The 121,896-nt window shown below is 38.7% G+C and overlaps 2 protein-coding genes across 5 annotated transcripts; both read right to left on the bottom strand.

The window, feature by feature from the left end:
• Positions 1-529: 529 nt before the first annotated feature.
• Positions 530-22,919, bottom strand: PGAP1 (post-GPI attachment to proteins inositol deacylase 1; the record flags this gene model as incomplete). The annotated part of the gene is made up of 24 exons (XM_084288762.1): positions 22,778-22,919; positions 21,493-21,653; positions 19,940-19,992; positions 19,705-19,771; positions 18,213-18,318; positions 16,504-16,559; positions 16,346-16,429; positions 14,490-14,539; positions 13,022-13,073; positions 12,742-12,819; positions 11,986-12,061; positions 11,597-11,670; positions 11,470-11,521; positions 10,567-10,630; positions 9,503-9,611; positions 9,079-9,117; positions 7,919-8,012; positions 7,109-7,199; positions 6,710-6,907; positions 4,675-4,810; positions 3,451-3,501; positions 1,973-2,196; positions 1,511-1,615; positions 530-668 (listed from the first exon to the last, which is right to left on the bottom strand). Exons 1-24 carry the CDS (start codon positions 22,902-22,904, stop codon positions 530-532), a joined length of 2,286 nt encoding a protein of 761 aa, XP_084144888.1. The 5' UTR covers positions 22,905-22,919.
• An 8,575-nt stretch (positions 22,920-31,494) lies between these two features.
• ANKRD44 (ankyrin repeat domain 44) lies at positions 31,495-108,198 on the bottom strand (the record flags this gene model as incomplete). 4 transcript variants are annotated; one of them, XM_084289145.1, is made up of 27 exons in its annotated part: positions 108,130-108,198; positions 100,662-100,740; positions 92,803-92,873; positions 89,613-89,813; positions 88,317-88,404; positions 87,738-87,880; positions 86,122-86,334; positions 84,949-85,027; positions 81,211-81,325; positions 77,584-77,666; positions 76,149-76,212; positions 73,704-73,772; positions 71,025-71,165; positions 67,947-68,027; positions 66,807-66,918; positions 54,443-54,514; positions 51,601-51,802; positions 47,018-47,096; positions 45,877-45,994; positions 45,121-45,337; positions 44,270-44,357; positions 43,041-43,124; positions 41,636-41,781; positions 40,713-40,795; positions 39,596-39,678; positions 38,463-38,554; positions 31,495-34,748 (listed from the first exon to the last, which is right to left on the bottom strand). In XM_084289145.1, exons 1-27 carry the CDS (start codon positions 108,163-108,165, stop codon positions 34,690-34,692), a joined length of 2,898 nt encoding a protein of 965 aa, XP_084145271.1. In that variant the 5' UTR covers positions 108,166-108,198. The 4 variants fall into 4 exon arrangements, with proteins under 4 accessions (XP_084145271.1, XP_084145268.1, XP_084145269.1 ...); XM_084289142.1 differs by having other exon boundaries at positions 67,947-68,030; positions 108,130-108,175; XM_084289143.1 differs by lacking the exon at positions 31,495-34,748 and adding an exon at positions 35,954-36,219 and having other exon boundaries at positions 67,947-68,030.
• Between the last annotated feature and the right edge of the window lie 13,698 nt (positions 108,199-121,896).

The following is a 121,896-nucleotide window of genomic DNA, read 5'->3' as shown; positions in this document are numbered from 1 at the left end:
ATAAAAGCAGTACATTCCAGTTTGTCTAGACACAACTGTGACAGCTTTTAAATTAGCATAAAATGATTAAAACTATACTTGGCTGTGTAGTTTTTGTGATAGTCACAGTGTGCTTGAAATTTATTCAGTTTTAACCAGCATACTTTAGACCTGCAAGATACGCAAGTTTAGAACATATGCATTGCACAGCATACTGAGTAAAAAAAAGTCTGTTTAAACAAAGAAGTATAGTGAAATATCAAAGTGTCTGCAAGGCAAACAGTATTGATGTTATACTAATAAGATTTATGTGCTTACATACACACACATTGTTAATTCACTTAATTTTCACAGTCAGGAAATAAACACCATGAGAAGCTTTCTAAGCAACACAAACAGAACTATAAACTTTTTATAAAGTATTCATGGTTCTGTCATCTTTCCCAAATAATCCAAATTACCATGTTAATCAAGGCATTTCTTTGTTGAAATTTACCCCCTTTCCAGAATTACTTCTAGGCTGCAATATTCTTCTTATGTATAACCAATGTTACACAAGACAACATAGTACATGTAGAAGAAGAGAAAAAGTTACAAAGTGGGGTACTTTGTATAAATGCATTCGTCCAAAAGCCAACATTGCAACAGACAAAGGGAGTGGAACTTTGGCTGCAATCTTCAAGAGTTTACTGTAAGAATATAAAGAAAAAATTGGTATTTTTGTAGTCACACATGCAGAAGGAGGAAAAAAAAAAAAAAGCATATTAGCATATTTAATTTTCTTCTGAAAATTAGAATTCAAAGATTTGCTCTTTTTAAACAGAATATCTAAGTTCAGTGGAAAATAGTGATTTATAAGCAAGAGAAATTATGCCAGAAGACTATTAAAATGTCAATTAACATTATCCTTATATTAATTTAAAAATAAATCAACTGTAACGCAAAGGTGTAATGTTTTAAATTATTCGAGTTACCAGGTACTGGTCAAGAGAATAAACTACATTATTTATTAGTAGTAATCTTTCATAGGACACTGACTAACTTTTATGTCTGAGGAAGAAATTCTCTATCTGTCAGCAAAAACAAGTGCTCAAAACTTCTTAACTCAGCAGAAACCACATTACAGGCACATTTTTCAAGTGTGCCCATAAGGGAGTGTTATAAGAACATATCTACAGTGGTTTCAGATCCACTTTTCCTTGTAACTTCCAGATAAAATTTTTAATATGTATTAGGATTCTGTAACATTTAAAAACATTCAATGAGTTGTGAATGAAAAATTCCTAAAAGGAGTCTTTGTACAACTAATTGGTTAGATAGTAATATTTCATTTAAGTCTATATGGTAAACACTGCTGTTTTCCTTCGCTTACCTGAACTACAGGTCATTCGTATACATTTTACATTTTATCTAGTCCTTAAGATTTAACTATATGAGTTTATGAATTTCTGTGTAGGCTGAGCAATTACATATATGTGCAGCACAAATTAAGAAAGAAGCGGTAAAACAACTGAGAACTGGGCTACAGTACCTTGATTTCACTTCAGAAGTAGTTGAATTCATGAGAATTTCTAAAATGCATACAAGGATAATAGCTGTAGATCTACAAGGATCGGGATCAAGCCTAACATTGTACCTGCCAAAAAAAGTGAGTTAGTTTTAAGAGCACGTTACTTTTAAACTAGGCTACCAAATAAAATCCAAGGTGGGAGCAATGACGTGCTAATAACAACATACATGTCATGTATATGTCATCATAAACTGAATATAAATCACTTCTGTTTCATTACTTCCTTCAACATACCATTTGGTATTACCTCTTAACATCTACTTATATTGTTCTTTCCATGCAATCTAGCTTTAGTTACAGTTGTAGTTATCTGAAGTCTTTCATGCTATAAGGTAGGTAGAAAAATTAAGCATTTGCAATTGTGACTATCTTCCAAGGTTCAGATTCTTTTCCTCCACCCTTACTGGCAATTTAAGAAATTACCTGAGATTTTTAAACCAGTAAACTAAAGATGGCAGGTTCAGCAGCACAATCCATGTGAATAAATAGAGAATTGTAAGATGGATCTTAAGACTGTTAACAGTTTCAGCAATTGTCGTACTATTGGAGAGAGATTGTGTTGGTTCTGAAGTTAAGTCTATCAAACTTCGGCTTTTGACCGTGTGTCTACTTGAGTTCTGTGAAGTTTCTTTTGAGCAGTCTGAATCCTGAAGATAAAAGACAGTAGTCATAAGAACACGTGCTGGCTTCTAAGAACCCTAAGAAGGGAGCAGGAGGGAAAAATTGTCCCTACAGTCGCATATGAACTCTGATTCAGGAAGAAAATTTGCAATTTATCCCTCAAAAAAGCCATCAAAAGCAGAGTTCAATAGTTCAATTTTAAGGCACCTAGATTTAACCAGCAATTTCTCTTACACTAATAGTTTGTGTGTCTTTGGAAAAAAAAAAAAGAATGGATGATGGAGATACCCTGACACCACTGCAGTGAGAAAAATACGGAGTTCCTGGAAGGAGGAAGAACAGAATAAAAGAAATAATAATACATGTGGGTGAAAATCACATATAATCATTCATGGAAGAAATATACAGAAGGTAATGTAACTGGGAGTAAAACATTAACTGTAGGAATGAATAACAAAGATAAATGAGTTGGCAGATGATAACTTCCAATGACAGAAAAAAATACAAATGAAACAAGGAAAGATGATACGAATATGAAAGAAGAGAGATGGATTAAATTTAAAATTAAACATAAATAACACCCCAAAGTCCCAAAGAAAATTATCAACAACGTGTTCTGGCTGACTACTTTTTTAACCGTATTTTATGAAAGAAGAATGAGTAGTCTTTATATGAATGTATCCACGCACTTACACTTCAGATCCTATATGTTAAAGTAACTGAAAAAAAGCAACAAAATTCACATTGCATGAAACCCAGCAATATTTTGCTTCTTCACTCCTTTTCAAATAGTTCCCAATTTACTGGAATCTCAATCCATATCCATCTAATGAGTAATATTTGTCACCTCCTGATTAAAACAAACAAACAAAGAAAGAACTCGGAACTCCACAAGCTACCTATCTGGAATAGATAGTATACGTTATTATAAACATAATTTATATCTAGAAAAAAGGTTTTTTTCTTTAGATAAGGCAGGTACCAAAACTCAGACAATAAACTGTCATTCTGCTATATCTTTAGAGACTAAATATTTCTCCTAAAATGTTTTCAGTCAAGTTTGCACTGCAGTGACCTTCAGCAGTGAATGCAGTGACCATATAGGATACTTGTGTCCTGGCTTTTCTTTGACATCATGCATACAGTAAGTAAACTCCACAGCTACCTGGTCATCATGACACAACTCAATACTGTAATGGCAAGACGATAATTTATAATGAATGGGGCTTGCCAAATGATTTTTGGTCACTTAATTTTGAGGAGAAACAGGAAATACTCACCCCATTTAGCATGTTTTTTTCTGCTCCTACATTCACATGTAGTTTTATTACCTGTAAGACAGACCATTTGGCTTTTTAACAAATGTTGCTTCACACGATAGCTACAGTATACAAGAATCTCAGGCTAATTATTTTTTGTCCCTTTTTATAGATAGATAATTCTAGGGTCCCAATGGAGCTGTGATTCTAGAACTCCCTCTTCCTTCTGATCAGCAACATCCAAAGTGCTCTCTTAAGGAAGGGTTTCCAAGCACAGAGGGAGAAGTTGAGCTGGTCTGCTTCCACTGTGATAGAAAAGGAATACCAGCGGAAAATCTGCATATTCCTTACTTCCTCTTCCTCCTGATAACTCAGTTTTACTTCCCTTCTGCAAAAACACACATCAGGCCACAAAGGAGAAGTCCCATATCAGAAATTTACTGCAGAAGTGGAAGCAGGGTCAGCATGGAAATGTCCTTCACAGGGTAACTTTATGTCACAGGGATTTGAAAGAGAGCCCTGTTCTTCAGGCTGTGCTTTCTTCTGCTACGTACCTTCTTCAGACCACCTGCAGGCTGCTCCACTTTGTACCCTTAACTCCCAGATGCATGCTCCCAAAGGCTTCCCTAGTAACTAAGTACAGTAGCTGATTTAGCAGCTATATAACCATGGGGTGAATCAGATATCTAACTTAGATGAGTTAGATGCTCTGATGCAAAAAAGACCATGGAAACTGAATAGCAGGGACTAAATATGGAGCCTTGATCCCTTGGCCAGTGCCACAAATTAGCCATACAATAAAGACTGTCCTAATTCTACAATTTGTCCATTTTCCTTCCTTTTACTTCATAAGGATTTGTGAAATTTTTAAAATAAAAAGTATTCTACAGAACATTCAAGGATCTTCTTTCACTACAGCATCTGTTCAAGGGAGCCATTAGTCTTTGATTTTATAACATGACATTCATAAGAAAAAATTTAAACTATACAAATTATTGTAGCAGGCATATAGGACCATACACTCCTTTGAAAAAAGTACAATCAAAACAACAAAATAATTCTAAACAGTGTGAGATTGGAAGTCTGAGGAGTTCAAAAAAGACCTATTTCAAGTATGCGAATAACCACATTTCCTTAAAGTATGAAAAATGGTAACCTCTATTTTTGCTTTTAACACTGGGTTAATTCAAAGCAGATGAAATGTTGACATTATGTACATATCTGGAATGCTTAGCTTTTCAGTACCTTAAACAAGTATTGAAGATAGATAACGAATACAGCCAGTGCACCACAAGTGGTCCAGCTAACCAAAGCAAGAGACCCCATCACACAGAGTCTTCTGTATGTAAACAACTTGTTATCTTTCTGAAGCACGGTAGGTCTTAAAAAGCAAACAAACAAAAAAGCCCTAATGTTATACTTGGTAGTTTTCACGTTATTACCAGATATCAAAGAATAATTGTTTCATGAATGACTCACATGAATAATACATTCCTCCTGAATATTGATTAAACACCAGAAAAATAAAGTTCAACAAATTTTAATATATACACTAACTGCTACGTAAGCTACTTTGCAAATAACTTTATCAAACTAACAAAACCATCTCACACCTTCCTGTATGTCTGTAACCAATACATTATTAGTTATTATTAGTCTCTAACTAAGACATTATTTTTACTTCATTTGGGGAACATAACGGATACATTGGTGAACATTAAGCATTAGGTTATCCTAACTCCAGATATGCATCAGTCACTAAGCTCTTTTGTGGAGCCCAAGAGAACTAGAACCGTATTCTTACTACTGCATAGTCGTACCATCAGAGTGATTCCTACTACAAACATTACTACACTGCAGTGATCAGTGATAGCACAGCAGCATACAACAGTAAGTCTGCAAGACTCGTTTTGTGACATTCTTCCCAAACAAGGGTTTCTGCTTACTCACAGTTTCAGAGAGACAGAAAATTTTATTTTAAGTCTCTGGATTCCAGCTGAAATGACTAAGAGACAAGTATGAATCTGAAATGACAAAGATGAGCTGAGAAGAAATGAAAACCAAGGGAAGAAGGTGGTAAGGAAATGCAATGGAAAGGTGAAAAAGTCTGTAACCTCTCAGAATTTCACTGAACATTCCAATGTTAAGACAGTGTAAATGGGAAGAAGCATTATTTGGAAAATTTAAAAAACCTTCACAACAAATTTTGAAAATAACCACAAGAAGGGTACTTGGTAGGAACAAGGAACTCCACAGGCAGCTAGTGACAAGTTCTTTGCTGCTGGCTATATCAGATCTTTTCAGAAGACTGCGCAAAACCCAATTGAATCCCATATACTTTAGAGAGATTTATATGTTTTTATTTTTTCTTCAAGAAATTCAGGACTGGATCAGAACCTGCGTAAGGTAATAACTGTGTGAAGTATTAAAATTCATTGCAAAGAACGATCTGACTTACAGGCAAATAACACAAAATCTAATTTTCCTGCCTCTGCTCAATACATTCTCAAGGGCTAAATTGAGCTAAAAATCTTAAATTTAGTAAGAGTAATTTCAAAACTTAGAAGCTGCTCACTTCATCGCTTATAACTAAATGTCTTCACATTCACTATTATTGATGAATAAGATGGCTGAGAAAAAATAGCTCACACCACGTGTATTATTTGATAGAATAAGACCAGAAGTACTAGTGATAAAGAAAAAGTTAATTTAGTAGGTATTTTCTAAGCAAAGAGCATCCCAACTAACTTTCTGGACAGACCAAATTAGTTTTCTATTGGCTGAAATCTAGGTGAGGACTTTATCAGTGTGAGAACAGTGAAATCATCAAATTAGCTAAGTATATTATCCAATTTCTAATTTTCTCTTTCAAAAACTTTATTTTCCATTCCCCCCTTTTCTTAACCCCCCTTTCCTATTTCAGCACTCATCTGTACATACAAAAACATTCCAGCATTCTTAGACATCATCTGTAAAATTCATCAGCTGCTGAGAAGGAAATAGTTCAGCTGTGTTCTTTCCTCCAACAAGCATTCCTCAAAAAGTAAAACTGAAAACCTTTATTGCAGCTGATGAAGGAAAGAAAGCCATTTAAGTTCCCTTTTGGAGATGTTAAACAAGGAATATAATGCTATTCTGATATTTCATTAATATTTAACACTGACAAACCCAGATATCTAAAATCAAGTACGAACTGTACTGCAGAATTTCATTTACCCAACAAAAATGAATGTTGCAGTCATCAAAAAAAGCATAATTATAGAGCATAATGTTGTTTTACCTAATCAGAATCAACCATAATGTAGAGAAGACTCTCAGAGATGCAGAGAAAAATACTGCACTCCAGTAGGCAATGCCTGCCCCCAAAAGAAACAGAATCAGGGAAACGAGGGGGAACCATACGTCCTGACTACTCAGTACAGCAGCATCCACCTCTGGCAGCGAGAGTGAATCCCATATCTCTCTAAACCAGTTAAACCTGCCAAAAACATGAAAGCGGTGTTACTTATGACTTTGACTTGCCATTACGGTAAGACATATATCAACTACACCCTTTCAAAAAAAATGTCAGGTGTTCACAACGAAATCAGAGTAATAATCCTCCCACCAAACCAAGTTTCAGAATTTTGAAACTTCTGTTTTACAAACCACTTTAAATAAATAAATTATGCAAACTTACCCCTTCAGAAACACAACAATGCTTATAATAGGTTCTACTTTGTAGGGTTTAGCTGTTCTAATTAGTTCAAGGGAAAATTCTGAACACTGGCCTAGAATCAAGAACAGAAAGTATCTATAACTATTATTTTGTCATGAACTTTAACAAAGATTATCCACAACAAAAAGTAAATTCAGACAATTTTTTGAAAGTTCACTTTAAAACAAGATAACCACGTCTTATGACAACACTAAGTCAGCACACAGTCATGGTTGGACTTGATAATCTTGAGGGTCTTTTTCAGCCTAAATTAACCCGGTAATTCTATGATCCTCAAAGGCCTTATTCAGTGGATCATTCACATTCAGGTAATTTGACACAAGAACTTCTAGAGCAATTACAGAGTTTGCTACAAGTACAAACCTGAATTTAAATGAAAATGCTATTTGTCTTAAGTCACGTATAACAGTCAAATCTCATCTTTATGCAAGATCGAGGTGTTCTGTGCATAATAACAGTATGTTTTAAACTTTCACAAGTGTTTTTAAGTATTTTCTATTAATATTAAAATACCATGCAACACACCAACCACAAGGAAGAGACTACAGGGTAAAAAAGAAGGAAATATTCTGCCAGCATACAGCCTTGGAGAACTACTAACAAACAAAAACTGAAGCTGAGGAGCCTAGATCTGGAAAATTCACTCAAGTTCAACGATACTTAGCTTAAAAAGAAAAAAAAAATATCACACCAACTAGCTAGCCTTTCAACAGTAAATTGGATAAGTAATTTCTTTAAAAACACTGGAAAAATATTTTTCTAGAAATCTACCTGTTGATATCAGTGTGCTCAGTTGTCCTCCATAGGTAAGGAGGATATTAGAAACAACATAGACAGGAAGAGCGCCAGCATGGAACCTTATTATCTGAAAGACAAGGATATAAGAATAACTTGTAAACATATACAAAAGATTATCACAAAACCAGCATGATAATGTGACTAGAAAATCTTTCCTAGAAGATGAAAATACTTTCTCATTTTCATGGATGAGTATCTGATAACCAGTATGAGCAATTAATATTACATACGGAAAATATTTGGATATCTCATAAATGGCAACTCAAATGTGTTCTGATAAATGAAAGCTTTTTTTTTTTCAGTCAAGACAGAAGTGAAAAGAATACAATAGCATGTTAATGGTGTTTCAGTAAAATATATAAACAAACCCTAAAAGCAAAAGGCCACATTTGAAGCAAAACTTATACATAGTTAGGTACCCTTTTGGCACAGATTTTTCAGACTTAATTTCTTGTATATTTCACTTGGCTTCCACTGTGCCAAGTCATGAGTTGATATCCACCTCTATACAGATATTACACAATCTCTTTTCAAATGGTAACAAGATGAGAAATCCTTGATAGAAATGCACATATTCAAATAAAGGAACTTGCCAGTAATATTCCAGCACTATATATCCATGCTTGGGAATTACATTACTTTTTAGAATCAGAAAATTGCAGATGGCTAGTCTATTTTTATACCATTGTAGAAAAGTATTCTTCATTGATAAAGAAAGAAAAAATATTTAAAATGGACATATAGATTTTTTTTTTCTTTTTTCCCCCTGAAAAACTTGCAGTTGATGCCAAATGTTCTTTTAAAGTTTTAACAGTATTGACTCACCAGGCAAGAAAGTGAAAATGACCTACAGCGTCATACCTCTATAGATACTGGGCTAACTGCAAAGCCAAATGCTCAACATTTACACCAGCTCTTTAAAGCTAGAATGCTTTTCTATTCTGAAAATGGATGCCTGGCAAGGCATGGGATGGGGTGCCTTACCAAGTAACAAGGTTTTAACCGGTCATTGAATAATGCTTCTCTTGGCATCAAGAAGGGATTTGATATGCCATAGTAAGGGGTGGCAGGAAGGAATAACTTGTATAGGGACTGATATAAAAAACAAAATCTAGTATTAGAAGATTTCTTACTTGCCCAAGAATTTGTAAAAACGATGTCTTCAGAATTACCTGCATAAAAATTAAGATTTTATTGAATGCTATTTTACACAATAGCAAGCAAATACAAAATACTCTCAAGAAGCCAATTTAAAACACAGCAATCCTGTAATTAAAATGCACAACAGCTTACATCCAACTACTTTTCTTAAAAACATATACTTTAAAGTATTGCTTAAATGTAAGTCCAACTTCCACTTGTTCTCTAAACTTTTAAAAACACTTGTAACGTGCTATATTTATGAAAAGGCCAAACAGCTCAATTTCAGATTTGCTTAGTATTTATTTTGCTACATGATTTCAAAGATTGAATTAAGCAAAAAAAAAAATATATATATATATATACACACACACACAGCAATGCAAACTAAGTATAAAATAAATGTTTGTTACTCACTTCATACTGACAGTCTGAGGAAGAGTAAATGTTTAATACTGGAACCCTGCTGTCATTTCCAGGCTGAGCAACATGCAGTTTTGCAGAAATCTCACTAGAAGATGGAACTCTGAAAGAGCAACTTAATTGGTAATTGTTTTCCTCATAATCAAAAAAAAAAAAAAAAAAAAAAAGGTGATCTACATGCTTTAGTCTTCAGCAAGTATGCATAAACCATAACTAATACATCAAGTGTCACCCACAAGCTGTGAGCCAAATAGTATAATGAACTTTTTTTATTCTATCACAAAGAATTATAGATTGGGTTGGGTTGAAAGGGACCTTCATATCATCTAGTTGCGACCCCCAACATGCACAGGGACACCTTGCACTAAGCCAGCTTGCTCAAAGCCCCATTCAGCCATCCAAGAGCTACTTAACATTCTGAATCCACTGTACTCTAGACTATCTCAGGGGCATTTGAAGTAATGAAAACAGACAAGTTTAACATTAGCATATGCACTCCCTCTTAAAACACATAAATATGCTCTGTGAAGAGAATGGATATGATGGATTCTGAAGAATAAAATTCAGCCTCCTGCAAGCATTAAGTTGTTGGAGTAGAAAATACAGGAAAAAAACTAAAGTTCAATCAGGTTGTTCAACTCTGAGTCACGAATGACACACATTTCAAGGCACAGCATTTGCTTTTGTCAAGCAGCTTAGGGCTGCTGTGCGATCAAGACCCTGGATCACAGGAAGAAACCAGTACCCCAGGCAAGCTCTATTCCCCAGTCATGAGGGGATCAAAGATTATGCTGAGAATTTCAGACCAAGAAATCTTATTTCCATTTCCAAAATATTTGCAAGAACTATCAAACAAGCAACTAGTAGATCTATTGGTAGATATACTTATTTAAAAGAAAAAACAAAACAACTTTGTCAATGAGGACAGAAAGGTAAATGAAGGAAAGATGCAAAAGAGACTGGATAATTTGTTTCATATCAGAAATATGCCCACAACAGCATGCAAACTCTCTTCAAGAACATATCAAGAAATAAATTATAACTGTTAAAGTCCTTACTTAGCTACAGTTACTGAGTCTTCATGTGACCAGGGTATATGAAGTCTGTAAACACTAGTTTTTTCTGAAAAGGAAGATAATTAAAAATACAAAATTCATTAAGAACAAGACATGGCAACTGTCTGCAAAAAATAAATGAAGCAAATTCAATAGTCTCACTATATATCGGCAAAACATATGCTATGTGCCATTTCTTCAATACCACACGTGTACATACTGCTTACTGTCTATAACATTTGACCTGCTATAATTTCACCATAAGACACTTAAAAACACAAACAAAACAAAAGGTGGCCTAGAGATCATTGTACAGAAGCACTGTGCTTGCAGTTACATTGCAATTAAGATTTCAGTGCAGTTAACACTGAACAAAAATGACTTTTAACACATGCTGTTACAGACCAAGACAGAAAGACACCAACATTAAAGGCAGTACAGTTACGAGAAAATTTCGGGTTTTCAATTGCAAGCTGTTACCTCAAGCTAGTAAATCTCTCTTTTTTTTTTTTTTTTCTTGAAACCAAGCCCTTTAGCATCCTCTTCTGTTTGAGTTCATGCAGCTCAACACTCAGATTTGAGTGCCAAAATTAGCAAATAAAAATCCTAGTCAAACATACTATTCTTGAGAAACACTTCCAATGTAATGCAGAATCCTGTGTAAAATTCAACCTTCCTTTCTGAGAAGCAATAAAACAAGCATATGAGACTAGTTCCTCATTTTCTTTGACCTTCTTGAAGTAGAAAATGAGAAATATTAGCACAGACATTTGAACAGATTATAATAATACTGTATAAACCCCACTGCCTGAAAGGACTTCTGGTTCCACAAGTTTTAGTCTTGAGAATTTTCAAGGAGGTTTAAAACAAGGTTATAAATATATACTTTAGAACACGCATATTTACCATTGGGTGACTGGCAGTGGCTCTCTATATATATTCTGAAAGCTTGATATACCTAAAACATATAAAAAAATTACTTAGACTTCAAATAGTTGTTACATTAGCTTAAAAAATTAAGTAATATTCTTACTTGGTTAAAGTGCTGGAGCTGAACATTGTAAAGTAAGCCAGTGGAATTTAATAGAATTTTGCTTGAAGAAAGGCCTGCAAAGGATGCGTTATTTTAAAATATTATATAAAATGATCTGAGAACTCAGTACATCTTCAGATTTGATTTTTTTTTTCCCCAGGAGATTTATATCCACTATATCTGTTAGTCAGAAAAAAAAAAAAAATCACATTTCTTATTTGTTACTAGCAAGAGTAGTGTTAACTTTAGTAAAAACAACCCCACCTCCAAAAAAAAACCCAAACCTGAACATTGGAAGTTTTAAGCACATTTATTATCTTAGGTGTTAGTTAATATTAGTTTCCCTTTTTTTATTTTTTTCCCCCCCAATATTAATGTGATGTACTTACCAAAGGAAAAAAGATTCGTTACAGGAAGCTGTACTGTTCTGGAATCCTCTTTGAAGAATTCACAGTCCAAAGCAAACTGCAATTCAGAATATTAAGTACAGATCTAAACTGAACACAAGACTGTAGCCAAGCCCTATTCACAGGCACCAGCAGAATACAGGACACAAATACTGAACTGTCACTTCTGCCCCCTCCCCCCTGACTGTCAGGGACTGGCAGTTAGTTTATTCTTGTAAACAGCAGTAGAAATCTGGGTACCTTACGCATAACTTGTAGGTTACTCATGTTTGCAGCCATTTGCCTTCAAAAGCCTGAGCGACTAGAATCCAGTTCACATCCCTCCACCTGAGGTGCATCTCAGTGTTTCTGTTGTTGCTGTTTTTTTGTTTGTTTGTTTTGGTCAGGGGTGGGGTGGGGTGGGAGGTGTGATGTTGCAAAGGAGCATGATTTGTCCAAACTCTGGATACAGTTTTCTAAGCAGCAAGAAGCTCTGTTTTGTCCCCTGAAGATTAATTATGAAGAGCAAAGAGACGTATGCAGCAAATACGAGTTCCACCATCTCTAATATGTATTTAGTTCACTTGAAAATTACTTTCCATCCCATTCCAAGTCTATCATTTGTTCTCTCTTTGTTTGTTAAACCAAGAGTTTGACAATTTGTCCAAGTAACTTAGCACATAACCCTTTAACTTCCATCATAGCATCTGAAAGCTATGAACACTCTGAACAAGCAATGTCCATGTTTCATCTTTTTACCTTATTGCCAACCGTGGGTGGTACAAGAATGACAATGTGGGACAAAGAAGGATAATCCTGAAGTTTCAGTATTACAACCTTAAAAAAATAGAAAAAAAAAAAAAGAGGAAAAGCCATTAACAAAACACACCCCTTAGCTTGCCAGTTCCCAGATGTCCACCTCTTGTACCCCTTCCTCTGCAATACAATTGCATGTTCCATGCTGCAAACAGAACAGATCCTTCTCCCACGACACAACCCCACCAAGCAACTCTCCCTGCTATGAGGTAGGTACACTTACCTTGATGGTCGGAAGTAACTCAGCTCTCCAGGATAAATCAGTAGCTTCCAGACTGTAAAAATACATGCACATTAAAAGGACAAACATTTCATTATCCAGGCACTAGATTATGACAGTGGACCAGCTTTTATCCCTCTCTACCTAAACATGCATAATTATGAATTGCGAACAAGTTTGGGTCTACTGCAGTCAGCTACTACAGTCATTTAGCAAATTATAATAATTTCAGATACTGCAAATCTTGTTTTTGCATAAAGAAATTAAATGAAGCTCTAATTTTGTAATACACAACAATCATCAGTTACTAGACACACATCTTCCAAAAGAATTAAAACTCTTAATGAGCCAAGGCAGCACTGGCATTGAATTAACACACAGTTTTATTAACATCTGTTAAATATCAAATGTGTCCATTGTTCCTATGGGCACATGCAAAACATACCACATAAAACAAGAATTGCAGACCTTGCAGCAGCTCAAAACTGGTGTATTAATTTTCAAATTGAACAGCAAGACATTCATTCACTTACTATAAAATATGATTTTTACAATACCAGGATACATTTTGTTCTCTAAATAGTGTTATAGGACCTCAGGATAATAGTGTTTTTGCTATGGATTTTATTAGGCTAAGTTTTAGCTAGCAGTCCTGCACTAGACTAACCTCCATTTGATGCCAATCAAAGGTTACAAAGAACAGTAACAGCCAGCTGCTCCTTGGATCAGGAAAGAATAATTGTAACATCTGACTGGATGCAAGACACTGTGGCTATATGCCTCAGCACAGATCCCCAAAAAATAAACACTACACTAGCTCAAATCCACCCGGGAATTTTCCCTAATCTAAAGGGTAGACTGAATTTATGTTGAGCTGACTCTGAGGAGGTAAATTAAGCCAGTGTTAAAAACAATTACTTTTCATCTTTTTAGTAATGATTGTAATGACCTGATTCAAATAATCACTTGATCACCCACACTTCTAAATATTCTCATACGGTAACAGCAATTCTGGAATGCAAAAAAAAAATAATAAAAAGATGCTTCAATTCACTTTCTGAGGGCTTCAAGTAATGTTTTATGTCTTTGTCAAAGGATTCTAAAATGATGCTACAAACCATACAATTTAGGGTTCCAATGCAGAATGCAGCGTCCAAAAGAGAGCAAAAGGAGCAATTTTTTTTTTTTTTTTTTTACTGATATGAAGATCAAAAATACAGCTTAAATTAAAAAAAAAAAATCACAAAATTTATTCTGCATTCATATGATAGCAATTTTGGTCAGTATATTTTTTCCTGTTTATTGATGATACAGAAAGCATGAATTATGCACAGCAGGAATAAGAATTCTATTTTTTCTTCCCAACCCCTTCCTAAGAAAGATATTTTATATGCTTGAAAACTCAAATACAGTCATACAAGATCTACTTAAATAAATAATAAAAAAAAAAACAGGAACTATGTATACTCACCATGTTGAAGAATTGCTGTCCATGCAGCCATAAATCCAGCTACTTGTGTCCTGTAACGTTAATACCATAAAAAGTACATTACTGATGTGTGAATTTATAAATACATTACTATTAATTCTTTACAGCAAACAATGCATGAGTTGATACTGATAATCTCTAAAATTTCTACATGCTAACAGTTTCAGTTCACTAAATATGAGCAATTGTTCTAGAATACTTTAATAGCAGAGCCTGGTGCAAATAACTTCCTAATGAGAGGCACAGATTTTCATCTTCATCTCATTTTCCATTATGTCTGCAGCCACTATCACTATAATAACCAAACTCTCTTAAGAATATTATTTGCTGAAGTGTAAAAGCAAGGATGATGACAAGAACAGTCTCTCTCAAATTCCTTCTGTAGTTTATAATGAAACTATTAACTTTTTCTTTTTTTTTTTTAAAACATTTCACAGCAAAATCAAACTTCTGTGTTAATGGAATTTGACATTATATCCTCCATTAAAGAGTCTGATATCATAATCTTGCAATTAGAATTACAAGGAAAGATAAAACACGAACATTAAAGGTGTGGTGCTTTTTTTTCCAGAATCATTTTAAATAAGTTTGTCATCTTTTCTATATATGAATTGGCACGTTTTTCTAAAAAAGAAATACAAGGTTTGGCAAGCAAACTTTCATTATTTCTCTTCAAAAAAGAGAAGTATCTGCCTTAACACGATATAAAGTTCAATTTTATTCAAGTTTATTCTTTTCCATCTAAAATTAATGTCTCAAGCTCCTATCCTGAGTAGTCAAGAAATACTTCAGATTTTGACTGTCCTACTGGGTTCCCCTTAACTCTCACTACTAGAGAATATAAGTATTCTGTACCTCCTCCTCCTCAAACAGTACCAGTCCTGTCGTTAATACATAATGAAGGCAAAAATTGCCCCATTCAAGGGCAACTAAGTTCACAACAAATTTAAAAATTTTGAAGCTGCTTCTAGGAAACACAGGATATATTCTTTTTTTCCCCGCAATGGTAGTCTGAACCTCTCCTTTTGAGGTAAGAGGGATACATAGAATCATATAAGAAAGCATCTCTGATTTCCTTGCCACTAATCTAAAATCAATCCAGAATCGCAGAATGGTTTGGGTGGGAAGGGAACTTAAAGATCATCTAGTTCCAACCCCCCTGCCATGGGCAGGGACATCTTCCACTACTCATTTAATACTGAGAAGTATATTTATCCATCTCCAGTTTGCCAAGAGACTACATTTCTTCCTTTCAAAAAGTATTTTAAAAACGATTTCAAAAACATTTTAGCTGTGGAACTAAAAATACAGGGCATACTATCACCTCTCTTCACAACAAAGGAGACAGCTGAGAAGGTGCTGTTTTCTCAGCTGGCTCCCATTCACGTCCACTGCTTAGCTGAAGATCTCTGTAGACTTTCTGGCTGACTTAAATTTTATTATGGCAAAGCAAACCTATAAGCAGTGTTTCTGAATTCTAAGTACAGCTAAACCCTGGCAGCACTGAAAATAACTTCTTCATTCAATGCCATCAGTACAGCTGCACTAAATTAAATGAGAAAGCAATCTGTGGCTAACTGTGAGAGAGCCGAAAATAAAACATTCACATTTCAGAAATTCAGGTGACATTGAAGGTTTCAGACCTTGAACACTAAGCACAACATGCTTCAACAAGAAGTACATCTGACACAACGTATTAGGATGTGAATGTAAGTGGATGTCATTAATTTCTACTACATGTATTATTCATTAAATTTTCTTAAAATCACAACATATCCAAAATTAAAACCAAACAAGTTTATAAACAAACTCGAGACATGAAAGAAGTATTTTCTCACCAACATACTGTTTTCACAGTAAACATGACTGTATGATTTTCTGTGGCTTGCAAGAGGAAACACGAAATATTTTCCATCTGAATCCTTCAAAGGGAAAAAAATGTTCATTACTAAAAAAAATAAACATAATACACACAATAGAGAAAAACATCACTTACGTTGTAAACAGAGTAAGTCCATTTTGAGGTTTTGACTTCAATCCACATGAAATCTCCTAAAAACAAACATGTTTTTATATGTGACACTGGAGGAAATAATCTACAAAATCTCATACTTTCTTATTGCCTATATGTTATCTCTTATATGTAAATGTCTCAAAACCTTACAAACTTTAGTCAATACACAAGCTTGCTGCTGCTTAGAGTGACATGCAACAGTCATTATCAGTAACACAGGAAGTAGCAAAACACTGGGATCCAATTACTACATATTAACTACAAAAAGAGAAAGCCTATGGATTTTAGAACAAAGCTCTCAAGGAAACAAAAAAAAAAAAAAGAAACTTAACAACACAAGATGTAATTACAGGGCGGCATTAAATCTAATGAAATATTAGAAACATCCCCAGTCTTTGTTTCTCTCGGCCTTTTAAGAAAACTAGTACAGAAACTTGTGTAAAAGCAAGTCAAGTGATGAGCTGAGTGCCACATACAAGAAAACAGTAGGAGTTTAAAGATATGTCTGGAGAAAGAAAATAAGACAGAATAATGAACAGACTGGATATGTAAATACTGCAAATTATTATGCAAGGTTAATATTTTTCTTTTGTGTAACTAGAATAAGCTAAATTTCTCTCATGAATTTTTAAGTGTCAAGAGTGTGCGAGAAATAGCAAGATGCAAACACTTTGCACTTCCAGGAATAGTCTGATCTTTCACTAGGTAGATGAAGATAACAATAAATCCCCCCCTTAACATTCTTTTTAGAGGGAACAAACACCGTTCACTTAGCCTCCCTCTCCCCGTGTCTCACACCCCAGAAGCTAAACATTTCAGTGGTCCTCTACTGGGTTCATTCTAGCATGTCAATGCCTAAATGTCCCCTTATACTAGGGTGGCCAAAACTGGACACCAAAGTTAAAGCTATCTTAAAAGTTCTGCAATAGTTTACGTTATGAAAATTTCTGAAATAAAATGGTTTTCCTCAGTTCAGTCCACTCAGCAGAACTAGCAATACAGCTGTGCCTTATGAAACATCTGTTTAGTTCCCAAGAATCCTTGTGCTCAAGATTTGTTACCTTTTATCTATGCATTCTTTGCAGTGACAAGGAAACAATTAGTAGGTGGTCCAATTTACCCTGTCACATCACTAAATTGATGAAGCAGCCCTGAATATTCAGGATTTCCTTACATAGCACAAAACTAACATAGTGGCTCTACAATACCCAGAATCACAGAATCTTTAAGGTTGGAAAAGACACACAAGATCATCCGGTGCAACTTTTCCTTAAACACCCGCAGGGACAGTGACTCCACCACCTCCCTGGGCAACCCTTTCCAATGCCTAATCACTCAACCTTAACCCTCTAGCAAAAATGGGATGCAAGTGTAGACTAGACAGCATTTTTGGCGTTCAGCTATCCCCAATTTCTGAGATTGTCTACTGGACACCTTGGTGTAAATACGATTCTTACTTGTGCCTCAGAATCAAAGGCATATAAAAACGACACAGCCATTTTTGCTCCTACCCCTTTTAAACTATTAAGTGCTGAAACCACATGGAAGTTAATAGTGTAGGTCTAAAAAGCCACATATTGTTTCAGCAATGTCAGAAGGACAAATTTTATTTCAGAAGCTTGCTAGTAAGAAGATCAACTCTTAAACAAGGAGTATCTCTGAATCTTGTTCAAAAGAAAACTGCTACACACCTGTAAGTTCTGTAAAAGCTTCAGGATTTTCCTCAAATATCTTTCCAGGGTGTCTCACAAAGTGGTGATTCAGTACAGACATTCTCTTCTTGGGATCCTCAGTTATCTTAACAAAACAAACAAAACAGATGGTCAATTTTTATTTTACCAACAAAACAGATTGCCAATTTTTATTTTACCAATTTGTATGATTTACAATCATGACATGATCAGTAGAAATGCAGTTTTGGGAATGAGAGGAAATAAATTATTAGAAGACATGATACACTGTTTCTATTCTAAATACAATAATCTGAATAAATAAAGTACCATTAATAGTCAATCACAGCAAAACAGAGAAAGTCAACATTTGCTATTATGCATAAATAAAACTTTTGGGAGTTTTGTATCCTCATCTATTCTTAACAAAAGGAAATTATATTCTACATATATATTTTTAAAAAATACATATTTTATATAGACACCCATACATTCTTCCCAAAACAACATACTCATGGCAGAGTTTAAAAATATTTATATGTACTTGTCTTTATTCATCAATCTAGCATATTGCACCTATCTTAATATTTCAAGAAAACAAATAGCTGTAAGAGTACACTGAGCTTTGCTTTCATTTTTTCCTTCTTCTCTCCTCTTCAGCTTTTCAACATTGTGGACAATACAACTGATTTCTGCAAAGTGTTACCCTCCAGCGCACTGTCGGTCAACTTCAGAAAAACCGTACCTCCTTTTTGTCCCTATAAATTCCATATTAAAGTGAGCATGCCTTAAGAAACCAGTGCAGCGTGGCACTACAGAAACTGAAAAAGAACACCTGTAAGCCTTCCTCTTCTATGTCTGTGACTCTGCTCTTGCATATTTCTAACCTCTGGACCTTGATCCCAATTCAAGTGTACTGCTGCCAAACATTTCAGAAGGATATTTATTTAGAAAAGCAATAAATGATGGTAACCAGAGGTAAACAAATCAGCTTTTTCCCTGCCCTTATATTGCATTTACAGTCTATTTTTGTGTTATTCACAAAAGAACACTGTAAATACTTGCTGGCCCCTATGACGACACTACGTGGGGAAATTTAAGAAGTATTATGTCTGAGATAAACCATCATAGTTTTTCACCCTTTGTATACTATTTATGCAAGGTGAATCCAACACACTCTAAGAGATTCCATTCAAAGCTACACAGCTAGAAAAAAATAGCATGGTGCAAGGTCAACTAAACCTAATGCATCATGTAATAATAATACAATCCACAAACCAACTATAAAGCACCAAGCAATAATAACATTATTAATAAATAATAAAAATTGGCTTAACTTCTAATTATTTCTGACATGTCAAATAGCACAAAGCCATGAGACTTTTTCAGTGACCAATACCAAAAAGGCAATAATTTTCTCAGTGTGACTCAGAAAAATCAAAAGTGAGCTTGTCCTGATTAAGCATTCTGTGAGGGAAGAAGAAATTATACACAGTGGGTCATATATACAAACCTGCCTTGTGTTTTCATCTATGAGATCAAAAAAAGCTCTAATGGTAGCCAGGATCAATTCTTTGCACCTAGAAGACAGAATAAGTAAAATTAAATCTAGAAAGGAAATATCCAGGGGAATAAAAGTGGCAGGAAGAGACAAATTATGCAGAAATTACATTATTGTATAATGTAAGAACAATAGAAAACAAAAGGAATGTTTGGTCAGCCAATTAACCTTTGTTCAAATAGCTTACCACACTATTGAGAGATGGTCTGTTGAGGCCCAAGCTCTAGGCACAGCCGAGCTCTGTTTGGAGAAGAAAAACAACTAAGATATTTTTTTTAGCGTTCAGCATTTAAAAATTCTAAGTTGCGTCCCGTCCCCCTCCCCCGTCCCCCCCAATTTAAATCTACTTTGGTAATTAGTAATAGAGTTTCATGGACAGGGGTATAATAGAATGGCTTCTTCAGTCAAAAACATTATTTGCTGCAGCAAAGACAAGGACTTGTAAAATGACTACAGAAGTATGTGTGTTAGATAGATCAGATAGCAGCGTCTAATAGTCAAAGAGCAAATAATGGTATAGAAGAAACTTACTAAGACGTTCTTCAAAGACTGCTTCTCTTACTAATCTTATTAATTTAATAAGTGATCCTGGCACATAAGAATAGAAGCATGCCAGTGAAGGCAGTTGCTGAAAAATCAAGAACACCCTCAACAGAAAGGAGCATGAAAGAACTAGACAGTCCAAAGTTATTCATTTGTACATGTACTGCATTTACAGACTGCCACCAAAAATCTCCCTTCCATAAACAGAGCTCATTACCTTATCATACAACCTGATTCAAGTAAAGTATAAACAATTAATGAGCTACAGCCATGAAGAAAAAATAAAGAAATAAACATCATCCTACAGTATGACTTGGTAGATCCAGATGACAAGGTTATAAAAAAAATTATACCACTCTACACTGGATCTCATGCAAAATCTTGGTCACCAACGGTCATGAGAAATTAAAGTGCAGCAGATGCAGAGAAGGGTTGCTAGGACAAAGGGATTGCAGAGTTAATCTTCTCAGCCTAGCAGAATCAGAGTGGAGACTATTTATAGACGGCCTTCTGTACAATGGACAGGGAGATAAACACCAAGGGAATGAAAACTGTTTCAGATAACATTTCAAGCTGATGTCAGAAAAAACCTGTTCAAAAGCTGGCTTACACAATAAATGGAAGTCAGAAACTACAAATTTTCTGTCAAGCCCTACTGAGGAGTATTTGCCAGTTTCTTCCATGCAGAGAACAGTTACATGGCAGGAAACATGGAATAACAAACCTAACTAGTTCTGTGATGCTGCTCGATTAATTTTGGGAGGAAATAGATGCCTGCACAAGCAGAAGACAAATAAAACCTGATTTCTGCAACAGAAAAGGTGCAAGAAGGTGGTGAAAAGCAATAGTACCAAGCAGTACTTGGGATGATTCAAATCCACCCCAACGTGTATTCTTTCAATGGACACTCATTTCTGCTACATCAAATATTTATGGTGTTATATATACATATATATATATATATTCATTATCTTCATTTATTTTCATATTCTTTTTATATTTTATTTATATTTATTTCATAATTTATATTTATATTTCATATTTATATATTATTTTCATATTTAGTTACGCTATGCTATGCATATAAACTACAATCAGACATTGATACACATATTACAGACAGCTATCTAGCATACCTCCATGCAAAACAAAAACAACAACAAAAAAACATTTTTTGTTTGTTTGTTTGTTTTTTACCACAACAGATAAGGCACTGTCTTGTTGACTCAATCTTGGTAGAAAAGCCAGTCCTGAACGAACTTGGTAATCTCTGAATCCTCCCGCCACAGAAAGGGTAGTTAAATTTCTTAACTCTTGGGCGTTTAGAATCCAATGATTGCTTACAGCTGTATAAAAATCTATAAAATACATTAAAATCAATCAATTTCCCATAAATCTATTTTATATATTTAAAAAAAGCTACAGAATGATTCAACTAAAAGTTTCTGTAAGCCCTCTTAGAGGCATTCAAGCTCTGATTACCACTTTTGATTCATATAAGGAACAAAAATTATTGGTTTAACGCCAAGGAGGTAGTAGTTGGGAGAGACAGATACACTCACACTTCCTTTATTAGCTGAGCACTTATTTTCTTTAGGTAGCAAATCACCGTTCTATTTTAAGGATGGCAATAATCCAGAAACAGTCAGTCAGCAAGAAAGAAGCATTGTATTAATTTTTCTTCCTACAACTGATTGCAATGCAAACACAGTAAATCAAATTTAGCAACTAGAGATAATCCCTTCCTCTTGGGTTCCACAGAGAATAAAGAAAATAAATGTCTATTCTTTTCCTTCATCAATTCCTTCTATATCTACATTGAACAGCAAAGTAGCCACAAAGCACATACATGTATTTCATCAGCATAATTTAGTCACATCAATCTTTCCAATAAGTTAACAGTGCATACATAATGATTATACTTTCCTTTTCATTTTAGTTAAGTAAGCAGAAAATACTTTGCATCTTCTATACATATAAATATATTATGTAAAATATATATTATACCTATATTCAATAGGTATATTCAATACACAATAGGTATATTCAATAACACACTTTGGGAGTAACAAATATTAACAACTGCAACAAAAGTAACTCCATTTAGGCAATTCATTTGACAAAGAAAGCCATTACAGAGTTCAAGTTTTACAGAAAAAGAAAGAAAAAAAATGTCACTCTCTGGAGAGCTTATGAAATTTGTTCCATACTCTGCAGTCTATTGCACTTAGAAATTATTTGGACTTCTGCCCCTTCACAGAAGCATAGGCCCACATAGTCAACTTTACAATGACATTACACTTAAAGTAGTACAGTGCGCAGAGATGATCACTATGGTAATAAAGGAATAGATTAATTACAGTAAACAGAACATTCTGCACACACGAACTGCTTCAAGCCTCAGCAATTTGCAAGAATCTCACCAGCTAATGCATGAGGGAATCGGTAAAGAAATAGAATGTAGTTGGGTTAGTTTACTTACCAGTAATATATTTATCCAAAGGCATTACAGGTGCAACATGAGGTGTAGCTTGTGTAATGAGCAGATTTATAAGTTCAGGCTTAAAATTCTTCAGGGTAAGCAATGCTCTTGCAACAAGACCACCCATGGAATGGCCTACTATTGCAACACTGCTTGGTGCAAATTCTCGATCCTTAAGGAAAGAGCAAAGGATAATTAGTTCAATTTCAAATCTGGTTCTGACATGGGCCTCCTCTGATTAGCAGCTGTTCATTTTTCCCCACAGATCAATTTGTATCCCTTCAAGGATAATATTGACTAGTATCAACATAGGCTAACAGAAAACTTTTCTAGGAAAACAGGATGGAAGGTGATGCTATATTATTATTTTAATAAGCTAGAGAAAGTTTAAAGCTGTACTACAAAAAAAGCATGCATTGCGCAAGGAAGTGTTTGTTTATAAACAATAAAGAACCTAATCAGGGCTCCAAGATTGTCACAAACATTACAAATCTATTAAAGAGCAGCAGTTCTCTCTTGAGAGCCATGATCAATTACCTACACACAGTACAAAGTCTCCCTCCCTTATTCATTGTTCTTCAGTTATCCGTCAAAAAAGCTGACCAGATTTCCATTCCAAAACACAAGTACATGATCTAGCATACATCAGTACTTACCCTGTACAACTTAAGAATTACTTTTATGCATTCATGCACAAATTTGGTCTGTCGTTGGAGAGTACCACCATACAGTGCAACCAACTCCTCATTGAAGTTGATGGTGAAGAAATTAAAATGATACTTGAAGTCAAGATCTTCTGCTTTTCTAAGTGCAATAGATCCAAGAGAACGCACTAGGAAAAATCGCAAATTAAGCAGGGATTATTAGACTGTCCTAGCATCACCATTAGTAGACAAACACAAATACATAACCTCTCAAGAAACAAATGCTATTTTAAATTCATTATTCATGTCATTTATAAAAGGTTAAAAAAAAAAAAAAAGATGGAAGGCAAATCTTTTCTAAACAGCAATCCCACTTGTTTTACAAAATCAGGTTTGAATATATAAATAATGACAACAAAAATATCAGCCAGCCACTGACACTATTGAATTGCAAAATGAGAAATGTAACAACTTTCCTGTTTTTATAAGAATCCTTCTGACAGAAAGAAGTATGAGTAAATACATCCTAATAAAAGTTTACAGAAGCACGTGGAAAAGATGTCGGAGGAGATAAAAGGTTGGAGTGAGGTACAGAGAACTAAGTATTATGGCATGGCAGCTGACTTCATGGACACAATGTCTAAACCAAACTGATAAAAGATAACAGCTTATGCTCCTTCACCTGAGCATTGCTATTCTCATCTCGTTCGCACCTTCTCATCACCACCAGGACAAGAATGCAAAATCCTCATTCTTGCCTTCAACTGGAGAGGCAATGCTATTGCTGCGGTTTTCTAAAATTCCTTTGAAGACTACCAATCTAGAACAACATTCCCAAATACCACCCCAAGATGGACAGAGGAGAAGGAAACCAAAGCCCAAAGAACACTTTTCCACCAGAAGTCCTGAGGGAGAAAATGTCCTGTTTATGAGGCCTTGCTTCTGACCTGTGCTCATCTAACCCTGGCTGCTATCTAATACAGCCTTCTGAGTGCAGCATTGCTGCTGAGGGGACACAGCAGGACAGGAACAGCACCAGCTGCAAAGAGCATGGCGGAGAAAGAAGGAAAGAAAAGAGTCCCCCAAACAAGTATACACTTCTACAAATAAACTAACGATCTGCCCAAGTCTGGCATTTAGAAGCAGGATTTGTCTTAGAGTAGAACAGCTTCAGAGGTCTGCAGCTTGCAGAATTCTCCTCTGAAAACTTCACTGGAGAGGTGAACAAAACCAACTAAACTTCAGCAAAGCTTATCATGTTAGAAAATAACATTTCTGAAATATTTTATACATTCAGCCACCTAAACAAATATTATCAGAAAGATGCAAATTATAAGTAGAATTTGTAGTCAATCCTTTCACCAATTCTATCTAAAGTTGATAAGTAATAAGAACACCTTCAAAATGGTATGAAAAGACCTAAAAAGTATTTAAAAGATCAAGTATCCTGTCACAACTTTATACTTTGAAATTCATGGTAGAAGGAACACAAATATTGCCAATGATCACAAGGCAAGTTGGTAAGAGGTTCCTGATTAGAACTCAGGAACCCTCAATTCTCCCAATTCCAGGTTTGTTCCCACCAATTAAACCAGACGATCTTCTTTTGCGCGAAGTCTGAATTTTGTAAATTTTACAAATTTCACTTCAGTGCCCGTGAAAGATAATGGATTCACATCCTTCAAAAGTGTCTGTAACAAATCAAAATAAGCCCAGGAAACACAGCAGCGATGCTTGCTTTCATTTTTCAACCATGAACATATTTTAAACAAGCGTGAAAAGAACAACAGCAGCAACAACTGTTCATCTAGGTATCAGACCTAAAATATATTATTCCACAAGAAATTCTAAATGAAATGTGAATTTTCATAATAAACCATATTAAAAATATTCTGAGCCATAGAATAAATCAGTTTTGCCTTAATCAAACAAAGATTTTGGAAAATGAATGTGACTTACTGCCAGTCTCCCTAAATCAATTTACCAAAACAAGGAATAAATATTTAAAGGCACTCATCTAAAGTAGCAGAATATTTGCAGCCTGTAGTACTCCTTCTACTCAACTAGGTTTTTCTTTATATATTTCATTTTGATTCCTAACATACACTGAAAGTACCATTCTATTTTCTGTATAATGATGCACTGCCCTGATTTTAGAGACAGCATTATGATATTGTATAAACTCACTTTAGGATAGAATAAATCTTGTGGTTAAAAATTAATGAGAACAAAATAGATGACATCTTGTTATCGGTCGACCTTCTGTTATGTTGAAGCATCTTGTTAATTGAAGCATCCCGTTATCTGTCGACCCTCAGTCAGGCTGAGACTTGCGACAACTTGAGTCAACCTTCTGTTATGCCTTGTTAACTGAAACATCCTGTTATCTGCCCACCCTCAGTTAGGCTTGAGCCAACTCAGCATTTCTGCAGCTTGGAAAACAACTAATTCATCCAACCTGGCATTTTTTAAGCAAAAGGTGAAAAGTACATCACGAGACCACTCCCAAAGACCACTGCCCATGTCCCGAAGACCCCAGACCACAATTCTTGGAAGGCTTTGTGCAAGCGCAAGGACTGATAAGCTAATTAGCATACAAAGCGAGAGTAGGCGGGTTTAGGTAATGAATACGTATAGACGTTAATAGAATATTCATTGTTTTGCTGTATAAATATGAGATAGTTTGTCACTTCGAACATGCACGGTAGGTGGAGAGATCCCCTGTGCATCCAGCGCTGCAATAAAGAATATACCACTTCAGGAAATTTCGGCTTTGATCTTTGAATCAATTATCTCACAGAAGATTTCCAGTACTTTAGAGACGATTATGGAAATCCATACGGTACCTCCCATAATCGTTATGTTCATCATGTTCTTTGGATACTACTGTCTCTGCAAAGCTATGTGAGTTTTCTGACAGCATGAGTTTGCAAAATATTTTACTTTTTCATAAGCTAAGCAAGTACGTTGTCTGAGAAAATAACCTTGTAAAGGTTTTCTGAAATTAGATAATTTAATCACCAAGTCTGGTGCAAATATAAGGAAAAAATACCATGGTAAAACAGCAAGTTTTAGACTGAAGTGTTTTTCCCCATACATACACACAAGTTTTGCTAATGTCTGAAGGGTGTTACTAACTGTTTCAAAGTACATTTCAGAAAACAAAAATAACAGTAACAAGCCCAGCTTGGAAGGAATTCTGGATACCTGAATGAACACTTCACATGTACTTCACAGTACATCACACGCAAATTATTAAGCTTGGTATTTACATTGAAAAATACAGAATGCTTTAAAAACTATTCCTTCTTTTCATCTGGAGCCTAGAAGTGTAACAGGGAGTAACACAGAAAACCAAGGGGGAATATGATACTAAGGAAAAACTACCACTACATAAAGAATTAGGAAATATCGAAGCTACAAGTTAAACCATAAGATGATGCTTATTTCTATAGTATGTACCTAATACAACTTCTGATAACAGATGGCAGCTGGTTTAGCTTCTTCTGATCAAATTCAGGTATTGCTTTACTTGGCACAGCTGCTCTGAACACTGTTCAAATCAAAAGCAAATACGTTTTTAATTGGAAACACATAGCAACGGTGCAGTGCTGCCACAGTACAGCATAAATTGTACTGTTTCTGCCCTTCAGAAGATAACGCCTCACTCCAGAAATACATTATAGCTCAACTGCTTAACTGATTTCAAATACAAATCAAGTCTTTTGCCTTCTTGAAAGTGACCACGGACTGATAAGGATTAACTGCACCATTGCTGATATCATTTCAAACAGAAAAAAGTCTTGCCGTTAACTAATGCATAACAGTGAGAACTCTTTGCAAAATACCTATGAATTAGGTAAATGCTTACCTTGTTTGTAACTGCCAGCATTCCCAGGAAGAAAGAGAACTGGAATTCCTGTCAATACTAGATTTTTGTTTTCTTCAGCATAATTCCCCTCCCCGTAGAGATAGAGCTCATACGCTGGATATCGCCTGGCTGTTTTCTTCGGTAATTTTATTTTCTGTTGCAAAAGAAAACATGGCACAGAATCAAAATACTGTCCTCTAGCACCCAAGAACTCAAACGATTTTTGAAATGCAAACAGGCTACTACAAAGAAGGCAGCTCAGATCTATTGAAGAAGGTGAAGAGACTCTATCCTTACTAAAAGGCTGAACTGATGCAGTTTGGAACGTCAGGATGCTCTCGTTTGAATCTATTGCGCATGGAAAACATAGCACATTGTTCTTGAACATGAAGACTACAGAGCCTAGTTTTCCAGTGCCTAGAAAAATAAATAACATTCGTTTCTGAATGTGGATTGAAGCTTAAAGAAACCAAATATAACATCTAGACTGTTGCAAACAAGAAAATACAGTGGCTATCCAGCCATTTAAATATTTTGGTTTCTGTTTTATGTAGTGTTTTCAAGGACAGTCTGAAGAACACAGGAGGAAAAACTTCAATGGGTTTTGCTCTAAAAAGTTCAAGAAACATAAAATGTTGAGTACTTATTTTAAGTAGGTATTACTGCCCATGAGTGGCTGCAGCTCCTTGAAACAGTTATGAACTTGAACCAGCTTTAAACAAACTGGGAATGACTGCAATTGTGTATCTGTTAAAGTTGCACATCCTTAAAGTAACATACTACAGAAAAATTAAAAAAAAAGAAAAAAATAAAAAGGAAGTCACTTCTCCCAGGACATGCGATTTGAGGCCAGAAACCAGGGCACCTGAGTGATACTAATTATACACTAGTTATAGCATTTGGTTACGTACCATGATAATTCACAGATAAATGAAGTAATGAACAAATTGTATTAAAATGCCTTTTTTTTTTTTTTTTTTTAATCTTAAGGTAACATTTTATCTTACATCACAGCAAAGTGAAAATTAAACCCAGTTTTGCATCAGGAAACTTCTCTGAAGTCTCCCTCAGGTGCTTTGCTTAAGTAGAACTAAGTAGAAGCATCTCTATTCCAGTTGGTTCTCCCACCTCTCACTACAGTAAAGACGATTTAGCTCTAATTCCCACCACACACACACATACTCATCCCTTCCCCTTTTCATCTGTCTGTCCCTCCTTGACTACAGACTATTTCCTTTCCCTTAGTCTTCAACTTGTTTGCAACCTGTCCTTAGTGTCTTTGATATGTATACATACACATATATAGAATAAAAGATTGGTGTATATATAACAAAGGTATATACACAAGAAGTTATGTATATGTATATGTTATGTATATGTATACACGCAAACAGTTATAATTCCTTCACTTTGAGCAAAAACGTTAAGCTTTGTTCAGGGCTTACCATTTTCTAATCTTTCTTACAATTTCCTTTCCATCACCTCACCTCATCAGCTGCGCTAACCTCACTGTCCCGTTCTTATTCCTTTCTATTGCTCCTTTTTCAAAGGTGTTCAAATGTCAGGGGACACACACACGAAATCTATTTAATTACAGTCAGTTTTCATTAGTAAATTAAGCATACTGCCTGATTAATCAAATAAAAAGTATTAAACTATTATTCCACAATATCATTCTGGTTCACCGTCTTTTCAAAATCTTTTACAGACAATAAAAATCAATGAGCTGCCCTTTTTTTTTTTTTTTTTTTTGTCTGCAAAGTATGGTATTCCTATACTACAACAAAATGGTAACACAGATCTCCCAAGGGAAACAGAAGTCCCTGTTCCGTGACAGAGGTTTTAAATTTTGATTTCCCAAGACCCTGGTTACATAATTGGCTGTAATGAGCTATAGCAAGTTTTTACACTGTCAACATAGGCTTCAGTTTTCACTGTGTTTCTACGAAAATTAGGCTTGTGTGAAAAAGCCCTTATTAATAACTTCTGAATCTTGTAACAAGTTTAGCCAGAACAAGAAATGGCAACGTTCAAATCAAATACTGTAATTCTGCAACTCAAGGAAAAAAAAAAAAAAAAAAAAAAAGTTAACTACAAAATAAATAAATAAATAAAATAAATCAGTTCCAATTCCTTTCTTGGTATTAGCTCAACTGTGAGCTATACCACACTGGTAGACACACCAAAAAACAGACTCCAGGAAATCAACCTTTTTATGTTTCCCTGCTCAAAGAACTATTTGTCTCGTAATGCAATACACAGTCTGGCAGGGAGAACAGGTCCCATTCATCTGAAATCCCTACCTTGTCGGTTCACACCAACACCAGCATTACAAATACATTAAACATGAAAGAGCCAACCTCTTCGGCAAAAAAAAAAAGGTAGTTGGAAAGTACAATGCTTTAACAAGCTCAAACATGGACATATTTTTCCCCCAAAGCACTGTTCTGCACACAGTAAAAGTGACTGTTTCGGGATTAGGAGTTTGGAGAGACAGAGCAGCGAGACACAACTTGCATCCCTGCTGCGTGGAAGCCCTGCCCTTAGCCCTGTCCCTGTGCCCGTCCTGAAGCAGAGCATCTCTTACAGCACAGAACTCAGAACTGAAGCACTGGCACGGTGAGTAAACACCGAAGTTGTGCTGGCAAATGACAATGTCAAGGAACCTCCAATAACATCAAACAGGTTATGCCGGTAATGTTCAGTTGGTTGGCTTTGAACTGAAACTGAAGTAGGTTTCGACTACATGGAGAGCTTAAAATTTGCTGCGTACTGTGTTAGTATTTATAGTTTTTTACTCTACATTTAGAGTAAGTCTACATCTGCTCTACAGCACTGACAGAACAACCCCTGCAGCTATCCCAAGGCTCCCTTTTGCACACTAGCGTGCGCGGAACTGGCTGTGTTGAGACAATCACGTGCAGTTAACGGATCCTAAAATTAACTCGCTGTTTCATTATGAATTTAGGAACCAAGTTTTTGCTGCAAGATCTTCCTTACTATGCAGGCCCAGCTTGAAACCTACATGAGAACAGCAGATTATGATGCAGACTATTTCATTACATTTTTTCCAAAAGAGACGATGCTAAACGGCCGTTTAAGAACTGACAGAACATGCTTTGTGATGCTTTTAACAGCAACGAAATCCTGCAGTAAGAACTATGTTAAAAAACCTGTTTTTAAACAAGCGAACGCGGTCATAGCAGCAACGCTGCCTCAGTTCACGCGTTGACATCCCCAGAGCGTAACGCAACATGTACCACAACGCACTGTCTGGAGAGCAATTCCCCCAGCAGCTGTCTCCCTCAAACCGACTCAGGATTTCCAGGGAGGTTTTTCAGCAGGTCTCGAAGAGGTTGTGTCAGCAAAACGGGGAGCTGCGAGCAGCTCTGGGCGGGCGCCCACCGCCTGGGGAAGAAGGCTCGCAGCGGGACCCCAGCCACCGCCTCCCTCGGCAGGTCGGGCGCCTGAGGAGCCGCGGCGGCCCCGCCTCGCCCATCGCGCCCCGCAGCGCTTCCTCCCCTCACGGCTCCCGGCGAGGCCGCCGCCCCTCCGCCCACCGGCGGCGCTGGGTGCCGCCGGGCTCCCTCCCACCTGTTGCGGCGGCCCCGCCGCGCCCCTGCGGGCTGCCTGCCCCCGGCTCACCAGGTACTCGGGGTACTCGAACATGTAGGTCATGCTGCAGCGGTTCTCCTCGTAGAGGAAGAGCACGTCGCGCACCCCCAGCAGCGCCAGCGCCGCCAGCGCCCCGTAGAAGAGCGGCGCCGCCGCGGGCAGCCGCCCGCTCGCCCGCCCCATCGCGCTGAGGTGCGGAGCGGCCTCGCCCCGCGGCCGCGGGCACGGGCACGGCGGGGAGGGACCGGGCGGGGAGGGACGGGGCGGGCGCCACAACCTGGCCGCCAACGGCAGCGGGAGAGGTGCGGCCGCCATGTTGGGGAGGTCGGCGCGCCGCCTGCCCGCCATGTTGAGGAGGGCAGAGACGCGCCCGCCGGCCGCCCGCCCGCCATGACGGGGAGGGCAGGGCGCGCTGAGGGGGCTCCTCGCACAGCACCTGAGGGAGGGAGGGAGGAAGTAAAAAGACGCGTTCAGCACCTTCACTGCGCTCGGTACTGCAACGTTCTCCCGTCATTTAAAATAAATAAAATTTACTCGGTTTTCCAACAGTATTTGTACCATTTTTATTTGTAAAAATAACCATCTGAATGCATCTCAATAGTAGTTTAGGTTAGGGTTTTTCATTACATGAACACAGCATTCAGTAGTTGAAAAAAAGTCACTAGACTGTGCTTGAGAAGATTCAGGCTGAATTCCAAGTCATTCACCGAAGTAAGTCTTTTTCCTCATTTTATACGTGACATTTACCAAGTCTTTAAACTTCAATTTACAAAAGAAAACACCACCGACAAAACCCCACTGAAACCATCAAACAATATTTCATGTTGTTTATTACAAATGGTATGCAAAATATAACACTGGCACCAGATTCGTATCACCATGGTTTGTAAAGATATATTGCACATGCTAAAGCATAAAATATAAGACAAAACCTACAAAACGTAAGATATTGGCTTTAATATGTAGATCACTGCATAAGAAACGCATAAAATTACATTTTATACACACACTCAGATTGTCACTAGTTTAAAACGCCCTTTCCTATAACACTGATCTAAGGTTTACTTTTTGTGTAATAAGAAAGCATTTTCAGCACTGCAAAAGTTATACATTATTCCTATAGAAATTTAGCATATTAATTTTCATTTCAATACAGGTAGAACATATGAAAAGAAGAAACACTTTATACATTCAAAGAAGAGTTGAAATGAAAATTTACTGGTAATATATTGCTTTTATAACACTCAAATTAAAAAAAAAAAAAAAAAGAGAGACAACTTTCACAAAACATTTCCATAATACACAAATATAAAAAGGCACTCTAATATTTCTTACATGACTAAGAATAAAAATCACAATTTTTTTTTAAAGTCATCCTCAAGATACATAACCAGGTTTCTCAACAGTACAATGGATAAACAATTCATTTCATGTGTTTGTTCTAATTTAATAATCTGGCAGTTGTTTACTGCATAAAAGTACCAAACACATTATGGTGCCCTTTTAGTAGCAATGAACAGAAATCCCCTGAGCTATTTCACAGCAATTTCAGGCAGTCCGGAGGTTTTTACTCAGTATTTATGAGAATGGGACCCAATCCTGCTATGGATTCCACCTGCAACTGTGGTTAAAATACAGGATGAAAACTACCCTGCTAATAAAACTGGGCAGACTGCTGCCCCTCACAAAATACCCACTGTTTGGTGCAAATACAGAAGTAGTCCATGTACTGTAAATTGCAGGATCCAGGGTTAAGTGCAACAATTCTGTATGATTAAATCTACCCTTGTAAAAAGTCCACAAAAAGGCATGGTGATTATTTACATGAGTAAGATTATTCCCATACTTAAATACCTGTCCTAAATAACAAATTTATTTCTACAAGTGACAAATTATATTACAAGTTAATGTACTAGCATACAGGAAAAGGGATTGTTGTGAGATCTGGGGACAGGCTGATACCGAGTACTTCCAAATGTCTTGCTTGTGACGGTTTTCCTAAGAACACCATACTCAAACCATGGCTTTCCAAATGCCCATAAGATGCTAACAAATCATATTTTTCTAGGATTTCTGGAATACTGCAAACTTACATCATTGCTAGTTTATAGAGAAGTTTAATCCGTAAAGTTTAAGTTTGATTCCCAGAAGGAGCAAAGTTATTTGATAATCACCTACGCTTCTATAACGTTGTATGCATCATAAAAGGCAGCAGTTGTACTACACAGTTACCAGAGTTACAAGGTATTGCAAATTTACAAAACATTTTCAGTAACTCTGTACGGTACCAAGTAAAACACTGATTTGTATAAAATGGCTGCTTGAAATAATACAATATTCTCCTTGTAAAGATCACTTGTTTTCTCCTAATGAAACAACTTCATGTAGGATAGCGTAACTTTATTTCAGGGTTAGACACATTTAATCTCTAGTTTAAATAAAATTAAAATGCTGTTCCTGCTGTTAGAGCAGGTGGCAGCTATTTCTCATTTGTTTGTTTGTTTTAAATGCTGTCATTCTACACAGAAACAAACAAACAAACTAAAACTTGGGATTTCCATTTATTTCTAAACACATGACTGAAAACTAACAACTGGTCTCTCCTCTTATTTTCAGTGCTTACAATAAGGTGGTTATTGCTATTCTGCAGGTTTTACATGAAAAACTTCGAGAAAAGTCAATCATAAAAAAGTTTCCTGTGCTACTTCTGAGGAGAAAACCAGGGTTTCAGGTGCTCTGTCAGTTCTGCTGCTGAAAAGATAGGATTGAGGAAAAACATACCTTTACCTTCATAGACACTATCCCTTAGGAAGTTCGTTGCAAATTTTGGAAATTTGTTAATGTTCAAGGAAACAAAGTGTAATTTTAGCAGGGCAAAATAAACAATGCGTGCTTTTTCCAGTTGAAGAACTGGAAATCTGCTGCTGATTATTATTATTTTTAAACAATTCAGTGGAACATGGCTAAAAACTACAACTAAAATAGAAATCCTTATTTTTATTTACCCTGACGAAAGCATGCACTCAGGAAGAAGCTCTTCTCATTCTCCCAGCACGGATTTAGGCCTGCAGATATCCTGAGTGTGAATCACTGGAACTTGTAACACCTTAACTCCATGCTACATTACCTTTTCTATAACTTTACTGTAGTTGTACAGTGTTCTCTCACCTGTCTAGCAAGGTGTCGGATCCCTTTCTTACACTTTCAAATGATGATGAAAGGTGTTTGCTCTCTGCTTTTTACCAGTATAGCCTGTGGACTTCCATCTTTACATTCCACAGATTAAGATGGGCACACTTCTGAAGTGCATCATTTCCCTTCCTTTCTCCACTCAGGCCGTCAGTCTTGCCTCGATTCACATTTTATTTTGCATTACACAAAATAATATGCACAACTACTAACAAGGAGAAAAAGCCATAGTTATTTTTCCTGGGTATTTGTTTCATTTCAAATAAATATAAACACATTTACATTAAAAGCATATGAACATTTTCCTTAGTCTGGAAAAAAACAAACTGTGGTCAACACATAATTAGTTACAAATGTCAACTTGAAACCTGCATCATAAAATGTAAAATTCACTCAAGACTACTCATTACCTCAAAAGTTTATAGTTTTATGCTTTAGAAAACTACTTCATTATGTCACTCACATTTGAAGAAAAAAAAATAAAAGTAATAACGTCTTCCATTTAATCACTGAAGCATTTTGGTCCTCTTGGTACGGCTGGTTAGTTCATGATAGGCTTTTGTTTGTTTTGTTTTGTTTTTGCTTATAAAGTCTCATTCTTCCTTTTGTACTTCTGTTGCAGATGAGGGTCGGGGTCCGTTTGACCTAGAAACTTTGGCAGAAGGAGTAAACATATTCACAAGCTGACATTGCTTTCAAAGCTGGTGACAATAGGCTCTTTTAGCATGCATCTCCGATCCCATGCATGGTGCATGGTACATTTTTGTTTTCTCGTGTTTGGTATTTCAACTTTTGGTGTTATGCTTTCATTGTTTTACCTCTACTCTGTTAATCCAAACACTGGCAGAATTACGTTAAAAAACGATATCGTTTACAGCAAAAATTGGTTATTTAAGCATAGAAAATATTTTTTTAAATCTATTTAAGTTGGCATGTCATCATAAATGTTTACATACACCTTTGTCTACACCTGATTTCTTTTTCTGATACTAGATTCATGGTTAACGGCTCAGGTGACAGAAACTTCTAATGACCCTAATTCTGTAGTGCAAATAAAATGTACACGCTTGTGCTGAATTGGGAAAAAAAAGCAGGGGGGGGCGGGGGAGGGTGGTGGAAGGGGAAGGGGGGGGCAAGTGATTTTAATTTTTCACAAGTGGTTCCACTAATGTCAGTGGGGAAACATGGTGAGACAAGTAGAATTTGGCCTTAAGAGTTTATAACTACATTTTTCTAATTGCATGCTGCAACTAATAACTGTAAAAAGTGCTTTCTGTACGTTTAAGTGCTTAATACGTGCAGAATGTAATTTTTTCTTCCTGTAGAGAAGTAATACAGGCAATTTTAGGATTTACAACTTGACCTTTGGTTTGTGTAAAAGAAGTTATCTAATTATCAGAGCCCCTGGAATTAGTAAACAGACAAACAGAGGAAAGGAGCAATGCTTGAAATCTATGAAGGCTACATTGAAAATATGTTTGTGTACTAACGTTACAGCTAAAATATGTAAGTACTTTTTACAAACAGTTCCCTGTTTATTTGTGCTGTCAAAAAGGAAAAAGGCATTTTCTCTTTTTTACTTAAAATAAGAGGTAGAGACTTTCCACAGGGGCACTTAGGGCCTAAGGAAAACATGAGGAAGCTGAAAAGCTGCAGAACATTAATGAGAATAATATTCCAGTAAGTTCCCCTTTGTTATTTAAAGGCTTAATTCTCATCAACACTACATATCTTTCAATACCTACTTGTCAAGAGTAATAGTTAAGAATATAGCAGTGGGATCTGAGCTGTTTAAAAAGACCAAAACAACAAGCTGAAAGGAACCAATAAGGAAAGAAAAAGTTTTGAATACCAAAGTCAAAATGTTTCAGAATCAGAATCATTTTCATTGTACCCATCCTCTGTTCCTATGTTATTACTCAAGGGCTTATTACAAGAGTTAATGCTACCCATACTGGAGCCATCGCAGAGATGTGTCCTGCCCAAACTGTCTTTTTTAAAACAAGCGAAGTTGAAAGCCGTCATTGAACTGGAAGGAGAAAAAGGCATCATGGTAGCCAAAATGAGTGCCAGGCAGTCAGCCACGTCTTTGTTAGGAGCGCAAGCCAGGGCTGGCGTATGACCTGGGCACAAATGCAGACAAGGCAATGGTTAGTACTACGGGTACTGAGAATGGCACTGAGCATTCCTCATATACATCTCTAGGCGACTTCGTAAGCAGGAGATGTATGTTCAGTTACAATCATGCCAGGCAACAGGGGGGTGTTACTTATTTTAAATTAGACATGCTGGGAAAATACACACTTTATGGAGCATTTAAATCACTGTGACCACAACAAGCACTATTTTTGTTTTAAATCAGGCAGCAAACAGACTTCACAATATGAATAAAAGCACTTGCTAAACACAGTTCTACAGCACAAGCAATATGATGAATACAGAACATAGGGTGTACAGCAACAGGGACAGAAACTGGCTTCAGTTTCTGTACATATGAACAAGTCTCATTCTGAGAACAACGACTTTCATGAGCACATAAAAGATATTAGTTTTAACATATTTTGGAGTAGTAAGCAAAATTTCCAAGACTGATTGGTTGAGCATGTACTCAACTCAGAAAGCAGTTCATTTAGGAATGAAATTGCCAGAGAAAAGAATTAGACCGGCGCACGTGGTGCATGTATAGCAAGTGTGACTATGTGGATGTTCAGTTAGCCAAAATTTGCATTATGTCAGAGGAATAATAACTGTATTCAGAAAGCATGGCATAGGTTTTAAATATAAAGTCATATTATAATATGGATGTCTGTAAAACAAAGAACTGGGGAGCTATCAGAAATTTGTCTTCACAGCAGTGAGAGACAAAACGTGGCTCCTGTTCAAGGACTGCCACAAAGTAGCTTCTCATGTAAACAAATCTTTGAAATGAGTATGCTAATAACACTTGCTATCTATCAGTTTTGCAGGCTGCTGTGCAGTACTGTGAAGGTGCATTGTGCTCTGCACTTTCCAAGAACTCCTCCTTTATGCTAAGAGCATACTAATTCTTTTGCAGATGGCTAAATCTTAAATGCTGCAGCAAAAGTAATCTCAGGCTTTACTTCTATCTTACTGCCTCAAATAAGCTTGAAACACCTGCAGTATGGAGAGTTTGCAGTATGGAGATTATGCAGAGTTTGGTGGACAAATGTGAGTAGTTTTATAGCAAACTACCGATACTTAAGGACCAATTGCAGTGAATGGATCCCCTAAATAGAATTCCTTCTTCTTCTGAGTTCCAACTTAAAGTATTCTTTAGAATTGTACTTATTGTACTTAAATTTCTCTCCTTTAAACTGTGTGCACAGTTGCTCCTATAGCAATTAAACATGTATCAAATTTGAACTTATTTTTCCACTCCTGACATACATGTAAATTAGCTAGATCTGCATGTACAATTTTAACAACCAAAACAAAATAGTGGTTAGAAGCTAATCTGGTTCATTTTTCTGTCCTCTATCTCTAAATTGAGATTAGGGCCAGATGACTTCAGTGGGACTCATTCATGCAAGCTTACCTAATAGCAATTGGTTAATAATAAATACTCACCACTCAGTTCTTTGCATCCATAGATATCAAATCTCTTGTAATGATGGCTAAGTTTTATTATTGTTACTTTACAGATATGGGGAGATGGAGGTACCAAATTATTATATTAATGCCACAAAGTCATTATTGTAAGAGAAACCTGCTTATTTCAGGATGACATTTTTGAAAATATTAATTATAGAAGCACAGCTCCCTGTGGGCTTTATAATGTTTAGGGAAGGATTTCACTGAGATCTGAAACAAAATTATCACATTTATTAACTAATCATATATTTTATGAGGTAATATATCAGTAATTTACTTGCATCTTGGGTTAGGTCAGACAATTGGAAAGCACAAGTTTTGATCTCAGAATGAACTAGGACACAATCAAACATATGGTGATGGTTTTCTTCCTACCCATTAAAACATGCGCTGATTGAATGCATAATCCTTAATTCTTCTGCAAGGCGTCAGAATTATCCGGTGCCACTTGCATGTTTAGGAAATTCAAGTTACCACTGCACTCAAGCATTAAAAAAGACTAGCTGTTGACAGTACATGCAAAATGAACAGTAAAAGGGACCACTGTGATGTTCAGAATACATTTCTATATTAAAAAAAAAAAAAAGAAGAAGAGCGTCCTTTTTAATATAGATACTCACACAGCTCATTGTCTGTTCTTGGAAGAATATAAGCATCAATGATGTCTACCAGCTTTTAAGTCTATTGCGTCAGTCTGTTGTAAAATTACCTCGTAGGTACTACTGAAGTTTACCAAAGTGTGTTATTTACTTACCATTTTCATCTACTGCTAGGACACATGCCCCTTTGGCTAGCAACTCTTCAACCACCATCTTCAAGCCATTACGTGCAGCAATATGGAGAGGTCTACAAAACAAAACATCAAAATTAAAGTTTAGTTTAAAATAACTCCTTCTAAAAAAAGTTAGGCAGTACTTAAAGCATATCCAGCATCAGAATTTTTCCTTCTGAGGAACATAACAATTAAAATCTAGACATTAAATTACATTACAAGCTTTAAAATAATTCTGGTGGACCATATCTATAAAAGATGTGGAAAATAAATATATGCAATTACCTTTATACGTGCAAAGATTGATTAACACTTGCCAATCTCAAGGATTTCTTTAAAAACCTGTCAGTTTTCTGCTGTTTGCAGCACACAATGTAAAAGGAAAACGTATCTAAGACTGAAGAAACGTCTTTGTTCTATCCTTAATTCTGGCTACTACAGACTGTTCAAAATCATTGTATCTTTTTTTTTTCTCTTGAATACTCCATTGATAATTTCTGTTCCTGCAGTTTTGCCCCCTTCCTAGTACACCATCCTCCTGTTTACTAATGGAACAGGAGAAACAATTTCACATTGAAGAGGGGAAAAAGGGCTTAGGTGGAATGGATTCATCTGCAAGCTCTAGATCTACAGCCTGAACCTGTGGTTCAATCTTTTGCAGCTGGAGTAAGAATATCGATGGTTACAATCCTGCGGATAATGAGCGCTATGGAAAGGAGTTGTACATAAACTTTGAGCTCCAAAAACTTTAAAATTAAATGTAGTACCTTAATCTAAATAAATTATTTATATTTAAAGTGAAGCTTGAAAAGGTAGGAAATGCCGGTATACATTCACATGATTGAAAGACATTTTGATATAGTCTTCAAATAAATGACCTCATATTATTTTTCCAACAAACCACACATAGAATTAGCATCAAAGAAGTCAAAATTAAAAGTGAAAATGCAATATAAATCTATTGTTTTCAAGGGCAAGCGCTTCAAAAAAAAAAAAAAACAACTCAGAAATGTAACTTCCTTTTTCTGTGAAAAAATCCAAGATGTGAACTTGATGAGCTAAATCAGAATCTCTGGGTAAATCAACTGAATTTGAGAAGATCAGGTTATACTTACGTCTGCAATGCATTATTTTTTGCATTAATAAGGCTCTGTTCTTGTATCTTGTCAAGTATTAACAAGGCACATTTTTCATGACCCTGTAGTTGAAAACAAAAAACTGTATTAATTTGCTAAGGAATATAAAACTGAGGCAAAAGAAATGTTACATATAAAAGCAAAATGTAAAAAATCAATTTAAAATATGGAATACGCTACTCGGTTTCTAAGGAACTGTCATGAGTGAATTGTAAAAACCTTAAAACACCATTTACAAACTGTCAATACTAGAATGCTTTAGCACATTTACAAGTTTAGACATTCACCTGTGTTTCAGCCCTCCATTCATATATGAATTCACCTTCTCAGCTTTCAGGGAAGACTGACATTTCTTTTGAGAGTGCATTCAACTGATGACTTACAAGGACTACACAGTAACAGAGAATGAGAGGGCTTAATCTTAAAAACTAATACTGTATTTCCTAGGTCTTTAAATGCCTTCTGTATTATTAATAAACTACTACAAAAGCCCTTCAACATCAGAGATATGTGAAAATGAAACTTTGGAAATAATACAGATCAGAGCCTTATTTCTCATACTGTTTCAACAAAGTGAGTCTACAGCCCTGTCAGGTGAACAGCTGCCTGAAGGACCTTGCGAATTCAGTGAGGCTCTTGTGTCTACGGAAACTGGAGTTTCTATCTGGAATCCTATCTGGGAACAGGAGTAAAAGAAAAGTCCCAGAAGAGGGAATCCCATGGACTTTTTTTTTTTTTTTAATTTTTATTTTTCAAAAACAGGCAACAACAATTGGAATTAATGGGGAAAAAAGTTGGGAAACCCACCACTACCAATCTAATCAATACCCCTGTTTTTACTGCTATAGAGTGCAAGATAAAATTTTGTGTTCCTTCCACATAATTTGGAGAATAATAAATATTATTTCAGCTGTCATCCTTATTTCTCAATTTACTAAACCTTGAAATAGACATGAAAAAAAACTTGGTACACTGGTCTCACTACATGTCTGACCATCACATCTCTGTTGCAGAAATATTTGTTGGAGCTTTAACAAACACAAACATACACACAGACAGTGAAGATTATAGAAGCACACAGTTATCTTCAACTTACTTTACTGCTAGCCAAGTGCAAAGATGTATTCAAGTCCTTATCTTTTAATGTCAGGTCTGCCTTAGCAATGTTCACCAAGAAGTCTGAAGTTTAGTAGAAATCAATGGACAAATCCGACGGGCAGACAAATATGTAAAAACAGAGGGGAAAAAAAAATCTATTTCAATATGTGTGCATATATGCTAACCAATTAAGCCTTGATGCAACGTAAACTTTACAAGCATGAAGTGAAAATAATGAGAACAGACTAATCTTGTATAGTTAATCAGCAGCCAAACAGAGAGCTAATACCTCATTCATTTTGCCTCAAACTGTTGAACATACATTAATATATGTATCAACTTCTCCATTTGCAGTTTAGCAAATTCTGCCTAAATCACCTCCTGAGAACAACTCTGATTCCTGCTCTAAGAGGACTAAGTGGATATAATGAATTCAGGGTGCAGTCTGTGCTGTCAAAACTAAAGAAAAGAGAGTTTTGTTAAGTCAATATATCTGTAATCTGTATGTCTGTATCATGTAGTCTAGCCTGGAACAAAACAACTGTGGATAGCTGCCATTTCAAGAGTAGTATTTCCTATAATGTAACACAAAAAGAGGTTAGCCTTAAAACTTTTTTTACACATGCAGTTTTACTGCCCCATAAAAACAGGAAGTAATAGAGAAAATAAATACTATTCCCATCATGCTCTTTACAATGCATTCTTTGGAGGAAATAAGACTCAAGTTTGTTATTCCAAGGAGTCACAAAGACTGCTAAGAAACAATGACTGAGAAGGAAACAAAAATTAAAGATGTAAAGGTAGCTTCTTACAGGCATGCACAAAATTTAGTTGTCTTCCTTTGTTTTCCCAGGAAAACATGATCACTTATTTGGGATCAGCAACTGCAGTTGCACTCAAAAGTGGCAAGGATTTACTCACCTACAGCACCTACGTGACCGTTTTGAGCTGCCATCATGAGAGGTGTTTTCCCTGCATGATCCGCAGCATTCACTTGGGCGCTGTGACTCAGGAGGAGCTGGAGGCATTCTACATGATCCGCAAAGGCTGCTGCGTGAAGGGGCGTTCTGTGGGGAAAATTAACACGACCACAGCTGTTGCTGAATAATTACAATATTCCTATTTACTTGCCTTCTCAAGAACCTGAAAGCACAAGATGGTTTGGATGTTTTTTCCATGAAAGTTAAAAGTTATCACAAGAGGAAAGCCGTAGTAGCAACATCCAAAATTAATCAAACAATATTTACAGTCTCTGTCCTGGTGCAACATAAACTTTAAAAAAAGAGCATCAGAGGGTGGATATGGTGTTGTGTAGAATCTTGTACTAGCAGCATATTTATTTTAATGGAATCTACTCTGTAAAATGGAAAGCAGTACAATGCTTGTTCATGTGATTTTTATTTTTCTTAAACAAGCTTGAAATGGGAAAACTATGAGAAAAGAACAGATTCATTACTTAAATAAACTGAAGTATTTCAAGCAATACTCAAAGATACTACATCAACTGGCTATGACAATTACTGGCATTACTATGAAAGGCAGAAAGAATTCTGTTCACTTTGAAAATTATCAGTTTCCACAAGACTGAAAGACACTAGAAGTTGTCCTGTCTCCCTGTGGCCTTTTGGGTCTGAAGTACAACTAACTGAGATGAAGGACAGTTGGTATGTAACCCATGTTGTATGTAATTGTGTTACTTCAGTTTTTGCTTATTAGTAAGGATGAGGTGCTCTCACCCTTACAGGAGTAAGTAATCACAATTACTGAAGGTTTTGTATTTGTTTTAATTAAGAGAAACAATGAGTATTATATTTTTAGAATTTTAGCAATCTTAAGTACGTATATACATGCAGTGAGATTATCAATGTGACCGAAGATTTGACTGAATGAATATCTCTTGCTGTACCAGTATGAATTACTTTGCTGTACACAAGTTTTCAACCATTTGCTCTGAGAATGCTAACATAACTTTTATTGAAATACTTTCCTATTTGTACACAGTATCACACCATTTAGCAAATAAATGTGTTTATATGTTTAACAGAAAGAAAACAGATTCAGAGAAACAGCCTGGATCAGTATGTTTTTTAAACAAACAAAACACTACTTTTTTTTTGACAGCCAAATTGAATACTTTATAGTATTCTTACTTCAAAGTCAGCCACCACTTAAGTTTGTTGCAGTGTAAGCTGCTATCTGACAGAGTCAGCATGACAAGTTTTGGCTCAGCTACATATGATAGAGATTAGTTACAGAGGTTCAGACAGAATTATGAAAAACATGAGATGGATTCACAATGATGAAAGGCACTTTAAGAAGCTATTACCTTCCTTTGTCATCCTTGCAATTGACAATGTTGGCATCAATGGCTCCAATAAGCAGTGATGCACAGTTTTCATGATCATTGATTCTGCCAAAAGACAAGACATTTTTTAAAAAGGTAAAAAGATTGCATCTGCTACTATGTATTTCAGCACCTAAAGCACAGCTGATCCTGCAATTCACTACGCACAAGGTTAACTGAAAGTACAATACCAACCTAGGATTAAAACTTTAATACCTTAAAATCCTTTAATCTAAGTGTCAAACACTGGAAAGTACTCGGTCATATACACTTACAAAGAGAAAGCTAATGTTTAAGGTATCAAAATGTTTAAGGTATCAAAACTCAGATCTTCCAGCTCACACTTCTAATACTTTTCCTTCGTGGAGGTACTCTTCCTGGTAATTTGTCTTATGCCATTATGAACAGTGTTTAGTAACAGTATTAGCCATATATTATATCTCTAATATAGCTAGAAGACCATGTTGTCTTAGCAACAGTTCTTTTATTTTAAAGTTGCACGCATTTTTAACATTTTTATGTTAACATTTTTAACATCTAAGCAGAGTAAAAAAAAAGTCTTTATAAATATTCTTATTTCTCTAATATATTGTTTTTGATAATTACAAGGTTTGATATATAATAAATTACTTCTCTACTTTCCAATGACATCAAGTGTAGAAAGAAAGCCTACAGAATAGTAACTCCTATCATTAATTCTGGAATACATCAATTCTTCCAATAGAAGACAGAGTTCATAATTCTGCCATTCTGATTGTTGGTAAGAATGAGAAAGGTTTGCATTTGTTTTTACAGTGCCTAATTCCTTACTCTTCTGATGGTTTATATGTTCTCATAAGCATGTTAGGTCGTACATATCAAAGTAATCTTGCATTTTTTGTAAAAATACATTTGCAATTATGTAATGAAAAGTTATGACTTTTGCCATATTAAAATCCTTCTTGTATGAAAATGCACTGCTTTATTTGAATAAAGAATGTGTCTAAGATACGTGCATGGAAGAAGATTAGAAACTCATAATAGCCACCAACTTTTTGTTGTTCATAAGGAATAAGAGAACTTAAGATAAGCACAGTTCTATGACCAGCTTTAAAATTATTTGCTTGTGCAAATAATCTCAAATAAAAATTGTTTTCTTCTCATGCTGCTACTTTTTCCAGATATGTCCTAAAGCAACATATCTGCATTTGTTACTGGACATTTCTACTTACACGGCACAGTGCAACGGAGAGAAGCTATTACCATGGAATTTGCGGAAAAGTTTTTGTTCCAATAGTACCTCTATGCAGTTTTCATGACCTATAAGAAATCAGACAGTTTGCAGCGTTACACAAAGCAAGTAATTCACTCATTGAATACTAGGTTTATAAGGATTACAATTTAACACTTTAGATTTAAGATTGAACACATTGTGTACACAAACTTTTATGTGATAAAATAATAGACAAAAATTGTTTTACTTTATATATATACGCATATATATATATATCTCAGCAACACAGTAGATCCAGGCTGATATTAACCCTTCTCAAAATAAAAGGAAAGGAAAAATAGTCTCCTTTTTAAGTGATATTACATACATGGCCTCACACATCTCCAAAGATGGTCTTGAATGACGGTACTAGGAGGTTTTATCCTTTTATTAAGCAAGAAACATAATCAGTTCAGGCCATCCATCTAATCATGTCACTTCTTGCTTTAATAAATAAGAAGGTGACACCTCAGAGAAGCATTTCTGGCCCCATATTAATCAATGCAAATTTCATCATTTACTTCAGGAAATCCAGAATTTCACCCTGGCCTTCTGTGATGGGAGCAAATGAATGTGATGACTGAGATATTTCTCTATAAGTTGCAAAGCCATTGAGAGCTATTGCTGGAATTTCCCTGGATTTTGAACTGAAGTGTAAACACAGAAAATGCAAACTACAGACAATACGCAAGAGGGGAAATAATTTGACTCTTCATTTTAAGTTTCTCAAAGGGTTAAACTTTGTCACCATGCTTTCCTAAAACTGAGGCCGCATTTGAATTTGGTAAAAATCCACAGGGACAAACTTACCATTGTAACAAGCCCAGTGCAGCGGTGTATAACCTTGATTATCTTTTAAACTGCAGTCTTCTTCTGAAAGTGCTACCTGCAGTAATTCACTCAGCCAAGTGGCATGACCCCGAGCTGCTGCAAAATGCAGAGGTGTTCTGCCTCTGGCATCTTTACATAAAATAGATACGTCTTTCTCTAACAGCATCTGAACACACTCTTCATGCCCAGTCATAATCTGGTAACAAAGAAATGAGTAAAGAGGTTGATGTAAACATAGACTCATGCCCAGGAAACATGTGCTATGATTGATGCCTGTGAACATGAAACAGCCTGAACGGGATTCAGATGACAGAGATGAAAGCTCCTTCGATCCCATGGCTCAAAGCCCAATACTTACATACTCAATACTCATGAGCCCAATACTTAAGGCTTACTTACTTACAACATCCTCCCCAAGAAAAAGGATAGCAACTGCTGGGAAGTTCTTTTAAATAAATTATTTTCAAAATTCATAAAGTACTTATAACAATAATGATTGCTATAGTAGAGTGTCTAGAGCCAAGAGAAAAATCAATCTAATCAATACTTTGTCTAATTAAATTGAATGTGAAATAAAGTCAAAAGCAGAGCAGATTTGTCCTGATTTTTACCTCATTGACTGTTTTTAGTCATGTTTTCACTCACTAACTATATCCCCTCCATATTCAATATCCCTGTATTTATAAATGACTTGTATTCTCAGTAAAACAAATAATTAGAATAAAACTAAGTCACCCCTCGATGTAAAGCTGTGCATCCCACGAGATCAGCTGCATCTACAGATGCTTCTTTTTCAAGTAATAAGGAAACAGCATCAATGTGCCCATATGCCACTGCAAGCATTAGGGGGGTTCTAGAAGAAAAACAAACAAAACAGTCACAGCTATAAAATGACATGCTACTTGGCACTGCTAACTTACTGGACTAGGGAAGTCAGGAAGCCCTGCATTTCTCTCCATTCCTACTCAGAAATTTATTCCTTTCACTGTACTCTTCTATATAATATCCAGGTGAAAATATTTTGTATGAAATTATTCTTAAAATATTATCAGCCAACTAGTATGATTCATTTGCAAGCAGTTTACAAAGCATCATTCGGGACAATCTGTTCTCTTAACAACCTACAATTATTGTCACCTCCAGCAACACGTGAACTTTAGAGTACCCAACTGTTGTGAATGAATGCCCAATAGTTACCAAGATGACAACAACTCAAAGCATTTGTTTTGAAAATGCTGCACAATTGTTTAAAGTGGAGTCATGAACATGAGGAAACTCTATTAAAGCCAACATTTGGACTAACATATCTTTTTTTTTTTTTTTTTTTTTCCTGAAAGCAATCTATTCTTCTATTCTTAGATAAGACTAATACCATTCAAAGTTGTATGTATAGCCAGATATCTTCCAGGTACCCCATATATTTTTTTTAAGCATTCATGCTTTCAGCTTCTAAAGCATACTTTATACTGCCTCTATAGCTACCATTTAATAAGACATAAGACTTCTGTAGGAACATCTCAGATTTAGGGCTCACCTCAAATTATCAGTCTCACTTTACCAGCTTAGTATACCAAGTAAGCCCTGAAATATCAGCATTTTAGAAAGTAAAAGTCTATAGAAACATCTCAGAAGCTCGTTAGTTTATGTTGAATCTGGCTTTAAGCATCTATGAAGAATTGTTTGAAGTATGAAGCAGGGGCTAAGATTAATGAATAATCTTTTCCACATGGCTTAGAATGTGTACTTTATAGTTTCTGCCAAATTCTAAAAGTAGTACAGGAAGTACAGTATTGCAAATAAATGCTTTTTCTGTATGAAATCTGAGATGTTATTTGACTCACAGAACTGAAAGAAAACCATCACAAAGAAAACTTACTGTCCTTTGGCGTCTGTCACATCAGGGTTGTCTGCAACTTCTAGCAACAACCGTAAACAGGGTGTATGACCATTAATAACTATGAAGAAAAAAAAAGTGTGTTAAGTTAAAATAGGCTTAATTTCAGATACTTTTCCATTGTAATATTCATGGATAAGAAATTTCTTGATAAACAATTAAAATACTTCGCAGTATAATAAATTCGTATTCCTAAAATTTTCAATTTGCTTCTGACAATGAAATATGAGCTCTTTTTTCCCTGACTTCAGTAAAACAAGGATTATTTTTCTTTCATTCAAAAATCCCAAATGAGTAAAACAGAAATTGTGATTTTCACTACTGAAAAGATCTTTGCTAAACGGGTCAGCATTTCAAAATCCCTCAGAGCAAGCAGGCAGACAAGGTTTTCTATGATCACTGTTGGAATGCATTAAGCAGTACAGCAGCAAAGCTTGTTAATATTACATGGGCTGTACAAGCAAATTCTTCAGTGCTGTTATGAAAAAAGAAACATCTGCAAAGAAAGACCAATATTACACATTTTGTATTCCAGGAAGCACCACGTTACTTTGACATTTTGCACTCCAGTGACCTCCAGGCTGACTCAGCTGTGCTGAGCCCCACAGCAGGCAGTGGGGAAGCCACGAGGAGGGCGCCATCACAGCCTCTACAACGCAGCCAGCAGGTACTGCATCTCCGCTTCTTCCCTCAGACTCAAACTTCTCAGGAAATGCTTGTTCCTACTCAAGCCCGTCAGTCATATCCTCCCAGTCCCCTGGGCATTGACCAAGATCTCTCTAGCCTCCAAGTCAATCCTGGCAGCTCCACACCAGCCTTGTTTGCTGCTGAGAGCTGAACTTTGGCATTGGGCATGCTCAAGGTGACTGAGTCCAGGCTGAAGTACACAAAGTCACCACTACTGCTGACATTCTTTAACTGAAAGACTGTTTTGTCTCAATCTGCTTACTTGTCCCCCTCAAAACCTTGACTGGGATCTTCCTTAGTTAAGAGAGCTGTGATGAGACATTCTTCAATTCAGTCAGCGCAGAGGTGACAGCACACCATCATCTCAGCTCCTTACACAGCTATGCAGATGCCCAAACAGAGACAAAAATTCTTTTGGGGTTATTCCAGTTTTTCCTAGTTTAACATTAGAAGCCATGGGTACTTCTCAAAAACAGGGTTTGCTCTTTAAAATGTAACCCACTGCTGTTGGAAAAGTACTCTATTTTGCAGGGCCAGATGCTGGAAACCAATCTGTGTGTCAGCTGGCTTAAAGGCTTCACTCACAGGAGGAACAGAAATTTCGTACTTAAAAAAATAAATAAAAAACAAATCCCTATACTCAGTAGATAGAGATTGTGTTTTTATTACAGCAACTCATGCATTCACACTGCCCACACCCTGTGGGCTGAGGCAGAAACCTTGGGCACCACCTGTGTCACATCATCCTGGCAGAGAAATGGGTGCACATCATCACATTTAAATCACTCATCCAAGAATAATCTCAGTTGCTCTACCCAGAAAAAATAAAAGATGCTTTTAGTTATTTGCCACTAAATAATGACATATATATAACACGTAAACACTTCTGCAGGGCTGATGAGTCAATGACTTGTGGGGAAAAAAGAAAAAAAAAACAGTTCTTTCTGCCAGCAGAAGGAAGAGAAATCCTAGCTTGTTCATACTGATGTCTGAAGAAGATTCTGGTAAATCAGTTTTAGAATAGATGCTCCCAGAAAGTATTCAGAGCGGACCCAGTGATTGCTAAACATTACAGACCCTGCAGGGAATATGAGCTTTGCCAACAGAGCTACAATGCTACCCTAGGGAAACATTTCCAATGGATTCCCCAAGCCAGACAGAGGAAAGATTGGTGGTAATAAAATTATATAGGGAACATACAATTTAGGCTAAGGAAACTCTCTATGTTATGAGGTAAAGAAAGCCTGTTCCCTGAGGGGAACAGACAAAAAAATAAATAAATAAATAAATAAGAATACTTCGTTAGGTGAATTATTTCGCTACTAAAGTTACAAATCCCTTTACTGAACAGAGCTCTGCAGAATCCTGTAATCCAATCCACCAGTTCAAGTCTCCTTAACTGCTCTGCTCAGCAATTCTGCTTGTGCAATCAGAAGGAATGAAGGCACGCACGTTTAAGGGGATGGGCACACATGCCTTTTTGTTTGTTCCACTGCACAGTAAACGCATGCAAGTATTCACCTTTATGCATTCAAATGCATCCTGTCACTCAAAGGATTAATTCAGCAAGAATTCTGTTAGATTTCTCAAAATATGCCAGATTTCCTCTTACGCTTGCATTGCAAATAAAAAATGTTGAATAGTGCAGTGGAACCATGCAGGGTTTCCAACAGGTGGCATCATTCTTTGCTAAAACACCCCTAAACAAAATGTTACGAAACAGCATAACAAAAATCATCAGACTTCAAGTAGCTTTTTGTAATAGCTGGAGATGGAAGCTTTACTACTTCAGGATTTCCACAGAATTCTGCACAGCTGTTGAGTGCAAGGACGTAAACAGTATCTGATTGGATATTTACCCAAAATTTTCATTATTTTGCATTCTTACTTTGCATTCAAAAGCCTCCAAATTCATGACAGCGATAAACGTTATTTTCTAAGACTTCAAATACTCATTTTTTCTGTGTAGTATTTTCCTTTCTGCTTAGGGTACATGTTCTCCATTTCTTTATTATTGCTATGGGTAGGGTTTTCCTGCTTCTTGCCTTTTCTCTCTCTCTCTCTCTCTCTTTTTTTTTTTACATATAAATTTAGCTTATTTGTTTTACTGAAGATTTAAAGAAAATTCTGCTCAAATCCCTGAAATTTTTATTATTTTTTTTTAATTTTGTGAAACAACAACAACAAAGTCACAGACTAGAGAAGTCTACAATTGATCTTCCTGCTGGTTCTACATGGAAGGCACTCACACTTCAGTGATGAGGGCAATTTAAAAAATGAACTAAAATAGAAATAAAAACACAATCTGAATTTGTATGAAGGTAAGAAACGTGTCTACTTAAAATAATCCTTCTATTCAACAAACCTACTCAACTCTATTTAACAAATCTGGTCAACAAATCCATATTTTGAGTGGGAGCTGCTAACAAGAATATGGCTTTGTAAGCATTTAGCTTTTTCAGTAATGCAGAATACTCGAAGTTCAGCTGGGACAAGAAATCTATGCAACTATAACCAAGATTTTAAATAAATGCAAAATCATTGCTAGCAGCGATGACATGCCAGACAAAGTCACAGCTTGTTCATGAGATCCCCAGCTAGGTTTGAAGTGGCTATAGAAAAGTTCTTGACCAACTCAACTGCACTTCTGTGGCAGCACTGATCTTGACTTAAATTAATTAAACCAACAGTTTTAATAGGGTGGGATCATCTGGATTTAATATTTTGTGGTTTCATTGCAAACAAATGAACTCCCCCCCCCCCTGAATTCTGGTCTCAAACTTCTGATTTGTGCACTGTGGCACAACATTTCTATATTATTACTTTATTGTGGGTAGCAATGCACTTGGTTTTATGCAAAGTCTATGGTGGCAGAAGACATTTTTTAGTATGCTATGAAGACTTATTGCAGAAATCTCTTCAATACTGCAGGCAAAATCAATATAGGTCAATTTGACTTTATGCTTCCAGGCTGCACAAACGTGATCACAGAAAGAGATGGTATATATATGTGCATGCATTTTATTCTAAGCAAGATGAAAAAATACACAGAAAGACAATTAACATTGTTAACTAAAAAAAAAAAAAAAAAAAAAGTCCAATAAATTATTAATTTTACTTCCCACTAGAGGTCACTACTATGTTGTACAGAGTTCCTCAACAGTCAGAGGAGCAATATTCCCTTTGGTGCTGCTGTGTATTTAACCAACAGGTACATATTAAATAATAACCTTTAAATAAATGGCAAATTCTACATTTTCAGTTTCCAGTTAATTATGCAATGTGTAGTACTCAACACATGGTGAATGGAGCAACTCCTAGCAACAGCAAATTCACAAGCTGGTTTAGGAGAATAACATCTGAAAGAGGGTGAATTTCTGCAGAGCTGCCACTGCGAAAGGCTGAAGGTTTTGAAAACACAACAATTTAATTGCCACCAGAAGCCTACCTGTATTTTCAACCTTTCTTCCTTAGGAGAAGCAGTAAAACAATCATTATCTCTTCCCCTGCTTTTTTTTGGCTGAAGAACCATTAAGTGAAGGTGTTGTAGAGGAAACATCATACATCATAAAGAGTAGGTGGTAATAGAGAGGTATGGAAAAGCAGAGGTAAGTAGGTAAGGACTGAGCAGTAGTGGTATAGAAAAATATGGTATTCTGTGAAGGAGGACTGATCCATGGGGACAGAGGAGAAAAAACAAGGAAAAGACAGATGAAGAGTTAACTGCTGGGCCTTGGCAAACAAGAAGCAGTCCTCAATATACGTCAAAATCTCGTTCTTCTTAGAAGAAATATGCATTGGAAATCGTAGGTGAGTAAAGTTAACAACATATGTGTTACAGGGTTCGTACCACAAGCGTAGCATAAGTCCACACTCACCTGAAGCGTGCAGTGGGGTCCTTTTGGTGACGTTGTCTTTTACAGTGACCGAAGCACCCTGGCTGATGAGAGCTTCCACGCACTCTGCATGCCCTTTAAATGCAGCCAGGTCCAAAGCAGTGCGTCCCTTCTCATCCTTGATATCCAGATCTACCAGGGACTGGAGAAGTACCTCCAAGGCTTGGTGATGACCATTATAGGCCTAGAAATACGAAATGAGTCATGTAAAGAACACAACTCTCGCCTCTCAAAGACTTTCACATAAAACACGAATAAGATATGCCATTGTTGGTCTCCCAAACACAGTAGAAATGATAGTTTTCTTGACTCCTTATGACTCTTCAGCTTGAAAGGGCTTTTCCAAATTACATTGTGGATGATAAAAGTAGCTACGACACTCAAAAATTCCTGGTTTTCATGGAGCGAAATTATGCTTATTGATTTGCTCTGACCTTCTAATACAACCCAAGGTGAGGAATAATTCAATAATTCATCAATTCAGTACAGACTAAATTTCATTTAACCTTGTAGGGACTGCTCTCCTCTACTGGCTGTTAGACTCACACAGAAGATCCTTTTTATTTACACATGAACATAGAACTAGTGTTACTAGAGTTGAAGCACTTAATGACAACAGAAGAGAAATACTAACACAAAATTAACAATCAGCCACCAAACTTCCAGGTTAAGTAGTGGTGGTAGTAGCTTGCTTCTAGTGACCATTCTCTAAAGTTTAAAAGAACAGAACAGAGTAGGAACCAAACAGTGGTTTCCCTGTTAGACCAAGAAAGCTACTTCATAAAAGTAAAAAGGCAAAGGCAGAAAAAGCAGAGGAAGCTGAGGGCACAGAGAACTCATATCCCAGAAAACACTCTGATGCAGTTGTTAGATTTTCTTCTCTATTACAGTTTTACTTAGAAAACAACCAGCTATAACCTGAACTTTGGCACAATATGAGTGCCTATCTTGAAGATGCCAAGCAGACAGTAAACCCCCATCATCTCCTTGAAAGGATAAAGTTGATTTCTTTGTTTGTTTCTTTTTGGTTTGCCTGACAGTCACTTACTTAGCCATGACCCTAACCAGCCACTATAGCCTCAGAGAATGGCAGATCAGTATTTCATTAGCTGCTAGTTCACCCCTTTGTTTCTAATTCTTAACTATTTCTATTCTATTGTCAAATATCTGGAAGCAGAGGCCATGGCCACTGCTCCATATCAGCTGTTTAACAGGTCTCTGTGTTTTGGTGTAAGTTCACAGCTTTCTGGACCACCGGGTAGAGACATTCAGAGACACTGATATATTTGTGGAAGGATAGCCACAGGCACCCCAATAAATGAGAGGCCTTGACACAAATGTCAAAGATACTTCTGGATACCTGCAGTTAAAGTGTGAGAAATTGTAATGTTTTATGTAAGCTTTTCTTTTTTTTTTTTTTTTTAATTTATTGTGTTTTTGGGGCATCTTGGGTAAATGGACTACTGTTAAACAGCAACCAATACAACAGGGAGAGACACTGGCAGTTTCCCTGCAAGGATTCTTTCCAAGAAAGACTGGAGAGGAAATGAGCTTGCTGTCTGGCCAGCTGCAGGTCAAGTCCTTTCCCTGCACAGGAATTTGTGTTGATGACAGTACAGGTTGTAACCCCTATTTTATCTTGGGACAATCTTCTTCCCAAAGTAGTCAAATTGCAGAGGAAAAGAACTGAGGGTGAGAATTGTTCAGTGGCAAACTTGGTCCTTTTAACCAAACTGTTCCAGCTCTAGTTCCCTCAGATTATGTGTGGATAATTCAAATGCCAGGTTGGAGCTGTTATGACTGACTGGGAAACAGAGATATGATCACTATAGAACTAAAATTTGATCCTGTTTTCTACACAGCAGCTTCATGGTGAGGTTGGATATTCAGTGAAGTGCCAGTTTGTGTAAGACATGTGAGGACAGGCTGAGAGAGGTGGGACTGTTCAGCTTCAAAAAGAAAAGGTTCAGAAAGGTTCAAAAAGACAGAAACAAATTCTTCTCAGTGGTGCCCAGTGACAGGACAAGAGGCAATGGGCACAAATTTAAACACTGAAAATACCATTTAAATGCAAGAAAAAACGTTTTTGTCATGGGGATGGTCAAGCACTGAAACAGATTGCCAGCAGAAGCCATGAACTGTTTGTGCTTGGAGATTTTCAAAACGTAATGGGGCACAGCCCTTGAGAAAACCACCTCTAACTGAACCTGCTCTGATCACGGAGTAGATGATTTCCAGAGGTCCCAGCTGACCTACACTATTCTGTGATTCTGTGCAAGAAGACTCTGGGAAGAGGGCTGATGAATCTTGAATCTCAGACTCTTGGGAAAAGGAAGCTACTGAGATCTCTGAGCCACAGGTGCTGGATCCCCTTTTGTCAGCACAGTGACTACTGCATACTCCCAGGGCACTTCTGGGGTTTAAGCATGTGTTATCACACCTGGCTGTGCACCAGTTTTTACACTCTGCATCTCTCCAAGAGATTATCAAGAGCAACCCATTCCATTGTCAAAGCCATGGGCTCAAGCTCAAATTTATGAACTAGTTATAAAGAAAAGTTGTGACTTGCCATTTAATTTCTTTACAGTTTGTTTCTTCTTCTACAGTCTACCTGAGTATTACAGTCAATAAAAGCAAAGAGCCTCAACTGCCAGAAACTTAATTAACAATTCCAGCCCAGAACCTGATTTTGTTACATGTAGACCTACACATCTCTTTACAGCTGTTTCAATATCAAGTCTATGATTAAACCTGCTTCAAAGACAGAGGTTAAGGAGTTATTCTAGGAGATGATCATCAAACATGTTACACGTCTCATACTTACAGCTAAATGCAAAGGACTTTTCGTAGCTGCAGAATCTGATTCCTCAAACATATTGTTGGTTTTTTCCAGAAGCTGAAAATGGAGGGAAAAAAAGTCTTAAAACATCTTTGCAAAACTTAGGATAAGGTCTTATGAACTATAAATCAGTAGACAAAGAAACTTGTTTTTCCACAGATGTCTACATTGAATAGTGAAGGACAGTGAGAAATAAATACCTCACAGCATTTCCTTTATGTATTCTCAAGTCTGTTTTCCCTGTGGGATCAAGTTATAAAACTAATTTGAAAGCTTGTCATGAACATCCTCGTCCTGATTAATGAGTTTCCCTGAAATCATAGAGACTGCTTGCGTGAAAACTGAACAGGCAAAAGGAAGAATTTGTGGAGTAGAGCCCTGTGGTGGTGGTACCGTGCTGGGCAGCTGAACACCACAACCGCTCTCACTCCCCCCTCCCTAGATGAGGAGGAGGAGAAGTAAAGTAAAGAACAACTCACGGGTTGAGGTAAGGATAATTTAATTAAAGGGAAAAATTATTGAGGAAAGATCATTACTAAACTAAACAATTTAACTAAAGGAAAAGGGAAACGGGAGGGGGAAAGGGAAAGAAACAAAACAAGTAAAGGCTGTGTGGAAGTGCAGAGGAAAGAAATTCCTCTCTACTTCCCACAAATGAGCGATGCCTGACCACGGCCTTGCAGCAGGGCCTCAATGACATAGCCGGTGTTCGGGAGGAGGCCCAACGTTTTCACGAGAGCCCCCCCCTCCCCTCTTCTTCCTTTTCCCACCTTTTATTGCTGAGTGTGACACCACATGGTACGGAACATCCCTTTGGTTGGGTTAGGTCAGCTGCCCTGGGGATGTTTCTCTTCCCACTTTCTTGCCCACCGCCCTAGGAGGGTTGGAGAGAGTCCCGATGCTGTGCCAGCACTGCTCAGCAGCAGACACAACACTGGGGTGATCCCACTGCTGTTCTGGCTCCAAGTGCAGAGCACAGCACTGTGTGGGCTGCTGCAGGGAACATTAACATCCCAGCCAGACCCAGTACAGTAAGTCAATTTGCACTGGAAAAAGGGATGTTGCATGAATACACAGATAATGCACATGCAAGCCATTTCTGATAGATGGTGGTCTGGATAATTCTGACATATATTATATGGGAACAATTATAGCTGTGCTGCTAGTCATTTCACAGTCATTTTTTATAATTTATCAAAGTAGAACCTGCTTCTACAATCGCAGACTTCCAAAACGCAACACATTTGAACACCTTGAACTCCTAAAATGGTTAACATCTAATAAAATGCAACATGTTTTTACGATTCTCTTCATGGAAAGGGATCCCAAAGCATCTTAAGGCTTACAAAGAGAACACTTCTGCCCAATCATAAGGAGGAACTATGGATTTACTCTGACCAACACCGCATGCCACAACAGCACACGGACCCTGGCAACTTACCTAGCTGAGGTTGCAAAGCAAACGATACACAATATTGACAAAATATTGGGAATTCAACACCTTTTAGTAGCACTGCTGGTGTGCAAGACATTTTACTTGATAAGTACTCAAACAGCTAGTCTCCAAAATCCTTTGTAACTGAAAATTAATGTTTAAAAAAAAAAAAAAAAAAAAAGTAGCCAGAAACTGTAAAAAGCAAAGAAAAGCATGACAGGTAACTAGAAGTGACTTGTAATGTTTCCAAGGTTACAAGTCAGGTTTTCACAGTGTTTTTTATAATAGGGTAAACAATTAACTAAAAGCCTGAAAAGGGAACTGGGAGTTTTGGTGCCAATCTGGACTATTCTACAGTATGCCAACATGGAAAACTCTGAAGAGACCAATGAAAGCCTACAGTTGGCACAGAAATTATCAACCCCACACTGCAAGATGATAGTATGTAATGAATTCATATATACCTAAACTTTTGGTGTAACAAGTCAGTCCTTACCAGACCTAAATCAAAAAGAAATTGATCCAAAGTATCACAAATCTCACATTAAACAAGGCATTAATCAGCATCGGGGAGGGGGGTTGGGAAGGAGGGGAGGGAAGGTGGAGGGACAAAATGGAAATTTAAGCAGTAATTTTGTTTATTTGTATATTTTGAGCCTAGTGTCAGGAGTAGGAAAGAAAAGTGTGTTAATGCAAATACTGCTCATAAGCAACTGGGTGCATTTTTTAACAGGTAATACTAATTTTAACACAATTTTACAGCTAAGGAAGAAAAAAAAAAAAAGAGTCCCACACCACTTTTGCAGTAGATTTGGGGCAAGGTTAGGGAAACACATTTGGTATTTTGGTATTTTCACATGGAACCACATCCAGTTTAAAACGCTGTTCTTCTCTTATATTTTAGATGGACATGGGATGAAGCAGTAACTCTGAACACATGGTCATGAATTCTCAGTTATCACAAACACGCGCTAAAGAGGTAGTAATTTTAAGTCTTACAAGATTTTTCTCCAGTAGGTAAACAAACTTTAAAAAAATCCAACCAAACCCAAGCACTAAGCCTGTTTCCCTGTCGGTTCCATACTGGCCTTTATTCTGAGTCTGTAAGGTCACCACAGAAGACTAATTTAATCACTTGTAATTACATTGGTCATCATCTGTTGAAATTCCAAGATCAAAAACTTAATAATTCTCTCTCTGGAACAAGACAGATAACTGCCTTTCGAGTAAATGAAAAAAGGAAAAAAAAAAAAAAAAAGAAAGAAAATTGACAAAATTAAGGCTGTAGAGGAACAAATTGCAGGATTGGAGAGCCCCTCACAAAAGGCATATCGATGGCTTAGAGTTAAAGCAGCTTAGACTGATGCAGACTAAGCTTAATGAGCTTATTACTCACAAGGCTGAGTGTCTCCATCATAAAGTCAAGCACAAACAGGAGCTTGATAGCAAACTTCGTAGCTCCCACATACACAGCCTGACAGAGTGAGAAAAGATCACAGAATCATCTAGGTTGGAAGAGACCTCCAAGATCACCCAGTCCAACCTCTGACCTAACACTAACCAGTCCTCCACTAAACCATATCCCTAAGCTCTACATCTAAACGTCTTTTAAAGACCTCCAGGGATGGTGACTCCACCACTTCCCTGGGCAGCCTATTATAAGGGAGAGCAAACACATGATTATTATGGACACATAACTAATAATTTTCAAGATGTCTTGTCAGGCACAGCTCACAATTAAAACTAAGTCATCTGATGGATACACATCATATCACATGCAGGTTACCTGGCAAATCCTCCAGCTTCACCAGTGTTTCCAAGAACACGTTCACAATAAATTTCCTATACTTGTTATAAGAGCACATAAAGTGATCCTTACAGCTCATAATGCTTCCAACTTAGGGCATGCTTGTAAGAAACTACCCACAGTTGCACCTGTTATTAAAGAAAGTGAATTTAACACTCAAAACCATTTTCACTGATGGTCCTGGCATTTTAAATCCCCAGACCCTGCAGAACAACTCCAATGAGCCTGCTGCCGTGCAATACCTGCCTGCTGCAAGTTGGCCGATGCACTCCTCTCAAGACCGACAAGTACGGGTGCTTTACTATCAGGTCATTGTTGTGGCTGACTGGAGAAAGTCCAGCACATCTCATGTCTCATTTCTTGTGCCATTGAGATTATGCCTTTCAGCTGATTACATTTCTACGTCTTAATTGTCTGTAGATTTTAAGCAGATGTCAGCACTGGCAGAATTGTTCAGATGCTGCAATCCGAAGTGGTGGGCACTGTCCTCTCTGGTTAGGTTCTAACTTTTTAAAAGGTAAGGATACCCTTACTCTTTTTTTGCCCTTTGGAAATTCCCAGTACTACCCCAGCACTTCCCATAACAGCACTATTTAACTATTTAGACATAAGAGGATTTACTGCTTGATTTTACTTTGTGGTTATAATACAGGATTATAGGGGAGAATATGGTATAGGGTTTTTTGCTTCCTTTATTTTTTTTTATTTTTTTTTTTTTACTTAAACTTGCCAGTTACTGACGCAGGATAGTTTACATAATTGTCCTTATAGACTATAATATATTCTGAAGTTTATCTCCGTTTGGAAAAAATAGCTTCATGGAACACCTCTGTAATTTCGAATTGGAATTAGACAGAAAAGGAGATACTACTTTCATCATGCATAAAAAGTTTAAGCTACATTTTTAAAAGGAAGATGTCAGAAACTACTTCGAACTGTAATGATGGGTGCTATTTTAAACCCTAAAAAGAAAGAGAATGTGATTCTGCACAAAGCACCATGCACCTTCACCTCCAGGCACAACTATCTATGTGCACCACTGGTAGTTATGTCAAAGGTTTGATCTGACCATCACTGACATTAAAGTGACTTTGCACAGAGGGTTTTACCATTTTAGTATGGCTACTTCTACATTCCAGCACATATAACTCCAGCACTGCTAACTAACTTCTTCAGAGCACCATATTTAGGTGCTACTGATATTAACCGTAAAATGGCAAAACATCAATTAGTAACAGCTTTTAATGTCACTTCCCAAACTGAATAAAAATATATTCTCTAGGATGTCATTTTGAATCTTATCTTTCCTGATCAATTGCAATAGATAAGTGTCTGTACCCAGGGAAAACAGCAGCAGCTTCTTTTGAATGAAGATTTTTTTCCAGCAAGTACCAAGCTCAAGATCAAAGACTGTCATCAATTGTTTCCAATTAAATAGAAAACAGTATTAAAATTAACCTCTATACCATTTTATACCGGGGAAGCGCAGTTTTAAATCTCAGATTTTTTTTGATTGTGTAATTCAAAGGTGAAATGGTACAACCATATCCTCAGGGGAGACAAGCAACTCTAAAAGCTCTCTCCATATTTGTAAAGATAAATGGTCCAATTATTTTAACTTGATCAGATTAAAGCCAATATACTTCCTTAACATAGCCTGATACGTTTTTCCAGAAATCAGACATTAAAAATCTGACCAACCAGTGTTTACATCAATTTTGCTCATGTGCACAGATTATGGGTGAAGTTAACATAAGTACATAGAAGTTTGGCAAGTGTTTAACTAGACTGAGTCTGAAGAAATTTATTAGTCATTGCATGCCCCTTTTTCAGCACAACGCTTACATAACCAGTAACTTACCAGAACAATCACCACCACGCAGACAGAACTTACCTGGCATTTAGGGAAACAAAGTTCAAGCCTTGAAGTATATTTAAACCACAAAATTAAAGCAGACCTCCAGAACCTAATCTTTCATTGCAGCTCTTCCACTTAATACTAAATCACCTCATATTAAGTCATGTGAGTGCTGTGTCAATGCCATACAGTAGATTCTCACCCAGCAAATATTTGTATGAAGCAGGACAGCTCCAAGCAAGAGTGAGAGATGCTCTCCAGTACCAGCCAACACGTCGCTTACCGAGATGTAGAAATTCAAATTCTTTGTTAATCAGAGCAGAGATCTGAGCCTTCATCTTCCACACTTGAATCATGTATGTCGTGTTTTTTTCTGAACAGAAATTGATTTTACCTCAGAGGTTCTATAAAACCTCATAGTTTGGTTTAGGACCCCCTTCCCCAGTGAAAGTTTTGCAAGTTTTGTAAAATGTATAAGGAAAGCTTTTGTTCAGACAAGTTATTTCTTAAAAAAAAAAAATAAAAAAGTCCTCTGTAGCTGAAAAATTTGAGCTTTGGTTAAATGTATTAGCAGTCAATTTTGAAAACGTGCTTTTCAAATGTATGTTTTGCTATTTTCTTCTCATTTATGTCTCTATTGTGAAATACACACAAGTGTGTTTTAAAGTCAGACTCACATAAAGATGTTTAATTCAAGTTCCTTCTTTAAATCACTTTGAAAGTGGTCACACAGTTCCAGAAAACAGACAACGTTGGTTCCATTTCACATTACCAAAAGCAAAGCTACTTTAACATCCAGAAAAGTGTCATGCCACTCAGTACGTGCACTTGACTCATAGCTACTAAGACTGTGGAAAAGCAACAGACTTCTAGCAAAGCTTGAGCCTGTAAGCAACAACAGTGAGGTAATCTATTTAAACCAAAGCAGCATACATGCAGTTGCTTGAAGTATGTGGCATGCCAGTTAGGAATAGTGATTCTTTCTTCTTCAGGCTTTATAAGAGTGAATACAAGCACTTGCAAAATAGTAAGAAGTTTAAATAAAAACCAAATATACAACATGCAATTGTTTTTCAATTACTCACTATATCCAATGGAGTTTTGCTTCCAATCTGATTAAAAACGTCAATTAGAACAGTTAAAGACATACTCAACTATGATGGCAGTCTGCAAGTGTTTGTGGGGTCTGTTTGCTTGTTTTCCTCTTTCTTTGGAATAAATTGCGTTGCAAGCATTGCACAAACAGAATACTTAACCAGGACCTGATCCTCTATGCACCCATCTCTACTCTGTCCACTTATGGTTGAAACGCTCCTGAAACTACGAGACAACTGCTGCTGTGAATAGCTACCAGTTGCATTACTTCATATGGGAAGAAGGGAAAGAGGAAAATATTCAACAGGAATGTTTACAACCAATCTATTCAATTGACAAAACAGAGATCCAAAATACACACTGTGGGAGCCTTTGCCTAATGAAGTGAGTTTGCTTTTTAAGCCTACAAATACCAATAAACCAGTGCCAGTTTCTTCTTGAAAGTCTGCTCATGCAGGCAAACATCTTCTACTGAATAAAAGAGACTGATTACACTCCCAAAACCCCAGCACCCACAGCTCTTCCTGAGCTACAGTCTAATGCAATGCCATATGCCCTTTTCATTGGATTCAGTAAATTAGAAAGAGTCACATTCTGCACACGTTTACATGTAAACACCACACACACATACACACTCACAGACAGGTACTTGAGGAACAGCACAAGTCCACAACTCCTTTCCAAACTGAAGGGAAACTGTCCCCTGCAGTTCTGCAATGGCCTTGTTACTCTCTGTCAGAAGACAGCAGATGTTAGTGCTTTGCTTCTCCCCGCCAGGAAAAAAAATAAAAACAACAACAACAACAACAAAATGACCAAATCTGTCAGAGACAGAAAAGCCCTCAGACATGCTAGGCAATACTCTTTTCCTACAAGCCAAAGTGCCAGCAGGGTGCCAAAGCAAATGGTGAATTCCTGTACTCCCACAGAGTTCACAAGCAGCATTAGCATCCTTGAATCCCTTTTTAGGATCAAAATTATATAGTTTTGAAAAAAAAAAAAAAAGCCAATAAGCTAACATATATCAGCATACCTAGCATATATTTACTCCTATTGATAGTTTAATTTGTGGGTACATCTTGAAAAAATACTGAAATCAAATCTTAAGTAACTAAATCAATCTACCATGATCTGGGGATTCTAGGACTAAGAGAGAAATTCGAAGGTTTGTTAAGGTTATTTTCAAAGGATTATGTTCTTAAGTTCTTTTCTTCTTTTGCATTCTGCTTTTAGATCCACTAGAGTTAATGATTTCGAGCTTCCTCTGCTCAGAAAAAAACCATAAGGACGGGTGTTTACAGCCAATGAGTTTGATAGAAAGGGTCTCTGGTTCTGGCGCACTGAGAGCTGCATGCACAACCACCAAGCCTCAAATGCCAGCAGCTCCAGTCAGCTCCAACTGGTGCTTGATAAAGGCTCATTCCTTAAAGGAGTGTCCAAATATATGTGTATGGTTTTCAGAATTCTGCACCTGTGGAGTCTATTTATTTAGATAATTGTTCTGTGTATTTTTGGAGTTTTATTGGTGCTTTCTTTATGAAAATAAGCATCTGAATTCCTAACTGTAGCAACTAACTTGAGAAAAAAAAAATAAAACTTCTGTGCTGCACATGAAATAACAGCTCAGATATTCAGAGCTGACACACACGAAAAGCCATCACAGAGTTCGTTATGCAGTCATTCACCACACGAAATGCAATCACTGCTGCTTTCAGACAAAATGCTGCCCTTTCAGAAGGATGGAGCCAAGGAGACTGTGAGATATTCACAAAGGAGAAAATCCAGAACATAGCCCCTAAATGAATAGATTCAGGCCATGAAGTGGCCCAGGGGCTGCAGCTGCACAAGTGTCTGAGCCAGATCCTCATGTGGCAAAAGGCTATTTAATGCCTATCCCAACCACACTTGTGATTCACTCACCACTCATTACCAGCGTCCTGCTCTCAGATGGATAAATGAACAAATTCTTGTTGATAAGAGATGCATGTGGTCAGTAGTAGCTACATGAAATACCTAAGGGGTCTGAGATTTCTACTTCACAGGTTAAGGAGCAAGCATTTGAAGGCACAGATTGCTTTTTTTCCCCACTGGTAACAGCTGATCTAATAAAAGTTTGCTCTTCAAACTTCACAGCATAGTTGTGAGGTCCTGTTACCAGGAAATCTTCCTGGTGCACGCAGATCTTCAGGTTACCTGCTTCAGTCAGACACACAGACCGAGATTTGCCTTTCAGACATGATTTTCCATTAAACCATGCTCTCCTCCCATTCTCAAGTGAATTAGCCCCTGTGGCAATTCAATTTCTGTTAGGCAAAAAGTGAATTTCATTTGCTAATGTAGCTTTGCTAAAAAGAAGAACAGATTAAAAGAAAAATAACCATCAATTCTTACAGTCAGAGAAGAGATTTCACTACAGAAGAAAGACACTTAATTCTGTTTGCCCTGACATAGCACAGGAATATATTTTTTACCAGCGCAAAGTGCCTGACTGGCCCTCCAGACTGCAGTTTAATGTGAAATTACAATTTAAATTTCACTCTTTCCACACCAACAGGGATTTTGTGATAAGAGATTGTTTCAATGAAACATACACTCCCCCCCCAAACTACTGCAGTCTGGTGATGTGATCAACTCTAACATACCAGATAGCAACCTTGACCAATATCCCTGACTACCGAGCACCCAAGAAGTCAGTCCCAATCTAAAGAAACATGAGGTTATATTTTAGAAGCACGAAAGCAGATGAGAGAGACTGAGTTTTACTTGCTCACAAGCACACATGCCCAGCACTCAGCCTTTAGGAATGGCTTGTTACAGATGGAGAAAGAATTCAAGAATCTACTTCCATTCTTCTCTTTTTAGCAACATCAGGTCAGTCATTGCAGAGCATCTGCCCCACTAACATCCCAGACAATCCAAAGCTCCTCAAGAAAACCGCTTCTGGCACCGGGCTCTGTGGTTGAACACACAAACACAAACCTTTTCCAAAGGATATGGCCTTTTCACTCTTGATCCTTATTTCTCCTAACACCTCTGCTCTCCCCACAAAGAAATTTACCTAAATTCCTCCCAAAATATCGGTATCACAGAAACCACAATTTTCTGTAGGTAAACCAGAATTTCCCAAACTGTACTCAAAGGTGTAAATATTTTGTCATGCTAGGAAGTTATGGTGCTTAAAGCACAGATCAGACCCTTAGCTAAGGAAACTCCACTAGAGACTTCTTCAGATATTTTTTTTATGTGATCATTTATTTAAGTTAATTTAGGTACCTGTTATAAAAACCAGAAGGTCAGGAGAAAGAAAAAAAATAGTCTTACCAGCTCTTTGATACATTTGACATGTCCTAGAACACTGAAAAATTCATTAACATTTTGCTGTAGTTCAATATTGTGCATATACAGAAGTACTAGGTACCATTGCTCATAAAAATCAAACTCAGTGTTGCATCCACTTTGCCTTAGTTTTGATCAGAATTAAAGCTCCATATTTTAAATGCTCTTCTTCCCGTAACAGTTTTATGCCCACAAAGAACCCTCTTGTGGAACAAGGTAAGATAATTCTTAGATATTTTTGACTACAAGTTGCCAATCATAAATTAAAACACATTTATCCAAGTGATAAAACAGTAAAATAAGTTCATTTGACAGTGAAAAACATGTTTTTATTTCAGTAATCCTGCATGAAAAATCTCTTCTTCAGGGTAGAAGAGATTGGAAATATTTCAAAAGGCGTATTCCATATGACAGAGTTCCTGTGATACAGATTAGTGGTTCAAAGTTAGCACTTGGACACCAATTTATCTGTTACTGCATCTGTGAAGTCAAAACAAAAAATCTGCCGATCTATAGACATATTTACACTGGAATTAGTGTTGCTGGGCTACCACTGTTCCTTGAGCAAGAACATCTGAAAATATGCTCAAAGCAAAATTACCTTTTGAGGCTGGTCCCAGCTTTTTTGCCATTGTGGATAAAAGCAATGAGGGGAAGAAAAAAAATCAATGTAAATGCGATGCCTGTATCAATTAGTTAGTCACTGTTACCAAATATAAATAAATACTAAACCTGGGACTTGGTAACTCCCTAGATCTAAGGGACAAATGCTCATTGCGCAAAACCAGAGTCAGCTACTCGGACAGTGGGTGCAAAGATGAGTCTTGGTCCTGCTGCTGATCAAGCACAAATACTTTTTGATACATCTAGCTCTTGTATTCCAGAGAGACAATGAGCTGCCTATCAAACCCTAAATACCAATGGCAAAATCATAATCCCGATGGACCCCATGGTCCTCAGGTATACAAGCTAGTACACAAAGTGGTCCTTTGCAGACAAAAAGCTAAAATCCCTAGCAATGTTCTTTCACACAGAAACACAAAACAGCTGTATGGCTCTAGCTCTGTAAATGATGCTTTTATTTTTAACACTGCAGGTATAGTCTCAACTATGGGAGGATTAACATGGAAAACCACTGAATTTCTCTGTCCAAATATAGAGCACTTGCTGCGTTGCTGCCTCTCACCCACAGTTTGCATGTCACCCTTCAAAATTAAAGAAAAACCCAACACCTCTGGTACATCCTGCACTCCTAGTTCTTCCTTTTGTCTAGCATGCCTTAGTAACACTGGAACTTGATAGCAGGTTATTGCCTATAACAGATATGTTGTGAGAAAACATGCCCAGGAGCAAGCATAAGAAAAGAGAGGAGACCTTGCTCTGTGCCTGCTCTGCACCCAGCAGCACACAGGGACTATGATCTGAAGGCTGAAAGACGCTGTTAGAGAGAGCTCTGCTCACACAAGTCATGCAAGAATCTGGTGATAAGACACGGGTAAGGCTGTGATACACATTGCTGTGGGCATACAAGCATAGGCTTGCACACTGCACAGAGAAGACTATATATACGCCCTTCAAATGCCAGGAGCATTTGCTTTTGTTCCAAATGCACAGCAGGCACAGCAGAGTATTGCTCCGTCCCCACGGGCAGAATCACGTGAGAGGAGATGGCTCTAAACAAGGAAAGGCCAAATGGCTGCCACAAGTGAAAAAGCAGCAGTGATACCCTAAGCGCCCTAAATATATTTGTGCACACAGGTGGGAGCTAAAAAGGCTTAGCACAACACCTGCAATTGTGACCCAGGGCTGCCCTGGTGTAACTGCAGGTCAGCCGTTCCTTGCTCTGGTGACCCTGGGGTAGGACAGCTGCAGGATTTCCCCAAGGGTGGCAGAAACTGACAGCACTGATGCACGTGGTGTGAAAGCAGCATGTGTCGTACAATAGTCCTTCTCAATAATTAAGTACTTTGGCTCTTTAACAAAGAACGAACCAAGCAACATAAAACAATAAACAGCACACAGTGGTCTTACTAAGGCCTGGATCTCTATATGATTTTCTAATTATAGTGTTGTGGTTTTTGTTTTTGTTTTTGTTTTTAAAAAAAAGCAATTAGAGTTGGATCTCCCTGTATATCAGACAGTTCAGTTAAGATCCATTTTCATGACACTTCTATTTATTTATTTATTTACAGCCATCGAACTCCTATAAGTCCACACAATAAATCTCCCAAATTTTTGGCTTCTTATGAGATGCAATTTCTGACTGATGCAACAACAATGAAAATACAACAACTAAAAAGCAGACACGTGGCATACAAGGTTGATGATGGTTACTTTAACAATGCTGCTATTATTTCTTTACAGGTTAAAAGGCATTGCAGGTATGAAGCTAACAAAAGCTATTTACTCTCTCAGTCTGCAAGTCTGATAATGTGGCAGCTACAGAGGACACACAGCATCATGCAGTGGGAACTATCCCATATTAATGGCACATACACCGGGAACATTTTGACCACAGTTAAAAGTAATTTGAGCTCCACTCAAAGACAACATTTAAGCACCAGCTTGTTGAACAAGGACTGGATTATCAAGATGATCATGTTTTTAAGATGCACCTGGTTGCATATATTTGAGTTTATTGCACCTTCCTGAGTTTATTGCAGGTTTTCACAGCATTGTAAATATCTAAGAAACTCAAATTGTAACCTTTGGGGCTGTTCACAGTACTAGCATATAGAACCCCACCCACACACATGTATATATATATATATATATATGTATCAGCAGATAGAGATCTCTGAACTGTGTGAGCACTCACCAGTTCCAAACACTGCCGGTGCCCATATGCAGCAGCGTAATGCACAGTGTTGTACCCCTCTTTGTCTTGGATGGATGGATTGGCATCGTTCTGTAGAAGGAACTCCAGACACCTGTGAACAATTCATGAGTTTAACCCACTCTGTTTAACAGACTTAGCCCTCACTACAACTAGGAGTGGCACTGCAGACAGGCAGTCAGGCAGTTAATTCTGTGTTTTGAACCGCACCTCAAATCATTTGCAGGTTGCCTTCCTCTTCACCACATTCACCAGTTTTTTAACCAGAAAATCCCCACTCATTTTTGAGTGGGGATTTAAAGCAATCATAAAAACAATTCATTAAAAACCATCTTAAACCCAACCTTTGCTGCTATTCTAGGTTCCAAATTGGTCTTCTATTACAAAGCCTGAAAGTCACAATCCTGTACCATAATGTAAACAACTAAGTTGGAAGAGCTAGAACTGCTGCTATTTTATGCAAAATCTCACAGACCACAGCATTGGCCTGCAGCTATACACTATGGCAAGCTGAAAAATTGGACTTTACTGAATTACTTTCCTGGTATGTATGTATATTAATGTATTTTCCTCTTTGTTAGCATTTTTAAATTGTGTTTTTCAAAGGATCCCGTACGTTCTTCATAGCTCTTAACATTCTTTCTTATTCCATCAAGATATTATCATTTTGTTGCTATTACTTTCTTGTAATTCGTATTGAATGTATGGCTGCCATATGAAAAAGGGTATTTTTAAAACAAAAAATAATGATCAATATTCAGCTAGGTGAAAATGTTAATCCAAGCAAATAAATTGAAGAAGCCATTGATTAACTTCTCTTTGCAACATACACTCTCAGTGCAAAGCATTAAAATAAGGCAATGCATGGTGCTAAAAAGTTATTAAATTACTGAAGCAGTGCATTTTCAATTAAAAAAGAGCAACAAACACAGAAGCAGAAATATTAGGGAATATGCACACAGAGGAAAGCATAGAGCTTTTTTCTTTAGGTTAGCCCTCATTAAAGCCAAGCATTTTGTTTAGCAGAGCAATGAAAGAGCAAAAGCAGAGTGTAAACTGCAGTGCAAAGCAGTGGCTTTCTCCAGAAGCAAAGTTTAACTTCTTTATTGACACCAAACTTACAACGCAGCTTCTTTTTCCTTCATCTCACTGGCTCTTTCAAGTTCTTCAGCATTTTCATGGGAGTTACCTAAAATATTCTTTCTTCTTAGCATAAACAACAGAAAAATGCAGCTTATTTTCAAAATATGAATGATTTTGATGCAGTCTGCCACCCATCCCCCATCTCCTCTGCAAGGAGTTGACCTTCTCCAGCCAACAGTAAAAAAAAAATAAATAAATAAGTAAGTTTATGTAAATTTAATGAGCATGCTACATGGGTCTGCAGCAAGCAATGGAGACAACTACAACATGGCAGTTTATCATCCTGCCAATCAATGCAAAAAAAAAAAAAAAAAAAAGAAAAAAAAGAAAAAGAAAGAAAATTCTGGTTTCTATCAGAAACAGTTTGCTCATTACTGTCCAGAATCCTTCCATATCTCCTACAGCAATGTTGTGTATTCTGTTCTGTTCCCATTGCAGAGAGGAATTCAGGATTACTACAGCTTGCTGCTTCCTACAATGACTTGCTAGTAACATCAAAGATTCAGAGCCCTTTAGGTACTAATACTGAAGCAGTCTATCTTGAATATGCTTTAGCTGCATTGCTGACTCTCCTCACTTTCTGTGAAATATCTTGGCAACACCATGAGATGTTGCCTCAGATTCTCAAATGCCTGGTCAGATTCTTTAGATGCTTCTAAGAGCTCAGCATGTCTTCACACTCCTTCACACCGGGATCATTTGTGGCATCTCTGCTGCCCGGTCAAATGGATGAAGATTGTGATTCGTGACCTTACAGTCAGATTGTGATTATGAATTTGCTTGGCCACCAAGACCAACACATGCTTCCAAACTTCAGTGAACAGGGCAGATCAGTACCTTGAAAGGCCTGTAAGGAGGACTGTTTGCTAACTTCAATCCCTATGTAACACACATGTTCCAAATTGGATTCTGCACAACGCAAAACAGTACATTCTTTCCTTATCATGCTATTTTCCATTCCTATTATTGAGATTTTATATTCTTCCTGTGGGTGCCAACAGTAATGGATTGTTCCACAAATGCAGGGTCTGTCTGATGGGCACTGACTGAAGAAAACTTATTTATCAATTAAAAAAAAAACTCCTCTGAATGTTAACACTGTAAGCTCATGGATAGTCCTCGTGTGTTATGTTGAATAAAGACAGTTGGTCAAAGCTCAGAAAAGCCCTAGGAGACACCTGTGTACTGACCAGTATTTCAAACATCTCATATAACAAATGAAAGCCCTGTATGCATCTGCTTTCTGTCACTAAAAATCAGTGAGATCCTGATATAGGATTCCCTGAACGGAATAAGCCATGATCTGGAAAAAACAACACATAATCAGAAACTTGAATAATCTGTTTAAGGAAAATGCTTTTGTGATTTCCACTGCAGGAGTAATTTTTTGAAGTCCATGAGTAAAAAGAGTTACCAGAATAGCTGAAACCGTACAACTACCTTGCTGCACCAAGACTTCTATCTGCTCATTAACTGCCCATGCCCAAAGTTAAATGATGTTGAATATTCTTTGGACTAACACTGTCTGACTTAAGGAGATCTTTGTCATTTAGAAGAAAAAAACCCCTGTCCTATAAAATGATGGACTGCAAACAACATTTCGTCTATGTAACAAGACTTCCACAACATCTCAAACTGGAAAATTTAATAAGACAACATCACCACATCAGAATCAATTTATGTTTGGATTATGAGGGCAAATAAAGGTCACATATTCTGGCCAATGTTCAGAATGTGGTTAAATTACGTTTTTATTTTATTTTTTCTGTTACCAATAGAAGTAGCTACATCCTTAAGTTAACCAAGAGCTTGTTTACATGCAGGAGCATCACCTATAAAAAGTCAGAAGCTGAAAAACATACACTGAATTGCAATTCTCAACGTCCTGAGTAAGACCTCACCCTGGCAAGACAGATTTAGAAACAATTGGTGCTGAAAGCTTTCATGTAAGACTAGTCTGCTTGTAATGCCAAGAACGGTCCTTTGAAGAGCCTGCTGCCTTCTTCCCAGCACTGTTCAGGTTTCAGGTTGATAGGGAAGACATTTTCAATATCAGTATTGTCATGGCAAATGAAGCAAATGACAAGGAAGCTATTGATGCTCCTATATGGTATCCAAACCTCTACCACAAGGTTAAGGAGAAGTCTGAAGTGGCTCTGAGGTGGTATTCTATTGTGAATGTACCACGCTTTTTTTTTTTCCCCTTTAACTCAGACCTCTGCATATTAGCAACCAAAAAATTGTTCCTTAGCGTCTGAAGGAAAGAGGTAGATAAGCATGGGATAACCTAAAATAAATACAGGTCACCAACAATTTTAAGAGAGCGCTAACAGGATAATTGGCCTTGTTTTATACGGTATATTATTGGGAAGAGATTATGAGAACATGCAGCTAACTGGGAATCAGAAACTGCATTCAGTAACCACAGGATTTTTAAGTTTTGCAGCTGTTTTCCCCCTTCCAAACTTTTCTCAAAAGAACAGCTTCGCATTCTGCCAAAGGATGTTCCCCAGGCCTCTCTTCTCTTAGTCTCTAAAGAGCAGCCTATTTGGAGAGGGTGAATGTTTTTAGCAACTCTGACAGTGGAGAGACTGACGGGTAGGATCTATCCCATCTTTGCCAAGAAGTCTGTCAGAATGGCCAGATGTTTGTCACTGCAGTATATCTGGGAAAACCTCTCCTACTGCTGCCCCTTCTCCCACCCCTTCTGATGGTCTTGCAAAGCAGATATGGAAAACTCTCTGAGCTTCCTTTAGTGAGGAAACTACACAGAGGAAAACAGAAGACAGACAGTTTGTAAAATAGTTCTTTAGGACAGAGAGGCTGCAAAACTGTGTGTTACATGAAAGGTAAACTGTAGAGCTGAGATTCCACATCATCTACGGATCTGGCATACAGTCAGAGCAATTCCATGTGAAGTTACGCATATATCTGAGAGAAATTCCTTTGCTAACAAAATCCTTTTTTTGGTTCAAATGGCTTAGCATCACAAAGAGAGCAGAATGACACTGATTTGGCAAAACACTTTAAATAAAGAATACAAACAGGTTCTCTTACTTTCGGTCCATGTCAGAAGCAGCAGCATAGTGCAAAGGGGTGCGCCCCCAGTCATCTGTTTCGTTAATATTGGCTCCGGTTGTCACCAGTGTCTCAATACAGTGGAAATGACAATTTGCAGCTGCATAGTGCAAAGGTGTCCTGAAACACAAGTGACAATTTGTTACCTCATATTCCAGCATGCACTGCCAGGGATAACAATAAATCTTAACTGCTGTATTCCTACAGATTTCCAGCAAGTCAATACCAGCACCTTATGTTCCTCTGATGAAATGCAAAGTTATGCAAATTGAACAAATTACTGTGTTATTAGGAAGTTTTGGTGCTACTACCAAGCCTAGTGGCAAAGAGATCCAAAATCTGCATCTTGCAAACAACCTATTCCCAGTGAGATCTGCTGCTGCTGTTCTGCATACGCCACTATGTGCCTCCAGCTGGGAGGCAGAGAAGAGGAGGACATCCCTTGCAGCATCTTATTTAGTAGGGATGACTGCCCATGAGAAGAGAAATATATATAAGTATACATAAGTATATATAAGTATATTTTTATATATATATATATCTCACATATGTAAAACACAGCTATAGTTCTCACCACTTTATAACTCCAAAGTAAATCCCTCTCCCAATATCCCCAAAAAAGAAAACAAAACCTATGGTCTGGAGACACACAGTGTGTTTCTCCTGTCTCAAAAATATTCCCACATGGGAGCAGACTAAAATTTTTCAATCTCAAAGTACTTAAAGTAGACTTTTTAGGAAAAAACAATTGGAAATGAATCTGCCACACACTTTACAACAGGCAGGGCTGTACCAACTGAACAGAGCAACTGACCCAGGCTTTATTATCACCTCCCTTACAGTTGCCTTCTTTTTTTTTTTTTTTTCTGTTTATATAATAATAAACATATGAACTCTCTTTTAAGGCTGACTTTGCACAGCATTACTATGCTTTTATATTTTTTATTATGCACAGACAACGCTTTAAAAGCTTCTTTGTCCATCGGACGGAATTCAGTTTGGTTTCTCTGCAGTCTGATAATCCACCTGCTATGCAGCACTGCTCAACATGACTGGGGACATGTGTCTCAGTAGTTAAACACGCCTCTGCCAAGGCTCAGCTCCAGTTGTTCACTTTGACTAGCTTCAGCTGCTCAGAATTACCCCATGGAGGCAACCCCGCTCCAGACAATGAAACTACAGTCTGTACACAGCTCCAAAATCATCTTGGCATAGGCAGGCTGAGCAGCACCAGAGGTGGACTGCGACACAGACAGAGATGTGGGGGGATCCCATCACACTGACAAATTCCAAAGCCCAAGAAAAGATTCATTGTGCAGGAAAATTCAGCATGCCACATGCTCAGCACACCCACTTCAAAGCCTGAATGTCATTCAGAGAGAGCTCACATTGTCAGAACAACTTCCAGCAGGGCTGAATCTCACAAAGGCTCCCTCTGCTACAAAAAATCCTAACTGACTAATTTAAATTCATTTGTCCCCTAAAATCATCTACTTTCAATTTGGTGGAAGTTGTTTAAAAAAACAAAACAAAACAGAACAGAAGCAGAGTATAGTTCATTTTTGAACCTGGCTCATATAAATGGGACAGAAGAATATCTTAATTTTATTTATTTTTATTTTTTTTTACATATCTGACACTTCTACTGGGTATATATTGAAAGGATCTGAATAATAATGACTGCTGTCTCTCTACCAGGAAGTACCATCCACAGTGCCCGAGCCATGCTGGAACCTTTCAGCTGTAATTCATTTATTTTAGTATAATGACAAGGCCTGAAAAACAGGTACCCCAGCAGTATTTACAGAGAATTTCTGCGGTGTCTTAAGTTCAAACACAGTTACTGTCATCAAACAGTTAACTTGAATTCACCTTCCTCTCTGATCTAAAGCAACTGCAAATGCATGCATATCTATCATGATTTACAGCTTCAAAGAAGCAGGAAACCCCCATTCAGTGCTTAGGCACCTCACTGCCACAGCTGAGGGTGGATGATAATGTACCCATTACAGGGCTGTATGGCCACTGCAGTGCTGTATAAATATGTAATGGCACAATCTGCTATCACACAAAACACAATGTACCAAACCAAATGGTGCTATTAGGTTGGCTACAGCTCTTCCCCTGCTCTAATTCCACCCCTATGTTTTAGGGAACCTGCTTTGGAAAACATCTGCCTTGTCGAAAAATCACATGACAAAATGCTTGAGAGATTCTGCAGCAATCAAGGAGTGAAATCTCTGCATCCATTCCTGGCATAGCAACACTCATAGCAACACTTCATATGGAAGGGAAAAAAATTTAGGAAGCATGTCAAATAGCAGCAATCCTTCCCATCATAACAAGGGCGCTGTCTTGGGCACATCAGCACAAGAATTCAGGCAATAAGAAAAGCAATAAGGGAAAAAAATAATACACCTGTGATATTTTTTAAAACATAAAACTTGAGAGGGTGGGATGGCTTTTATGTATATAATGAAGTCTGCACCTGTATGGCATATAACTGCAGCAGCAGTTCTGTAGGGAAAGCCAAACTCCTACTTTATTTTACTGTCATTTTTCCTGGAACACACAATTTCCAGATGGAGGTGGTCTTTCTTCCTTGACTGCTAGATTCTTCTTTTATTTTTTTTTAAATTAACCTCATAATTTACTTACCTCCCACATTTGTCCTTCTTATTAAAATCTGCTCCACTGCTTTGCAAGAGTTTTATACATTCAACATTACTGAAAAGAGAAGTAAAAAATAATAATAAAGCATAAACAAAGCAGAAGCTTACATCTTGATTGCCTCCCCACCCCCAAACGGGAAAAAGTTACTCTACTATTGTACTATTTGCATTGCAATATCAGGGTACAGCCAACTACAACCTGAAATTCAATCACAGCAAACAGAAAGTGACTGTTTAAAAGTCAATTTCCTTTGTTTCTAGAAAACCTCAGACTTCTCTTCTGCAGAAGAAAAATAGATATTTTTTTCCAAAGAAAAAGCAGTAAATATGATCTGAATTCAGTGTGTTTGTAGATTTTCAAAGGGAGTTGTACTCTAATGCTTCCCACACTGAAATGCTATTTTATGAGAGAGCTTTTAAAGTTGTTGATTGCTTATAAAATGTCAGTCTAATAATGAAGAGGTGACATTTAACAAAATCCACCCCCTTCTAGAAAAGCATTCAACAGTAAGCACTGTGCTAAAATCTTGCTTACTTTAGTGAGATTCAATTACAAGAGTTACTTTTAGGTTCATTTTCATATAATTTGTTGACGATAGATTTAAGCACGTCTTTAAGTGCATTGCTGAATAAGAGGCATAAGTATTTAAAATGATTGTCATATTTAAATTGAATTTATATAAGTGGATGAGTTGGGCTCCATTGTGTGTTTTTTTTTTGTTTGTTTGTTTGTTTTTTACCTGTTCAAATAATTCAATACAGCTTCTTCATGTCATTTAAAGCCAGGTGATTTTTAATAGAAAACATAGCAGCTAAATTTTGATACATTTTGTAATTTAGGAGAATAAATGTACGACCCCAAGCCAGAAAGTGACGTAAAGAAGCATAGCACTTTCCAAGACTTCTTTATCATTAACAGGGGCAGTAAATCATTTCTGTTCACAACCAGATGAGCAGACCTTTGAAGTATGTTGTTTTCTACATACCCATACAACTCCCATTAGTGTAATGGGAGAAACAGGCATGTGTCAGGGGCAAAAAAAAAAATAAATGCTTTTTGCATAGCTCCAGCTCCAGGGAAAAAATGGCGGGATGCGGTATGTTGGCATATGTTCAGCCCTACTCTAAACTGCTAACTTCAAAACACTCACCACAACATACTAAAAATAAAAATACTTGTTAGTGATGACAACTGTAGTAAACCACTGGAAAAATATGACTATTTTCATAAACTACTTTTGCTTCTTATGAAGCCTCTCTTTCGTTCTCTTTTGGACTTCCAGGTTGTTTTTATTATTCTTTTGGAGTGCAGCCTTATTGAAGAGGTAGCATCTGAAGCGTACTATAATAATTTCAATCCAAGCAACAATCATACCTCCTCTATTAATAACAGGAGGCAAGTATCAACAAGAAAAATACCGTAAGAATTATAAAAACGGCATTCAGATCAATTTCATTAGGTGTCTGTAATTATGGGAATTTTGTGATATATCTATTTTGATTCACCAAGAAGAAAAGCAACTTCCTGAAAGATCACCCAGTATTCACCATGGATGACCATTTCTGCTTGCTAAAATCATAGAGAATGCAGACTGGGTTCTAGCCAAGGCTCCATTTCAGCTGTTTTCTGAGCCATAGTCCTCCAAAGAAGAGTCAAAACTCAATGCTTGCCAAATGTTTTATCCTTTTGCTAGGTTAACTTCACAGAGCTCCACTGACAATTATTTGGAAGCATTTAAACTAACTGGATGCTACATTTACAACATAAATTGAGGTATTTCAGTTTTAATTTGTTTTCATGTCATGCTCCCAGCACTCATCAGGAATGCATCATTCTGAAAGACTTTGGCTTTCTGATTTGGTGATTTTTGTGTTGTTGTTTTAGGAACTTCTGAACTTGTACCTGAAAATTGGAAGGGAGAGCTGCATTTGGACTCCAGGGTTGCTGCCTCAAGGACACTGTTGTGTTTTGAGGCAAGAATACAGTCCAGCGGAGGAGGCTGGGAATAACTGCCCTGCCAGCAGCATCCCAGGAGCCACAGCTCCTTCTCCTTCTTCTGCTTTGCTTTAGGAACTGACACTTTTCTGCTCACTACTGGCCCTCAGCAACTCTTATGGCAATAAACCGATCTGGGTGAGTACACAACACTCCAACCCGAAGCTGAAGCAGTCTTCACAGGGGCACAAAAAGGAAGGTTTACCCTACATCTGAAACTTGTGCTTCAGTCACAACCCAGCTGTCTGTTTTAGAGGAGTCCTTTCAGACCACCTCCTTTGCTTTGCAAGCAATGCGTGCATGAGAGCAGTGGCAAAATACAACCTCAAGTGACCAGAATTTGACATCTGTGGATTGCACAGACAAACTGGCTTGCACCAAATCTGCGACGAAAGCACAAAATAACTTGTAACAGCTACAGTCACAACTACTCACCCTCCTGCAGCGGCAGCGTGGAGGCACGTTCTTCCAAAACTATCAGGGGTGTCTATTTCAAAGCCTGCAGACAGCACGTGCTCATTACTAAACAAGGACACTATGCTATACTTTTGTCCTAGTTAAACCACAAGAAACATTGCAGAGACAGAAAAATCAGTTAGTTAGAAAAAACAGAACGCAAGCAACTACAGTCAGAAAGAGGTTGTCACGGAAACAGTGAGCCGCTGCTCCATTTTGGCAGCTCTATAAAAAGAGCTGTGAAGTCAACAAGAATTTAGTTCTGCATCCAGCTCTGCACCACATCCCTATTTAAAACCACATGACAGGCATTCAGGAGTTAGATACTTTTTGAGATAACTATGACAGCAGGACATGGAGACGGAAAACATGAAGAGATGAGAAAAGCTACAGAGTCAGCCTGAGCATGAAATAGGGTAATTTCTATTGTGTGTGGGTTTAGGTTTAGTTTTTTGAAAGAGGCTTCCAGGAGCATGCAGGGATTGTCATGAAGATGCAGAAGGCCAAACTACAAGCCTGTCAGTGGTCACCCAGAGCTTTCTTTCCCTTCCTGATCTGATGGTCAAGACCAACAGATACCTAGGTTTACGGTAATGTGGTAGGGAATTATCATTTTTCACACTTTTTTATACTTTAGGTGATTCAAGCTTATGGAAAAAAGTAGTTATAGGAGATTTTGTGTGTTGAGTAATGAAATACTTTTCTAGGAAAAAGAAATGATCCTTGTTAGTTTTTTTGTGTGTTTCTTGGTTGGTTTTTGTTTCTTTTTTTTTTTTTTTATTGGGTTTTTGTTTGTTTCTTTGTTTGTTTTTTAAACTCACAAAAACTCTTGCCTAGAAAAAAAATATTTAGGATTTTGCTTATTACTGCCTCTTTTGAAAAGGTTGTGTCAGCAGACTCCTGCTGCTTTTGCTTTGGGCTCTGGTAAGGATGCTGTGACTGCTCTCCATAAACTACACCTTCACTAATTTCCCCTCCTGCGTGTGCAGAACTTTGGCCAGCCTTTGGCCAAATTCAGAAACATACTTTAGCTGTAACTAAGGTACAGAAACAAATACCTGTGCAAGTGTGGGCTTAATAAGGAGATAATTTTGTCTATTACTTCTTTGAGGAGAGGGGAAAAAATGGTGTCTTGCATGCCTAAAATTTGGAAAAGCATCCTAAATTTTCTCCCTCTTCCAAGTGAATTAATATAAACTCTCTTTGCCTACCAGGAGAAAAGGGCTTTGGGCATGAACAATACAGGATGCAAGGAATTACCAGCATGCTGTTAGGAAAGCCATACACCACACCAGACAGCAGCACAGGAAGTATTTCATTTGAACAATTCACAACAATGGGTATAAAGGGGCTGTAAGCAGCACAGACGCACACTACTGAGCTCCACAGATGCCGCTTGCCTTGGTTTACTTACCCGATGACAACAATTTCCTGCAGCAGTCTGAGTGAGCATTCAGGGCTGCTAGGTGTAGAGGGAACATGTTGTGGATCCCACACCTGAAAGGCACAACAGCCTCATGAGATGAGGTCATGTAACAATACAGGTGGCGTACAAACACAGCACATGAAAAGGTCCTTCCGTGAAGGCAGCATGTTTGATCCTTTTTAAGGAAAATTCTTCCTGCCTTGATAATTTTATCTGTATTTCCTTACCATCCTTCTCAGGAGTTAAAAATATTCTGATACAGAAAAATCTTGGCATTATGCTTTGAACAGAATGTGGTAGGAAGGTTTCTAAAAACGGGAGATGAAAGCTAAGGTAAAGGAGAAAGCAAGGGAGGAGACACTGCTAAGAATCAATCTCCCAGCATGGGATGCACGTATTTCTGCATCAGCTAAACATACCACAGTGGCCATTCTGAGGGGTAAAAGTAAACACCAAAAGCTTTTTAGTATTATTTCTGAAATCCATTTTTACTGCAGTAAACGTCCCTTAGATAACTCTTGCTTGGGTTTTCAAAGCCTCCCATTCTTCCCTCTCCCCTGGGGATAGTATAACCAATGATTCTTTTTCACATTTTCCTTTAGGGTGCCATGACACTTAGGGTTTTCCTCCCACATTCTAATAACTAATCATCTAATCCTGTTTGCTCCAGCTACTGTCATCACATGCTCTTTCACCCCCCCCCCCCAATACATAACCCTCCTTTTCAACTACACTATAAACTCCTCTGAGCAGACATACTGGGTTACAAAAACAAAACAAAAAAGTAGACACCTATCTTTATGCTAAATCTGTATCAGGCAACCACATAGTTCTTAAACAAGCCGAACACTCAGCAGCTTTTATTAACATCAGCAAATCGTCCCAGTTCAGACCCTAACCATGCCACATGCTTTAGAAGACTTCTGGGTTTGGATATCTTGGCTTCTGTCATTGAGCACTGATTTGCGATTACCATCTTGTTATTCTAGAAATACCATTTAGCAGTCCTCCAAGTGCATATAAACACAGAGCCCGTGTAACCAACTATCTCAACAAGATTATTATCTCCTGACTGCTCCAGCCAATATGTTTTTGAAAAATGACAAACTCTTGAACAACAGCAGATGGATTCTTCTCTGTAAAACAACTGACAGATGAATGAGAGTGATCACCTCATGGAAGAGGATTTTAGATCCAGAACAAAGACAAAGGAACTTTTTTTTTTTCCTGCAAGATTCACCATAAATCATAATTGTTTATCATGCTTTAGACAAATAAGTGGTTGGATATTTATAAGCTTATCTTATTCTCTTCAAAATTTTATACATGTGCATTTAACAAATTTGGGGTTGCATTAAACAACCTCATTCCTTCCAGAATCCACAGGCCCATCCTTCCTCTTTCTTCACATTACATTTGTCTTCCTTGCTGCTTCACTACATTAAAGAGTGACCTGAGGTGCTGCACAAATATTCTTTTGCCAGCACCGTTTTCTACATGATGGATTAAATCTCTTAAAAGACGATCTGTCAGTCTGTTCTTTAAAAGAAAGCAGCACAAGCTTCATCAAGCTGCTGCATCTGTATAAGCAGGTTGCATTTTTTTAGCTGTGGACTCATTTATTTAAGCAAACATTGGATATTCCATATTAACATTGCTTCTACACCCATTTCCCTCCATCTCCTCCTCCATCTAGCTATCTCAAGCAATATTTTTCTTCTTTTAGGTCCAGATTTCCACCCAGCACATGTTTTGGCTAGTTTCCATCAAAATACACTCTGCACATCTGCTAGCCAGTCACACTTCTACAACACTGTTCACACGGGTTCCTCCCATCACTTACACACTCTCTGCTTAAAATGCAGTTGCCTCAAAGACTGACTGAGCTGTTTGCAGTTGTTGCTAACACGTTGAATTCTCTCTTTCAAAACCAGTTTGGGGAGCTCAGCCAGAGCTATTCACACGCAATACATATAAAAGCCCATTTCCAGTGTTTCAACGCTCCTCACTCCTCTTGTTGAGCACAACAGCATCACTTGGGTCTGCCTGGTATCTCTGGTTATTGAACTTCACTTATTTCTGGTGCTGGTAGATGTAATTTATTTGATCAATATTCAAGTCACCCAAGTGCAAAATAGAAATTTCTAACTGGATGACCTTGAGTCCAAGAGGGGCTATCCCGTAGCACCTCATTTTACCCTGAAGCTTCAAAAAAACAGACAGACTAGTACTGTCAAAAGAGCTAGCAAAAATGCACATCTATTTAGACACCAAGATCTTCACATTGGCTATGTTAACAGAATCCAGCAACATTAGCTGAAGCCTGTGGAAATTCATTACCCATGACAACTGAAGATCTGTTCCAGCTTTTGAGATTGCATGGTGACGGTCATATTTGATATATGAACGTAGGCAAAAGTGTCACTTCCTTTAACATGCTCAAGCAAGCAAACAGAAAGAGCTGCAAGTATTTTCAAAACTAAAACCAGCACAATTACATCTGCAATCAGGTTTTTCTAAGAAGGTAAGTCAAGAGGAGTCATTCATTTCTACAGTGCATTCTAGGTGGAAGACTCTTAAATTTTATTTTGGAGATGTGCAGCTAATAGCTGAAAACATATCTATGTAATCAGAATCTGCTAAAAACACCCAGTATAGGCATCTCTCATGGCATGATATTACTCTGTTTTTAAACCCCTTTGTTTACCTTCAGGTTTGCTGTTTTCTTTTTGATGGACTACAAGAACCTGAACATAAATTATGAATACTCAACTCTTAAAAATCAAGCACCTCCCAATGTTTGGGACTATAATAACTGTCTGTTGTGGGTGCAGTCTTGACACAAGTACAAGAGAGAAAAAAAAAGAAGAAAAAAAGAAGAGAAAAAGGAAAAAAAAATAGCTGAACTGAAGCAGAAAACACTAACAACATTTAGAAATTTGTGTCCAATTTCAAGTCATTACCCCTCTATTCAAAAAAGCCCCACGAATCAAATAAAATCAGTTCTATTATTTCAGCCATCTGGCTATCAGAAACCATGCAAAATCAAGGCAAGCTCTACAGTTATACTGAGATCAGGCTTAGTAACATCTGCTTTGCAATACTGCAATTCTATTGATTATCCTATGGCATATCAAAAGTTATGAAATAACAGAATAGTCATGGTGTAGGCTAAATTAGATTAACTTAAATTCTAGGGAATATGCTTACAGTTCCCTTTGGAAAAAAAACTCAAGTGCCTTCAATGATGTTTCCTATACAAACTCTTTGCTACGTTCCTGCTGGAATACCTGTGATCAAGATACACTTTATACACTTTATACATACATACTTCATGTACGTTTTATGTCCATGTGCCACATCAAAGCTTCAGGAAAAAGCAGTACTGGCACTACCTGAAACCACATAACTGTGCACAATAAGAGCTTAGCAGGGCTTCCTTCCCTTCCACCTGCACCACCATTCATACTTCAGTCCCTTGTCACCCATTGAAGTGTAGTACAAATACGTTTATCCATTTTAGCCTCCATACTTCAGGAACTGAGGAGTAACTGTGGTTCCTGGCACTGGACATAACACTCAACCTTTGGAAGCAGCTCCATCTCAGCCACCTACTTGGCAGTATCAGCTCCACTGGTTATGAGGGTGTTAATCAAAAGCTCATGTCCATATCTTGCAGCCACGTGCAGAGGAGTGTTACCGTCCTTATCAACACAGTCGATTTCCCCTCCTGCAAAAGACATTTTCATACAGTTTAACACCAAAAGATTAAGTGTGGACTAGAGACCACAAACGATATTTCTCCCTAGTGAATGAAGCGTAACCAGGCGACTGAACTTCATAGACCAAGAACTGGCACATGTGGCCCAGGCAGCCACTGGCACTGCACGTGGTCTGCCTGAAGTGCTTTCACCTCCCTAACTTCAGTGGCGGGGAACAGACAGGTGCATGGGATGACATACAATGGGCAAAGAACGTGATTCAGACTTGCTGCTCACCTAAAGGTACAAACGCATGCCTCCTATTAAAGTAAAAGAATAAACTGCTGAAATTGCATCGTGATTTGTTAACACATTGCCACTGAACCTTACCTATAAGGCGTCAATGTTAAACAGATCATTTAAAAAGACCAAAAGGAACACATTGCAAACTACAATTATTTTGTGTGCCTTTTCTGTGTCTTACAACAAAAATAGACTGCTCTGTGTTTAACAGGGGCTGAGAGCAGCTGACAGGGAACAGCACAATCACCTTTTCCTTAGTACATCTGCTCAGCTCTACCTAGCAGAACATCAGCCCCCATCCTGAGGTGGAGGCTGCATTTGTCCTGTTGTGTTTAAGAACTCATGGATTTCTCCATGGGATACAAAAGGGTAAGAAGGGACTTCAGGAGGTCTAGTCAGCAGTTCAGGTTATTCTTTGTGATCTTGCTGACCAACATCTGCCTAACCAACCTGTGAGACCTCCGCAGACTGACACTCCACAGAACTCCGCACAACCTGTTTCAACATTTTCTTGCCCTATATTTAATCATCAGAAATTACTACACAGGGCTTAAACAGAACATTTCCTGTTGCAGTTTAAGCCTGTCATCTCGTGTTTTATCTCTTCTCTACTGCAGCTTTTGGCCCATGCAAAGATTCCTATCAAGTCCTTGTTTTCCTCTTTGGACCAAGCAACCCTCATTTTTTCAGTCTCTCCTTGCAGATCAGGTTTGCTGCACTCCAACCATTCTCATCCTTCCCCCAGTTTTCTACAGCTGGCCCACATCCTTCTGGAAGGAAAATGTCAAAAGCCAAAAACCGTACTACTGCTGATGCCTACCAATTCTGAGCTGAGCAAAGGATTAATCACTTTATGCCTTCTGGCTGTGCTATATATCTATATACTCCTGTATGTTGCACATTTTTTGTTGGTGGTGGTGGTGGTTTTTTTTATACTCTCTCTGTCTCTTTTTTTTTTTTTTTTTAAGCTGGCAACACCAAGACATTGTTGACTTGACTTGTGTTCAGCTTCTGATCCACTATAAACCCCAGATCAGTTCTTGAGGAAATGCCACTCACCTGGCTGCTGCCATTCTGTATTTGTGTAACTGATACTCCTGCCTGTATGTGTTATCTCTCCTTTGCTTCACTTGCATTATAACTTCTTCCTCCAGCTGTACAGGATCATTTTCAATTCTCACTCCACCTTCTGCCAAACTAAAAGTCTCTCCCAACTTCATGCTTTCTCCAAACACTAAAAGCACATTTTCTATTCCACCATTCAAGCTGATAATGAAAATACCAAATAGTACTAGACACTGGAGAGAAACTCAAAATTCTCTTCATTACACTTTACATTTATTATTAATGTCTTAGTTTTTCAACCAGTTACACACCCACACAGTAATATTTTCATCTAGACTATACTCCACTTGTTTGCTGTGATAATACTTCAGGAAAGTATTTAAAAGTCTTGCTAAAATGAGGATACGGTAATATTTACTGCATTTCCACCACACACAGGAGATAACAGGCCATAGAAAAAAAGAAAAAAAGTCCTACTAAAGAACTATACAAAATTTTCTAATTGTAAATAAAGTTCAGTGAAATGCCATAACAGATTCCTTCCCTGGGCTGGAGTCTCCATCCATAGAGGGAGGTCTCCATGATCATTACCTGCCCACAGAAAAGTCAGAGGACTGTGCTATATTCACAAAGCCCATTGCCCTCCTGTAGAAGAGAACTATGTTTCAGCATACTTCACTCTTGTGGAAGCTATAGCAGATATTGCCTACGCCCTCCTTAAGTACTCAAAAAGTCTGTTTATTCATTCCTTTCAGAATTTTTGGCTGACATATATAAAGTTTTCCAGCTTCCCTTTTTGCCCGTTTTTAAGGATGGGTATCATGCTTGCAATTTTATAATTTTAAGGTAAGCCAACTTCCTCCAAAACTCCTCAGAAACAGCAGCCAGAAATTGAGATGTTTTTACCCAGTTCACTAAGTACTATAGGATAAAGTTGCATTTGTTTAAATCATTGACATTTCTCTCTTCCACAATATCCCATGGCAACAAGGCATAGATTCACTCGCAATCAGACGTGCGTACAAAACTAAAATTAGAGGGGCGACGAACAAAGAAAGAAAATCAAAAACAAAGTAACTTGAAGAAGAGTAGAGCGGCTGAAGGACAGATGAAGAACTGCCAATCTTTTCACACACAGATCCAACACAAAGCAAACAACCATTAAGTCAGAGAGCATCTTTCACTAAACAACACTAAACTGCATTTTCTTTCAGCTTGCCCAAACTCATTTTTTTATTACTATTTTATTTATCCAGGAATAGATACGGCAGTAAGTTGTATGACAACCTGAAGGAAGCATGACCTACTGAAGGCTTCTGTTTAAAACACAGTCTTCTGTACACGTAAGCACCCTTGCATTTACAGCCTAACTTTTCAGACTTCTTAAACATCTCACACAGAGTATCTCTATCAAGGGATACAGCAGTTAGATTAGGTTCCAAGTTTGGAATTGTAGTGAAGAGAAGAGAGAAGAGAGAAGAGAGAAGAGAGAAGAGAGAAGAGAGAAGAGAGAAGAGAGAAGAGAGAAGAGAGAAGAAACAGAAAACCCAGACTGTCCTGTCTAGTATAACAGCCAAAGCTAGGAAGCATAAGTAAACAATCAGTACTAGCCACCTCTGTCAGTCAGAAACAGGTCTCTGCCAGATCTCCAACAATAATATGTTATATGCTTGGACAAAAGAGATACTTAATGAATTTGACAGGTAATCCAGAATCCTGAAATCTGTTCCTGGCTATGCTAGAAAAAACAGGGTGGCGCTGGTCCACCCTCCAGAATATTTATTCATCGCTTAGTGAATAAATAAGTGTTCACACAGTGAAGACAGGAGCAAGATACAGAACTAAAGGAGGTGAGGGAAGTACAGCTGCTGAGTGATAGGACAGAGAAAATGGTGTGAACTCTATGAACACCACAGCTCCCAGGGGAGGACAGTTAGAAACTTTTACTTTTCTTACTCTTTAAAGCATTTTGGAAAGTTTGTTATGCCTTTCTGTCATCAGACAGAATGCTACAACTTTGAACTCTTGTTTTCAGGTTAAGAATCACAACAGATCAGCTGGACCACTGTCAGCTGGAGGAACACGGAATTTTGTTAAGAAGCAAAATCTTCACTTGTTATGACACTGTGGAATGAGAGATGTCGATACAGCTCCAAGTCAGAATTTGACAGAGAGTTGAACACCTCTCAGAACAGTCCTTTGGCATTCTGGGTCAGAACTGAAAACTGCAACCTCTAAAATGCCTACACTTTTGGAGAGGTATTGAACAGGCACCAAAACTCACCATTCTGAATGAGGGTCTGTGACCGCGTGAACCTCCCATGGACAGCTGTCATGTGCAGTGGGCTCTTCCCATCTTTACTCTAACAGACAAAATGTAAAAACAATCATTCAGCATGTAAAGTAGGGGTAACAACTTGAAGTTTCTCAGCTCAACATCGTACAGCTTTTCTTCAGATAAAACCTCCACTGACTTCTGAAGACTATAGGACTGAATCTGTATGTGATGAAAAAGTATAAGCATATAAGTAAAACAGTTCTGCAGCAATAAGCAGAAATGGGCTGAGGTACAATTAGAAAACAGGGAAGACACATGCAAGGAAAGGTACAATGAGTCGAGATAAATGTTTTGGAATTTAGAGAAAACAAAACGAGCTTGGCAAAGCTGAGGAGCTGAGAAAATAACAGGGGAAGGTACCTGCGTCACTACTCACATTTATTGGCATAGGAGTTTCACATTTATTGCTGAGCACAATTCCTAATTTCATTTCAATAATTCTGAGTTTAAATAGTGCACTGACTGTCCGCTCATCTCAAGGGACCTGACAGAGGTGTTAAATGCTAGAAGACCAGTTTTACAGATGAGAAACTAGAATATACACAGTTTAAAGTAGCCATAGTCTTATAGGAACTCAGAGATTTTAGTTTTCTAGCAAGTCCCTTTGAGGTTCACCAAGATGTATCACTTGCTCTTTTATCAAGAGAATTCAGATAACCTAAGCAGAATCATGCTTTTTAAACTCAGGCCTCTAAAATATGTAACAAATATTCTCAAGGTCTTACTTCCCCGGGAAAGTCAAAAGAAACTTGTTAGAAACAGGTTTAATGAAACCCATATTGCAGGTGGAGGGAAAACACCAGAAAGGAATAGTTCCTGGACATACCACCATTGCCTCTGTCAACAGTTTCACAGAGCTTCAGGGACTAAATTCTACTAGTGGTTTATGAGAAGTGGCTGGCCCAGAGTTTAAGGCTGCCATTACATTTATCAAGGCACTGAGAGCTCCTCTGCTGGAAGTTAACCTCATTCAAACAGCTTAATGATTAGCATTCTGAGCATCACTCTACTTCTATCAAGGATTTAAAGCCTTGCTGTACTTGTTACTACAGTTCACAACCTCCTAATGTAAGGAAAACAGGATAAAGCAAAATCAAAGAGCTGAAATGCAAGTTTTACCTGAATGTTAACATCTGCCCCATTATTCACTAGCAGTTCAAGACACAGTGCTCCATGAGTGGAGGCAGCAGCAAAATGCAAGGGAGTGAATCCGTTATTATTAGGCTGATTTACATTAGCACCATAGTCAATCAGCTCATTAACAACAGAATCCTGACCATTGTAACAGGCAATGTGAAGTGCAGTATTTCCATAAATGTTCATTTCATCAATCTAAGACAAAAAGACACAGAAATACAGACATCAGCTTATTGTTTTACATAACGCATCACATTCTGCAAACGGAAATAGCTGGAGGCTTAAACTACCATAGGGCATATTTCTCACCAACAAATTTCATTGATAAAAATACGCTCCCAGAGAGCTTAATTTAAAATGCTTTACCTTCGTTATCATTAATGTCTTATCCTACTGGCAATTTCTAAAAGCCAGCCTGAAGCTTAAAGCTGATAGCAGGACTATGTAACGATGATGATGATAAAAGTCCTAATGACTGGAAAGCTTTTATATGTAAGTGAGAAAGTAGGATAAAGAAAAAGCTCAGAAACTTAAAAAAAAAAAAAAAAATACCCAAAAACACCTTCTATTGAGTTTTTGTGAGTAGAATCAGGTTTAAGATCTCTTTCCAGAGATTCCTTTTGGGAAGGGAGTGAAAGTGTCATAGTGAAGGGAAGGAGAAATTGCACAGCCATTTACACTTCAATAAGAAACTGCTTTCAGCAGCTCAGCATTACGAAGATGTAATTAAGATTACATTACTTCTTGATGACTGGCTTGGAATTCAAGCACTGTTCTGTAAAATATGGCAAGACAGGTTGCACAAAAGACTCATGGATGCTGTGAATACCCTTCCACAAAATACAGGCATCTCAAAGCTCATATCTCCAGTGACAAAAAATATGGAAGTTGAAGGTAATTATTTGCATGGTATTGCTGATAACAGGAACACCTATTCCCCTTCAACTTCACAGTCAACAGCCTGTAAAAACAGAGTTCTGACACCTTTTTGGTAGGTCAAGTCAGCTGGCTATAAAGCTGATAAATGCAATGTCTTTATTTGTTATCTTTAATCAACCAGCACAGACTCTTCTGGTCATTTCACTGTTGCTTTAGACCACTGAGTTGGCAATATTAGACTAAGAGAAGTCTGTGCCCTGAAATAAAGACCTTTTCTGGAATGAAAGTGATCTTTTTCCTTCCCTCCATCAGCTAGACAGGAAATGCACATCCTAAACTTACACAGCCTAAACTGCTGTTTTGGAAAGTACTCCATGTATGTGTTGTGAACAACTTCATCATATCAAAGGGAATGCCAAGCCAAGGGAGACTTAATTACTCCATCTTTCTCTACAGGAACAACATATACTTCCTGATTTTTTTTTTTTTTTTCCTTCAGCAAGGTAGCCAGGAGTTTACTGTCCATACCACACATTTTATCTTCCAGAATGTTTTCTGGTTCCTACACCAATAAACTATACATAGCACCAGGTGCTTTTCATGGTCCAAAAAACAGGAACAATTTTCTTTAGAAATTCTGCTGATGTAGCAGCATCTATAAGAAAGAGGAAAAGGGTATCTCCAAATATGGAAGTCATGAGGAGCACATTACCACATACCTCTACCCCCAGGTTAAGGAGGTGTTTCACAACATTAATCTGCCCATTGGATGCAGCTGCATGAAGTGGGGTGTAACCCTTCTTGTCTTTACAAGTCACCTCTGCACCATGATTAATCAGTAAGGCAACAACTTCCAGGTGACCTTCAAAAAAATGAAAAAGAGTTTTAACAGGTATACCAGCCTCACTATCCACAAATTACTTCTTTTTTGCCAATGCACGGGCCCTTTCACTGATGTTTCACACTGTTCCCAGAGTTTTACAAAGAAAAAAAAAAAAAAAACACTTTCATAATATTCTTAATTATAGCTCCAGACCTGGTCAAGAAATGCATGCAACCCACATTCCCCTTCGTCAGATGGGTCAAAGTTCACTTTACTGAATTAGTTTTCCAGTCATTAAAAGAACAAAAACCACAACTAAGTGAGCACTGTGTATTTAAATCAGTCAACCCACTCTCTGAACAGGGTGAATACATCTCCCACCTTCCACAGACAGGTCTGTGTCTTGTCCATTGTAAAACACGCTGACAGTTTGTCAACAGGAAATTAGAACAAGAAACAACAACCTGAGCCTTACCCATATACGCTGCCCAGTGAAGAGCTCTTCTGTCCTTTTTATCGAAAGCATTGATGTTTGCCCCCTTGGCTAACAGCAAGTTCACCATCTAGTAGAAATGAGAGCAAGTAAACAAACCCTGTGGATCAGACACTCAATAGCTTATAACAAAGCATTCTAGTGATAAAGTTGGGATCATAAAATCAAGCTGTTTTGTATGAGATACTGAAATTCTAGGCAGTATGGCTAAGAAGTGAAAAGCTTTTTTCCCTATTATCAATCATCCAATGTTTAGAAATAAAAAAAATCAGGTTAAAAAAAAAAAAAAAAGAAAACCGAATGTCATTCAACTAGTTTCTTCTCCAGCAAAACATTCTGAAATCATAAATTACAGAGCTGCATACTTGCTTTTCTCTTGTACAGTGCTTTTCCATCAGTACAGAGATCATCTAATAACAGCATAATTTCGATTATAATTTCTGATATACTCTACTCAAAATATCAGGAACTTGATATTATGACTGTTAGATTCAAGCATTACTATCTTTTTCCATTAATAGTTGGAAAAAGGCCAAAGCAGTAGTTTAAAGGCCAAACACTACCATTATTTTACAGGAACTACTTTTCCCTTTCCTTCTTTTAATTACAGTGTCAACTGATCAACTTTTGTTGACGGATTTCTACTGTTCCAGTTGAAGACATTTTATTCTAGATGAACTTCAGGTGCAGAAAGAATCCTTCCACACAGATTTAAAGACTATCAAAACCATTTATGAAGAGTCATTATTTACAAAACTATGTGTTTTTTGTATAGAAACTGTAATAATAAATAGAAGGAGGGTTTACTTGCATAAGGTAAGGAGAAGCAGCACGGATGATCTCAAAAAAAAAAAAAAAAAGCACATTTTCTAGAAGACTAATTAGAAAATCAGACTGGATCCACACAGCTGAACTTTTCTTCAGTATGAAATGAATCTAGCAGTTTTTCCTTCTTTCCATTCTTCTCTTATTTTCTCAAGCAGTTAAGCACAAAATAGCCCAGGACACACTTGAATTGCCAGGGCTGGTGGCACAGCCAGCTCCTCAAGTTTGCATGCACAGTTCACTTGCATGCCAGCTCTGCAGACATGCTTTCCTGCCACTCTTACTTCTGTAGATAGGTAACTTGGCACACAGTTTGGGAAGCAGCTGAATGACAGCAATCACAGGTGTCAGGGATATGAGACTCAGTCCAGACCCAGCCGTAGTGGACAAACATTTGAAAGAGGAAAAAATGAATAAGTAATCAAAGATCAATTTTGCTATTAACCAACTCACCTCAATGTGGCCATTCAGAGCTGCATGGTGCAATGCTGTCCGCCCACCTCGGTCGGAGACGTTGACGCTGCTCAGCATGGGAATGATGACTTCTGCGCACTTCACTGCCTTGTTTGCAGCAGCCACGTGCAACGGGGTCTGCCAGTTCTTGTCCCGAGCATTGACATCGGCTGAGTGCTTAATCAGTACTTGCACTGCTTCCTGCAACGGGAGCACTTAAGAGCTATAAACAAGCAGTTTGAATAAATACAGAGCACATATTCTTGACAGCTCAGGGCTGTTATGTATGCATTTTACTTACGCATCCCAGGCATGGCCAGGAGGAGGGAAAGAGAACAACATTCACCTAAACGACCTCTCAGGTTACTGAAACGGTACGGCTCATTCAAATGTCAGACTGTGCATCACCTTTGCTGTCATGCAGAGCAGTGTGCTTGCAATCAAAATTCCCAAATTAGATTTTATGATATACAAAGCTGCCTATGCAGACAGCCCAACCTGTTTGGTTGATTAACCTTCAATACCTCAGTTGTCCTAACTGTGCTATACCTTAAGAAACGAATGGACTTATCTGAGCACCCTCTTACACATGTCATTTACAAAATGAAGAACATGTCATTTTGGACAATGAAATCACAGCAAATTGCTCTATGTTTTATTTATAAACAGGAAAAATTAAAAAATATATATATATGTCTAAAAACAAAATTTTAGCTTTGCAAAAACATGAGAATCACAGGCAAGGGTTGACACTGGTGTGTGTCCCCAGTTGCCATTAGCATTCCTTCCCTCCCCAAGGGCTGAGCACAGGCCAAGGGTCTTCACTGCAACATCCATTCTGTCAGCCTGAGACCAAACAACATCTTTTAAGGTTAATTTTGTTGGTTAAAAGTGAATATTTCCCAGTGAGAAAACATATTCTTCTCTCTTGAGGGCCTGTCTCACTTGAGAATTTACCATCAGCTCTTTTCTGCTCCCACTCATGGAACTTCCATTAAGCAAGCCAGATTTAAAAAGTCTCTCTCTAAACTACATTGCTTCTTCTCTTCTTTTTTTTTCCCCCCACAAACCAACAAAATACAAAGGAACCTCAGGGACACAATAGCATTCAAGTAGCCTCGCCTGCTAATTACAGCTCACAGCTGGGCAGTGGCAGAGCTGTAGCCCTACATACTACCTTATTCTTTTTCCATAAACTGAAAAGTTTTCTGGTAAGTCCAGCCAACATTTTATTAATAAATAACAAATACATCATGTGTACATTTAAAAAGCACTTTTGTATCTAGAAAGGCTGCAGAGAGTGCCTGCAGTCTGTATCAACAATACATCCCATTACTAGGAGTTTTAGTTTTTTGTTCTCAATTGTTCTCAATCAATTTCTACGTTTTCTACAGCCACTCCACGAACTGTCACCTAACAGATTTGTTCAGTTAGCTCAGTTTGCATCTCTTCAAACACCAAGAAAGATATATTGTTCATGTCACAACAGGATTTTCTTTTTTTAAGCTGCAGGCCCACTATTTTCAAAGTCATTTAAATATAATTCACTGGGGATATATCCAGCTGTGAAATGAAGTCATCAGGAAAAATCATGCAATTTGACTATTAATGAAGGAAGGAAAAAGTTAAGGGAGAATTTTTAAAACTAACCAATAAGGACTGAAAATCAAAGCTAATAATAGTTACATATTTATTTTTTTTTTTTTTTTAAGTGTGTATGCATTTTTGCTTACATCTGCAGATCTGCTGCTCTATCAGACTAACAAAGAGAGTATTAAAATCTTTATGGGGAAATTTAAATTTTATTGGTTTTGAGAGCATGAGCTAGACCTTTTTCTTAGCATCATTTCTATACGTGCATCCAGTCCGCAGCTCTAGCATAAGCCTCTGTTTTCAGTCTTTACAGCTAACCCATGTTATCGGAGTGAAATCTCTTAACTCTTTCACACCACACACCTTTCCCTGCTGCCTCACTGGGGTACCAGAACTGCCAGCACAAGAGAAGAGCTTCTCATCTTAAACCTGGCTGTCAGCAGCCAAAGAGTAAAAGACAAACCCATAAGAAGACGTGCATTTTCAGTTTGAACTGTGATTAAAAATAAAAATCATGTACTCTGACATATCCAAAAAAAGGAACCAAATACTGCAATTCCCGAATCAGAAAGAGTGTAGTTGTTTTTTAAGGCTGAAGTCTGACCTTTGTTTTCCAACATGGCTTTTTGTATTTTGTCTCATTACAGCATTCATATCCTATCAGATATTCCTTTCAGCGGGTTTCGGTAGCTGCCAGCAGCTGGGAAGCTCAGCCAGTAGCCAAACAATGCTTGAGTTGAGAAGCGAGCCCAGGATTCCTGCCTCCAGGCTTGGCAGGCACTGGGACTGTTACAGAGGTGATTCAAGTCCATCAGTCTCTGGAAAACAGCCACCCTCTGTCTCTCCTACATCCCCTCCCCTTGCCCCCAGCAGCCAAATCAGCCTGCAGTTGGGCTTGCTGTTAACGAGGTATTAAGAGGACAGAAGTATAGAGGAAGGTCCCAAGTGGACAGCCAAAATAGTGGTACAGTTGAAAACACAGTCATGCCTGAGCTGCATTCCAGTTAGTTACTGTTGCTGCTTCTTGAAATAGCAATGGAGAAAGCACAACGTGATGCCAGAAGATTTCTAGCTGTCAAGTACAAAAATATGGGCATACCTCCTTTATGCATGAATCGAGTGAATTAACAGAAAAGCTAACGGATGCCTTGAAATGCAATTAACCAAAATGAACTGTGCAGTAATACATGTAGGATCACACACACACACATCCACTCCCCTCCTGGCACATACATGTACACAGCATGAACACATCCGTATGGGTTTATTCCTCCTTATTTTACCACTTGATGATGATGACCCTGAAGACCACAGTGACTCTACTCCACTTCAGCCAGGGTCACTCAGTCCAGCTGATGGTTGCTCAGGACAACTTGCTACAGTAACGTAAAGCATCCCACAGGGGGAAAATCAAAGGCTCAAAAGCAACTATAATTAACTGGTAAAAGCTGGACTCTGCCTGCAATGCTGAAGGCCCTCCACACAACAAATGTTCTCCCCGTTTGTCACTGTGCTGCCTACTGTGGCTTTCAATGATTTGCTTTTTTCCCAAAACGAGAGTTTATGTGCAAAAGCAGAGTACTCAAATCTTACTCACTTCACTCCGTGAAGCAACTGCTCGGTGGAGAGGAGTCAGCCACATGTTGTCCTTGGCATTAACGCGAGCGCCTGCAAGTAAACAAGCAGAGGTTACATCCATGCCTTGGGTGCGACACAAAGAGCATTGCCCAACTGGTTTCCTAGTAACAGCAGCCGAAGCGGATTTAGGGCTCTCCTCGTGGCTCTGCTGACTCTTCTGGCACTTCGTTACCCTTAGAAATGCAGTTCCATCTCCTGGGCGGACAGGCACAGGCGCACAATTCAGAAAGAAGGGAACTTATCGAATCTCAGTATTAGCAGGAGCAGCCTTGTCCAGCAGAAGCAGGATTTGTAGTAGGGACTTATGTATGTACGCATGTACTTGTGCGCCTATGGGTGTGTATTTATAGGATTAACAGATACAGGATGTCTGTTAAAATGCTGCTTCCCTGTTGAGCAGATCTTGATGTGACCAAGAAAACACGATGGGGAAGCGTGCCGGCTGCAGGGGAAACAAGTGCCTCCCTCCCCACCTCTGCACCTGCAGGTGCTCCTCAGCAGGCACCAGAAGGGAGATGAAGGGCACTCCCCATTTGCCTCATCCACTGTTCAGTGCTAATGGGCACTCTGGCAAAAGACAGCTGCGCAAGAGGATGGTTTCAGGGTAGCTTGCCAGAATAATGCATAAAGGAAGAACATTTAACAACTACTGCAGTGTTGGGTGACTACAAAAAAGAAATGGACCCTGTACATTTCTGTAATGAGACAGATTTGTTTGAAAGAAATATTAAACTATCCACTGAAGTGATACCCCAAAACAGGACATCTAGTGGAAGGAGCTGGAGAAACTCTTGAATTTTAAAAGGGCTTAACCTGAAAACATTGTACCTCTTAGGCCTACAGCCAGCAGTGCTAGTTTGAGAAGCCTGGCACATGAAGAAAAAATTTAAAGAAGCACAAACATTATGGACGTAGCCTGGACATGCCTTTGAACTTTATGAACAAAGGGATTCTTAAGCTCCATTGTGCACCACAACTTAAGTGCATATAAAATCTTTTAATTAATAAATCACACTCTGGATCAGAAGCTCTTTCTGAAAGCTGTTTCTCAGGAATATTAAGGTACTTGCCTCTGAATCACCGTGGTTATTGGGAATTGTGCTAGATAATCAGAGAAGAAACAAGTTCTTTCAGATTACCACAAGCTGGGATATAATTTTTTGGCTCCAAGAAAAAGAAAGCCACTTTCATAGCTATTGCAACAATCAGAGGCAACACCTCACCTCAGAACTTTGTACCCAGTGGCATAATCTGCCCTCTAGAGAAGCACCCCGTAGTACAGACGGCAATAGTTTCAATGTGTTTTCTACTGAATCTATATATAAAGCAAGGAAGTTGCTACCTCCTTTTACCTACTTGAGAAGGCCATTATGATTGAAATATGTTGGTACTCACTCGGAGGCTAAGCTACGCCTCCAGATTTGCATAAGGCAACCGCCCCCTCCACCCAGGATGACTCCAAGGTACCTTATGTTACACTGATGTGATCCTATAGGGATTTTAGGGATACAAAATGCCTGGATGAATTCCTAATGATTGCCACTAAATGCCTCTTTTTTACATTTACAAATTTATTTTGCATTTGTCTTGCCTTTTTTTTTTTTTTTAATCCTTGTTTTCTTAACTAAGTTTTCTTTAGTTTTCTTCTGGCTTATTTCCGGACATTCACCAAATCCCACAAGCACGTGGTAGGAAATCAGAAAGGCTTATGCACAGAGTAGCAAAGTGTGACCAAAGTCACGTCATTCCTCAGTATTCACCAACTCCAGGAGCATCAGAGAATACAAAGATGATTAGAAAACCTAGGGAAGTGTCTCCTTCAGAAGTTATTCATGCCTTTCACTGATCCACTCACCCTTCAAGAAGCTGAAGAAGGTAGCTGCCAAGAACAGAGCTAAGGAAAACAACAAAAGCAAAACACTACCAGTATAAATAAAATAATCCACAGCGTGTTATCAGCCTTTTCTTCTTCAGCAGTTTTCTGTATTTCCTTACCTCTTTGTGGTTTGGGGCTCTTTATATGACAAAGTAAAATTGCTCTTACATACCTAATTCAACGTGACAGCTGAATAAAGTTGTGATTTATGTTTTTAAAGAGCTGCACAATTCAGCTGCTGCCTATTACAGAAGCCACTGTTCCCTGTGTACTAAGGCACACATTTTCTGAAGAGATGCTTCAAAATATTTCCCTCTTTACTGCCTATTTGCTTCACCAACATTCAGCTTTTAGTTTTCCAGCGGCATCTTGCAGGCAACAGCTGAAGGATGATCAAAGAGCTTCACCAGCACCAAGGCACACCTTCGGGGCCTGAAAATACCTGCCATTTTAAAGGAGAGAACAGGAGGCACCCACCAGGGAGCAATGCTCACGTTTTCAAAGGTGTCCTCTACACTTCACAGACTTGAATGCCCTGCAACACCCTGGGGGACAGCTCTTTGAAAGCCCTGAGCAACACAGAAACCCAATTCTGAAAACTCAGGGCTTGGATTGTTAACGTACCTAAAGTCACCTGTGTCCAAGAATCAAAACCTTAAATTTTCAAGTCTATCCCGTAACACTTCCTCAGTGTCACCCAGAAATTCTTTACCCTGGATCATGCACTTTAACATGTTTCAATGCACTCCTACAGCAGCCTAAAATGTTAGGATAATTAATACCCTTTTATACACGTGAGAGGCCTACAGCTGGTAACACTGAAACCAATGAGTATGGTGGCCTTCACAGTAGCAGTCCTCCTTGGGAAGACAAGCTCCTTTAAAGTTTTCCCTTAACACCTTCCAAGTAGCCACAGACCTCACAAAATCCCCACTTAAAACATTGCCCAGATAAGAAACTTTTCCCAGCCCTAGCCCCAGACCTCTGCCCGTAGGGCCTGGGCCTGACAGGAAGGCCTGGCTGCTGGAGTCGTTCTGTGAAGCTGAAGTAGATGTGCTAACGCACAACATCACAGATAAAATCAACAGAGAGGAAACTTTCTGTAATCCACTCTTCTTTAATATGGCTGTGCTGTAATCTTCGAGATCTTTCACTCTCAAATTTTTCTGCCAAAAGAGGAAATAAATCTAAAATTGCCCCTGTTCTTTTGAGATCAGAAATAAACAACCTGATGTTGGCTTTCAGGAAGGAAGTTAACATCTCTTTATCCTTGCTGTTATAATTCTCCATACAGCACATTTGCCAAACCCACAGGTCTCCAATAAATCTAGATTCTGCAGTCTAAGTCTTTGAAATTTGGAAGGATCAACAGATGAAGGAGACAGTTCCCTATCCTATTAGAAACATCAATAATGTGCGCCTTTCCAGCCCCTGCTATGAAACACAGCAACAGGCATGTGAAAATAAAAGGAATGACCCACCACCACATGCAGAGAGATACACAATATAAGCCAAAAATCAACACACACACACACAAATATATGTAACAGAGTAGATGAAATTGGGACTCAAAACAGTAGAGCTAGATGTCAGCAAGTGAACCTAAAAGCCGGGGAACACCTATGTGACAGAAACAGGAGGTTTGACAAGATCTCCTCAGAGCTAAGTCGAAGTCACTTGGAATCTGCCATTCCAACTCTCTCACTCTTTAGCCTGCCATAAAAGAAAAAGCCCTGAATGCAAGTTCAAATCAGGCAGTGCCTTCCCCCTGCTGCCTATGTACTAAGGATGGCCCAGAACCTGCCACGTGTGTGACAGTCTCGCTTCCAAATCTGCATGCCAGGGCTTACCAGGAACCTTTCCAAAGCATGCTGGGGTTTGTCCTTCTCCTCATCTACCATGCAATTTATAGGAGATGGCTGTCAACATTGCATGCACATCCCTAGTGCATAAACATCTTGCCAAGAAGCTCAGAGCCTCTTGACAAAGTGAGGCATGATAACATTGCCCAGATCACAAGTTCGTGTGGGAGGGGGGGAACAAGTGGTAGGGAACTGAGCTCAAACATTATGCCCTCAGCACCAGCTCAAAGCCCAAGAGGGGGAGAGGTACAGGCACGCATGATAATGGAGCTTGGATTTATCCGAACAGTTCTGACACATCCGTGAATGTGTCATCATAAGGAGCTTCATGTACGTGAGGCAGTTACTCTGCTCCTTCTCCTTCTTGACAGGGAGGAAGTGAAAGATCTCAAAGCTCCATGTAGCCAGCTTTCATATAGCCTAGAAAAACCTCACAGCACATGTCTCCAGTTTGAACCACATGGCTATGGATCAGACCTTTGAGCTGATGTAAACCCACCTAACCCTGACATTTAATGGGCTGGGATGATTTATACTAGTTGAGGGACCTGGCACTGCGTCTCCTGTATCAATTCCAAACAGATTCCATTTCAGTGGCTAGAAAGCCATTTCTGGTATGAGTCCAAACACCTGGGTAGAAGCTTTATTCATTAGACACCACATTTATTTGCGCTGCCACTGGTTCATGGGCCACAAATCTTAGATGTGCATGTTTCATTTAATTTCTCTCCTGAGCCCTATACAAAATGCAATGGGTTGCTAGCTCTCTCAGCTTCTACTCAGGCTGCGAATATTATTGTTTGAGCCTTACAGCGAGCATTTTTGTGCTTCCCCTCCATGAAAACACCTTCTTATTTTTTGTCCAACAACAAAGCTTTTCTTCTTATGTAACTTAATTTTATGAACAGATTAATCTTTTATGAAACACTGTTTTCCAAATGAAGAGGTGAAACAAAGGGAAGATGCTGCTGTTCTCTTTGGAGCCTAGTTCACTGCCAGATTCCAGTAACAACAAGGTATTTATAATAATTCACAAACCTGCTCCTCCAAACCTTCTCTTGGATGCAAGTACTGCTGTGTACCACGAGTAATGATAGTTCAGATATTACAGGACAATCAGTAGGTAGAACATACAACACAAGATTAATTTTGACTCATGCTGAGTTAGTTGGGAATGACCCCCACACAGTTCCTTCAGACTAAACTCCAGCGCTGCCCCACTGACACAAAATAGAATTATTAAAAGCCCACATTATGAGTTTTTCTCCATTCACTTAATCATAAAAAGGCAAGATATATCACCTACATTTGTGTTGTGACCAGAGAAACCCTACAGCCTGTGTATAACATTTTGGCAGAGAGGTGCTGGAACAAAGTGGCTAAAAGAACATGATGAAGTCCCTTTTCCTCATTAGGAACACAATGGAAAACAAGATGCAGAATGTACCCTGCCTTCATCAGGATGTTGTGTAATGCTATTGGGATTCAAAGGAGAAATGGGCAGAACTGCTTCGCTTTTCTCTTTAGGTGGCTATTATTGCCTGTGCTGCTACTTGAGAAACTTGAAAAAAAGGCAGGCAGCAATGGAATACCAGTATGTTACAAACAACATACACTGCAAGAACACACACGCAGATTAAGTTTATTAACTCTTATCTCCGAGTGAATAAAAATCTGTTTGCATCGAACACGTTGAAAAAACATCCAAGCACAACCCATCAGCAGAAGAATGTTCATCTAAATCATTTTGCTGCCATCAGGGTTAGAGCGGAAGGATCTGATGCACGATGTCAAACTATACTCATTAAACAATTAGAACACTTGAAACAGTCCAAAAAACGTTCAGAGAAAACACACAGGTATAGTAAACCGAATTCTCCTTTTTTTTTTTTTTGCCTTCTCCTTTTGAAGTTAGGCTGGTAATCCAGAAGAACATATTTGTACTGTCTGCATGCACCCATTAGAATATCTGTTCCTCCATCATTCTCTTTTAAGCACCATTGCATTTTTCACCAAGGAGACAAGAAGGTCTATACAAAAGAAAAGCAATACAGGCAGAGAGAGGAGGTGAGGTGAGCAGCAAAGCTGAAGACCAGGAAGCAGCAGAACCTGCAGATGGAGTGGGACTGCGGGCACAAGGCACTGCCACGTATACAGCTGCATTGTCTATGATGTTACTGCCGAAAAAAAGTTTGGTCTTTTCAGTCTTAGGCCCTTGGACATACACACAGCTAGTGTTAATCTACTATATGTACCATGAGCACTTTAGAGAAAAGACTGAATCAGTAGTGCAACCCATGCTAGACACCAGAGCACCTAGGAAAGTCAAAGGCTTTGAATACCTCAACCACGGGAAAAGCTTCAGTTGGCATTTTTACCCTGCTGGACAACAGAAAATGTAGGGTACAAATCTGCAGAAAGCTTGTTTTCTTCAAGTTCATGGATAACAGAACTATTTGTTCTGGGCTACAAACCTCATTTTACAAGCTATATCAACTAACCTTCAGAAATCCCTTCCACCCAGAATTACTCTCGGATTCAAGGAAATTAGGTGGTATCTAAAAATCACAGGATTGGTATTTCTTAAATAACTTTCTAAAAAGAATATGCAAGTCATTTGAAGAGGCAGTCTAATAATTTGTAAAACCACAAATTACAGCATCACACAGCAAGAATCATACAGTAAGGTTGCTTGCAAGGAGTTAGACGTGTACCATAAGGTTCTTTTCAATCCAACACCCTTAAACCAACATAAACTTTATCCTTACAGTTCCCCAGTTTAGGAAAACATTGCCTTTGAAATATGCAAGCAAGTTTACCATGAATTAAGGGTACTTCTTGAGAGAAATCAAGAGAAATCTCCTTTATATTTTGTTTTGACTTGTGTGTATGTGTGCATGCGCACGTGTCACTGACATTGTTTGGAAATATTTATGATTATTTTTCACGGTGCTCCTGGAAAGGTAGGTTAGCATTACATTCCTATAACAAGCTGGAAAAAAAAAAATCTAGAGCAAATTAAATTAGCAGTGTCAGCATGAGATTAAAATAGGGGTATTCTTGACTTTTAGTGCACTGTTAAGATTGTATTTCAGTCTTTATGCCACACACACACACACAAAATAAGAAAATAAATAAAAAAGAGGTATTTTGAGCACCTATAGCCAAACATCTATCAGACTCCACACACAGAGATATGAATAGATTACTTTTGTTCATGATTTGTCATTCCAAAACATTAGATGACAACATACAAGCCGAGTTTTTTGGCAATACCCTAACAAGGGGATGCTTTTTAAGGGAGGACCTAAGCAGTTAGAGATAACGTTTAATATACTTTGGTTTTGAGCAAAGCATCTTAAGAGAATATACAAATACAAAATATCCTGTGCATATATATATTATATATATACACAAATGTATACACACATACCTGTCTCTCCTAAGAACATATTGTTGCTTAGAGAAGCTTCTTTTTGACAAGTTTCTCTTTTCTTCAGGGACTACACACAAAATATTCATGCCTTTCATAAACCTACCCATTAGTATCAATCTGTTGGAAAAGATAACTGTTCTCTCACTGATTTCCAAGTTGTTGTGTAGATACATCCTGCTGCAAAGTTTCTGTTCTCCAAATCAACTTCCTGACTTTTAGAAGCATGTTTCTAATGTAAATACCACTTACTATTTATTCAAACTCATTCAGAACTTTCTACTATTATTCTATAATCATTTTTGCCTAACAAAAATTCTTGGCTTGTGCTCCAGGACTTGAGCCCACATTTCAAACACGTACTTCAGCAAGTTTCTGAATACACAAATATTATCAGTTTGAATGCTTTCAGAGTTTTTAAAAACTAATTGCTTTGTTTGTTAATTTCACTTAGTTGCTACACCTTTTACAGTTGTACCACCACATTTAAATACATTTTGTAAGTTTGTAAACAACTGCAACCATCTCTATGGCACTCAGCAATATGTACTACACAAAGCTCACTCCCACATGCTTTATTGGCTATTTCTTGTCGCATTAAAATTAGCTAATTTACCCAGTAACGACAGTAAGGGAGGCTAACTTACCCGACAAAATGAGAAGCTCAATGATGTCTGCATCCCCAAGGAACGATGCAACATGAAGAGGAGTTCGCTTCTCAGCATCCTGCAAAACCACAGATGGTCCAGTTAGAAAACATGGCTGATAATTGCAAGCATTAGTATTAAGCATTACTATTAATGAGTAATGCTTTTTTTTTTTTTTTCCCCAGTATTTCCATTTATCATTAGAAATACAGTCTCAACTAGCGAAAGAACAAAATTCAAGGTCTTGCTAACACACTTTCTCCCAATAATCCTCACCTTTCTTATCACTGGGTTCCACCACACCTTGCAAAGAAATATTTAGTCTGATATCCTTCCTACAGGTAGATAAAATCAAATCAAATCTAAATCAAATCTCTATCACATCACAGTGCTCCTCCTGCAAAGCCAGAACACATCTGTAGATGAGGAAAAACATAACCCTTGTGTCTCTTTTGGAAAGATTTGCCGCTAAAAATTGCAGTAACATATTTCAGAAAGGTTACTGCACACCTAGTCTGGTTGGTTAGAACAGCCCAAAATGGATTTGTACACATAGATCAACCTTTAAACACAAGTAAAGAAAAGATTAACAGCCAGGTCTGCATCCTTAAACCTCTAAGAACTATACCTTATCATGCATACAATTTCCGAAACACAGATATTTCTTATTTGATTTCTGTCATTTTCAGGCTTAGGGAGTCACATTTTCAAGATTGACTTTCCTAATTTCACATGATATAAATACAGTGTTTATTAAAAAAATAAAAAAAAAAATACTGATTTATTCAGATGACTCCAGAACATAGGGCTTTAAAAAAATAAAATAAAAATAAAAATAAAATAAACATGACAATATAGGAAACAAATCACAAGCATGGCTAATACCATGCATCACACTATAGCCATGTTTTTTAACCACCAATACATAAAGTTCTAAGAGACTTACCAATCAAACTTATTAAATTACAACCTACCATAATTTGATACTGTAAACCGGTAACAAATTCAACAACTGTGAGTGATACCAGCAGAAAAATCCTACTGGTATTTACGCTTTCTCCCTGAAACATCTCTCTGAGCCTGTCAAGTAAAATATCTCTTTTAACATGCCCAAGAGGTCATCAGCTGCAAGCTATTTTGGACCATCTTCAAAGTATGCTATAAATGTGAACAAATCAGTGTGGCAGAGTCATTTGTCATGTGAATGCTGAAAATTGTTTTCCATCAAGTGCAGGGCACAGAGCCATTGTTGTTTATTACTATGTTTGCTTCTTGTATTTGTATGTTTGGTGTCTTGTTTTGTTGTTTTGTTTTCAAATACACATGATGTACACAGTCCTCAAATTCTGCTGCAGTACATTTTGATCTTACATGTTAGGCATGCACATGACATGCTGCAGACCAATTACGTGGATGCCCTGGTTGTCACAGGTCAGGGAAAAGATCTCTCTCAGAACTTCACCTCCCCATGTGGCCGGTAAATTAAAACAATATGAAGCAACTCTCCCTTTTCTCTTTCACAATCAGAAGCAGTGGATGCTCTACAGGACCAAACTCCCAAAAGAGCTCCACATCCAATGAGTGACCTCCCAGAAACTGAAATAACAAATTGGATTTTCTTGTATGTCCACATTATGACAACAAGAACTACAGCCTCACCTTGACCAATCTGGCTGCGCACTGCTTGCCCGCTGACCTCTGCTGTGCTGCGATCCACCAAGGACTAGCTCTTAAGGACTGCGTGAGTACACACTGAGATAACTTTAATAAACTCTCATAAATACTGCTTCTTATCACCTATCCTAAGGCTATCCACTACACAAAACATGCTAAAACTAACCAAACACTTGTACAAGTATAGAATTGGTTTTATTTATTTTTAGCTTGTTCATTTTAACGCACAGATCTCTCATAGCACAGTGTAGCCTTTGTAATAGCTATTGTACCTGTCAGTGAAAAAATATACAGCAGCTTCTTGCAACCCAGCCAGGGTTTGCAACAGAGCTGAACAGCTTGAAGTTGAATGTTAGCAGCACAAAACCAACAATTTTCTATATCAAAAAAGCTAGGCTATGCAGTGCTTTATTGATAATAAGCAATATTTTATACTAAATTGTAAATCTAACAGATATTTGATAATCCAGAGAGGAAAGGATGTGAAACAGAAATGCTTTCATGTAGCATTGTAAACTTAGGGGGATACTAATGGGACTGAAAGACCTGCAAAAAAACAACAAAAGAACGAATGTTTCCACTACCAAAGCAGAATCTACCTGTAAATAATCTCAGCTTTCTCTTTTTAAAATCAATGCAAAATTACGTCAAAGAAAATGAGAATCAAGTCTTCAGAGAAAGAGAGGTTTTCATCATGCAACTGCATTTAAGCTTAATTTCTCCAAGTTTTAGGCATAAAGCTAAAATTTCTCCGATTATCGGAGCCAGGCACAAAGCAGAATTCATCCTCATGTGAACTATCAGAAGACAAAAAAAAAAAAAAAAAGAAACAATGCATGGTGTGGAAAAATGAGCAACAAACATGAGGGCCCCCCAGGCAGCGTTTTCTGGACTTTAGCAGGGAGAAGTGCCAACACGACGCCTGCAGCTGAGCCTTGAGCAACTCAGCAGAGGAAAACTCTTGAGTTCCTGTTTATGTTCTGCACAAGGCTGAAAGAAACACAGAGGAACCAGGGCACCTGCCTGCCCGTCAAACCACGCTCCTGGCATCCTCCTGAGAGCCACCAACCACTTCAGCACGGTCTAAAGAGCTCACCGGCGCTGCATCTGCTCCAGGTGCTACGGGATGCCCAACCACAGCTGCCATTCTGACGTGACAGCAGTAAAAGGAGCACCAGAAATAAGTAGCTAATACTGATGTAAAGACTGACGGTTACAAACAGAGAAGGGAATAAAAAGGAAGTTTGATGTTTCAGCGAGGGGTCTGCCGGTACCCCCCAAAGCTGACAATCCATCATAAGGCAAGGAAAGGGGTGAGGGGGAAAGAATAAAATGGTTACAAATAGCACTAAGACAAACAATCAGACCTGCTTCAAGTGCAGTTCTTAAGGAACAAAAGGTCCATAAGAGACAGCAGATAAGCTAAACAATAGCTAAAATAAATTATTCTAAGTTGAGATACATACTCTCTTCCCAAAACTGTATTAGGGGCTTCACTAGTTCACAGAGAAGATGATGCTGCATGATAACGTTAGCTGTACTTCTTTATTTTTTTAAACTACAAAGAAAGGAAATTAAGAATTTAACAAATAGGCAATCAAGGACAGAAGGCCTCAACAAGAAAAGCACTCAACACATGCTTCAACTGTTGAAGCAATCACAGTGACACTGATAAGGCTCAACATTAGGCAACCCCTTAAGTGCTTTATTGGATCAGAGCCCCAGCACACATGAAGATTAGCAGAACAGTGGCTCACATCAATCATACCAGCATACACAAAACATTTGGGCACATTAAGAAACAGGCCAAGTTTCTCCTCAGCACGGCCTGTATCTCAAAGCAGGTAATGGATCAAAATCCAGCAGAGTCTTCTTTGCAATTCTAATGTTATTTTGTAAAATACCACGAATTCTAGCTATGTTTTTTTAAAGAAGAGTATTTATTGTAAATAAAAATCATGCTGATTCTCTTGCATCACAAATGCCAATACAGATTCAGTATTCAATGTCCTTAAATTCCTGAAAGTTGTTCAAAATTTCCTGCTGTAGAAAACAAGAAAATTCTCCAGTGTTTCCCACTTAATTTAAGAGCTTGTACTGAACTGTCACACCGTGTCAACGCAGAGGCTTTCTGAAGTTCTGGAATACATTCACTCCTTCAGAAGGCTTTCTAACATGGCAGAAGCACTTCCAGAAGAAGATCACTTACTTCCAAAATAGCTTTATCTCCTGGGAGACTCCACAGTGCCAAAAAGAAAATCAGCATTCCTTGGACGTGAGCAGAGATGAGCATCTGGTTCCCAAGATGACTGAAATACCACATGGCTTTCTCCCTTTGTCCCAAGTCAAGCATGTCACTCCAAACCAACTGACAAGCTGTTTTCCACATCAGCTATCCAAAGCACGCGAGGCCTTTCAGGCTCAGAATCTGAAACGTGTGCACACTTGCACCCTCAAGCACTCTCACCATCCCAAAAAGCATGCTTAGCAAAATTGCAAAAGTAGGATGAGAAAAAGAAGTAATAAACTGCCGCCATCCAGACCTCTTCGTAAGGGCCTCTTTCTTGCCTTCCTTATCAGTAACAAAGCTCCCTCTAAATGCGTGCCCCTTGGGTAGGGCCCTGTAGCCTCTGCTGGTGCCCCCTGCAGCCCTGCTCTGCAGCTGGAAGCGGGCAGGCGATGCCAAGCACCTTTACACCTCGACATGGCTCCAGCCTGGCCCAGCACCAGTCACTTCAGCCCGCCTGCATCTGCTGGCTCTGCAGCTCTGATGAATGAAAACGAGCCAAATTCAGCTAATCCGTTACATCCTCCTAACCTATCTCGTTTTGACCCAAGCGGGTGAGGGAGCATTTGTCTGAGAAGCTCTTGACATGGACAAACAGCTTCTCCAGCTGGCAGGGCAGCAAGCATGGAGCAAGCCCAGGAGGCGGTACCAGCACCCATGCCCATGACCAGAAACAGAAGCAATTAAACAAAGGGAAAGTGGACGTGGCCTGCAACAGCCTCAGCGTGGGGGCAGGGAGGTATTATTTACTTTCCCAGAAATATGAATGCAACAGGAATCATTCTGGGGAAACCAAAATTGTGCATAAACTTTGTTTGTTAGGGTTTTATCCCAGAAGAAAAACAGGCTTAGGTGATAAAGAGGAAAAACAGTGAGAAAGAAGCGTCTGGTTTGGCTTGCAAACATCTCATCAGTTATGGGTAAAAACATGGGAAAGATTTTTTGCCTTTTTTGTTTGACTTTGTTTTTGAAGGGAAATTGATAGATTGAGATGAAAATTAACATCTTACAGAAAGGGAAAAGTTTAGTAGGAAATCAGAACTCTGCACATACAGGGTGCTGCACAGCTACAGGCACTATCAGTCTTACCAGTAGACACAGAATAATCCCTAGATGAACTCAAGGCTCTGCATCGTTCCCTCCTCCTCCTCCCACAGTGAAAAAAAAGCACCCCCCAAAATTCTCCCTGGTATTTCCCTGGAGCCAGGGGGTCACTGCCAGCCAAGCTTAAGGCTGCCCACGCGGTGCTCTGCACAAGTAGCATCACGCTCCCCCAGGCAGAGCAGGGAACCAGGAAGGTCCAAGCGACTGCTGCAGTGGCAGAATGAACTGGAAACAGCTTCTGAGCCAAACCGTTGTGACTTGCACTTTGTGGCAAGACAGAAGTCACAATTATAGCAGCATCCAGAAAGCAGCCGTTTTCATAAACATACACTTCCGGACTTGGAAAGATTTGATTTATTTGGCCAGACAAAAAAAAAAAGGGTAATCTTCTAAACCCCCGATTTGCTCTAAAGTCTTTCCTCTGAGGTTAATTGTCTCTTAGGACAGATGTGCACATCTCACCAACGTTCAACAGTTTCTCCATGGCCTTTTACTTCTGCCTGCCTCATACCTCTCTCACCGTAGATTCCAAAATACCATCTATAAAACTTCAGAAATCCTCAAAGCTTGCTGCAAAAAAAGGAGGTTATTTTATTTCCCTCTCCTACTTGCATTCGAACTATTTCAATACCAACACGGCTAACCAAAACGATCAGCAAGGACTAATCACTGCCAAACAGTGTCAGAGTTTCCTCTCACATGAACACCCAAGCACTAGAGAAACACTAACATGGAAGTAATTAAAAACACCCTGAAAATAGAAATGTAAGCACGCAGTGCAAATTGCCAGCTGACAGCACAGGAGGAAGGAACAAGCTATCATTTGATCGTTCTTTAATGACAGTTCCAGCATTTCACACTTTTCTGCAAACGCTATTAAAAACCCAATCTTCAGAATTTGTGTTGCCCAGTATTTTCCTAATTACTCCAAAGAACGGTTTGCTTTTTTGCTTCTGACAAAATAGCTGTTCAGCCAAAGCATTCTTGGGTGGACTTTTATTAACTTAAACGTGATTCTGAGCAAAACTGTTCAAGTTCAGTTATTTTTTCTGTTACGTACTATGCTGCTCAGCTATAAAATACATATTCCTCATTTAACATTGCACCCTGACAGATGAGAGCATCTCCCAGGCAACGATCACTAGCACACTTGCAGCCAAAGGATAGAAAAACGTTTAAGAAGCCTACAATAGCCCTGTACAGGAAATGCTATTTTGAAAACCTAACACAAAACGCAGAGGAAAAAGTAGGACTGTCATGTTCATCTAGATTTTTTTTTATACTTCCATTTTATATTATTTGTAAGACCATCAGGGAAAAGAAATACAGGGGAAAATCAAGGTAGGTGATGCTTTAAGCAAGCAGTTCTGAGAAGTTGTTTCAAGAAAACAACCAGGAAATGAATCACAGGGAACAGGTAATGTCAAGGTCTTCTTTCTCTGAACAGATTCCCCATGAAAACCAGCAGCAAATCATTCCTTCCACTTGACAGAGACCTGAGTGGGCTCACTTCTGTACCCTTCCACATCTCTGAACCAGATGTCTGGACACCACTGCCTGCACAAGCTGCAGTGCGAAGGCTACACGAGGCTAAACTGCTGGAATTAGCTATGAATAAACCAACAGCTTTATGGCAGAGAAAGACCTGAAGAAAAGGAAGGTTGATTCGAAACACCAGGAAGCACCTGGAAACCACCATTCTGGTTCTGCTTGATATTCTCACCACTTCCAAAAGCTGCAGTCAAGACTAACAGGGTTCATTTCTAACAGTACAGATTTAAGCTAAAATCAAACAAAAAACAAAAAACAAAAAACAAAAAGGAAAAAGAAAAAAAAATCTGCAAAAAGACCAAGTTCAAGTGGAGAGTTTTTTCACTGTTAAAACAATTAGCTACTACATGTTTGCAGCTGCTTACCATCATTCTGTCTAGAACAAGCCAATTTGAAGAATGACAATTCCTCTGTGGGCAAATCAAGGCCAAAATGCTTACTCTCACTGCAGAGACCTATAGTGAAACTTTATTTCAAGCACAGTCAGATGCTGAATAAAAGCTCCTGTTCTGTAAAGGCTCTTCAAAAAAGGAAACTCTACAGAGAGTAAAAATATGCAGCTTTCAGCTGTTCTCATTCATTTTCTCAGTACACAAGAAAACAGTGTCCCTGAGTAACCTGCACATTTGGAATAATTACCATATATTTAGAAAATTTAAAATCACCTGCTGGAGATAATTATATTTCAGACTAATAATTAGGATTACATTCAAGCCCTGAATCTCCATCTTCCAAATATTTTCTATTCTGTTATGTGTTAATTGCTAAGGACATGATTAATATTATCATTGCAGGAGTTCATAGGCATGGCGCTTGCATGTCCCAGGCACAAACATATGCCAAGCTACATACCAAGGCGTTGACATCCTCGGTCTTGTAGATCAACATCCGAATCTCTTCTGGATCACCACTGAAAATCGCTTGGACCAGTGGAGGCTGGTAAAACAAAGGAGAAGAAACAGTATTACCGGTTTGTTTGTTTTCTGTTTGAAAGGAGAATATATTATTTCTCCTAATACTTACTAAAGCTGCCCACAGACACTGTGAGCATGACCCCCGTAACACGCCAACAAGAGCATCTCATCAGGAGGAGCTATCAGCTTGCTTGAGGATAATCCGAAATCACGAGTATGTGCACACACGCTCATTATATGTGCAAACAAACAGGGACCCCCATCAGAATAGCAACTTTTGTCAACAACACACAATTAGCCCAGATGTTCTCTCTGGCATGTACAAGAAAAACTAATTACATCAGATATTGCTGCGTGCTTGCTGTTGGCACAGATTAATGGTCATGCAATACACATTTAGAAACAGAACATTATCCAGATAATGAATTTCTGGGCAATTACTAAACATCTTGTGTCTTTTTACAGAATAAATATGCAATGAGCACAGTTAATTTTAACCACCCGAGAAGTGAAATAATTATCGCATTGTTTCAAGTGTGTTATTATGCTATTATGGATCGGAATGCATAAATAAATAAGCAGGCATACAGGGGTTAGGACGTGCCACGCTCACTCCACTCCTTCAGCAGCATCAGTGCCATCAGAGGGAGGGAGCGCGGTGCACAGAGCTGGCAGCTCTGTCCTTGCCTGGCTTTGCACCGGGCCCCCAGCAGCAAGTATCCGAGTTACTAACCAAGCTGTCAGAGCACAATCTACTCCATTTAAAACCAAACCAAACATGCTGGAGACTCAGAAAAATAAAGGGACAAATTGCAAAGATGCTTGTCCCCTGAAGATGTCAGAAACAGGATGTGGCCCTGGCTCCAGCTGCCCCTCCTGAAGGCAGTGTCCTACCCGGGGCAGCTGCTGCCAGCCTGGGGGCTCGCTGCCCGCCTCCAGGTTGCCTCCTGCAACCAGCAAAGACGTTTGTGATGCCATGAAACCACCAGAACTTAAAATAACCCTGCAAAATGGAAGCATGCATGGCTACTTGAGCACATAAGACCACAGCAGCTCTCCAGACTCTGCAAGATGTAACTGTCTTGTGAACAGGTTATCTCAAAATTCAGAAACAAGCTGGAAAAGAAAAACACCATTATTTGCAATCTTTCCACTGCAATATTCATCATACTCAAACCTGGAAAATCTATTTCTAAGTTAATGTTGTCTACTTTAAAGCATATTAATCCTTTATGTCCTTGAGAAAGATTCGCATTGGAATTTTACTCTTGCCACTCCTCCAACACAAAAAGGACTAAAGCAGCATCTTTTACCACAGCTGCCTGATGTGTTTCATCACAGTGTGGTCTTATGTATTGCGGCAGATGCTTAAAAAAGGAAAAAAAATTGCATTTCATTTGAACCATTTGCCATGCTTCCTTCCCAGCCCGTGCCAGCTCAGCCACAGAACATTTCCCACAGGGGGATGCAGAAACCAAAGCTCCGAGTCTGCTCCATCCTCCCTCATCTGCCAAACTCAAACACGTCAGAACTGAACTAAGAGTGAGATATTGCCATTCCTGCTTGTGTTTGTACCAAAAGAAATCGTTTCAAGTGATTTCTGGTCTTACGCCCACTGGCATGCCAATAGAAATTAGTATTTCCTAGATTTACTGTAAGCCTTGCACTAGCTGCTAGGAAGAACCAGTGAATAAGAACTGTCACAGCAAAACATTTCCCTTTCATGTGCATTTATTGTAATATTTAAATAACAAAATAATCAGGAAAGCAGAGAACTCCTCAGCTGCAAGCCAAAGGGCCGCACAGCCCGGTGGTCAAGCACCAGCCACCCCTGGCACCTTGGACCAGCCGCTGCCACCACTCGCAGGGGCAGCCCACAGCCTGGACCCGACACCAGCAGAACACCCAGCCAACCTACGGTCTGTGGGATCGTCAGAAGCGATCAAATACTGTCGCAGGTATTGTTTTTCTTTCAATCAGGGAAGCTAAAATGCTGTGTATTGCTCTATTAAAAAAAAAAAAAAAAAAGTCTAAAGCAAGGCAGTTTGACCCATTTTTGGCCAAAAACCTGAATCAGACTCTCGGTTTTACAGGAAAGGCTTGAATTAGCATCAGCTACTTGACACAGAACGCAGACTGTGCATAACGCCGCATTCTGTGGACCTGTGATACATAACAAGACCCCCACCTAAATTTTCATCCAACACACTGCATTCAGCTTGCTGTATCAAGCCCCAGTATTCAGTCTACCTCTGAAGCAGGCTGTAAGTCTCACATTGCTGACACACACGAGCTAGCTGCCATGCACCCATCCACAAAGGCCTTAGTCCTTCAGCCTTTTCTCCATGAGGAGCTCTTTCTGCAAGCTACTCACGACAGAATCTATCACTGCTAATTGCAGCAGCAAGAGAGAGATCAGGGCCTGGGATGGGAAAGAAGAGAGAACACCAGCAGAGGTTAATATCCATCTTGAGTCACTGCTGAGCGGCTTTCTCAAATCGGCCATCTTTCCACTTTACTAGTTCATGAGTTTGCTTCACCTTTAAAGGCACTAGTATTGAAGCGAGAAACACTTCACTGTTAAGGAATTTTTCCTAGCAATTGCATTAAGACCTGCCGGCATGTGTGAGATGCTCAGTCACCTGTAATGACCTGTTTAGGGAAAATATGTCAGAAGAAAATTGCAGCACTGTTGCTACAATTAGGGGTGAGAGCCGAGAATGTGCACCTGCTAATCAGCACAGGGGGAAAGGTGCTGTTCTGCTCAGCAGCTGCCAGCAAACGCCGGAGCCTGTGCAGTTACACACGTGTTGGTGACGGATACCCAGCGACCTGAACGGATCATTTATTGATCTGCTATGGTAGCCATGCCTACGCACTAATGACTTCATGACTTTTTTTTACTTATTTATTTATTGCTGAAGGGCAGGTGACAAAGCTTTCTAGTCATCAGAGCATGGTATATTTGTGCAAATAGTATCTAAAGCCTGTGACAGCGTAATTAGTGAGCTATTTCATTAGCATAAATATCTTGCTTCAATATCCTTCAAGTTCAGAAGTTGGTAAATACTCAGAGTGAGGAGAAAACAAAAAGCAAGCATAGCACAGCTTATGTGTAACTATTACTAGAAATAAAGAGAGGTACGGACGCTGGAATGACGAACAACTGTTTCATCAGCTCAGTTCTCCAGGGTGTTCAAATTCCTAAAGAGAGTTTCAGCTGGGAGCCTTCGCATTTTTTTCTGAAAATACACACCAGCAGCTACCAAAAAAACCTGCCATGTTACTTTTCATTATCCTCCATAGATCCAACAGACAGCACAAAGGAAAGCAGAGGCTATCACCACGCTGCATTCCTGGGGCTCCAAGCCCCAGATCAGAAGCAGCATTTGAGTGGACTGTCTCAACTATCATTTTAATTACCACCAGAAGTGGCTGCTGAAGCACTCAGCAGAACAGTTAGCACTTGGTCAAGTACCTGTGACATATATTAAATATTTTATCCTGATTCTACGTATCCCATCTCACTAACAAGGACTTCTTGTTTTAGACAACCTTTCATTCTGACAGGAGCTGGTGGCAGATAGGTGAAGGATGATGGATTTCCACACCTGTTTGATACTATTCTTTGGTCTTGTGAGTGAAAAGTGAAAATATTGATCATTTACTTGTTCCAACTGCATTACAGCATCTTACTGGACTAAACGCATCAATGTGTCCATGAAACCATTTATCTTCAGCTGGCAAGACCACATAGCAAGACAAAGCAACCGATTTTGTCAGGGTTCTGCCTAACACCTCCCTTGTTCCCCGCATGTACTCCCATTACTCAAGATTACAAGGCTGTCTGCAGTGTCACATTATGCACATCTATTTCCTTCCCCTGGTCACAGTACAGAGCCCATGCCTCTTCCGAATTCGCATTTACAACTTTCTCCTGTGCATACAGCATGGAAATGTCCGAAATGCTGCTTTAACTTCTAAGTGCTACAAACGGGAAGCTGTAAACTGGATTTCTCTAAATTCTTGGAGTACATTCCCCTGTCACTTAGTATGTACACAATTTATGGAGAATCCATTCTGTGTACAGAAATTACCCAACACCCGTCATTTTTAATAGACCCTATAGCCACTTGCATGACTAGTCAGCCTGCTAGCACATTTTGGGGACTAATCACTAGGTAAAACCAAAGAAAAGTTCACTTTGAATTTGTTATGATTTTAAAGACAGTATTTTTGTTACTGGAATTTCTATATACAGTGCCTTCTGACAAGAAAGTCCTTTCACTGAGCTGGTATTTGGAGAATAAAGCGATTGGATGATTGCTAAGGGGTGTTTCAGAGCAATTACAGGTTTTTCCTGAGCAACTCCAAAGAAATATTTGTCCAAGCTATGGAAAGACTGGTGGAGAGGATCAAATCTGTAAATATGGTATATTGGTAATCTGAGAGCACTGTGGCAAACTGACAACATTGTTCCATGATCAAATAGACTCACCCAGGAGATTTATACTTACCAGATCAATAAATACCCTGGACACTGCAATATTTCAAATATGTCTGGGAAAATAATTCAATTAATTTACTTTTATGTTTTCAAGTGTATTTGTTCTGGTTTTGGAAGTCAGATTATTTGTCAATTATTTGTCAGGGTTGCGCATAATCCACAAAGTATATGCCTATACATTGCTGCTTAGCTCACTTTGCTCCCCTGTGCTCATGCACCAACAAAGTGAGGTGACACAAAACAGAAGTATTCAACAAAACATAAATTAACAGCCTGAAAAGTAAGAGAAACACAAGGTAGGTGGGATGTCCAAGCTTCAAAAGGCCTTTGCATTGCTTTTAAACTATTTTTTAAAGTATGCAAAAGAGCTGGGCTCTGGTGTTTTCCCCAGAGCAGCTGTTTGATAGCTGGCTGCCACACTGTACTGTAAGCTGCTCAGAGAAACATGCTGACATTTATGTTTCTTTGTAAAAAGCGTCAGCTTTTCTCCTGGTAGATCTCCAGTAATTTCTCTCCATGTCACTACAGCATCCTCTTTTTACTTAGCGTCTCCAAAAGCTCAGGCTGTGCTCACCCTTCAGAACGCAGAGAGGTCTTGGATGTTTACTGGGACAGGGCACCACTGGAAACGTGCTTAGGGAGTGGTGGGGAGCCCGGCACCGTTCAATTTGCTGCTATGCAAAGAGGGTAGGAAAAAATATATACAGAAACCGTAACGAGAGCACGTTCAGTGTCAAGAGCAACTTCATACCTAAACTTTAGAGAAGGATGAGGTAGGGTGGGAAGACAACACAGCATCTCCTCGCCATGGATGTGGATTCCCCTCCACATTCCCCTGTGGAGGGGAATCCAGGGAAAGCTGCTGGCAGTGGCCCTGAATCTCTCTCTCAGAGAAAGTTTGTCTTTGCTGATTGTAGGAAGAGAGGAGCGGGACTCATCCTCCCCTTCCCCCAGGGGAGGCGGCTTTTCAGGAGACACCACGTGTCAGTGGGATAATTTGGTAGCTGGGCAAGCAAAGGAAGAGAAAGCAAGAAGGGTGACTGGTGCCTGAGGGTCCGTCCCTTCGATCTGTTGATGCAAATGGTGAATGGCAACTTCATCAAAACGTGAAGAAATGCTCAGTGACCAAATGCTGCAATACTACAGCACGCACCTGCAGCCACCAGTGTGGTCTAAGCCAGAAGGAAGGGCACGGAGGATTAATGCTACCAGCAGAGGATGTCTGCAAAGGCACTCAGTGTGTTACAAACAATGCTGGGTTTGTTTCCAGGGCCTTCTCCCCCTTCCTGATGATCAGTTAAATGCTCCGTAATGCCTAAGTGGTACTGGATTTTAAGTAATTGTTCACAAACGTCTGAATAATTCACATTATGCTGGCATAGTCTGTAGGCAGTTCCTACTGGGGCATGAGCTCAGCCTTTCCCATAGCAGCCTCATGAACAGAGACTTGACTATTTCCAGAAATACTTATCAATAGTTAGAATACAGGGATTTATAAAGGATCATCAGGTGCTGTCATTGCTGGTGGCTTTTCCAAAAACAGAGTTTAATCACTGGTGCGCGTTTTTAGAGGGATGACAATTAACCACAAGCTATCAGACAGAAATAGAGCAGCTCCAGCTTGGCTGCTTGCACAGGCCGTGAAGCCACCTGTCTTCTGGGAGCACTCCCATCCCTCGTGTAGAATCTGATCAGGTTTAGAGGCTTGAAATACAGGCCTAAGAAAACATGAGAAAACACCATTACGCATCTTGAGAACAGAAAAAAAAACAGGTTTTAGCTTTATCCGCACAAGTGTTTTTTCTAAAACTACAAGTTCTCTCTCATTACAGCTATTGTATATCATTAAGGGAAGGGCCGAAGAAAAAGGGCGGATGAAGGAGTTGCAGCAAAGATGCTTGAAACCAGACTATCAGGTGACAAGCTGAAACACACCCTCCACTAAGGCGTTTGCTTCTCAAAACGGCAACCCGAAGTGCTTGGAGCACAGCCCCATCCTGCACCACCCCACGTGCTGCATGGGGCCAGGATCTGGCACTGCGGCTGTGCTCCCACAGCTTTTGGTGCTCTGCCGCCGGCCAGCCAGACCCAGGCACTCTCCTGCGCACCCCCCGCAAACAGCTCGGCGTCTCCAGCCAGCCAGAGATGATGACAGATCTGATTCTATAATTAAACATGACCTCAATTAATCATTTAGTAAGTGACGTGCAAAGCAGAGGAAACTTCAGTTTGCTTTCCCATGAGCGTGCTGCCTGTGAAGCAGCACAAACAAAACCCTTCACATCCCTGCCTCCTTGCAATCCCTGCACCCTTCATTCTGGTCCCCTCTTTGCCTGGCCCTCTCCTCTCCTCTAAGCACCTTCTCCAAGCCATTTAAACCTTTGCCTCTCTACTTGCCCCATGTCTGTGCCACCAGAGCAGAGGAGCTGGAGATTTTCAGATGATGCACACTTGAACGCCTTTCAATGCAAACACACTCTGTCCAGAAAGCACTTCAAACAAGCAAGAAGGAAAGAAACCACAAGCAAAATGGGGAAAAACACTATCACATATTGAGACACCTGAAACTGCAACACATTTATTTAGCCAAGCTTTCACAATACTGAAAAAGGAAAGGAGTCAAGACTAATTCTGCGTGTGTACTGCAGCATCGAGCCCAGTATTTCTGTTCACAGTCCTCAATATGCCAGTCCGGACAGTGCAAAACAAGCCTCTCTGCAGATCTATTTCTGGCGCCTAGCTTGGCTCTAGATCTTGGCTGCCGCCCATTTTTCATTACGAAGCCTATCAGCTGCCCCCAGAATTGCTTATGTTTCCAGGTGAAATAGAGGTTACATCCTGCCGTTCCAGGAATCCTGAAATTCTTCTGCATGCAGAATATGCTGCAAGTGTCCGATGTTTTGTTAAACTTATCAGTTAAGACACCAAAATAACTCACAGCATGTTAAATTTAGATCGCTTCTAAAAAGGAAAAGAGCTAAGCCACTTTAATTCAGCTCACTTAATGGCCTTTCTTCCATTCTCATTACTGGAGATTGTCCACTGGTCTCAATTTGAATTTGTTTGTTTTTTCTCTATTTTTGATGGTTTTTTTTTTTTTGTTTGTTTGTTTTTAAGCGCCTGCAGATCATATCAGAAAATTAGTTAATAAATGCTGTCTTGAAGTTACATTAATCAAGTGGAGACAAAGACTCAGCATGCTGCAGACTAGTGAAAATAAGAAAACATTTTTTAAAAGAGACAAATATAAATATAGCAGCTTAACATTCGTTCCATTCACCAGCATTCATTTGTTACCCATTTTAGCAGAGAAAAGTCTGATGCAGACAGCTTAATAAGACTTGTTGGAATATTTACAAAGATCGGGGATAATCGATCTAATGGTATACTAGATTTTTCTTGTCCTCTTGAATTTATTTCTTCAAAGCCCTGGGGATGATTCTGCCTTGATAAAAATTGCCTATTGGATAACATCATGTCTAACATACGTGTCAATGATGACTATTCTTCCCCCCCCTTTTTTTTCTATAATCCATTTATCATCTAGGAAGGAGCAGGGAAGAAGCGCCAATGTCCCTGAAGAAGCCGGTAACCACCTGGCTCTCACTACTCATCTCCAATCCCACCCCAGCCACCCACCCACATGCACAGGCAGTGGGGACCCCCCCAAGACACCCTCCCAGCCAAGCTCTCGGTCAGTACATGCCAGCTTTAGCCGGGCATGAAGCGCCGTGCCACGTTACACCACCAAGCCTGAGTGCCCCACGGGGAGCCCAGCAGCTTTCAGAAGAGCCCCTGCTTTCTCCCAGCCAGAAGCATGGCTGGGGGCAGCCCAGGAGGCAAGGTTAGGAAAGTGGAGAGAAAGAAAACCACCTGCCACAGGGCCGAGCTGTGGCAACCCCAGTGACGGATCTGCTGCTTGCTGGAGACTGAAAAATGAAGCAGTGAGGGGAGAAGCTCACTTGCAAAACATCAGCCCTACTGAGCGCTTCATTTCCTGCTGCGATTCAAATATGTTTCAAGCACATCAGGAGCATTTCCTTTTTTTTTTTTTTTCTTTTGACCAATTGCACAGGTTCTGAATGCTAGAAGATTAAGAAAATAAAATAAAACCAATTCTGAGCGCAGGGGGAAATCCTCTGGAGAACAACCAGATTCATGCTGGCTGCAACCACCCTCCTGAACTGATACATCTCCTCTGGAGACCGCTGACATCTTGCCTTTGCCCTACTGTATCAGTAGCAACAGCAACCAAAAAAATAACAAGAGGAGAGAAACGGAAATGTTGCAAGCTTATCTCCTTTCAGCTTATTAGTTGTGAAACCACGACGTACCCCCTCCTCCCCGCCGAGGTGAGCGCGAGCAGGGGCCTCCCCACCATGGGCCCTGCTGGCCGCGCCACCTCATGGCCTCACGTGGCCTGCGTGCGGCCTACAGGCACCCATCCTGCTGTACCTAACTGCTCGGCCTGACACACTCATCATCCGCTCAAATATAAACCCTTTCATTTTTACTAAATTAATCCTGACGTAGAGCACTGGAAAGTGACATCTGAGCCTGTAAGATCTTCCTCGAAAAGATTAGGACTTCCGCTGGTTAGCGGAGTCTGTTTTATATTAACGTACACACAAAGAGGAGAAATATGAAACAGAGAAAGCCTTAATAAATTTGCAGATATTTCTAAACTACAAGTGCCTGCAAGTACATTGGAGGCAGGATCAGAATTTACAACCACCTCAAGAAATCACACAAACAACTGGGCCGGAGGGAGGAGAGGAAACTATTCCCTGTGGAAGAGAGCACAGCCTGCCTCTTCGCAGTAAACCCACAGCAGTTACACGGCAGTTCGGTGTAACACAGAACTTGAAACTGCAGCTTGCGAACTGAATGCAAGTGAACAAGATTATGAAAGAGGAAGAGACCTTAAAATAGGGATGCAGCTTGCAAAACTCCAAACAGGCCTTCCGCACAGCTCAGTACTGCTCTTAGGCTTCAACTAGAGTGAGACGCTCGGTTTGGGGAAACCTTTTCAGGGAACTTCAGGACCAAAATAGAGCTCTAAAACATAACTTACAAGGACAATCCAAGCAAACTGGAGACATTCAGCAGACACAGAACAAAATTTAAAGGGAATATGAGAACTTATTAAAAGCAATCTGAAGAAAATTTAAGGGATCGTGGGATATTTTTAAAGGGATAATTTAACGCAATATGTAGCCAGTTGATACTACAATAATCACCTGTTATCCACACCCAAGACACACAAAGAGGTTTCATCCCGCTCCATTCAAGTCAATGCAAATCAGGACTTTGGTTATCAACTCATCAGAGTTATTATGGGTGAACCGCAGAAGACCATTTCAAAAATAGATCTAACCCAATGGTGACTGAAAGTCAAAAGGCCCCTTTTTAGCAGGCTTCAGTAGGCAAGAGACTGAATATATGAAAGCAAAAGAGCCCAAATGAAGTTCACACCACGCTGATATAAATGCAAAACTTAATGTAAATATGATAAGCTACAGTGGGACTGCAGTTCCAATAAAAAGCAAAGAACTCACACTATTTAACATTTCAGCTGGATATTACACCATAAAATGGACAGTTATTTAAATGGTATGGCAGATGGTACTGCAGACATTTCTGCCAAAATGAATAAAAATACATATATCTCAAAAAGTTCAAGGGGAGGCGAGTGTCTTTAGGGAGAAGCACACAAACATGTGGCATGATTCCAGCAGAACTTCAGACCCCGTTTGGTTCACATGTCAGTAGGTAATTACAGCTATGGTTTTCTTCCCATGAGTTCACATGCTGAGTTTCTGTTCAGGGCGGATGTATTTTGCAGGCATGATCTCACATGTGCCTGAATCTCATCTTCCTCTTGGCACTGCATTGATGTGCAACGCTTCCAGGGCCCCACTCCCACCAATGTCAAAGCCCAGCCCCAGACAACAGCAAATCTCTGGGGTCAGAAGGGTGACAAAGGAGGGACAGGACATTTTAGGGACTTGAGCAAAGTCCAAAACATCTGACTTGCCAGGTTTCGCCATTACATCACAGGCTGATCTTGCTCAGGTTCAAACTTCCTCTTGCTCTGGACATCGTGCACAAACCCTCCTGCAACACACCTCTCCCTGAGGCATCTGTGTGACAACCCATCTGCTCTTTTGCCCAGCACAAACGCACTCCTGAAACACCCCAAAAGTCTCTCAGCTAACTTCTGCCTATGCAGCAGGTGTCAAATATACTTTAAAGAAATTAAACATGAATGCTTATGTTTCCTGATTTCTCTTGGAGGGTCAGTGCTTGTGAAGAAGACTGCAGTCAGTTGTTATCATTTTCACAAAATAATACAATCCTCTGTGGCTTTTCATCTCCTGCATTTGCCTTCTGCACAGTCAGCACAAAGTTCAAATTTAAAATGTTTAAGTACTGAGGCCAATGACAGTGTTATTTCCATTAATAGCAGAGTAACTATGTGTGAACACACAAATCAGTCCATTACAACATTTCAGTTCTTCCTTTGCATTAGGAGTGCTACAGTTGGCATGGAACTCCACTCAACAACCAAAGCAGATGTTTTACCTCTATTTTGAATCTGGAACGGATTAGCTTTATTCAGCATATCCTGATAATATCCTTGTAGTACTCGTGATCAACCAAAAGACTGAAGCTGACAGGAAAAAGAATTAAAAATAAAATCCAGCATTGCTTATGAATGCACCCTCGGGTAGTCAGAACAAAGACGTGAAATTGAAATTTTAAAAGGTTTTAAAATTGGCTCCAGTTCAGAAACCAGTTCAGGATCTGCCAAGCAGGGATCTTCTGATGGTGAGAAATCTAGCAGCTCCAAAATGACACAAATTAAACTGAAAGTTGAGCTTGAGAGCTGTGCAGAGCACCTATACTCTTTCTTTTAACAAGTCACCAAATTCTGTCTCACAAGTTATGCCTTTGCCTGCAAACCCTCTGGAAATGCTGCAAGATACCTCTGAGACTACTGCCACGCTTTAGAGAATCGATATGAACCTCCCTCCCTCCTGCACTATCCAGTGCATTAAATACCTCTCCATATCTGAGAAAAAATACTCTTGGACAAGATGCATCAGCCAGAAGCCCAACTGTACGCTTTCTCTTCTGCTGAGGAAACAGGACACAAATTTTGCTCCTTCAGCCTTCTTCTCAAAGGAAGCATCCAGCCACGGCCACAGCTCCTTGCTGAAACACATCAAGCAAAGGCAAGAGGGAAAGGGCACAGAGCACTTTGAATTCTCTATGAAACAAAGTGCTCAGGAGAACCAGAAAGAAGAAAGAAGAAAACAAGCAAACAAAAAATGGAAAACCAATAGTCTTTACAAAACCCTTTTCAAACCTCAAATGCAGGTGACATTTGTAATCCTAAACCCATTTTTTATTTTGCTAGAGAGGCCGCAGCTTATTAAAGCTGAGAGAGAGTTTATTCAGACTTGTGTAACTTAACACTTCAGCCACTCACTTCTTTTTTGTGAATGATTTCACTTCAAAAGCGCAAAACTTGCTGTTCCACCTTGCTCCGTTGTGAATCTCAAGTCTGATGCCAAAGGGAATGCTTACAGAAGGGAATAATTTAAGGTTTGGGGAAAGGAATAACCTTTTTTTTTTTTTTTTTTTTTAACAGTGATGTTTTATAGAGGAAAGGGGGGACAAATCCATATCCTGACTCTCAAAAGACAACAAATCTCTGTTTCTGCTCCACTTCTTTTGTCAACATTCCAGTATTAGTCTCATCAAAATTATCCCAGTACATATGGGAGTTGATGGCAAAAACTTCCAAACTACACCAAGAGACTGGGACCAAAGCTCAATGCTTTTAAAATCCCTACCCTCTACATACAAAGTTATATGATCTTTTGGAGAGATGGGAAAGGTTTCAGGGTGGTGGGAAAGGCTGTGCCATCTTACTAACTACATTCATCTTTACTGTAAGGAATTAAAAATAAAAAACAATTTTATGAAAAAATTTTAAAAAGCAAACACAAAAAGGAAGCAGCCTGTTCACAGGAGTCTGTCAGACCACTTTTGCTGAGTTTTGCACAGGGAAGTACAGGACTCTTCTGCTTGCAGCTACTTCATGTAGGCTCCAGATTCCCTTCTCCTCTGCGGTATGATGGGTTTGAAGAGAGTTTCTCTACACTATCTGCAAAGTCTCATCAACCAACTGAAACTACACTGGAAATGGGACTTGCCCAAGGGGAATTCAATCCCACTGCACTCAGTTAAAATGATGGCTGGCTGAGACAGAGAGCTTTAAGCCACAGGAATACAGTGATGTTAGCAAAAGAACGAAAAGAACAAAAAAAAAAAAAAAAAAGAAAGAAAAGTATGGTATCCTCTGTCTCACTGAGATGGAGGAGGGCAGCGTTATATTGCCTGTGCTGCTGTTTTCATGCAAATTTAACACAGACAGAATCTCAAAGCAGTAACTACAGGGAGGGGATGGAAAAAGCAGCAAAGTGTTCCTGGCAGGGAGAAGCCCCCAGCACCCTGCCCTTTGCTGATCTCCTACCTGGGACTTGCCAACTCTGCGGCCTGCACCTCGCATCCCACGGGACTGAACCCAGCACCACACTGGTCCTGCGGCTCCAGGCCACAGCTGGAGGAGGCCATCCTGCCACATGTTCTGAGGAAGGCAAGCTGGGTTTTTGGTGGTCTCCTTTATGGCCTAATTCTGACCTCTAGCTCCCAAGCTGGACATCCTGTAAAATGTAGGTCAAATCCATACAACCATGAGCAGCACAGCGAAATACAGGAAACCTGCCAAAGCAGCATGCCGACCATGGAGGAGAGACTGCATATTTCTGATGAATTCTAACTCAAGTTCCTGTTCCCCAAAGCTGTTTGGGTCCTAGAGGCATTTTAGGTATTTCTTATTTGAGTTTTATTTCTCTCTCTCCAGAGAAGAAAAAAAAAGGACAAAAAAATCCCCTCCGCATCTTATGAAATATTTTAACAGATTTCCACAAACCAAGAACAAGACATGCCTAATGCAGACAGCCTTATGAAGACGCTACAGTGTCGCCGTGCTAAGTTTCTACTCTCCCTGACAGAGCTGTCACTAGCTGACTTGCTGCTCTGACACAGTTTCTGAGAAAAGCCTCAGGAAATACTTTAGGCAGGTTTCTGTGAAGAAAGAAAAAAAAAAAAAAAAAAACAAAAAAA

Source organism: Netta rufina (genome assembly GCF_964035555.1).
Source record: "Netta rufina genome assembly, chromosome: 6".
Classification (NCBI taxonomy): domain Eukaryota; kingdom Metazoa; phylum Chordata; class Aves; order Anseriformes; family Anatidae; genus Netta; species Netta rufina.
Note: the sequence above shows the minus strand (reverse complement) of the source record. Positions and strands in the feature narration are given on the sequence as shown.